The sequence below is a fragment of the Microtus oregoni genome, unplaced genomic scaffold (genome assembly GCF_018167655.1).
Source record: "Microtus oregoni isolate MIOR12 unplaced genomic scaffold, Mior012 000001F_ref0000356, whole genome shotgun sequence".
NCBI classification, from domain to species: Eukaryota; Metazoa; Chordata; class Mammalia; order Rodentia; family Cricetidae; genus Microtus; species Microtus oregoni.
This window is the reverse complement of record NW_024543060.1, coordinates 57,522,075-57,666,253: the sequence shown is the minus strand read 5'-3', so window position 1 is coordinate 57,666,253 and position 144,179 is coordinate 57,522,075. Positions and strand designations below refer to the sequence as shown.

Below are 144,179 nucleotides of genomic sequence, written 5' to 3'. Positions count from 1 at the left end.
CGCTAGAAACCCTTAACCTCTACCGAATCCTCAGATCAAAGGAGCATGATCCTCTCCCCGCAAATCCCCAGACTGAATCCTCACACTGAAAGCTCTGAGCTCCTGTCTCCTCCTGCCTTATATTCCTTGCCCCGTCCAGCCGTATCACTCCTGTCTCCACCTCCCTAGTGCTGAGATTAAAGGCCTGTGACTCCCAAGTACTGGGATTAAAGGTGTGAGCCACCACTGCCTGGCTCTCTTTCTCTTTTAGACTAGACCGATCTTGTGTAGCCCAGGATGGCCTTAAACTCACAGAGATTTGTCTGTCTCTGTTTCCTGAGTACTGGGATTAAAAGTGTGCACCACCGCTGCCTGGCTAACTAATGGCTAGTTCCATTCTCTGATCTTCAGGGAAGTTTTATTTGTTAGATCACAAACAATATATCACCACACTATGTCGTTTTCTTTAAATGACAAAAAAAAAAAAAAACCCAAACCAAAGTAAACCAAATAAAAACAAACCAAAACAAAAGAATCAAAGAACATCTCTTATTGCAGGTTTTGGGAGAGCTGTACCACCCAGAGTGAGCTTCCAGGCCAAGTCCCCAGAGAAGAATTCTGGTGTGCCTGAGGAACAGGCCAGGAAGAAGACAGTCACTGGCAAATATGAGTGTAGAAATCCATTTTAGGTCAAAGAAGATGGCATCTGCACTTGAGTGGCCTCTTTCCTCGAGGCCTGCAAGTGATCAGCTCCATCCGGTCTTATCGCAAAACAAATCTTACTTCCCTGTGTCTTGCTGGTCACCACACCCTCTCTTTGCTGTTTGAGTCTAGTGCTGGAAGCAAAGGAATCCAAAGGGTGTGTGTGTGTGTGTGTGTGTGTGTGTGTGTGTGTGTGGTGCAGAAGCACCGTGACTCCTCACATCTTCCCGCTGGAGTCAGAGCAGCTGGTCCTCATATTTTGCTTGTGGTCAGACTCCCACACCCCAACTCTTTTGTGTTTATGAGGGACTATTGTGCAGCTAGTCTTTCTGTGACTGTCCCCTACTTAGTCACTATACACACACAGGTGGGTTCTCAGTTGAAAACACCCATTGGTTCTCTCCTATACATGTGTATTCCTCTATGTGAAATGTTATTGGACATCCTACACAGCCCCAGCACCGTGTTGGCTGTGACCTGTTCTGACCCTCCAAAGCATAGTCAGGGCCTTGTCCTTCTTGATCAAGTGCTATGTTTAGAAGTGTCTTTCAGGCCGCTGCGGGGGCGGAGCATCACAGGTGCCGGGTGAGCTCTCCGCTCTGCCGACGGAATGGCGGGCCAGGGTAAACTAATCGCGGTGATTGGAGACGAGGACACGGTGACGGGTTTCCTGCTGGGCGGCATAGGGGAGCTTAACAAGAACCGCCACCCTAATTTCCTGGTAGTGGAGAAGGATACTACCATCAATGAGATCGAAGACACTTTCAGGCAGTTTCTAAACAGGGATGACATTGGCATCATTCTCATCAACCAGTACATCGCAGAGATGGTTCGGCATGCCCTTGACGCCCACCAGCGTTCCATCCCAGCTGTCCTGGAGATCCCATCCAAGGAGCATCCCTATGATGCAGCCAAAGACTCCATCCTGCGCAGGGCCAAGGGCATGTTCACGGCCGAAGACCTGCGTTAGGGCTCCTCAGCCGCCAGCCCCCTCTCACGACCAGGCCTCTCCCAGTTTGCCATCCTCTATTTATAAAGTTTCAAGCCTTGGTTTCCAGCCCCTCCCTTCCTCTTCGCTGAGTGGCTCCTAAGCTGTTGGGGTTCTGCTGTTCAGATCCAGGCTGGTTAGGGAGAGAAAGCCCAACCATCTTCTCTCTCCACCCCTCCTCCCTGTGCTGTTACACAGTGTCATTGTTGATATTAAAAGAATATTCTCTCCAAAAAAAAAAAAAAAAAAAAAAAAGTGTCTTTCAGTGTCTCTGTGTTGAAGGCATAGGCCCCAGCCCATAGTCCCACCGGAAAGCAGTTAGTTCACTGAGGGAATGCCCTTGAAGTGGCTCCTGGAACCCAGCCCCCTTTTCTGTCTCTTAGCCATCTTGAGGTGTAGAGGTTTGTTCCATGACATGTTTTCTACCATGATCTTTTATCTTGACATCGACTCAAAACTACGGCAGCTAACCGAACAGGACTGGCGCTCGAAACCGTGAATCTACACAAACCCTTCCTCCTTGAGTTGATTTATTGTGTGTTGTTGTTTTTCCCAGCCACTCAAATCGGACAACCACCTCATGGCAAAAAGGAGAAATCAGGTGACTCTAGATTACCTTTAGACCTTTGTGGGGTCCTTGCGTTCATGCGCCTTACATATTGAACGCCATGTCTTCAGCTCATGGCGGAGTTTTGATAAGCCAGGGACCTGGCAAGAGGTATTTATCTGTGTGCAAATGTATAAAACCAGAGCTGCACAGTCTTTAGACACAGAAATGTGGGGGCCTTTCATGAGGTGGAACATGATACGTGACCCTTGAGCAGGACCCTGACTGTGATGGTTATTATTATTGACTTAACAGAATCTAGAATCATCTAAGAGTCAAACCTCCGGGAACATCTGTGAGGGAATTTCTAGATTGGGTTGGTTAAGATGGAAAAACCTACCTTAAATATGGTAGCGCCATCCTATGGGTTGGGATCCTCAACTAAATAGAAATGGAGGTCATGTGACTGGTACCTCCAGCCTTCCTCACTGTGATGTATTATATCTACTCAAGTTGTGAGCAAAAATAAACCCTTTCTTCTTTGAGCTCTTTTTGTCCATGGAAACAATAAGAGTAACTAATCCATGGGAAGGGGCCAAGCTGTGCAGGAAACGGCTTACCTCGCACTCAAAAGCTCTCTGTGCAGAAACGGTTTGACCCCCATCTAGAAGTGCCTGTGCAGGAAATGGTTTGCCCCCCATCTCAGAAGCGCTGTGTTTCTCAAGTCTTACACACACAGGGGAACCAAGATTAATTTTCATCTCTTCCTTTATAGACAAACAAGATGTGGCTTTTATACTTAGGCAGTTTATAATTTTATAAGTTGTAAGAAGGGAAGAAATTAATAATTACAGAATAACCATTTTCCTTGATAGATTAATTACAATACTGTGATCCAGAAAGTTTAATGTACCCAAGACCACACAGCCTGTGAGAGAATAGTTACTTAATTATTTTAAAAATTAGAGCCGGATTCTTTGCTGCCAAGCAGATCTCCCCAAAAGGCAGTTTTGTTCTGAGGCCTTACAAGTTTCCACCTGGGTTTCATTCTGTCCTTGTAAATCTTTTGGGTCAAATTACTCCATGTTTGGATTCAGACTACCTACCGCAAAGCCTAGCACATCATACACTCAATAAATGATTATTAATACCCAAAGTACAAAAGCTTAATTACACACCAGCACTCTATGTGAACAGGAATGTGCCTGTTGACTGCATTCCCCTTTTATGAGGACAGTACAGTCACCAATTAACGGCACTTACCAGACTGCTCATCTCAGTGAGCAGCCGCTACAGCCTGCCGTTTACTGTCCAAACATTCTGAAGTCATCCTCACCACCTTCCTTTCCTGTGCCTTATCCCCAATATGCCATCCAGTGCCATCCAGTGTCATCCAGTGTCATCCAGTGTCACCCAGTGCCATCCAGTGTCACCCAGTGCCATCCAGTGTCATCCAGTGTCATCCAATGCCATCCAGTGTCACCCAGTGCCATCCAGTGTCACCCAGTGCCATCCAGTGCCATCCAGTGCCATCCAGTGTCACCCAGTGCCATCCAGTGTCACCCAGTGCCATCCAGTGCCATCCAGTGCCATCCAGTGCCATCCAGTGTCACCCAGTGCCATCCAGTGCCATCCAGTGTCACCCAGTGCCATCCAGTGCCATCCAGTGTCACCCAGTGCCATCCAGTGCCATCCAGTGTCACCCAGTGCCATCCAGTGTCATCCAGTGCCATCCAATGCCATCCAGTGTCACCCAGTGTCATCCAGTGTCATTTCATCCTGTGCCATCCAGTGCCATCCAGTGTCATCCAGTGTCATTTCATCCTGTGCCATCCAGTGCCATCCAGTGCTGCTGTTTCTCAGTGCTGCAGATCTGTGATATGATCAACTCTCCCCACCTTCCGTGCCTCCACCCTAGTGCAGGCCACCATACCTGGGTCATACTCATTAGGTCATAGCTCACAGGAGTCCCACTCTACCTGTTCCTCCTTCCCTGCTCTGGGGGCCTCTGCTCCCATCTTCCAATGTGTCTTGCCTTTTTTTGACTTTTTCCCCCACGTAAGCTTCAGTTCTGTTTTCCCGTTACACGTTGTACTGGCTGGTTTTGTGTGTCAAACTTGACGCATCAGAAGAAGGAGCCTCAGTTGAGGAAATGCCTCCATGAGATTCAGGTTTAGGGCATTTTCTCATTTAGTGTTCAGTGGGGAAGGTCCCAGCCTATGGTAGGTGGTGCCATCCCTGGGCTGGTGGTCCTAGGTTCTATAAGCAGGCTAAGCAAGCCAAAGGAAGCAAGCCAGTAAGCAGCACCCTTCCACGGTCTCTGCATCAGCTCCTGCCTCCGGGATCCTGTCCTGTTTGGGTTTCTGCCCTGACTTCATTCAGTGATGAGCAGCAATGCTGAAGTGTAAGCCAAATAAACCTTCTTCTCCAACTTGCTTTTTGATCCTGGTGTTTCTTTGCAACAGTAGAAACCCTGACTAAGATACATGCTGAATTTGTCTAGATCTTTTGAAACATAATCCTTCCTTTGTGTTAGAGTTGTATCTAATCAGTTGGTTGTCAACGCTACACGTAAGAACTCTCAGGATGAGAGAGAAAGAGTCACCTTTGGCCCAGCTTTCATCTCTAAAATTTCTGCCTTGGATTGTAGGGACTGTTCGATATCACATATAATTTTTAATCAGTTCACAAAACCTGACCCATTTAATGTAGTATCTTGCTGAATTTGGACATGTGCATGCCTAGGAAACCTAGACAGCAAAGCCCAACTATCACCTCCAAAAGTTTCTCAGACTTCTGTGGGTTTTTTTAAGCACTTGACATGAATTTAGTTTTCTTAAGAATTTATTTATTTTTTGACGGGTTCTCCTGAAGCCCAGGCTTCAAACTCACTGTGTATTGGATGAACTCCTTATCCGACTGTCTTCATCTCCCAAGGACTGGGATGCTGGCATGCACTGATACATTGCTTGGGTCAAATCTAGGTTCTCATGCATGCTAACTAGCGCTCCACCAGCAGAGCGCCATCGCTAGCTCCTTGATTGACATATAAATGCTGCATTCCAACCTGGGCATAAGGTTGTTCTTTTAAAGAGAATTTCACAGGGAAATCTACTGTCCAGCCAGAACCGAGAATCCTGTAGAAACCCTAATAAAATAACCTCCTGAAACATGCACAGGTAACCCTGCTTTGGGCTCTGGGGAGACTTCATATGTCCTTTTTATGGGTGCTTAGCAGAGTGACTGGTGGACAGTTACTGCTCAACACATTCTTGGCTCATGAGCAAGGAAGCAGGCATTAAAGGCCCATATACTGTCCTACTTTTCCTTCCCATTGCTGTGATAAAAACCACGACCAAAAGCAACTTGGGGAGAAAGGGGTTTATATCAGCGGATAGCTTAGAGTCCATCATGGAGGGAAGTCAGAGCAGGAAGTCAACGCAGGAACCTGGAGACAGAACTGGAAAAGACACCATGGAGAAAAGCTGTTTACTGGTTTGCTGTAGCTCAACTTGGTGTTTAAGCAACCCAGGACCATGGGTGGCATCTGTATCCAGAGTGGGCTGGGTCATCCCACAGCAAGCATCAATCAAGAAAATGTCCTGCTGAGTTGCCTCCCAGCATCCTAAGGGAGCTATCAATTAAGAGTCCCTCTTGCCAGAGGACTCCAGTTTGTGTCAAGCTGACAGGATCTGACCAGCACACGCAGCTTGCTGAAGATCACATAGCTAGTAAGTGACAAGAATTCTAACATATCTGTCTCCAACACTCACAGCCATTATACTCTCTTGCTCAACCCTTGACCCAAGAAGATGAGAAGGGCCAGAACAAGATGAAGCTGGTGCCATTGAATACATCTTTGAAAATATTGCCACTTCTAAGGTTTTCTGATAAATAGATTTGAATTGATACTGGAGGTGTTTGAGGGTGCTTGGCTAGACTGTGTCTTTTTAGGAGTAGGGTGGTTAAGTTGAAGAGGATGCTTAGTAATTTAGTTTCCCCTGGACATAACTGACATATATTACATTTTAGGGTCAAACAGAAAACTTTCTGTTGAAATCATGTTTTATAGTAATTGAACCACTATTACTCTAAAACAACATAAATCTGTGTTTCTGAGATGAAAGCACAAACCACAGACCACAGGCTGACATTCACGTATTAGGCTGTGGTTAGCTCCTGCTTTGAAACTTTTATCTTCATACTAGATATTTTCTGTAAAATCCTGCGTCTGGGTAGTGGGTGTGGGGCTATGAGCAAGACACAGGAGAAAAAGTTATCAAGAAATGTGAGAAGGGGATGTCATCAAGGGCAACGTTGAGGACCACTGAACTCTATGCTTAAATACTCTGGCTAAAGACTGGATATTTCTGTATTCTCTCAAATTTTTGTGCTGAAGCATTTACTTCCAGTGTGGCTGAATTTGAAAGTGGGGACATTCCAGAAAATATCCAAAGTTCACTGAGCTCACAGGGTCATGTCAGAGTCTAAAGGATTAGTGTCTGCATAAAAAGAGATGGTATTTGTCTTCTCTTCTTCCAAGTACAGATTCCAAGGAAAGGTCCCGTGAGGAGAATATGGCTGTCTACAGGACAAGATGAGAGCCCTCGTTTGAAACCATGCAACCAACATGTTGTTCTTGCACTCCTAGCCTTCAGAGCCAGAAGAAGGGCAATCGTGCTGCTTGGGTTTCTCCGGCTTTGTATGCAGGATGCCAGCTCTTAGCAGAGGAGACCAGGCGACAAGAAAGACGTGAGCAGGACTAGTAAGATGTCATCTGCTACAGAGACTGATGATCTGAGCTAGACTCCTGGGACCAACACTATAAAATAAGAGAGCCTTGCTCTGCAAGTTGTCCTCTGACCTCCAGACTCCTGTAGCACACACATATTCCCCCCAACACTGCCACATGAACAAAAGTAATGAATACATAAATAAACAATTAAATGTAATTTTTAAAAGACTTGAACATGTGCTGTGCTAAAATCCCTATTTTCTAATACCATGTTAGAGGATTTGTTGGTTTGTCACCAGAATCTTAATTGTAGAAAAAAACATTTAGAAACCAGTCTGAAATTTCTGTAAGCCATTTTTTTCTAGTTAAAAAGCATATGAGTGCCATCTGCCAGATAACTTATTTGAATAGAATTAATTAGAATATTACAGAAAGATGATGACTCAGCAGGCTTATGGAAAACGTGGGTGGGATTGCTCCCTTGAATAGATGGATATTTGGGAGGCCAACAGGATTTTAGGAATAATTAGTTTAAAATAATTATTGTAGTGCTTTTTGTTCTTGCTTAAAGGAATGTCTATCAAACTTCTTAATTAATTTGAATTTGAATTTGCTAACCCTTCAACTTTCTTTTGTAATTATATTGTGTTTCCTTACTGTCTTGCCCAAATATGAGTTGCCAGTGTTTTATGTTTTCATGGTTAGAAATTGGTTTAAAACAATAGTTATGAACTCAATCTTTGTGGGCGTTCCTGCTTTGGAGAGAACAGAGGAGAACATAAAAGACTTTTTCTCCCAAGGAAAAAGCAAGAAAAGTTTAGAAAGAAAGTTTTCTGTGGGGCTAAGGAAAGCTATTGTTTGTACAAGAAAGCCTTGATTGACAGAAATCCAGAGAGAAGGGTGCTTTTCTCTTTTTTAAGTATTTCTTTTAGTTTTTGAGATTATAATTACATAATATTCCCCTTTCCCTTTCTCTCCTCAAACTTCCCATATGTCCCTCCTTGTTCTTTTTCAAATTTATGGCCTCTTTTTCAATAATTATTGTCACACACACACAGAGATGATAGATTAGATAGATAGATGATAGATTAGATAGATAGACAGATAGATAATTCCTATGTACATAAATACAATCTGCTCAGTCTATGTAATGTTATTTACATATATGTTTTCATTGCTTACCATTTGTATTGAAAACCAGTTAGTGTGTTCTTCTTTGGGGAAGACTTTCTCTGTTCTCAGCATAGTTGCCTACAGTTCTTTGTCTAAGGTTGAGCTCTTACGGGCTTTCCCGCCTCCACTTCACTGTGTCTGCTGTTGTTGTTCTTGTTTGGCTCATGTTTAGGAAATCATATTAGTGAGATTTTATGCGTGTAGCTTCTGATATTACTAGGAGACACACCCATAGAGCCAGCTCCCTGATCCCCTGGCTCTTACACTCTTTCCACCCATCCTTTTGCAGAGAACCCAGAGCCTTAGGCATGAGAGTTGTTTCATAGATATACCCATTGGGATTAGGCTCCACAACTCTGCATTTTGATTGGTTGTGGTTTTCTGTAATGGTTTCCATCTGTTGCAAAAAGAAGTTTCCTTGATGAGAGGGTGAAGACCACACTTACCTGTGGGTAGAAAGACAAATATTTAGAGTATAGTCAGGGATTATTATGGTTTAGTAAAGTGGTGGTTGTAGGTTTTCTTCCAAGATCCTTGACTTCATAAACCCTAGGTAGTTGGTTAGGTTTCTTGGACCAAACATAATTTCCATCTGGTTGAAGAAAGGCCTTAAGTCCAATTAGAGAGTCGCTGGTTACTGCTGAACAGTGTGCGCCACTCCTGGTCATACGCTATGCTGGTCTCTGTTGTAATTTATAGGTGTTGTAGTTTGGCTAGGAATGTTGATTGCTTTTCTCCTTCGGAAGCCTGCATGGCACCATGAAATGGAGTCCTCAGTGCAGAGACTTTTAGATCGCTCAAGAGTCTTGGTGCCTTTTTTAAATTCATGTCATCAGCAACAGTGACTTACTGTCCACCTCTGTGAGGACAACTAAGGGCAGCAACAAAGGAAATGGAAGCCGACCTTCTCCCACGTCACGACTGACATCATAAAAAGGCCACGATTGGAGAACTGAGAGCCAGACTAACTTTACATGGTTTCATCTTATAACCCAGATCCAGCTCGCTGGATTTAAGAGAAATAAAAATAATCAGAACTCGGGCATTGTAAGAGGGAGCAAAAGGTTGCCTCTACCCTCTGAGAATGACAGACAACTATCAGACTTCAGCCATCACTGCTCTTTTGTGTAAGTGGTTGAGATATGAGAAGAGTTAGGAAGCCAGTAAGAGATGGAAAAATGGAATTTAGGGTCCAAAGGAAAGGCACTACTGGAAGCAGACCCACAGACTGACTTTGAAGCAACTGCTGAGCAATTTTAGCTTTGGTTGGGAAAAAGGAGAGAGGGAGTGAAAAGATAAACGGCGTTCATGGAGCTGGGCCGCTGTGGAGAGGAAATCCTGTCGGAGAGGGTACTGCCTCACAGTGCTCTGTGTCACCTTGTCCCTGTGCACCCTGCCAGGAGAGCAGAGACAGCTCCTCTAATGTCAGAGCCCGAGGGCCGCACTGAGAGCTGGGTTGTGTCACCTAGCATGTGCCTGCTTTGTGAGACAGAGCAGAGACTCGGCTCCAGCAGAGACAAGTTTAACATGGTTACTTTGAATGCTTTCTATCTAGACGATGATTGAGAAGTTAAAAAAAAAAGATGCTAGATAGCTCAACAGTTGTTTTTTAAAGATAGGGTATTTTAGAGAGAGAGAGAAAAGAAAAAACATAAAAACAATAAACAAAGTCAAGCAACCCCCCACTACCAACAAAAAGCAAACAAAACAAAAACAAAAACCCACCAAAATAGAACATTTTTAATTGAAAAATAAAATGTTTGAATTGAAAGTCAACATGTCGGCTTAGCCTTAGATCAAATGTTACAGAAGCAACAATCAGTTAACTTGAGTATAGACAAGTGGTGTATCTACAATTAAAAGCAGATTGTTTGGACTAACAAGTTCTGAGCAAGAAATATTGTCAAGGGAACAAGGACATCTCATAATGGAGGAAAGGGAAATACAAGAGACCATAATCCTAAACGCGTGTTCTTCTAAGTGTGAATGAAATGGACAGACGCACAAATTCATAGTCACGGTGAGAGGACAATCTATTTTGTTTTTTCGTTTTTGTTTTTTGAGACAGGGTCTCTTTAAGCAGACCTGGAACTTGCTATGTAGACCAGGCTTGCCTCAAGCTCACAGGATCCACCTGCCTCTGCCTCCTGCATCATAGACTCTTCGTAAGAGGTGAGGAGACAGAAAGTTAGACAGCACCTAGGGAACACAAACCGCACTGCCATCGATAACATTAATAGGGTTTGTAAAGCAAACTACCACATCATATTTACTACCGTGTTTATTGTTGGTTTGAGTACTTGTTATTTTCAAGTATACCTAGACTGCTTGCCATGTACTACTACATGTTAAGATAGAACATGCACTAAGTCTTGGAAAAGCAATATTTAAAAAAAAAAAAAGACAGAATTTGTCCAGACAGTGTTCTTGGGACATAACAGCAAAACAATCAAAAGAACTCTAGAAAAGTTGTCAAGTATTTGGAAATTCAACAATGCATTTCAAGGAAGGAGACACAGAAAGAGGAGGAAAGACATGCTTTGGGGACATGGACCTCACGATATAAGCCAGGCTGCAGCAAACTCAGAGACATCATCTGGCCTCTTTCTCTTGAGTGCTGGGGTTGAAGGTATGCCCCACCATGCCCAGGAAGAACATATTTTTAATAAATTATAATGAATCAAGTGCTCTTAGGGCTCTATAAAAGAGGTAGGCCAATTATGTAAAAAGTTGAAGGCAAGACATAATGAAAAATGGAAAGAATTGCAATTAAAAAAGATAAAGAATTATAAAAACATTGATTCAATGAAAAAACTATTGTCTATAAAGAAGTTTAAAAATAAATGTATATGAAAATATGTTTTTAAAAAGAGATAAACTTCAAATCATCAATAGCAAGATAAAAAATGAAATGAAACATTATTAGAGACCCTATGGTTTAAAGTAGTTAATGATCTTTATAGTGGTATTATATTTGTGTTTCAATAAATAAAGCTTGCCTGAAGATCAGAGGGCAAAGCAGCCATACCAGTCATCCGTACAGGCCAGGGACTGGTGGTACACACCTATAATCCCAGGACTCAGAAGACAGAGGCAGATGGGTCTGTGTGAGTCAAGGCCACACTGGGCTACACAAGACTGAATCTGATTAAAAGAGAAACAGAGCTCACACAAAGGTGATCCCAGCACTTGGGATCCCACACCTTTAATCCCAGCAGTAGGGAGGTGGAGACAGGAATATAAGGGTAAGAGCCAGGAGCTCTGTGGAGTGTGGAGTATAGGGTGTGGGGTCTTCAGGATTTGTGGAGACAGGATCTCACCCATTTTCTATCTGAGGTAGAGGTGGGAGCCGGTGGCTGGCTGCTTTGCTTTTCTGATCTTCAGGTTGAACCCCAGTATCTGTCTCGGGGTTTTTATTATTCATACTACAGTTATACTGACAAACAGCTTAGATGAAATTAAAACTATTTCTTTAAAAACACAATTTTTTGATAGATTGGGTATTTATATGGTTCTACATGTGTTGCAGACATTATATTCATAATCTAAAATTCTTCAGCTAAGAAAATTCTATGCCCAGATAGTTTACCTGGTTAAATTTTCCAAATAGTTAAGAAATAACAGCAACTCCCTACAAATTTACAAACAATGGCAAAAGCTCCTGCTATTGCTGTGTCCTTCCCCCTTTTGTTTGGTTCTCAGCCTCTGTCTGAAAGCAAAAGAAATTGAATTTTCATAGCATTCTAGAAAAAGTCTGAATTCAAAGGAAAATGAGTATGTAAGTCTTACTCATGGGTGTTTGCAGAATTCTCAACACTTTCATTGCTCCTGAACTCAATCTTTTCTAACGTTTTAATTCAAAGCCAGGTGTTTGCCTTGGACTTGGGAATGTCTGTCAAAGAATGTCATCATGCTATCAAAACTTTGAGGGTCTATCGTGCCTTTTAATGACAATCAACATTTTAGTTACTTTTGAAATCCGGCATTTCTAAAAAAAAAAAAAAAAAAAAAAATAGGTCAGCCCACGTGTTCCCAGCTCGAGTTTGGTTTCAAATGATAGACTCAGATTAAATCATGAAGTAAACAGAAACCGTCTGAGCAGCAGCAAAGGAAGAAGCCTGCTTTTCATTCCGCCCTTCTCAGAAATACAAGGAGCCCCGGTTAGATTAGATCCTTTAGATCCATTCGTTATCACGGCTATTTGATGTAGTTCCAGCTTACATCAAACACAGGAAGCATCCAAAGCCCTTTGAGCTGCAATGACCGAGGCTACCCTTTTCTAAGACTCCAGGGACCGAAGAACAGCCACAGTGAGACTTCCTCAGCCTCTAAGCGCTTGCACCCTGCCTCGCGGTGAGCGACCTAGCGCTGTGGACTTTCTTCCTCCACTCTTCTCCCTCAGTGCAGGAAGCTGCGTCTATTAGACCTCCAGATATTTGGTTTCTCAGTCAAGGGCAGTTTTCTGATGCGCTGCTGACATTCCACGGTCTAGCATATAGAATATGCTACTGTAACGGAGGCGCTTTCGGATACAGCACCTTTAAGAACATAGGTCGTGCCCCGCTCCCTCCCGCGGTCCCCTCCACCAGCTGTTAGCAACTGCCCTTTGCGCAAAGTTAAATGCTGTATTCAAGTTCTTGTGACGTTTGTTGTGTTGTCTTTCTTTTCCTTCTGGTACTCGGATAATCACAAATCGACCGCTACTCTGCTGTGAGCAGGGTGCTTGGGGACTGCGCACACTAAAATGAAGATGACAGCATTGGTAGATCTGGGGATGTGGCTCAGGAAAAGAGGGCCTCACCTGTGTGAGGCTCTGGTTATGGTTCTCAGTGGGGGGAAAAATCAAAACGATACCCAGAAGACAGAGTTCTTGCCCTCAGAGAGCGCAGCGCACATTTGAGCATGGTATGCGTGTATTAAGTGTGGGTGGTAAATGAGGTGTGTAAATAGGATTTGTCTTTATGCCTGGCAGCAATACCATATTGTCAACTTGTAATTTGTTAAGAGAGGAGATTTTAAGTGTTCCATCAAAGCACACACGCACACACACGCATATGCTCACACGCATGCACACACACACACACACACACACACTCAAACACGTACTCACGCACACACACGTACACACACACACTCACACACATACACACACACGTACACACACACGCACACACACACTCGCACACATACACACACACGCACACACACTCGCACACATACACACACGTACATACACACGCACACATACATATGCACACATGCACACACGCACACACACACACTCACACATATACACAAATGATGACAGTGGATCGTGACAGGTCTGACACTGTGACTCTAATAATCAGAAAACGGTGCATCAAATCACACTGGGGCCTCAACTATGGCTCTAGCTTTTACTTGTCAGTCACATGTTTTAAAGTATAACAGAGAAGAAAGATGTAGAGGAGACAGAAAGAGGAAATAAGTGTAAAGTGAGGAATGGAAGATAAAATGTCAAAAAATTGAAAATTACTGTTTTTATGACTGTTCGTGTCCCTGGAGAGCACTTCTGTCCCTGCGCTCTTGTCACCCGAGAGCAGCATCAATACTCTTCCGCAGTCATCTTAAAGAACATTCTCAGCCGTGTTTATTGAGCTGGCTCTTCCGGGAGTGGCGAGAGTGATTAGCAGCGTGTGGTTAGCATCATGCGCTCCTATCCCGACTCACTGAAAACTGTCCCCTCCGGGTGGTTTCACCCCAGCAGCCCACGTGTTCCTTTCTGCTGTAGTCTCATCCCTGAGGTGGAGAGCTGCACCATCTAGATTTTCTGCTCTAATGACCAGTGCTGGGATCAACCCCTTTTTCCTGTCCAAACCCCTCACTAGCCTTCAATGGACTACTTCAGGTTTAAACAGGGAAAGACCACGTTTGACACACTGCGTTGGAAAGATTAATGTTTAGAACATTTGTTGTCACATTCAGAAACTTCTTAGATTCGGTCATTCTGAACGGGCAGTAGAATTTGGTTGGTGATATGGATCATTCTGATGTCTCTGTTGTTATTAGTGCCTGAGAAGGATGGGTTGGGTCTCCAAAGGGGCTTTTGACGTCATTCCTTCCTTCCCTGCTCCTCAAGGAGTACAGAGTTGATATTCATCTTTTCAACTTGCCTGACAAATTCCAATGTTGTAATGTAATCAGGAAGAAAAGGAAGGACATGATCACTTTGGGAAAACCCGACAGAAGAATGCGGGACATTGAAATCGTGGCGGAGGTGGGTCTTGTCAACCCAGACCATTCTAGCCCAGAGCCATGCTCCTTTCTAGCTTCCAATGATAGGATGACTAAGGCTTTCTGTCTCTGCAGAGCCAAACTACTTCCTAATCACCTTGAAGACCTATTCCAAACGCATGCTAAAAAGACTGGTCAGGAGAGAAGGTCCCCTAAGTGGACAAGAGCTGTTGGCTCAAAGGGACACAGAGGATGGCCCGTGTGTGCTTCCCAGTGTGCTTTACCTCTTAAAGGCAAACTGAGCCGGAGTCAGTGGAGAAGGAAGAGAGGAGGATGGGTATTAAGGAGAAATGGTGTGGGGAGCGGAAGAGGGACAAGAGCTGCATGCTGCATTTGTAGACCGCACCGGAAGCAGGACTCTTATTGCTACATGCTTGGGAGATGGGGCCTCTGTATGAGGCTGCTTGGGTTGAGACTCCTGTGGTTGTGAACAAGTTGCTTAATCTTGGTATCTCAGTTTCTTCATCCCAATGAAATTCATTTAAATTAAATTAGACTAATTGAATCAATGGAAAGCACCAAGCTGAGTGTTTGGCTTCTGGAGAGCATCAGTAAGTTTGAACCGCTATTCGCTATTATTATTTGAAGAAAACCAACCTCCCAAAGGGAAAGAAGATTATTTATGTTGATACACACACACACACACACACACACACACACACACACACACACACACACTGTGCACTATATGTGCACTATATAGCACTCAGGGCTAAGCATGTTAATCTCTCCAGAAAAAGATGTATGTGTATATGAATTAAAGGACTCTAATCTGCCATTCCAAAGTATCTCTTTGCAATCATTTTTACTACACAACAAACCTAAAAGAAATTAAGTGTAAATTCTGATGTTATTCCACATTGACAGGATAAATGGTTGGCAGTGTGTGGAGAAGGCAACTGCTCCTACCCTACTCCCTGTCCAACTGCTCAGTAGGCTGGAGTGCTCTGTGCAGTTGAGACATGGCCGGTAGCTTTTGGGGGGAACTGTGAGCTGTCAGCTCTGTGTGGAGACTTTCTCAGCAGCTGCTAACACACCGTTTTCACTCCCTTCAACTAACAAATGGAGGAAAACAAAAGCTCGGACTAAAAACAGAGGAAAAGCAAGCAGGCCCCAGAAAAAGGGAGGAAGAATAAACTTGAGGAAATTCTTTCTTGAGGCCAGAGCCTTTCTAGGAACCATGAATTACTGTCTCCACAGTCGCCATGGGAAACATCCTCTTCTCTTTTGTAGCAGACGTTGCTACGTGTCCACGTCACAGTCATTTCTTTCCTTTTTTTGTTATAATTTCCAAAAGTCCCTCTCCTACTCCCCTCCACTCTCCTCCCGCTCTCTGTTTAGTTACCAAGTGCGTCTCTGTGTCCTCGCGGAACTGTGAAGACAGAGCCTGCTCAACTGACACCCGTGTGCAGAGTCAGAGGGCAGTGATGTGCACACCTGCACGCAGAGTGAGCAGCAGAGAGAACAGACTCTCTTCTAGGACAGAGAAAAGATGTAGCTCTTCCAAACGACACACTCACACATACTAACACACACACTAATGCACACATGCACATATACACATAGGTTCACTCAAACACATACACACACTAACACAATACACATGCACACATATACATACATATACACACATACATTAACATACACTTACACACATCTATACACACAAACATACACACATACACACACGCATAACACATACACACTCACACATTTATACACACACATACACATACACACACAGACACATCTATACATACAGACATACACATACACACTAACATGTCCATATACAGTAACACATTCACACATGTACACTAACATACACTCACACATTTATGCATACATACACATAGCACAGACACATGCACACATCAGTTTCTGCCTTTGCTCTGATGAGTTAGTCTGCTTTCACAGAGTTAACTGCAGTTCCCATTGCTTTGTTGTTTCAACCAGTTCCGCTTTCTCCACATTTATTTTGAATTATTACTGTTTATTTTAATCCTTCTTCCTTTATATCTTCCTCCAACAAAGTGAGAAGTCTATACATGCTAAAGCTCCTTAAGCAGTCTCCTTGCTTTTCCCCACCTCAATCCTACGTAGCCAATAATATCCAGAAATTTCATTAGGAAGCTGAGTGTGATCACATGCCTGTAATCCCAGCATTTAGGAGGCTGGGGTCGGAGGGTCAGCTTGGACTACACACTGAGTTCCAAGTCCACCTGGGCTATGGTCACATGCCTGTAATCCCAGCACTTAGGAGGCTGGGGTCGGAGGGTCAGCTTGGACTACACACTGAGTTCCAAGTCCACCTGGGCTATGGTGTGTATCAACTTCAAAACAAAAAGACCTGAAAACAGAGGACTTATTGGAAGGAGTTCAGTGGGGCGGATAAGGAGATGAGGAGGCTGAGGAGATGTTCAAACATCACTTCACTGTGTGACGGTTGCTTCCTCTCCAATCTTCAATGCCCTTCAAAATTTTCAATGCAAGCAGAATGAAAGAGTTGACATCCTCAGTGAAACGCCTTTCTTAACAGGACCGAGGTCTTTAAATCCCTCACCTCAGCCGTTCCCTGCAACCCCTCTTGAAAAACCAGCCCCAGGGCAGTCACAGTGTCTCCATCCTTCGAGACCCCCCATGACAGAGAATTTGTTTTGTCCCCATGTCTGAATAACAGCAAGGTCTAGAACATTTCCCAAGTGCTAGAAGGTTGCTTTATCTCCACTTCTGTGTATCTTAATCTCCCATTTTTTTAAAAAAGAAAAAATCTCATCTTCAGATTGAATTCTAGAAAATTTCTTGGGCAGGCTCAGTCAGTGTCCAAGAAGAGGCCTGGGAAGCATTGGGCCACATTCAGGGAGAAGTAGAGATGAATTTTATCGCTCAGAGTTATCAATTTTGTTTGTTTATTTTATCTGAGCAGTAATAGCTATAATTATTTTATACTTTGTTTAATACTCAATTACATTACATACCTAAACGAAAACTAAGCACTACAACTTAATAAACTTTATAAGCACATTTAAATCTTTTCTATCAGCAGCATGGGTTTAACGAGTGCTTTTGTTGGCATCATGCCCTTTACCCCATTTGGTTCCTCAGATCCCAGTAATATTGTTTGGATACCGCCAGGAATTTCAGGTATTTTGGAAGATCTAGAGGAAAATAATTCTTTTTTTTTTTTCAGACAGCTGAGGTTAAAGTGGTTGTGTCTCAGGTTGGTTCTGGGTTGAGCCATTGAGTCTCTCTCTGTAGTCCAGACTTGGACTCAGCAGTTCTGCTGTCTCAGCCACCCAGGCACTGGGGTGACAAGTGGACATCAGTATTCCCATCCTCAAGTGGACTTTTTGTGTAGATTTCCGTGTTAACTACAAGGCACTTTTAAAAATTTGCTTGGCTAACAACACACAGTCCACTGTCCCATCGCTATGAATGATCTTGTATGTGGTGATTATTAATTTTTTTTCTATTGGTATTCTCTTATAGCTCATAGAAGCATTTAGAAGTTCCAGATCTTGGAGTCAGGTGTGAGTCTACAGTTTGTCATCTTGAAACACAGGGATGGATGCTTCTTTGGCTTGGCTCTTGCATAGATCTCACGCTCATTAACTGGGCTGCTCCATCCTCCTGTCTCACGATGAAGGCTCTTGGTTGAGAGAAAGATAGAGGGAATCAGAGAGCTTGGAAGGCAGGCATAGTTTGCAGTTGCACACAGATAAATGCTCCTGTTCCCTTGGATAACTCACTGACTGTGGTATGCTGGGTGTTTCTACAGTTGTGTTCCTAATTTTGTCCCCACATGCCCCTTCTCCTGGAGTTCATTTGTTCTGTAGCTAATTCCTTCATTCTCTGGGGGCCCAAATATGGTAGGGTCTTATCCTGCCCCATGTGGAAGATTGGATGCTAAAGAATTACTGGAGTGCTCCTTAAATTCTCCCAGCCCCCTAGTTCCCTCCTAGTAAACCAGTATTCTACGTCAAACTCTCCTCGCGTTGTCCACACACCTTCAGGAGAAGCACCTCCTTCGTACAAGCCATTGCTCCTAGGCTCATCTCAGTCAGAAACACTGCAACAGGACGGAGGGCTCAGTATTAGAGTGCTTGCTTCGCGTGTGAGAGAGGCCCTGGATTGCATCCCCAAGATGGGAGGACATCCGAGAAAGAAGAAAAGAGGAAAAAAAGACAAGTCACCCTACTACAGCCACTGTTTTAGGATTTTACCCAATCTAAAATGTGTGTGTGTGTGTGTGTGTGTGTGTGTGTGTGTGTTGTGTGGCTGGCAGGTGATGGACAAACAGTGCCACTTAAGGGAGTTTGGAAAGAAAAGGGCCAAAACTTGTGAGCAATCTTAGTGCCATCAGGCAGGACGAAAGGGGGGGGGGGGACAGAGACAGAGAGGGAGGAAGGAAGGAAGGGAAAGAAAGATGAAAGAAGGAAGGAAAGAAGGAAGAGAAAGAAAGGAAGAAAAAGAGAGGCAGAAAGAGCATTGCAGATAAAGGGAATGACAGTCCAAGGGAATGCACACAGGATATGAATGCAGTCATCCTTATTGCTCATGTCTAAGGCCCTTCCTCTTCCATGTTACTTACTTGACATCACACATCTGAGCAACTACTCAGGATCATGGGAAAACTGAGAACCACCACCACCCATCTTTTTGGCTTCTGCAAGCAGGATCATCTTTCTTACTTCCTCTCTTGTTTATCAAAATAAGGGTGTGCCCTTACATTGACTTCTGCCAACACAAGAACAGCCCGAGTGACCAACTGAGACGAGAAAATTACTACCATGAGACCAGAGTATTTCTAGATTTTGTATTTATGTATGGACAATTTAGTTTATTTGTGTTTGGGTACATGGGATGAATAAAATTGAAAACATTTTAGACAAACTGGCCCAGAGCCTGAACGTTTGAGCTGTGAGTGTCTGACTGGGTGGTTGTGAGGATAAGAGGATTGGCTGGGAAAACACTGATAACTGTGAACTTGTAGCCAGACTGCACAGGGCCTAACTGAAATTGAACATTTGTTTAACTTACAAATTCACTCATCTGTTAGCTGACGCTACGTTTAAAGACCCACAGAAGTCTCAATGCACAAGACCATGTTTCTTCCTATAGGTCAGCTGGAATAGTGGGACTGATCTCCGGCAAGCATTGGTGGGTTGTCTCATGCAGAGTGCGCTCAGCTGGCTGACTTTGTCTTTTGCTATGGTTTTGTAGATCCCCCAGGCAGTTTTCTACCAAGTGCTTTCCATTCTCCTTAGACCAGTGGGTTAGTATGGACACACTTTTCTCAAGGAAAGGGAAGCATACTGAGAGTTTGAAAGCATTCAAAGTATCTAAAGGTCTGCGTTCAGTACTGTCGCATGGTCACTCACTGCTACCCATATTCTTCTGGCCAGAGCAAGTCACAGGCTGACTATGGACCTCGGGGGTGGAAGAGGACATTTCGTATTTTGTGGGAGAAATTGCATAGTCAGAAAGTGAAATCCACCATGGCAAAAGCAACAATTACAATACAGAGACAATAGAAAGTTCAGTAGTTGCCAGTGGGTACAGAGGATTTTCAGGACAGGGAAAAAACTCTATAGTACAGATTCTACGATGAGGGCTCAGGCACTGGTCCACATCCATCTCCTAGAGCACCAGGAATGAATCCTAGAGTAGGTGATGGACTGGGGAGTACAGGGAGATAATGAAATTTCGATGTGATTGGATCTGGAGATGTGCCAAATCCATGCTCCAATGGAAGGTGTATGTGTGTGGAAGCTGTATGTGTGTGGCAGAGCTGTATGTGTGTGGAGGAGAAGGGCATAGGGGAAGATGTGATATTTACCTCCCAGATGCACTAGGAAGCTAAAATTCTGAAAACAAATGAACAAAAACAAAAGTTGAAAACATAGGAGAGGTGAGAGTTTGGACTGTTGACACAGACACCTACTGTAGACTGTGAGTGGGCTGGTTGGCTGTCACCAATAGGAATCACATATACTCTGGTGTAAAATGACAGTTGTTTCAGACATCTTGAGACACTGTTGTGACTTATTATTACCTCGAACTTACGATAACAATAAGTTCTGTTAACATCCAAACCTACAGATCAACAGCAGGCATCAGAGTCCCCCTAGGTGAGGGGTATTCGATGACACAGCTCTTCAGAAACCAGAGAGCTTTCTTGTTGATCCAAACACCAAACACAGAGGTTGAACCAAATATCTGTGTTGCTTTTCAGCATTCCCTTATCATATATGGAACTTTATTTATCCATATGTAGATGTGATGGCCACTGTGAAGTTTAAAGTTCCTATCCAAACTAAGATGTCATGGCAACCGGCTTGGTAAGATATACCCAACAAGTACAATTGTGACATGGATGTTATGGGCATTACCAGTCACTTCCAGGTGGATTTATGTCTTGTTCCATGATCGATACCATGAACTGGGTCAAGAACCCGTGGATTTCTGGGTCATGGGCCTTAGGGAAGAAGCTGCCACTATTATTCTGCTAAATGAACATAGTAATAGACTGCCCCCAAGTTCTTCTCTTTGTACCCATAAATCCATGCGTCTGTCTTTCAACCCTCCTAAGAGAAGCTTCTTGTAGTAGATGGTGGTTTAATGTGGAGATGCAACAATTGATCAACATGCGGAGATAAGAGATTGTGGCATGCTCATCTCCAAATGCAAGAGATATAGCACACTTCTCCCAACACTCAGGAACTGTTATGGAAAAGGACACAAAGAAATTATAAGGGTCAGAGGTCATGGATGGTTACATAAAATAATATTTTCCAGACACAAGGCAGTTGCCCATATGCACTCTTAGCAACTGTGGCTGTATACACAGGACTCATGCAAGACTGAGTCAGATAAAATCCCAGCATGGATGGGGAAGGGGTCCAGAACCCTCCCCCCCATATCTGAGAAGCTGTTGGAAATTGATGGCTTTTGGGAGAGGAAGGGTGAGTTTTCTTCAGGGATAGAAGCCCTGAGAGGCAATCTACACGATACTCCAATAGATGGCTTACCCCTGCTCACACTGGCAGCACCAGCAAACTCCATGGGCTTTCCGAGAAGAGCACATGAATTTGGGAGGGAATGGGGGTAGATTCAATCAAACACATTAAACGCATGTATGAAATATTCAAACAATAGCAAAGTTATTGTCTAATATGTCAAAGAAAACACAGACGTTGGCATGAGCAGCTGCTTCATTCTGGGATTGAATGCTTGGGTAAACAGCCAAGAAATGAATGTGAAGATGTAGACTTACACTGACTCGATGATTGGGGCAACTTTTGAATTTTTTTCCCGCAAATAGTATCGTATTGTAGGCATCTGTCTGGCCATTACCACTGATTGGAAATATCAAAGGAAAAGGACAGCCAGTCCTCTGCTGTGCCGGCTACGCAACCTCAAAGGAACAGCTGAACTCTTTCACCAAACTCTTCTGAGTCTTGGAAGGCAGACGAAATACTTCGCTGCCTGGCAACACAAAGATGGAAAACACATCTTTTGATTAATTAAAAGCAAAAGGTTGGACCTCTGTACCTTTCCATTCTTTAATTAAGCAAGCCCACGGGCCACACGAGGAAGTAATAACATCATTATGTTATGACGAGGGTGTGTGATGAGAGTCAAGGCAGGTGGGGCTCCAGGCAGGACGCCCTCCAAGCCTTCCCTGAGACTGCGGCAGTGTAGACAGATCCCTGCTTGCTGGAGACCTGTGGCTCACCAGCCAGGACATGCAACTCCTCCAGTACACTTCCTCTCCCCAAAGGAAGAAAAGGCCACAAACAAAGGTTTATATTTTAATTAAGCCCCAGCATCTCCCCTGGAATTTCCTTTACTGAAAGAACACCTCCTTTGATTTCTATCTGCTGGTGTTAGTATTTGGAAGAAGAACAACAACAACAAAAAAAACCAAGTTTGATCCCCCCCGGGCAGAACTATCTTGTCTGACTGATCAAAAGCCGTGTCCGCTGACTTACACACTAACAAATTATTTTCGTATTGTCTCTTAAACCTCTCCGGAAGCACCTTTTGAAGAGAAACTCCAGTCCTCCGGCTTTGCTCAGCACCCTGCATGCCTGTGTTTGGGCTAAAGGAATTCAGAGAAACAACAAACCCCCATTGCATCTGAAAATGGAAGCCCCTGCTACCCTACTGCCTGGTTCAGTGTCTGCAGCTCTTGTGTTCAGAGTCTGAGGGGCTCTCCATTTCTGCGTTACCATACCAGGACTAAAATCTGTTCATCAGATAGGGAATGTGAACTTGTGGTATTTGCTAGACCCGAGGAGATAGCTTACTCAGCCAAGTGTTTGCTATATGTATTAGCCAGGGGTCTCCATAGGAGAAACTGGGGGTGCTTAAGAGACATTAGGAAAGATCTACTTCCTGCCTGCAAAATATGCCAGGGCAATGGTGGCACAGAACATGGGGAAGTAACAAACCAACGTCTGATCTAAGGCCGGATCCATGAGAAGGAGCCCACACCTGACACGGCTCGAGTGATTAAGATCCAGAGACTAGGTGGCCCAGAGATCTATGGTAAAACCAAATACAAAACAAAACAACAACAACAAAAAAAAAACCGAAATTAAAAACAAAACAAAACAAAAACCCAATAAGATGACTCCTGGTGATATTCTGCAAACTCATGGGTCATGGCTTTATCCAGTCAACATCAAGGAGGCAGATGGAGGCTTCCTCCCTCTGCAGACGGGAGCGGGTGAGAAGACCCACGGCTAGAAATCACGGGAAAGAGAGTCTAAATTGGAGGTCCCCATCAAATCCCTCCCCCCACCTCAGAGCTCAGGGATTCCTGCAGAAGAGGAGGTGGAACGATTGTAAGAGCCAGGAGGGATGGAGAACAAGGAGAACAAGACCCTCTGAGTCAACTAAGCAAGGTGCTTATGGACTCACGAAGACTGAAGCAGCAGGCACGAGGCCTTCCTACATGGTTCTGCAGGTTCCCTCCCTGTGTATTCCACCTACATGGTTCTGCAGGTTCCCTCCCTGTGTATTCTAGCTTTTGGCTTATTTTATGGGACTCCTGTCTGTGAGAATGAGTGTGCCTTTGACTCTGTGCCTGCTCACAGGGCTCTCTTCCTCCTGTTATGTAGCTGTGTCCAACTTCAGTATGATAGTTTATACTTTATCTTATTGTATTTTATTCTGTCATGCTTGGTTGTCATATCTTAGAAGCCTGTACTTTCTAATGAGAGATAGAAAGGGAGTGGATCTGGAGGGGAGGAAAAAAGAAGGGAGGAGGGAGGAACGTGGAGAAGAGGAGGGAGGGGAAACCATAATCAGGATATATTATATGAGAAAAGAATCTATTTTCAATAAAAGAAAACAAAAGAAAAAATTAGAAAAGGATCTACTAAGCTTGCTTAGGAAATATTAAGCTCACAATGTAAAATTTAGCCAAAGGAACCCTCCCTGCCTCTACTCAAGGGTAGATGTCATACTTACCAAACTGGTAGGGAGGAAAAAAATCTGTCTTTCAACCAACACAGCTGAAGTTCAGACTCACTGATGATACGCTTCTGTTAAGGTTCATCCCCAGAGACTGGGCCAGTTAGGTCCTATTCCGAAGCCAAAGAGCACACCTCTCTGGGATGTTCAGAGGGAGGACACCAAGCAATGTCACCATGCAGGGTGTTCAAAGGGAGGACACCAGGTAATGTCACCATGTAGGGTGTTCAAAGAGAGCATACTGGGTAATGTCACGGCTAAGTCCTGCTTCTCCTATGACAAGGAACATAATTCTTCCAGCCAGGCAGGATGACTTGGGGTGACAGATACCCCAAAGAGTGACACTGGCCTACTTGAAGAGTAACGGTGGCAGTATCCTGGTCCCACTTTTGTCAGGTTTAGACGTAACCCAGTTGGCATCTCTGCTTCGTAAATCTCCCATTTGTCCCAAGTGGCTAAGCTTACAGTTTGTGTCTCTGTGGGACATGTTTAATTGCTCAGAGTGTAACTTAGGCCTGGGACCCAGAAGACATTGACAGGTGACAGCGTGTGCCAAATGTTATATATAACTCAAAGTCTGGATAAGCCTCAAAAGAATTTCTGTGTGGGTTGGCCGCAGCCAAAACTGGATGGGCGCCATTAAAAAGATTTCTTTTCTAATTCCTTGAGTGTTTTTTTTTTTTTTTGGTGTGTGTGTTAAACTGCTGCATCTGTAGAATGGATGCAATAAATGTATATTATAAATGGGTGTTATTAGATTGGCTTGCACTATACAGTCTGCGTAGTTCATCCCATAATAGCGTGTAGCTGCTTTAGCAGTCCCAACCTGGCACTGAAGGCCTGTAGGATTCCTAGAGAGATGAGCGTGCCAGCAGGATGCAAAAGCGTTTCCTTCACACCTTTCTTAGAGCTGGTCACCATTAGGTACCACCAGGTGAGGTACGAGGGCACCTGTTTGTAATCTCAGGGCTAGAAAGGCAGAGGAAGGTGAATCCCTGGAGCTCAGTGGCTTAGCCTAATCATGGAGCTGCCGGCTAGTAAGAGACCCCATGACCCTGTATTTAAAAAAACAACATAACCAAACAACAAAAACTGAAGATGAGGTGTGATACCCGAACCTTTGGTCCCCACACACATATATACACATTGTATTTGCTTCTTGCTTGACAGTAGAAAAGTGACTTAGGATGCTGTCTTCCTATAAATGTGGAAGGATGAAAGGGCAAACTCACTTTCCGTTCTTAAATCTAGTCTGAGAAGAATAAGAAACTAGTCAGCTTACTGCGAGACATTGGGGTTAAGATTGTCGTCTTGTTTCCCTCTCTCTGCAGACCCACTCCATGAGATGGAACCCATAAAGGATACTGCCTGGGGGACCAAGAACCAGAGACTGAGACTGGATACCCCAGGGATGCAGGGTAAAACCTTAAAAAGGTAACAATAAAATGTCTCCTGATGACATTCTGCTATATGTGTAGATCAGTGCCCTGCCCAGCCAACCTCCTGCAGCAGACAGGACACTATGCAGAGAGAGGGAGAGAACTCAGATGCTCAGTCCTAAATGGGTCTCCATTGAATCCCTCCTCTCCGGGCTCAGGTGACCCTTCAGAAGAGGAGGCTGACGAAGTGTAAAGAGCCAGAGGGGATTTGGATCTGGAGGACACACGGAGAACAAGGTTTCTAAATCAACAGGCTTGAGGCACACAGGAACTCACAGAGACAGGCAGCATGCACAGGACCTGCATGGGTTTGCACCAGGTAGGGTCCTGGAGCTGAAAGGAGAAGTGGACACGTGTCTCATCTGTAACACAGAAACTATATCCAATACATAACCACCTGCAAATGAAAAACAAGCTTTCTGCACAGGAGTCTCACTGGGCAAACAGCTTAAGTCTAGGTCACAAGTCCAGCAGTAGCTAGCAACAGATAACAAACTCAAGGGCATCTTTGGAGGTTGCACATCTCATATCATAACGTCCTAACAGAGCCGCTCCTTTTTAAAAAATATCTTATTATTTTGGTTTTATATGATATATATATATATATTCTTTATTTGTCTCTTTTTACCCTATAGGTCCTTTGTGTATTTATTAGGGATTCCAATTTAGTGTTTTTATGGGATTCCTGAATGTAGGAACAAGTGGGTCCCAGTTTCTTGTACCTTCTCTTGGGCTCTTTTCCTTCTGATTGTTTTGCCCAATTCCATTGTGTTTTTGTTTAATTTTATTTTAATATTATAAGACATGCCATCTCAAACACATTCATCCACTGTTCTGAGGAGCGTTCCGTTGTCCAGGTTTCAGAGTTGTAAAGAAGGTGGCCCAAGACAAGAGTCTCACAGACTTGTAATTTTGTTGTTGTCGCTATGTCTCTGGCTGACCAAACCTTGTCTAGTGCCTGGAATGCAGCCCTTGCTATCCCTATTTGCCTCTTGATGTCATTCTAGGCGTCACACAAAGAGATAGGCTGTGCAACGATGACATAAAGAAACATCTCTGTCTATAGTAGGAAGTAAACTGCAGGATACGGCAACGGAGCTTGAGATACTGCGACCGTGTAATGAGAATGAACAATGGCAGATACCTGAAGATAGCACTGCTTGGAGGAGCGCATGGGAGAAGGCGAAGAGGACAGACAGCGTAAGGAAGACTGTGGAACCTTGGGTGTGACGATAACACAGGCATGTAGGCCTGCCCAGGATAGGAATGACTGGAGAGCCGTCATGATCGGGATGCGCATGCATGCTTAAGCATTGCCAGAGCATAAATGATGATTTTAATATTATTCCATAGAGCCTGTTTGTTTTCTAATGAGAGACAGAAAGGATGGGAGGGAGGGAGGATCTTAGAGGAGTGGAAACCATAGTCAGGATATTATATGAGGGGGGAAATTTCAAAAAAGAAAAAAATTAAAAAATTAAATCCAGTGTTGCCATTATCGTTAAGAATCAAAGACCGTGTTAGATTTTTTTCCTAAAAAAGAGAGTGAAAATCCTTGCCTAGAAAACCCTAAATTAAGCATAAATTGGGATGTTCTGCAGTTCAACAAATTTAATTCGCGACGACCTACTGATGGAACAAATTCCTGTTGAAAATCCACTTTTTGTCACCTAAGAATTTCACTCACAAGTTGGACAGTATGAGGGGGGCTGTGCCTTAGTTAAGTTAAATGGATCTGAGAGGGGCTAAGACTTTTAAGTTAACTGGACTATAAGTAAACGTTTACTTACAATTCCAGTTTTGCTTTTTAAGACTGAGGTGGCTGAGTCTATGCAGGAAACTGAGAAGATGTTTTCGGCTCATTGTGCAGGCCACACTTCTGCAAGCAAGTTTGCAAGCAGGCTGTCAAGGCCTTGGAATACGATGTTAGCAGAAAAAAATGCTAGCCGGCCTGGGATTATAGCCGCAGAACCAGCAACACTATAGTCTGTGTCTTTGAGAAAAATCTCATGCTGCTAACGTCTTGCACGTGATCCTGGCATGGCCTCTTGTGTACAATGCTCCCAAACTAGCTGAAGGAAACTGTCCCGGATTCCACGGTGTCCGATCATTTCTCTGACGTTATTTTAGCTGGGGAGGGAGAAGCTCTACAGATATACTTTGGGTACTTCCTGAACAAGAGATACTATGATAGGATATAAGAATCCCGGCCGGATCTACCATGCAATCTGTTGTCTGTTGGGCCTGATGTGAGCCAGGGATTAACACAACCTGCTGTAACCCTGCACTAACTCTCGCTTGATTCCTGGCATGGCCTCTTGTCTGGTCCTCCCAGATTCTCTCTGGCACGCCTCTAGCCATTCTCACACATACAGAATGATCTTTCCCAAATGACAATCAGATTATGTTTGTTAGCTGAGTTGCCTTAGGTCCTCTGAGGACACGTCATGACAGGGTTAGATAGAAATGGGGCATCTTTGTTTATTTTGCTTGAAAAATGTCTGCTCACCACTTTATTATTATTTTAATTAACACACATTCTATGTGTGTATGAAATTCCCAAAAATTAGTAAAAATATTACATTTGAAGGGTATTCAGTGAACATTGAGGAAGTTAATCATCAGTCCATATCATATATCGAAAAATATCCTCTCTCACTTCTACATTAGTTGGTTAAATGTGATAATCAGGAAAAATAGGTGGCTTGTTTGTTGCTACCTCATCAGGCACCGTTCTATGCTCTTTATCAGAATTATTTAATTATTTAATCCTCACAGAGACCATGTAAGGTAAAGAAACTGAGGCTGAAAGTGATTTGGTAGCTCGTCCAATTCATCACAGCTGGGAAGAAGTGGAGTCAAGATTGGACTTAGAGTATCTTGGGGCACAGCTCGTTCCTTAACATTCTGGCCACACAAGCATGAGAACTTGACTGTGATCTGCAGCAGCCACGTAAAAATACTGGGCTCCCCATACAGCACCAGGGAGGCAGACACGGGAGAATCCCTGAGGCTCACTGGCCAGACAGTGTGGCTCAGTTGGTGATCTCCAGGCCTAGACCCTGTCGTGAAGAAGGCGGATGATGTTTCTGAGGTTGACCTTTTGACTAAGGTTGTCCTCTTGGCCTCGACACTCTCTCTCTCTCTCTCTCTCTCTCTCTCTCTCTCTCTCTCTCCCACACACACACAGAGACAAAGACAGAGAAAGACAGAGACAGAGAGAGTGTGAGAGAGAGAGATTTGTACACCTACATACCTACATGGGGGTGGGAAGAGTCGTCTTAGAAAGTCCAATTTTCGAGTCCAGATGGAATCAGCTCACAGTGCCCAATGTGAATTTATCACACTGTAGGACTCATAGTCAAAGTGCTCAGAAAATTTTCCTGCCTTTTTCCTTGTGTTTCTGTCTCATCTCTTTCTTCTCTTCTTTGTCCTCTTGGTCATTTCTTCCCAGGGCTTTACTCTCTGACTTCAAGTCAAAATTGCATGCCCCTCATGTCAACCCTTCTGGAATCGTGGTAGGAAGCATGTGCATTTCCCACATTCTCTGGCTGTATCATACAGAAAGAAGCTATGCGGAAGGGCTGAAAGCAGTGGTTCTCAGCCTGTGGGTCATGACCCCTTCATAAGGGCCACCTAAGTCCACCAGAAAACAGATATTTATGTTATAATTCCTAACAGTAGCAAAGTGACAATTATGAAGTAGCAACTGTAATAAGGGTTGCAGCATTAGGAAGTAGCAGCTGTATTAAAAGGTCGCAGCATTAGGAAGTTAGCAGCTGTATTAAGGATTGCAGCATTAGGAAGTAGCAGCTGTATTAAAAGGTTGCAGCATTAGGAAGTAGCAGCTGTATTAAGGGTTGCAGCATTAGGAAGTAGCAGCTGTATTAAGGGTTGCAGCATTAGGAAGTAGCAGCTGTATTAAAAGGTTGCAGCATTAGGAAGTAGCAGCTGTATTAAGGGTTGCAGCATTAGACAGGTTGCAGACTACTGCTCTAAATGCTTAGAACGCTTACTCTATCCTATTCCAAATTGAAGCGATTGAGCAACCGTTAGTTCATGGATTTATTGCTTCCATTTTGAACCCTCTCTCGAGAGTGTTAGAGGGACAGCTACCATGGAAGAGCAGCCATCTTTGCCCACCGGTTCTCATTTTGAAAAGAGTGAAGATGGAAGTTGAGTGGCCGAGTAGAAAAGGAGTTTAAACAGGCCACAAAATTGTGGCCCAGGGAGAAGAGCTTCACCAACCCCGCAACTGACAAAGGTCTGATCTCCAAAATATATAGAGAACTCAAGAAACTAGACCGTAAAAGGCTAACCAACCCAATTATAAAATGGGGCATTGAGCTGAACAGAGAATTCTCAACAGAAGTTCAAATGGCCAAAAGACACTTAAGGTCATGCTCAACTTCCTTAGCGATCAGGGAAATGCAAATCAAGACAACTTTAAGATACCATCTTACACCTGTCAGAATGGCTAAAATAAAAAAACACCAATGATAGCCTTTGTTGGAGAGGTTGTGGAGAAAGGGGTACACTCATCCATTGCTGGTGGGAATGCATACTTGTGCAACCACTTTGGAAAGCAGTGTGGCGGTTTCTCAGGAAATTCGGGATCAACTTATCCCTGGACCCAGCAATACCACTCTTGGGAATATACCCAAGAGAGGCCTTATCATACAACAAAAGTATATGCTCTACGATGTTCATAGCAGCATTGTTTGTGATAGCCAGAACCTGGAAACAACCTAGATGCCCTTCACTGGAAGAATGGATGAAGAAAGTATGGAATGTATACATGTTAGAGTACTACTCAGCAGTAAAAAACAAGGACTTCTTGAATTTTGCATGCAAATGGATGGAAATAGAAAACACTATCCTGAGTGAGGTAAGACAGACCCAAAAAGAGGAACATGGGATGTACTCACTCATATTTGGTTTCTAGCCATAAACCAAGGACATTGAGCCTTTAATTAGTGATCCTAGAGAAGCTAAATAAGGAGAACCCAAAGACAAACATATAGGCATCCTCCTGAATATTAACCTTCAGCAAGCGATGAAAGGAGACAGAGACAGATACCCACATTGGAGCACAGGACTGAAATCTCAAGGTCCAAATCAGGAGCAGAAGGAGAGAGAGCACGAGCAAGGAACCCAGGACCGCAAGGGGTGCACCCACACACTGAGACAATGGGGATGTTCTACTGGGAACTCACCAAGACCAGCTGGCCTGGGTCTGGAAAAGCCTGGGATAAAACCGGACTCTCTGAACATAGCGGACAATGAGGACTACTGAGAACTCAAGAACAATGGCAATGGGTTTCTGATCCTACTGCACGCACTGGCTTTGTGGGAGCCTAGGCAGTTTGGATGCTCACCTTACTAGACCTGGATGGAGGTGGGGGTTCCTTGGACTTCCCCCAGGACAGGGAACCCTCATTGCTTTTCGGGCTGGGGGGGGGGACTTAATTGGGGAAGGGGGAGGGAAATGGGAGGGGGTTGCGGGGAAGAGACAGAAATCTTTAATAAATAAATAAATTAAAAAAAAATTTTGGCCCAGGAAATTTATAAATCTTAAACGAGTTATGTAAAGCAAAAGAAAGGAAATATTGTCTGAGCTGCACATATTGGACTGATTGAGAGGAAAAGGCAAAACTAATGCCCAAGTATTTAATAAACTTTTCTTTACTGCAGTAACCTTAGCAGGAGAGTGTGGAGTTCCTCTTTTTCTAGGTAGCAAAACTTTGCCAAGAAGCGGTTATTCTGTCAAAAGCCCTGGCCCTGACAGCTTCCTGACCGCTAACAACCTCCTGTTGGATGGCGTCTAGAAAGGAGCGGCCACACAGTTCTGTATTCTCCGGCGCGATGACAGGACTTCCAGACTGTAGCCATGAAGTTGTTGCCTTGGGTTATCTGTTAATTCCTTTGGCTAAACACGGAGCCTGGAAAATCACCAAATACAAAAGAGAAGGGTCTGGAAAACGGCATAAAAATAAATAGTAAAGGGGAAGTTGGACAGACATGAGGCAAAGTTCTCCAGAGCCCAGGATGCTGTTTCTGTGAGTAGCCAAGTCCGGCCTGTAAAATCCAGCAATCAATTGTAAGCGACTTGCAGGAAACAGCAGACTAAGGATTCATCAATGCCATGTGTGTGTCACCACGCAACAGTCTTCAGTGAAGCCACTTTCTGGTTTGTGGCTAAAACTCCTTCCAAGTTCAAGGTGGATTAAAAGGATGGAAGACCCCTCTTCCTACTTTCCTTGTGATGACAGCACCGAGAGGCTGTGAAGTAAACCGATTTGGAAGCTGGAATTTTTATGACTCATGACTTCCCACCAGCTACCCCCAAGATAAAGCGTGTCACTCTGTAGGCAGTCTACTCACGGAGACATAAACGCTCTCTGGCAGGGACAACTTCTAGGCTTTCCAGAAGTTTCCAGAGATTGCGAGGAAGAGGCACCCGGAGAGAGGAGTGGAGCCGTCCGAGGACAAGTTCAGCACAAAAGAAAAACAGGGATGACAATTGGGGAAGAAGTTTCAGGATTGCCAGCGGCTCATTCAGCAGAAACTGGCTCCAGCACCCAGGGGTTATAAAGAAGGTGTGCTAGGAGGCCAGGTTATACTGTTGCTCTAGAGCCGCTCTTGGTGGAAATTGCCACATCAAGTTGGAGCTTAAAGACTTTTCTATACAGCAGCTTTCTCTCTAGCTGGCTGCGGAGCCATGCTAAGGAGACTAATGGAGCAATCTGTGTATTATTCTATCATCCTATGATCAGAGAATAAACACCTTTTATTTGGAGACTGGTTTCTCATTGTTTATTATGAAAAATATTCCTCCATTTTCTCTGGCCAGAGGTTCTTTGAGACAGTACTATCAGTCCTAGCCAATCAGACTCACCCATCCTGGGATTGGCTCCCAGGTAGCAAAAGTTTGAAACTGGCCATTAAAACCGTCCGTGACCTTGTCCACCTTGGCCATATATATTCTTCTGGATGGAAATATGGACCCTGGCACTAATAATGTAGTTGCTGGAGGAGCATTTCCTCTGCAAGTATCAGATACATGAACTTGCCAGTTCTGTGGTCGAGGCTCCTTCCAGCTCCAGTGAGAGCTCAGAAAAGCCAAATGTCAGCTGAGTGGGACACAGGGACTCTGGACTGGCAGGGCTGAAAAGATACCCATCATTCTAACAACAGCCAAAATAGAGTCAGTCCCTAGATTAACAAGGTCCCCCGCAGAACTCTTCAGAGGTTTCATGTCACCCAAAATCTGAGGGAAACACACACTGCCTCCCACAAGAAACAAGACTCGGGCCCTCATTTTCAAGGGTGGTTCCACTGTTCAGGAGAACGCAGCTAAATTTTAGTTCAGAGGTCAAGGGTGGAATATCAGAGCATGACCAGAGGAAGGTAACATGCCAGAGTTTGGGATCACCTCAGAATGACAGTTTGGCACCCAAGAAAATATTAGGGGTGACGATGAATACAGAAAGTGAGTCCCCTTGGTGTTATCTTAGTGTGTTTGGGATTGGTGTATGCGTTACTATTACTGTGTATTGATTTTCTAACCTGTCACTGCTGAAAGTGACTATCAGATCGAACTAAGTATTTCTGATGGGGTTCTTAAAGCGTTTTTAAGTATAAAATCATATCATCTACAATTTGCAATTATTTCACATTCTCCTTTCCAATTTTTATCACCTTTATTTCTTCTCGTGCCTTATTGCTCTAGCTTAGACTTCCACATCCTATATATGGTATAGACAGTGGGAACCCTGGTTTCATTCCTGACTTTAAAGGAAACATTTTAATTCCTCCCCATTAGAATATTGTTAGCTCTGGCGTGTCGTGTATAACTGTTAGGCTATTGGTACATGCTCCTTCTGTTCTTATCTTTATGAGGACTCCTGTTTGGAAGGGATGCTGTGTAAGTGTGATACAGGCACACATGTGTTCTGATGCACACACAGAGAACAAAGGAGGCTGCTTGGTGTCCTGCTCTGTCTCCATTTAATTCCCTTGAGACAGAGTTGGAGCGATGTTGGTGACCAGTGAGTCCCAGGGACCCCGAGTGCCGGGGTTACAGTACACCCTCCTATACCCACCTTCTTACATGGGTCCTAGGGATTCGAACTCAGGTATCTGGTGCCTGCACAGCAGAAGTTCTTACTCACTGAGTCGGGTCCTTAGTGCCCCACCCCCAAGTCTGTTTCTGGGCTGAGACTGGTCTATAGATTTTCTGTTTTATTGTGTCCCTGTTTGGTTTTGATCTCAGAGCAGTAGACATTATAGAATTGGTTTGCTGCCATTTCTTCCTTTCTATTTTTAAAATTTAAAACTATTCTTTCAGTATTTCATATATCTATGCAATCAAATATGATCATATCTACCCCATATCTCCCACCCAATGGTACTCTCAACATGCCTCCCCAACTTCATGCCTTTCTCTCTTTCTCTTTTTTTGTTGATAAGTCACTAAGTCCAGCTAGTGCTACCCATATGTGCATGGGTGTGCAGCCATCTGCTGGCACCTGAGTCCCTGTTGGGCATGCGGGATAGTTGGGGGAGCTTTAGTTGTTAGTTCTATAAAGGTCTGGTAGAACTTGGATGTAAATCTGTCAGGTCTTCATCTTTTCTCTGTTAGGATTTTTTTTAATTACATATTATTTAGTCTCTCTCTCTCTGTCTCTCTCTCTCGGCGTGCGTGCGTGCGTGCGTGCGTGCGTGTGTGTGTGTGTGTGTGTGTGTGTGTGTACACGCATGCCACAGCATACTATGGCTGGAGATCAGAGGAGAATTAATTGAGATTTGTCTTCTCCTTCCACCATGTGGATGCTGGTGACAGAACTCTGGTCATCGGGCTTAGCAGCAGTACCTTTATCTGCTGAGCCATTTTGCCATTCTTTGGGGAACTTGTTTTTCAAAACTCTCTAATGCTGGGACTGGATAGAAGGGCTCTGCAGTTAAGAGCACTTGTTGCTCTTGCAGAGGACGTGGGTTCAGTTTCCAGCCATAGGGCTGCCAACAAACATCTGTCTCTCTAGTTCCAGAGGATCTGTGGAGCTCTTTGACCTCTGTGAGAAGTGCATGCATGTAGGGCATAGGCAAGACATGCAGGTAACCCTCCCCCCAACACATATGAAATAAAACAAAGACATTTAGTAAAGAAAACTATTTATTTATTTGCTATCTATATATCTATCTTCATCTTCACCATCATCATCATCATCATCATCATCTATTTGAGGGGATGGGGCATGTGTATGCCTAGACATGCATGTGGAAATCAGAGGACAATTTGCTTTCTCTGTCCCTTGTGTGGATTCTGGGGATTCTGACAGCAAACATTTTATCTGATGAGCCATCTTGCTGGTTTCCATAAGATACTTCTTTTTATTTTTATTATTTATTCTTCTCTTCATACAATACATCTTGAACGCAGCCTCCCCTCCCTCTACTTCTTGAAGTCTCCCCTCCCTCTCCCCCAGATCTGCTGCTTCTCCATTTCCCTTGAGAAAAGAACAAACTTCCTAGGGACAGCAACAGAACATATCATAGCAACTTGCAATAGGAGTAGGCATAAACCCTCATCTCAAGTCTGAATGAGGCAAGCCAGTTTTTTGTTATTTTATAGTTATAGATCATGATACATTGAATATAATGATTATCTTAGTGTTTCTATTGCTGCGATGAAACACCATGACAGAAAACAAGCTGGGGAGGAAGGGCTTATTTGGTTTACACTTCCACATCACAGTTCATCACTGAAGAAAGTCAGGACAGGAGTTCAAGCAGGGCAGGATCCTGGAGGCAGGAGCTGATGCAGAGGCCACAGAGGGGCGCTGCTTGCTGGCTTGCTCCCCATGGCTTGCTCAGCCTCCTTTCTTATTGAACCCAGGACCACCAGCCCAGGGACGACACCACATACAGTGGACTGGGACCTCCCCTGTCAATCACTATTAAGGAAGTGCCTTACAGACTCGCTTGCAGCCTGTCCTTCTGGAGGCATTTTCTCTACTGATGTCCCTTCCTCTCAGATGACTTCAGCCTGTGTCAAGGTGACATTAAACTATCCCGTACAGTGATACATAAATATATTCTCAATTTTTCTAAATAGATCCTTGTATAGATTCTCTGCAGTACAAATGGCTCCTTTTAAACAACACAACAAAACTGGGGAGTTAAAGATCGCTTAATAGATAACAGTGTAGGGGAATGCTACCTGACCAACACAATTACAACAATATGTACCATTTTCTTTCTAAATGTTTGTAACTTTGATAACCAGAGAAGAATACTTAACAATAATTAGTCGATCATCTTCTATTTGTGCTAAAATTGAGTTGTTCAAAATTTGATTTTAAAAAAATGTTTATTGTCTAATTTTTTTTCTTTTGGTTTTTTGAGATAAGGTTTCTCTGTGTAGCTCTGGCTGTCCCGAAACTCATTCTGTAGACCTGGCTGGCCTCAAACTCACAGAGATCCACTTGCTTCTGCCTCCGTGGGTGCTGGATTAAAGTCGTGTGCCACCACCACCTGGTTATACATTATTTTAAAATCAAACAATGTCTTTAGTGTGTATTAAGAACATTTAAACTTTGTAACCTATAAGCTTTCTCTCCATTTGTTTATGGTTCTTGTTGCTTTTGCTTACTATTGCTCTTGCTCCTGTTTTAACTAGTTAAAAGCCTTACTTCTAGCGTGCATGTGTGTGTGCATGTGTGAGTGTGTGTGTGTGCATGTGTGAGTGTGTGTGTGCATGGGTGAGTGAGTGTGTGCATGGGTGAGTGAGTGTGTGCATGTGTGGGTGCATGTGTGAGTGTGTGCATGGGTGTGTGTGTGAGTGTGTGCATGTGTGAGTGTGTGCATGTGTGAGTGTGTGTGTGTGCATGTGTGTGTGTGCATGTGTGAGTGTGTGCATGGGTGAGTGTGTGCATGGGTGAGTGTGTGTGTGAGTGTGTGCATGTGTGAGTGTGTGTGTGCATGTGTGAGTGTATGCATGGGTGAGTGCATGGGTGTGTGTGTGTGAGTGTGTGCATGTGTGAGTGTGTGCATGTGTGAGTGTGTGTGTGCATGGGTGAGTGTGTGCATGAGTGCATGAGGGGCGTGGACGGAAATTGGTGTTGTGGGAGACTTTCTCACTTTCTTCTCCCTCTTATTCTATTATTTACATTTACTATTTATAGGTGTGCTTTATGGTATTTTAATATCAACACTCAAAGCTATGGCCCCCATTGTAGAATTGTCTTTGATGTTTCCTCAGAGTTCTAAGTTGCCCTTTCATTTCTGTTTGACTCTGAGGCTTTGAATTTTCAGGTCCTTCAGTGGCATGTTCAGTATTTAAGAGCACATTCTGTTGGGTATATTCCCAAGAGTGGCATTGCTGGGTCCAGGGGTAGGTTGATCCCGAATTTCCTGAGAAATCGCCACACTGCTTTCCAAAGTGGTTGCACAAGTTTGCATTCCCACCAGCAATGGATGAGTGTACCCCTTCCTCCACAACCTCTCCAGCAGAGGCAATCATTGGTGTTTTTGACTTTAGCCATTCTGACAGGTGTAAGATGATATCTCAAAGTTGTTTTGATTTGCATTTCCCTGATCGCTAAGGAGGTTGAGCATGACCTTAAGTGTCTTTTGGCCATTTGAACTTCTTCTGTTGAGAATTCTCTGTTCAGATCAGTGCCCACTTTTTAATTGGGTTAATTAGCATTTTAAAGTCTAGTTTCTTGAGTTCTTTATATATTTTGGAGATCAGACCTTTGTCTGTTGCGGGGTTGGTGAAGATCTTCTCCCAGTCAGTGGGTTGCCTTTTTGTCTTAGTGACAGTGTCCTTTGCTTTACAGAAGCTTCTCAGTTTCAGTAGGTCCCATTTATTCAATGTTGCCCTTAATGTCTGTGCTGCTGGGGTTATACATAGGAAGCGATCGCCTATTCCCATATGTTGTAGGGTGCTTCCAACTTTCTCTTCTCTCGGGTTCAGTATGTTCAGATTGATATTGAGGTCTTTAATCCATTTGGACTTGAGTTTTGTGCATGGTGATAGATATGGGTCTATTTTCATTCTTCTACAGATTGACATCCAGTTGTGCCAGCACCATTTGTTGAAGATGCTTTCTTTCTTCCATTGTATACTTTTAGCTCCTTTATCGAAAATGAGGTGTTCATAGGTTTGTGGGTTAAAATCCGGGTCTTCTATTCAATTCCATTTGTCGACTTCTCTGTTTTTATGCCAATACCACACTGTTTTCATTACTGTAGCTCTGTAATAGAGTTTGAAGTCAGGGATGGTAATGCCTCCAGAAGTTCCTTTATTGTATAAGATTGTTTTGGCTATCCTGGGTTTTTTGTTTTTCCATATAAAGTTGATTGTTGTTCTCTCAAGATCTGTGAAGAATTTTGATGGGACCTTGATGGGGATTGCATTGAATCTATAAATTGCCTTTGGTAGAATTGACATTTTTACTATGTTGATCCTCCCAATCCAAGAGCAAGGGAGATCCTTCCATTTTCTGGTATCCTCTTCAATTTCTTTCTTCAATGCCTTAAAGTTCTTGTCAAATAGATCCTTCACTTCCTTGGTTAGAGTTACCCCAAGATATTTTATGTTATTTGTGGCTATCGTGAAAGGTGATGCCTCTCTGATTTCCCTCTCTGCTTCCATATCCTTTGTGTATAGGAGGGCGACTGATATTTTGGAGTTGATCTTGTATCCTGCCACATTACTAAAGGTGTTTATCAGCTGTAGGAATTCTTTGGTGGAGTTTTTGGGGTCGCTTATGTACACTATCATATCATCTGCAAATAATGAAAGTTTAACCTCTTCCTTTCCAATTCGAATCCCCTTGATCCCCTTCTGTTGTCTTATTGCTATTGCTAAAACTTCAAGCACTATATTGAAGAGGTATGGAGAGAGTGGACAGCCTTGTCGTGTTCCTGATTTTAGTGGGATGGCTTTGAGTTTCTCTCTGTTTAGTTTGATGTTAGCTGTCCGCTTGCTGTAAATAGCTTTTATTATATTTAGGTATGACCCTTGTATCCCTAATCTCTCCAAGAATTTTATCATAAAGGGATGTTGAATTTTGTCAAAAGCTTTTTCAGCATCTAATGAAATGATCATATGTTTTTTTTCTTTCAGTTTATTTATATGATGGATTACATTGATAGATTTTCGTATGTTGAACCAGCCCTGCATCTCTGGGATGAAGCCTACTTGATCATAATGGATAATTTTTCTAATGTGTTCTTGGATTCGGTTTGCCAGTATTTTGTTGAGGATTTTTGTGTCAATGTTCATGAGTGAGATTGGCCTGTAATTCTCTTTCTTGGTTGAGTCTTTGTGTGGTTTTGGTATCAGAGTGACTGTAGCTTCATAAAAGGAATTTGGCAATGACTCTTCTGTTTCTATATTGTGAAATACATTAAGGAGTATAGGTATTAGGTCTTCTTGGAAGTTCTGGTAGAATTCCGCATTGAAACCATCTGGTCCTGGGCTTTTTTTGGTAGGGAGGTTTTTGATAACAGCTTCTAATTCTTCACGACTAACAGGTCTATTTAGATTGTTCACCTGGTCCTGGTTTAACTTTGGTATATGGTATTTATCTAAAAAAGTGTCCATTTCTTTTACATTTTCCAGTTTTGTGGCATACAGGCTTTTGTAGTAAGATCTAATGATTCTTTGAATTTCCTCTGTGTCTGTGGTTATGTCCCCCTTTTCATTTCTGATCTTATTAATTTGCATATTCTCTCTCTGCCATTTGATTAGTTTGGATAGGGGTTTATCAATCTTGTTGATTTTCTCCAGGAACCAGCTTTTTGTTTCATTGATTCTTTGGATTGTTTTCTGTGTTTCTATTTTGTTGATTTCCGCCCTCAGTTTGATTATTTCCAGTCTTCTACTCCTCCTAGGTGAGTCTGCTTCTTTTTTTTCTAGAGCTTTTAGGTGGGCTGTTAAGTCTCCAATGTGTGCTTTCTCTGTTTTCTTTAAGTGGGCACTTAGTGCTATGAACTTTCCTCTTAGGACTGCTTTCATAGTGTCCCATAAGTTTGAATAGGTTGTTTCTTTATTTTCATTGAATTCAAGGAAGACTTTAATTTCTTTCTTTATTTCTTCCTTGATCCAGGTGTGATTCAGTAGTTGACTGTTCAGTTTCCATGAGTTTGTAGGCTTTCTGGGGATAGCATTGTTGTTGAATTCTAACTTTAATCCATGGTGATCTGATAAGACACAGGAGGTTACGAATATTTTTTTTGTAACTGTGGAAGTTTGCTTTGTTAGGGGGAGGGAAATGGGAGACTGGGAGGAGGCGGAAATTTTTTTTTCAATAAAAAAAAAAGAAACATAAGCCAGATACAAAGAAACAAACAGTATACACTTCTCTTGTATAGAACAGAGGTGTTGTAGATTCATAAAATCACACACACACACACACAGAGAATTTAAGGCATAAGTGAGAAATAAGGGAGGAAGGAAACTATCAGAATACAGGCAGTGAGAGAGAGCATGAGAATGGTCATCGCACATGATATTCTTCAGTGAAATGTCTTTATAAAGTCCACCATTATGTACAATGAATTATGTAATTAGTATAAATAAATACTAAGATAAAAAATTTAAAAAAAGAGCACATTCTGTAATCTCTACACACCTGTTCAGTGTGTGTAATTTCAGTTTATGTAAATTCCACTATGACCAGGTTTTGAAAAGACATTATTTTTGTATTTTAAAGCTTGCTTTCTGTATTTATTATCAACTTAGCAGAGTTCAGAGCTGAAAAGTGTCTTCTATAGGTCTGCGATGGGGTAATCTACAGATACTACAGATACCTATAAAGTCCTGTTATGTAGAGTGCAGTTTTTAACTCAGAAGTCTCTTGGTCAATTTTTTTCTGTCTTTGTATAAATGACCTATCTTTTGATGATAAATGAGTACTGGCAACACCTAATCCTACCCAGTTTGAACTTATCTGACCAACAGTGTTTATTTCAGGAAATTTGATGCAAGTGGGTTTAAAATTGTTACATATTCTTAATGGATCATTCTCCTTAGAAACAATTACCTTCTTTATCTCTTCTTCCCAATTAAAAATTATTTCTGTCTCTTTAATTGTGCGTATATGTGTGCCTGTGTATTGGTAGGTGAATTTGAGTGCAATGACCCTGGAGGAAGCCAGAAGAGACCCACTGGCGCTGGAGTTACACGCAGTTATGAGCAGCCCGATATGGATTCTAGGAACTCAATTCAGGTCATCTGGAAGAGCAGCAAGTGCTATTTATGAGTTGTTTCTCCAACCCCTCTTCTGCCTGATTCAACTGATTTTTGCCTAACATTGTTAGCTATGCCATTTGCATCCTGGTATTTTCAGCCTGTGGGTATCTGTACCAATGAGGGCATTTATTGTGGACAGGAAATAATGGGATCCTATTTTTCAATCCAATCATCTAGTATTATTTAATAAGAGACTTTAGATCATGACTATTTTGACAGGTATTTACTAATTCCCATCATTTTATTGCTTATTTACCTGATTGGCTATAGGTTTTCTTTTATGTGCATTTCTTTGGACCCCTCTTTGTTTTAGGGACTTCCTGATTTATTGAGTTGGCCATGATTGGTTCTTTCTTTGTTCCTTCTAGTTCCTCTGCTCTTCACTCTGGCTTCTTCTTCTGTGGATAGATTCTCGTCAGTATCTTCTGCAATGTTGCTTTGATAACTATGGATTGCATCTGTGCTCATCTGGAATGCTTTTATTTATCCATCAATTTTAGAAGATCATGTTAGTGGATAAAGTTTCCTGGTTGGCATTTATTTACTTTCAGGGCTTAGAATGCATCACTAGAGCCTCTCCTGTCTAAGAGAGGTTAGAAGTTGAGCTGTTATCACGGAGTGGCCTTTCTATGAGAATTAGGTTTCTTCTTGTTGTTGTTTTCCTCTTGCATCTTTTAATATTGTTTCTTTATTTCATGACCTCAGGACTATAATGTGCTAAGGAGAGATTCTTTTCGTGTATGTTTGTGTGTTAGGAGTCCTGACTGCTTTTTCCTATGCTTGGATAGGAGATTTCCAGATTAGAGAGCATTTCTTTTTAATTGCATTGAACATATTTCTCTATGTCCTCAGATTCCTTTTCATTACAAGAGCCTTCTACCCAACAGTTTCTTGTTTGTTTATTTTTCTTTCAGTCACATCACAGAGTTCTTAGAAGCTGTGATTACTGGTTTTCTTTTTCCTTTATTAATGTCCAAACGTAGTAGTTCTTCAGATTCCTATGCCTGATACTCTTTCTTATTCCTATACCTGATACTCTTTCTTATTCCTTTGCCTGATACATTTTCTTATGTTTGGTCTAGTCTATTGGTGAGGATTTCCGTTATTTTTGTTTGAGTGGAGTATTTTATTTCCAACATTTTTTGTCCTTTTTTGGCCCGAAATCTCACTTTATTTTTTGCTGAATTTGGCATCGAGGTTGCAGATTGCCTCTTGCATGTTGCCAACTTTCTCAGTGACATCTTGAATTTATTTCCTTATTTCATTCACTTACCCATTTCCTTTTTGAAATCCTCAATCATTTTTATTAATTAAATTTGTTTTTTGATAATCTCACTCATGTGTATAATGAGTTATGATTGCTCTCACCCCACCCTATCTTGCCTGCCCTTTTCTTAACTGCTTTCTACTGGTCTTGTTCTCACACTCATTTCTTCTTATTTGATTTGTGCATCTGTGGATTCTCCTGGGCTGTCTGCATAGCCCTGGGATTGGAACTATACACTGGAGCTTGATGTGCTCATCACTAGATCCACAATTGGAGACAATGGCTTCCCCTCCACCAGATCCTATTAGCAACCACAGCTCATCAAGAAGGGGAAGGTTCCCATGAGTGACTCTCTTGTCTTTGTGAAGCCATCAGTCATTCTAGGAATTAGACTTTCTCACCGGCTGGTGGTGGCACACGCCTTTAGTCCCAGCGCTTGAGAGGCAGAGGCAGGCAGACTTCTGTGAGTTTGAGGCCAGCCTGATCTACAAAGCTAGTTCCAGAAAAGGCTCCAAAGTTCCACAGAAAAAGTCTGTCTCAAAATACCAAAAAACCAACCAACCAACCAACCAAACAAACAAACAAAAAAACAAAGTAGACTTTTTAATCACTGTTTTGAAAATCTCTAAGTCTTTGGATTTGGTCAATGAGAAGTTCTGATCTTTGGGAGACTTTGTGTTGCTTTATGTTTTCATGTTTCTGTATTTATTAGAGTTTGTGCATGTGCTGATTGATGTCTGTCCTGGCTTTTTGGTTGATCTTCTTAGAATGGCTCTTACTCCTAAGTGTTCAATCTTCGTACCACTCAGAGAGGAGAAGGGAAACTAAGAGCAATAGTATCTGTATAAACTGATCACATGACCTCTCTGCTATGGTTAAGGGAGAGTTTTTAGTGTAAGAGAGAGAGAGAGAGACAGAGAGAGAGAGACAGAGAGAGAGAGACAGAGAGACAGAGAGAGACAGAGAGAGAGACAGAGACAGAGACAGAGAGACCCTAGGTCAGTTCTGAATTCAAAATACACTTGAAGCAGTTGCAAGCAGGGAAGTGTGTTCAACTGTTAGACAGAAAGCTCAGAGGAGCTGAAACAAGAGCATGGAAATCCACAGAGCAAATGATTGTGAAGGGCACTGACCACACAGGGTCTCACTATGCAGTGCTGGCTGCCTTCAAGGGGTCCCTGCTCCTGTAACCCTTCACCCGTGCTCTTGGACCTGATCTTGGGAAACTCATTGGATTATCAAGTTGGTCTATGGCGTGTCTTGGTTTGAATGGGCTTTTGAAACCTCAGGGTTTACTCCCAGTGACACACTTAGTCCAACAAGACCACACGTCTTAATCCTTCCCCAAAGAGTTCCAACAACTAGGAGCTACGAGCATTGAACATCTCTGTGACACACTGTACACACGCCAAGGCAGAAGGAGAGCAGTGGGCAGCCCTGGCCAGTTCTAGGGAAAGCCTGTGTGGAGGAGGCTCAGGCTGGAGGGGTCCAGGAAGTGACCTCACTTTCCTCACAATGGTCCAGATGTAACCTGGCATTGGGGTTGCCAGGTAACCAGAGACTGGTAGATGCCTCACAGTTGAGGCTGAGTCACTTGTCCTGAGACACTCGATGAGTGAGGATGTTTTCCTGGTTTAGGAAATCTCATGGCTTAGGCCGCAGAAAAGATGGTCACCTTGGCCAACTTTGGGGACGTTTGGTGTTTCTTCTGACACACGTCTGGTCATCTTCGACCAGGAAAAGCCCGGTAAGACAGGCCAGCCTGGAGCAGGAGTCCTTTCTGGTCCCCCTAATCCACTGCAATCCCTGCCTGGGGGTGTGATCCTGTGAGAACACTGGGAAACATTCTTTAAGCCCACTTTTCTCCTCAGTGTGTGGTGATGGGTTGTTGCTGCCTCTCAGAGTTTCCACATTTAGAGCTCCTTCCTTTCTTGGTCCTTCCTCAGGGTCAAGAGGACCTGGACCGCCTATTTAAACCGCTGAAATTTGACTATAAACATCCAGACTTTATAAAGAAAGTCGTGTCCTACCTCCCGAAAGCTCTGAAAAAGGGGAAGTATGATTTCATCAGTGCTTTCCTTGCTGTGTATCCCGTTTTCGCCTCCACCAGGGAGGTGCTGGAATTGATAACCAACGTGATTCTGTGAGTGACTACACCTGAGTTCTGACCCCCTCACCTCCCGGTTTGGTTTTAGGAGGACACTGCTCTTCTCCAGGGCTGTGTGCTCTCCCAGGAAAAGTACAACTGTGTCCTGGTAGAGTTATTCTCCTGCCTGCTGCTTCTGACTAACATGGCATAGATTGAGGGCAAGGAGAGGAATCGAGTTTGTGATATTTACCCGAGTAGTGTCAAACACTACTCTTTCTTACGCCTTGAGCAAAGGCTTTTTGTCCCATTTGCAAAGTAGGGTCTAAGAGATAAGGTTATATGGGGAAAGGATCCCTGCAGGGGCCCAAGGAAACCCTATAAACCCAAGAACCCTGAAAAGGGGCAGCTTGGGTTCCAGCCATTGAGTTCATGACCCTGAAGGTCTGTGACCAGAGGCTCATTCCCAGGCCCTCAGCATGGAAGTCAGAAGAGTACAAAGAGCCACCTGCACTCCAACCCACTCCCTAGCTTCTATTCCTATACGGGATTTAAGAGCTCCCTCCAGATCTCTGGGTGGGTTGGAGACATATGACGTTAGCAGTGACACCCTCATAAAATGCCACAGGTATGAACCTTTCCAGGTTGTCTCTCTGAAGAATTATATTAGAAAGAGGTGAGTGGGCTTTGGGTGACAAGGGAGGTAAGGGCCCAGCTGCAGAGCGGGAGGTCAAAGGTGGCTCGGCTTGGGGACTAAGCCATTAGCAGTCACCTTCCTCTCGGGATCCCCATAAAAAATGGTACCAGAGACTTCATGTGCAGGTGGAGAAACCGAGATCTCCAGTGATAGCCTTGGTTCTGAGGAGCAGAAGGAAGGCCGGAGCTCAAGGGCCCGAGGGGAATCCATCCCCACCACAACACAGTCCAGTTAGCCCTTTCTGTCCTCCCAGGCACAGCAAGTGTCTGGGGCCCTCTCCAGAGTCCTCACTCCTAGAACCAGAAGCACGTAGGCTGAGGAGCCTTTTCCTCATCTGAGGGACCGCTCCTGTGCTGGTGAAGGGAGGCCAGCCGGGCTTCTGACTCTACTTCCTGCTAACCCACTCTTTCCTACAGAGACATTCTACTCTTTCTGATCCACTGGATACACAAAATGCCACAGGATTTTCGGGTGGCTCCGGATCAGTAGACCCTGAAGACCCTTGTGGACTTCCTGTGTTGGAACTTGCCTCTTAAGTTCTACCAAGTAGAGATCCTGAAGCTCTAGTCACAGCTGGAGGCTCAGGAGTCCAAGCGAATGCTTGTGGACGATGAGGAGGCCAGAAGTAGGTACCTCGGAAGGCTGGAGGAAGTTTGAGTGTTGGGTTCCACCAGGGAATTCTGCAGAAGCCTTGACCTGGACGTAGAGTTGAACACTGTTGTGGAATATTAGTTTAAGATGTGTTACATTTGTTTATGCTGTAGAATTTGTTTAATGATGCCAAGATGTGGTTTTTATCTTTTATGTTGCATCTGTTTAACTCTATAAAGCCTTGTTACCTTGCCTGCCTGAAACACCTGATTGATCTAATAAGAAGCTCAATGGTAAGCAGAGAGAAATTGGTGGGGCTGGTGGGAAGAGAGAAGAGATAAGAAAACTAGGGAGGAGAGCAAGGAGCGAGAAAATGAAAAGGAGGAGGAGAAAAGGAGGCCAGGAGCCAACCACACAGCCACACAGCTACACAGTCACACAGCTACACAGTCACACAACCACACAGTCACACAACCACACAGTCACACAGTCACACAATCACACAGCCATAGAGCCATCCACGAAGTAATAAAAAAAGAAGGATATATTGAATAAATAAAGGTAAAATGCCCAGAGGGAAAACGTTTAGACAGGATAATTTAAGTTAGGAAAGCCGAATGGACACAAGCTACACTAAGGCCGTCCATTCATGAGAAGTACTACATCTCCGTGTATTTATTTGGGAGCTTAGTCGTGGGCTGCCTAAGAGTAAATAAAAACAAAGTCCAAAAGCATCTACAGGACAGCAGTCTTCTTGTAGGGAGAGGGGAGTGGGGATTCTCTGGCATGATCAGGCCTTGTGTGACCCGCAAGGCCACTTCTGGGAAGGCCACCCCGTCCTGGAAGCTTCTAGGCTGACTCCACTAATGGTCCATCTCTTTCTGTCCTTAGATTGCAGGTTCTGCAGGGCAGAAAAATTATTAGCCCCGATGCCACATGCCACAGAGATCCAAGAGAAGCTGCGTCCTACACCACCTATACCACCTTCTGTGGCAGGGCCACGGGGAGACCTGACACCCAAAGAGGACACTGAGATCGCGGATTCGGCAGTAGGGGGACCAACTCTGCTCGAGGATGGACCAGAGCAGCTTAAACACACACCAGCTGATTCAGTAGATGTCATCATCCATATCTTAGAGGCAGGGCACACACCTGCAGCTGTGCCTGTTGTCCCACTGCCTGATGTTGATGTGTAGTTAAAGAAGCAAATTACCTACGGAGTTCCACCTGCATGCAGAAGCTCTGCTCCTCTATATAGGGAAAATGTCCATGACAATTTCGTTTAACTTTTTGTTAATTTTGGATAACTTTTCATTGTTATATTGTTGTTTAATGTTTATTATTAATAAAAATTTTCTTCCTCGTTTTAAGTCATGGGTTCAGGGACAGGATATCTATTCCCCAATGTGATACAGTCTACTCGGGTCAACTTATAAGTACAGCCCAGAGCCGAACAGGTCAGTCCTGGGAGGAGGACCCTCGCAGGCCATCCTGGCAACAGGGAAAATCAATCCGCGAGTGTGGCAGAAAATGGACAAGTGACTGCTGGAGCACAGACTCCAGTTGATCTTAACAATCAGAACTCAGAGTCAGGTATTTGGTTGATGCTGAAGATCAGAGAAGCAGAGCGGCCAGCCACCAGAGGGTTCTTACCTCTACCACTGCTCATGCCAAGAGGGTGATCCTGTCCTCAGACTGACCTCAGACTGCTTCAGACGGCACTGAGTTCCTGTCTCCTCCTGCCTTATATTCCTATTTCTGCCCAGCCATATCACTCCTGTCTCCGCCAGTCCACCTCCCTAGTGCTGGGATTAAAGGCATGGGAACCCAAGTGCTGGGATTGCCTTAATGTCAGCTCTGTTTCTCTTTTAGACAGATAATCACGTGTAGCCCAGGGTGGCCTTGAACCAACAGAGATCCCTTTGTGTCTGTCTCCAGAGTCCTCGGAGTAAAGGAGTGTGCTACCATTCCTTGGCCTCTAGTGGCTTAGCACTGCAATCTGATCTTCAAGGAAGCTTTGTTAAAACACAAAGAAAATATCTCTACAAAATCTAGTGGCAAGAAAAAGGATACAAGTGTGAATGGGCAGTCCTGTGCTCAGTGGTGCCCCTAACAGTTAGGAACATAATTTCTGAGCTCTGACACACTAGGGGTCACAGACATAGTTTCCCCTTCTCCCTGGGCTATTATTGTCCTAACAGACAGCAGGGCCATGCAGAGAAGGGTGACGTCATCTTAACTGTAATGGTGCTCATCGTTTTCACCAACCCTGAACCAAGAGCTGTGCGTACACACTCAGCGCACATTGAGACAATGTCGCACCCCACCCAACATGTTTAAACAGATCATTTTTATAAAGAATTGCAAGGCTTTCCCACAATTCTGGAGGCATCAACAAATGACAAGGTGGAGCCCATGGACATTGTTCACGTTCGCCTGTGGGCAATGGATTGGATGCAGTCTCACTGTTCACTGTGCACAGACAAACCCTCCACAGGACACCACTAGAGATCAGCATCACAAATGGCTCACTGTGGGCCTCATGCTGGGCATGTGAGAGCCTTCGACCACTTAGAGGGCACTGAGTGGAGGCAGGGCCCTTTCAGGGTATAGAGCAGCTCATCTGGGCTCTCAACAGGAGACAGACACACATGAACACGTCTGCACACACACACACACACGTACAGGCACACACACATCCATGCGCACACACACTCCACATCACTGGCCACCTAGGCATGTGACTTGGTGAAAGGTTATATACATCAGGCTAGTCCAGGTCTCATCAAGAAGATGTGAGCTGTTGATATCATCTAGTCACAGAGCTGGCATGGCCAGGGTCTCTCACGACTTAGTTACCCAAGGATGCATTAGCCACGCTTGTTTTCCAAGGCTCTGGGTAAGAAGCCAGCTGACCACCTGAGCCGTTATCTCTTGTGTCTGAGCAACCATAGAATCCCGCAGATCATTTCAGAAGGTGAGCTTGCCCTTTGGCGTTTGTTAGAGAATATCTTTGTACTATTTGTATTTGTGCACGAGTATGTTCTGTAGAAACGATGGCTCATCAGAAGGTAGATCGTTGAAACTTTGAGGCCTTCTAAACACGACACACCTCTTGGGGCAATCTCACAAATGTTAAAAATTGTTACAGACATTCTCCCCACCCATTTTCCCATACCCCCAAAATTCCTCTCTCTCTCTGTCTCCTTCTCTGTCTCTCTCTGTATATATACATCTGTGCACGTGTGTGTATGGAAAGGCATTTTGAAATTAAAGTAAGCCTCTGTTGGCACGTGGCAAACCATTCATACCCTCAGACCTACTTCAAGCTTCATTCTGCAGAATAAGTGTTTATTCCCCGCCAGCACAGCCGGGGCTCAGAACTAGGCTCCAAAGGCCCCCACTGGGCGGGTTGTTTCTCGTTGGGCTCTTTAGAGTTGTGTTTGGAGTTGCTCACCTTTCTGCCTCTTTGGAAGCCACGAGGCAGTTTCTGACACAGAACTGCTTTCATGTGTCACTCGGCTTTCTCTTTTCATGGCCTTTCCTGGCTGGTTCTTTGGTGGTGTGGCTGTTGGCGTGTGCTGCGAGGCTCCGGTAACTGGGCAAGCCATTAAGGAGAGCCAGACAAATCTCCATCACTACAGCCAGGATTCCCTGGCTCCTCTACACTTGACTGCCTAAACAATGAGCATCATGGAAGAAAAAAAGCCAGCCACTTCTTTCTTTAAAACAAACTTAGAGCATTACTTAAGCAGCTGCTATTTTATTGCCAAAGGCAAGATGTTTCAAAAACCAATGCCAGGGACTCGTGTGTGTGTGTGTGTGTGTGTGTGTGTGTGTGTGTGCACGCACGTGTGTGGTCAAACAGGGTGTCCTTCCTCAGAAGCTGTCCATCTTGCTTCATGTTACAAATTTTATTTTTTAAAATCACATTTTACTTATTTATCTTTATGTTTTGTTTGTTTGTTTGTCGTGTACGCGTCACACGGGTTCATGTGTCACAGTGTGCCTGTGGAAGTCAGAGAACAATGTTCCGGAGGTGGTTCCCTCTTCCCACCCTTTATATGGGTTCCAGGAATCAAACTCAGGTCTTCAGGCTTGACAGCAAGTATTGTTACCCAATGAGCCATCTTACAAGTCTTGCTTCAAGTCAAATTCTCAGTTGATCTGGAACTTGCTAGGCTAGGTTGTCTGGCTCGTGAGCCCCAAGAGTCTTTCTCATCTCCCTGGAGCTGGGGATACAAGCAGTCACCACTATTCCCAGCTTTATACACAAATTCTGGGCCCCAAATCCAGACCCCCATGTCTGCACAGCAGGCACGTCACTGAGTGTGCCATCCCCAAGCCTCCGTAGGGGTTAGTTTGGGAAGGATGTCTACCTGCTATCCTCCCTGTACACAGCATCTGCTAACTCTTGTCCTCCCTACTCTGCCTATACAGTCAGGCCCCAAAGTGAGACACGGCCAATGGTAGAAGCTTCGAGAAATCTCCATTAGAGTTCAAAGGGCCTTGTTTTTAGGGGGAGGGGGAAGCTGAGACAGACATATCTTCAGACATCTTGGAAACAAATGACCGATTAAACTGGAGTTTTAATTAGAGCCTGGGATGAAGTTTCTTGCATTCTGGAAATGAAAGAAGTTAAGGGAAAGTGAAAAAAAAATCTAAATATAATTTATGGACACAAAAAAGAAGAGCTGAATTCACAGGACTAGGCAAGGGCCCAAAGGTAAACGAAACATAGATTTAGTAGGCACAGGATCAGATAAAATGTACTCCCAAAGCTTTTTAAACTTCTGGATTTCCTTGCTCTTGAAACGCAATTGAAGAAATGGAAAAGGCATGTCTGGAAGCTTTCTTGAAGCCAGGGGAGCAGGAACTCCTGAGTCTGGCCCGTTAAACTCACCTCCAAGATGGAAATGTAAGAAAAAAGGAGAAGCATGTTCGCACATCACCCCGAGGGGCCAGACAACATTGCTGCTTCATCCTTCCTCTTCTCTTCAGAGACACCATGTGGGATCAATCTTGGGGAGGATGCTATGCCCTTGGTGGTGGTGAGATTTCCCCTTAAGAGCTTTCAGGTTTCACGTGGAATTGAGGTGGAGTGTGAAGGTGGAGTAGGGGAGGGAGAGAAATGTATCACTGGGGATGAAAGAGGGTGATGGATATCAAACAGACCACAAAAAGACACGGAGTTTGGATTGCTTAGAGATGTTTCGAAAGTTTCAAAACAAGCAGTGAGCGCAGCCTCACCAAATGTGCTGCCCCTAATTTAAGGCAGTAAAGATGCCGTTTCCTTTGTATTGTGCTTTCTGAAGGCTGGGCTAAGGGGGGCTGGTGGATGCTTTTGCAAATAATGCTGTATTTAATTTTTCAACTTGCTGGGGCTTGCCGCTTAGACGGGACATTTAGGAAGACGTCGGTGTGTCTGCTTATCTGATCTGTGAGGACAATCACGAGGCAAAGGGAGACTGTACTGGAGGACCGAGGATGTGGCTTCTTGTCAGAGACGACATGTGTGAACCTTGACAGATGAGACCTCTGGATGTGCCCTCAAATCTGCTCAAGTACACAGTACTTTCTCCTCACTCTGATGAGCACCTGATGAAAGCAACTTACAGAAAGAAGGGCTCGCTTTGCTCATAGTGTGAGGGTCCAGTACGCCATTATGAGGATGTCTTGGTCATTAGAGACTGAGGCCGTTGGCCACGTGTGACCAGTCAGGAAGCACAGAGAGAGGGAACTGGTGCTCAGCTCACTTTCTCCTTTCTGTTTAGCCCAGGACCCCAGTTCACAGAAGATTTAGGGTAAATCTTCCCATGCCAATCAATCTGAGGTTTGTTTCCATGGTGATTATAAGTCGCATCAAGTTGTCAAGATTAACCATCAAAGCACTGGATCAGTGGACTCTTGAGTTTTGGATACTCAGATTGAACAACTGGAGTTTCAGATTATCTCATTGCTCCCCAGTGATAAACAAAACCAAAAATTCTTACTTAGTCATTTCTTCTAGTAACTTTCACAAATTCTCCTTAAAAGGATCTATCATCTGTCTGTCTGTCTGTCTGTCTACCTACCTACCTACCTACCTACCTGTCTAGTTTTCCTTGGTTGGAGGCCTGTGACACGCATTACATCCATACAAGTCCTCTCTTCCTCCCTGCCTCTTCATGGTGTCCTCTCATCTTCCTTCCCCTCTCTTCTGCATGTGATGGCCAGTAAGACACACTGGAACCCTTATGAGCAACAAAAGCACAAGAGGAAAAAGGAAGGAAGGAAGGAAAACAGAAGACAAGCAAGAGGGACGCGGTCTGAGGAAAGGATGGAAAGTGGAATTAGAACCACCAGGAGTCTCCGGGATTGTGGAGAAGGGTGGATTCTACAATCATGGCTTAATCAGAGCTCCAGGGGCTCAAACTACAAAAGGAAGGGGGGTGCTTCAGCTGGCTTAGCTGCAAATACATCTGTTTCTTCTTGAGCTCTGTGGAGATTTGTGTTACGCAAACACAAGAGTAGTTCCATCTGAAAGCTTCCTCTGCAAGAGTGGGATCTACAACGCCAGGAGCGGAGGCACCATGGGAAATCCCAGAGGTCTATGTGCAGGCTTCCCACTGAAGACTTCGAGACTGGACTTCTAAGAAACATGAAAGTTCAGAATTATTGTATTTAGACCCGTGGCTAAATCTCACTGCCTCTCAGCTCCACTCATATTCCTCTTTCAAACAACACTCATGCCAAGATGGACGCAAACACAACTTCTCCGTGCTACAGCCGATCCAGGCGCCCCCCTGCTGGCAACCTTATCCAGCAGCTCCTGCTCAGTCCCCACAGGGACTCGACAGCCCCTGTTCGTTAATCATGGACTTAGCACTGAGGAGAAGCCAAACCAGATGACCTGCACAGGGAGGCCACCTAAGAGCCTCGAGATCCCATGAGCCCACAGTCCTGCACGGAATAGCATTCACTGAAAGTTGACCAGGTTGAAGCTTAGTGTAGTTCATAGTTGCCCAGTGTATGCGAGGACTGAAGCTTGATCCCTAACACTGCAGACACAGGAAGAAAAAGTGGAGCACTTTGGAACAAAGCTAAGCCTTGTTGAATGTCAGGTGGATGCCAGCCTTGGCCTGGGGGTTCGGAGGAGCAAGGAGACTTCTAGGAGCTGGATATACCCTTTCTTGATTTTAGTGTTGGCGTCCTCAGCATATGGAGATTATAAAAATTCACCAAGTGGTACAATTGTGACTTTCTGCTTGTGAGTGTATGTATTAGTTCAGTTTTTTTTTTTTAAAGTGCCTGCCTAAAGGTCTGACTACATTATTTAGGACAGCGTCTGTCTCGCGATAATTGTCTCATCATGACTTCTGATAGGCGCTTCCCAAAGGCTGACTGTCCATTCGTAGACAGTCACAATATGGCTGCATCTTCAGTTGGAGCATAGGAGAAGGAGAGCTTTGTGCACACTCTTCTGTAAGGGTCCGGATCCTGTTCATGAGGACTCTGTTTTCATGACCTCGTCACTTCATGTCCTACCCCAGCACACCGAAGTTTGGCAGACTTTGGAAAGACAGCCAATCCATTGAGGAAGGTATCATGAAATGAACTGATTCCCCATGGGACCCTAGCTCCAACCATCCGTCTGTCCTTGTCCCGGGGAAGTCCTGGCTTCTGGGTAAGCCGCTGCTGAAGACGCGTAGTTTACAGATGTCAGCGGGTGACAATATGCTGGTGTGTTGCTGTGCTTCCTTTCCCTGGCAAGGACACTCAGTGGACAGGTGCTCAGCCTTTCGGCTCTGCGAAGCACAGGATCAAAACCCAAGCCTTGGAAAAGCCCTTGCTAATGACAAACACATGTCACCTGGGCTGGCAGTGCAAACCCTGGGACCAAGTGCAAAGGTGCAGCTGCTCTGAGAGGTGAACAGAACTTCTCAACTGGTTCTCTCACTCCCCGAGAGCATGTGCCGTCATATTTCCAGGATTCCACTGTCACTATACATCAAGTCCTTATGTCTAAAGTGCACTTAAACTGTTTTCCCAAACAAAAAGAAGCTTAAGGGAAAGAAATGGCGGTGATAGAACTTTGTGGAGGACCCTCTAAGAGTAAGTGCTGACTCCGTGTTGTATAAACCGGTGACAGGACTGCCCCACGGCTTCGCTGGGGTGAAAGTTTTTCTTGTAGATATGGAAGAGAGAGAGAAAACAGCCAGATGGCATCTGGAAGAGTCCAGAGCAGAGAGAGAAGCAGTAGACTGAACAGGGCCAGCCCATTGAACCTGGCCATAAGGGGAACAGAACAGAGCAGAGACAGGGAGGAGAGGACGGGAGAGCAGAAGAGGTGGAGAGGAAGGACAGACACACACACACACACACACACACACACACACACACACACACACAGAGAGAGAGAGAGAGAGAGAGAGAGAGAGAGAGAGAGAGAGAGAGAGAGAATAGCCAAAATAGCAGGGTTATAAGAAGAATTGACCAACTGCAGGGGGTGGGGAGCCCATGAGCTGAAGGGAGTTTCGAGGAGGGGAGGCAGTAAGAAGGGGTAGGATGCTAGTAAGACTCTGAAATGCATAACAGGTACTTGGGATACTGAGGGTGCCTGGAGACCGCCATGCTCTTTCTTAAAACCATTTGTCCCTCCTGCCAGTGAGAGCTTCACAAGTTGCTGAGGCATGCAGGCTTTTGTCCATTAGAATTTGGGAATATCCAGTTTTCTTTGGACCTGACAAATGTCACCTCTTCCTGGACACGTTGCCACAGCAAAGTCATCCTTTCACACAGTCACAGTGCTCTACCGGATCCAGGAAGTTTATAGGGACACTCATCATGATTGATGGGGGGTGGGCAATGATGGCTATGACACTCAGGTCCCCTTGTGTTATGCTAGCTGTCCCAGCAAAGCCCTTTCTCTCATGGGTGACATTGCACATTCAAGCTACAACAGGAGGTGAATGGATCCCGGGCACTCGGGTCTCATCAATGGGATAGTCTCCTCGCTATGGCTTCATCGGCTGGTGGCAGCACCGGGTGACCCCAGAGGATGAGATGCCCTGGACAGCCAGCCGTTCCTTGTTTCCTCTCTGTTTATCTGTAGCTCTCCACTTGATGGCGGCCACCAGCTGACGGACTCTACTCTGTCAAGTTCTCTTCACCCCCACGCTCTGCCTCACGCCAGAGCCATTGGCCCCAGAGAGCCACACACTGAAATCTCTGGAGCTGAGACAAAGATCTTTCGTCTTCTTAAGTTGTTCCAGGCACTGGCTATCGCAGTAACAAACAAAAGCTGTTTTCTCGTGAATGAATTTTGAGCAATGAGCTTTATTAAGTAACGACAGAAGCCGGGCACATCTCTTTCCTTGCATGCTTGCAGATGCCACAGGATTCTAATCTGTGATATGACTCATCAGAGGTCACTGAATGAATGTGTGACCTGGCTTCACCCCGCCATCCGTAGAACTTTGCAATCACAGTTCCGTGGGAGGAAGATAATTCAAATCTTTGTAAATGTCACATTCATCATCACAGTCAGTTTATGAGTTTATAAAGAAGCTCCGTGCAGCCTGTGGCTTCCTCCTTCTGCATATGAGGTGGGCTCTGATATATTGCCATCATTCTTCACGTGCTTCAGTCAATGATCGCGAGAGTTGATCTCAGCCATCAGCTTAGCTGGGCTGAGCAAGAACTGGGAACCTGGTAAGACACGTGTGTGTTTGCAAAGGCATTTCCAGCACAGGTTAGCATGTAGATTAGCCGACAGAGGGGAAGCTCTGCTGTCAGTGTGGGTGGTGCCATCCAGGGACTGGTGGGGTCAGTGACGCTAAAAGCAGCAGGAAGCGGGGGCTCCCATACAAGCTGGCTTCCTCTTGAGGTATCACTGTGTTACTGCCCCTGAGGCCGGAGACACCGTCCAGCTTATTCAGTCTTTGAACCTGGACTCTAGGGGTGACTCTCCATGGCATTTGGGACCATCGGCCTTGACTGGAGTTCCATTTCTGAGCTTTCCTATGTTGAGGCTTCCAGATCCTTGGATTGAACAGCTACTGACTTCCCTGGTTTTCTGGCTACAGATGGCGCACCCCGGCCCCCAGCTCCTGATTATGTAGGCCAATCTATTTAGTCCCTTCTTAAAATTACACGTATGGTGTATAGGCCTCATTTCTCTAGACTAGCGGCTCTCAACCTTGAATCACAACCCTTCCATAGGGGTCAGCTAAGACCATTGGAAAACACAGATATTTGCATTATTCATAACAGTAGCAAAATTACTGTTATGAATTAGTGACAAAAATGATTCTATGGTTGGGGGTCACACAGCATAAGGAGCTGCACTAAAGGGTCACAGCGTTAGGAAGGTTGAGAACCACTGCCCCAGGCAATGCTAATACAACTGTCCTCTAGTTTGGTGAGTAGATCCACTCCAAGATGGATACTGTGTCCCTTTTCTACATCCCCATCACTTTTACATTTCCCCATTTCACCCACCCACATCTCCATCACTGTTTCTGCATCTTGCATTATAGGTGGAAAATATCGAGTATCTAGACGACCTCTGCCTCTAATATGAGAGGGTTCATGATTGTAACTCTGTCCTCATAGCTTGTTGTGTTTTGTTTAGGCACCTCCTTCATCTGCTTGTTTATTTGTTTTTGAGACCAAATATGGAACTGTAGCTCAGATTGGCCTGAAACTCATGAGGCCTCAAACTTGTGGTAATCCTCCTGCCCCAGCATCCTAGTGCTTTGATGTCAGCTAGAAACAACAACAAAGAACAAAACAACAAACAAACAAAACACTGCTTTGTTTTTGTTATAGGAGATTGAACACCGGACTCAATCTACTTAATAACTGAAAACAGACATGCTTCAAGTCAATAAGGAGAAATAACTGATTCCCTTTTATACTGTTTCCAGAAAAATATTTATCATATAGGTTTTATTTCATTCTGGTTGGGGACAATAAAAGATATAGGTAACAATTCCGTGATAGTTGCAGAAAATTCGGGCTTTGATTTGTAATTTTCAATCAGGGGTGAACACTGAGAATTCAACGTGTCAGCCTTCATTCTACCTAAAGGATGCTTGCCACATTTAGATCCTGTCTGCTTTGCTGCTGGGAGAGGGTGGCGTGAGGAAAGAGCGGGCTCTGTGCTCACTAACAACTCCAGGCAGGGCTGGAGGACTCTGCGGAGGCAGCTTCCTGTATAGAGCATCACTGCCTTCTTTTCCTGCCGTCCCTCATCTCTGCTCCATGTCAGAAAGACCCTGCCTACCTGAAGGCGGTGCCCAGGAGTTGGGGCATTGACAACCTCCATCCTGCAGGAACAGCCAGGGAGTCCCACAAGAGTGACTTACTGGAACACACCTACACAGACCTAAGAACTTGCCACAGGTTCCAGCTTCTAAATATTCCACTGCCTTTCCGGAAAGCCACCCTGAAGACCCAGCCTGTAACACAGGTGCATTTTGGGTCAACATCCACGCATACTCCTTGAGAACTGTGTGGAGAAAGGCTTCCACTCACTCACAAGGAATATCTACTTTGATTTCAATACAAATGAAAAGTTAACTGAAATGGTCTCTAAATGTGTAGGGATTATTTTAAATTACAGCAGCTAATTATATCCCAATATTTCTTTTTGATCCAACAGGTGGATGGGTAAACTGAAGGACATTTGTTTTGTGGGATTTTTAATCCTGTTTCACCCGGTCCCTCACTCTCTATCTCCCCCTTTACCCTTTATTTCTTTCTTCTTATAATCACATTTGAATAATTTTGACATTTTGGCAGGAATGAGGTAAGAAAATGGGGAGCCCTATTAAGTTTCCAAGGCCAAACAAGGCCTGTATTAGAACATCAAGGAACGGCATAAATAGGATTTCAGTTAGTCCATTGCATATTTCTTAAGAGTTTGACTTCTGGGGAAAATGCGGTGAGGTACCTGGTGGCCAGGGTAGACAATTTCTGGATCTCTATTCTGTGATCATAATATCCAAAGACTCAGCTTCCATCTCTGTAAGAAGAAGCTCTCACCACCTCCCTCTCCAAACCTGTGAATTTCATGTAAAAACTTAATACTGTCTCTTTCAAAGAACCACGCCAATAGGAAATCCTCTGCTTTGAAGAAACTATGAGATGATCCTACTTGCTAAAATCTCAGATAAAGATCTAAGGAGGGAGGGGATGAAATATATGAGAGAAGAATTAAAATAAAATAAGCAATCAACCGTTTTTCCAAAAGCCAAGATCATAAATGATGGAAAAGTTTAAAAATTGCCATAGCTGGAAGAATCCAGTGTATACAAAGGAGGATCTTTTATCTTTATTAAAGATTTATTTTTAGTTTTAATTATGTAAAAAAGATGACCTTAGTGGTAAACCCCAAAGGAATGTCATGCATACGGTTTATGGGTACATGATCTTCATGGTTGGGGAAACTGATTTAGTATTGAGCTGATTTAGTATCAGGTGCTGTAATGGTTGCTCCTGCTACCTCTTCTCCACTTAACTTCTTTGGGAATTAAGTTTTATCTTTTCTGCAGAAGGCAGGTTTAATTACCTTTCCTTTTTTCTATTCAGGCCAGAATGAGGCATCTCATGCCTTGTGTTCCACAGTTCTTCCTCCAGACATGTGTCCCACAAAATGCTCCCAAATGACCCGCCTTACCTCAACCATTTGCTTCTTCGTGTGTCTCTTTTTGGTCGAGAGCCTAGCCTTTCATGGCTTAGCCATCTCTCCAACCCTGTGTCTTTAAAATAATTTGAGTTATGTATATATTTGCGCATGTGTATGCAGGTGCTGAGGCTGAAGATGTGGGATTCCCCTGCAATTGGAGTTGCAGGGCTTGTGAACGACCTGGCATGGGTGTTGGGAACGGAACATGTGTGGTTCTCTGCATAGCCCCAGCTCCTAGCTAACTGCTTTTCAATGCAGGAACTTCATCTACAGAGCTGGCATGTGGCACAGGACTAGATAAACGGCAGTACCTCACTGCAGCAGCCTCTCCTGCTTGAATCAGACACTTGTATTGTTGGGAGACTGAGTTGCATGAAGTTTTCCTTATGAAAGGGTGTACTCTTTGCCGGAAGAAGGGCAATGTTTTCTAGGAGACCATCAGATATTTTGTGGAAATCATACTTTTGCGTACCCTGAAGAACGTTTGCTTTGCTGTTGTCCATTGATCCATATACCCTGTGGCCCCCCACTGCCCTTGACTCAGAATGTTCCTGGTTACCAATGGCAGAAATTCTGCCACAAATTGAGTCCTAGAGGAACTTAGAAGGAAATGTGTCTCTTGGGAAATCTGTCTTCTGCCATCCCCAAGTGGGCTTCAAGCATTTGAGGACATCAGGCCCAGACACCAAAATGAATTTAAGCAGAGTTGCCCGGAGGAGGATTGGGCATCTAAGCACAGCCTACTGGGTCCAATGAGGGAGCTAATGAGCTGTTTTACGCGATTCTGGCAAACTTAGCCTGCACTCTGAATTTTCTCTCAAGGTATCATTAAAATCAAATGATTGTCTCCTTTTGAGTATCCATTTGCACTGCAATTATCTCCGTCTTCTGTGGTGACTTTTTGTGATTAAATTAGGCAAGTCTTCTTCTGCCTGGGTAGATAATGTAATGACTTTTTAATCATTTGTTTTCTCGAGCCGAATTGTTTCCATGATCCCATTAGCAATTCTTCTGTTCTGACTCCAGTGGTTTTATTGAACTACTGGGTGATGGCCATATGGGTGAGCTGCAGGCTGCTCTCTACCAACCCAAGCAACGAAGAGTAAAGACCTTGTCATTGCCCTGGAACCCAGAGAGAAAGTAACAACTAGGAGGGGACAACTTAGTTCCTTTTATTTGTCATAGAAAACATGAAGAATGCAATGTGGTTATGATAATTTTTAGGGAAATTGCACTTACTGTTTTATTCCCATATAAAAGCAATCCATTGCTTTTATATGAAGTTTAGAAATACAAAAAAGTACAAAAATACAATCAAATACGCTGTAACTTAGCGGCTTACTTAAAAATTCTATGCATGGTGGTCTTTCCTTATGGTTTTCCTGTATTTTTCTATTATGTATCTAGCAATCATCTGTCTCCTATCTATCTCTCACCTCTTTATTATCTATTTATCATCTCTTTCAATTTGTGGCCATATATTACATCTAATTTTTTTTTTAAGCTGGAGATTTTCACCCAATTGGCACTATGCATGCATACTAGGTATTCTCGGAAGTTACAACTCTTAGTGATCCCACAACTGTCCATGGTGTTCACTTGTTCTCCAGATACTCTCTAAGAGTCTACTTGGGGCAAGTGCAGGGTGTGCTTTAACTTGTCCAGCTGTTTCTCTGTTGTGTGAGCTTCTCAATCCCTTTAGAGTGCGTTCTAGCCTAGCTCTTCATTTCAGCCCCTGCTCCTGAGAATGTAAGCTGGTGATGGCCTTTAAGGCTTGTCCCCAGCCCTTCCTCTGGGGCTTCATCTCCTCCTCCCTCCCTCCCACTTGCTCTACTCATTCCAGCCACACTGGATCTTCTACTGTTTCTCTAATTGTCACCCCAGCTTGTGTCACCCCGGCTTGTGCCCCTGGGCTTTGGAACAAGCTCTTTCCCATCACCACTCCAAAAGCCAAACAGCCCACTTCTCAGGTAGCTTATCTCCTTCCACGAGGCGATTTCTTCCACGTCTTACTCTGAATGTCTCATATAACCATCATTTATTTGAGGTGGAACACGTTTTGAAACTACTTGATCACTAATATACCCAGATATTAAAATCTTTATACGAATAAGCAGTCATTAGTGATTTGATTAAAACCACATTGTATGCCTTCCCTGCCCCATTGTTCAATACCTTTGTGTGGTTTTTATGTGTTTCCAAATAGAGCAGGGTGTAATTTTGCCTCTTTGGAAAATGAAACAGACTGTCTGGCCTCTTCCACACTGTATTTAGTGCTGTTTCTAAGATGGATCAATAGTTCCATAGCTGTAGTTTTTCCTGCTGGATAGCCTTCTCTCATGTGCATATATGCCATTTATATATCCACTGCTGTGCAGATGGACAATTATTGTTTTAAACAAAAATGCCACTTTCCCCTCTTATGATTCTGGAAGCATCACCCCATCTCTGTATGGTGTTTACCTGGGGGAGGAATTGCTGGGTGGTAGAGTATGCGTAGTGTAACGTGAAACACTTCGCACTGGCTGCATCCATCTGTATTCACGTTAGCAGGGCAGGGGAATTCTCTTGCTCCACACTTCGAACAGTGCCAGAATGACCAAAAAGAAAGCAAAGCAAAGCAAAGCAAAGCAAAAGGACCTCAGACAGTTTAGGTTGAATTTGTCTTTAGCCGACATCAACTAAAGACATAACATGCTCTTTCAAGTGATTATGGGCTATTTATCTTCCCACTTATTTTCTTTACACTTAATGACAGCCATCATTGTCACAGCTATTGTGGACACTGCGCTCTGTGTTCCAGCTGTCTGCAGGCCATTCTTTCCCTCATCCACCTTATAAAGAAATCACCAGTGTGTTTCAGGGGCCCAGAGAGGCTATTCGTGGAGCATGTGTTACAAGCTGACTTTCCCGAAGTCATGACGTTCCCATTGTCCTAACACGGGACCTGAAGTCCGAGATAAACCTGTGGTCCTACTAAGCTGCAGTTTGGTGTTCAGCAGCTGGTGGCTAAAGTCCCTCTCTGGGCCCCTTTAGAACTCATCCCCAGCAGCTCTCTGAATGAAAAGGTCCCAGAGTTTGTCCCTGGTGCTATTCCTCTGTCACCTTAGCGGACAAAAGAAGACTATGGCATTTCTGCTTCTGTTTAGAAATTATCCCCGTGAAAATGTCACCCAGAGAAGGCACACGTGTCTCTGCATGGGACTGTCTTCTGGAGGAACCCAGTATAATGTGTTCAATGAATCAGTAACCACACTGGTCCCCTCACTAAGGTCTCAACTGTATATGATCATGAAGGTGATTACTGAGTCTCTCTCTCTCTCTCTCTCTCTCTCTCTCTCTCTCTCTCACACACACACACACACACAAACACACACACACACATACAAAGCAGAAAGGATGATTCATTAAACACAAACTATTGTTTTAAAGTCTCATATGGAACACGCAAAGGCTTGCTGGATTGATCCTTTGGTCCATCAGACTCTGGAACATTCTTCCAGACAACTGTCAGCTATAGGGTCTAAACCTCTGAAAGGCCCGTCAGCTTCTGAGAGGATGACCACAGGCGATGTCTCGAGATTGACTCAGAGTACCATGGAAAGACACCAGCCGATGGCCACTGGATTGCCGCCACTGTTTGGTTGTTATGAACAATAGTGCTACAAGTATCCACGGGCAAGTCTTTGTGTGAACATAGGCTGAGCCCTCTATCATGATGCTGGCTGTGGGGTGGGGGATAGAAGTCACAGGAACAGAATCCCTAGCTTCAGGGCTTCCCCTCTTAGGACCACATCCATTTACCCACCAGCCATTCGCCATCAACCATTGGGAGTGTGATTACTGCCTTTTACTGCTATTACTTGATTGCAGACTCTTTCTACCTGGGTGGAAATTAGGTACCATATATATATATATATATATATATATATATATATATATATATATATGTGGGGGGGGTGTAGGGGGGTGTGGGGGTGTGTGTGTACATATATGTATATATAATACTATATATAATTATATCTATGTATATGTACATACACGTTGTTTTCTGTTTTTTGTTTTGTCTCAGAAGATTCTGGAACCAGACTGCCGGTGTCTTGATGCCAGCTTGCTGTTGACTGGCTCTGTGACTTTGTGCATGTCCTTGAGCCTTATTGAGTCTTTTATCTGTATTATGAGAATCATGATTGCACATCTTTCATGAGACTTTTGTAGCAATGGAATATTGACATTTAGCCACTGGCTCTCTATGGGAAAATGTAGCTTTTATATTAATATTTACCAATTGCTGGGCTGAAAATTCTCCCTCGTTAGGCAGTTTGAAGCTCACAACATAGAATCTTGGGTGTGCACTTGGGAAGACACGTAGAGTGGTCCAGCGCCATGCTTGCTGTGTATAAATACAACAGGTGTAAATGACCTCAGTGACACAGATAGTAAAATAATTGGAAAGAGATTAGCTTTCAGTAGTAGTTACATTAAAAATTAATTTATGAAATTATATTTGTAGAAATTTCTAATGACTAAGCTTAACAACTAGCTCATTAATTTCCCTAAACTTTTTAACCGTCAACTCTCTTTCTTGAGCTGATGCTCATGGACTCCAGCTTACTTACTCTGTGTTATGAACTTTGAGCAATGTCTCGTGATCCTTGGGTGAAGTGGAGTGCCCTAATTATTCTGTTACCATACTGTTCACACTAGTGAGCTTTAATTTATCAAGGCTAAATGTAGATTTTTTCCCTTATCATCTATCAAGCCTGGGCACCAACATAGAAGCACGCTGGCTGTTCTCCAAAGAAGACTAATTATTGTGCAAAGACACAACTCTAAGGCCATGAATGTTCAAGGCCGTGCAGAGCTGGAAGAGTATGTCGGGAAGGCTACCATCTCCATCAGAATGTTCATGTGACCAACTCTGCAGTGCATGGAAGGCAACTTTTACAGACACAGATGAAGCCCAGCCGGGGGGGACAAGATGGCTACACCTAGGTTAAGATGCACCAGTCTGAGACTCTAGGGTAGGACCCAACAGGGAGAGAATATAAGGTTGAAAGTCAACTTTTCTTTCGAGTCTTGCATTTCTCCCAGCACACAATCCACTTTACTGGTTTTTAGAATGGTGACGTTTTTTGTTCTCTGCCCACTTTTTCCACCCTCAGTTTAAAGTTGAATAATATTTAAGAGAATAATGGTGAGGCAGAGATGAACTCCAGAAGCACGTTCCTGAGCTGGGTTAAAGAAGCGTTTTTTCAGGTAGTCCACAGGGCTCCTTGCAGGCTGGATGTCCTTCCTGTACTGTTGAGGTCTGGACATGAAATGTCCTCTCAAGAGTTTTGTATTAAAGGCTCTGTCATGCAGGTATCTCGGTAATAATCAGGGGACCATTAGGAGGTGTCCTATAGTTAGGAAGTAGATCAAACAGAGTTGTGCCTTTAAGGGTATATCTGTGTCCCAGGACACTCCCCCTTTCTCCCTCCATTCCACAACACATATATCTCCCATTTCTGGATGCCGTAAGCTGGGCTGTTCTCCCGTGATGTCTTCCTCCTCTCCTATCCCTGAATGCCATAGCTGAGCTGTTCTCCTGTGATGTCTTCCTCCACGACATCCCATGCTCATGCCCACAGCAATGGAATTAGCCAGCCACAGCTAAAGCCTCTAAAACATGAGCCAAAAATTCGTCTTCCTTTCATTTTTTTCTTTCTTCTTTTTTGTATTTTCACCCTGATGGAAATGGTGGCTAAGACATACGCTGAAAATGAATGCATTGTAACAATCTATTTATCCTTGAGCTGATAAAATGAATTGCATAAATTAAAAATTTTAATCTAATTTTTTAAAGTACTTACAAACAGGATATGAGGCATAACTCCTTTAGAACCAGCACTTGGGAGGCAGAGTCAGGTGGATTTCTGTGAGTTCCAGGACAAGCTCCAGGCTAGTCATCTACATAGTGAGACCCCCCGCTGAGAAAACTGTACTTACAAGAGTTAGTTTTCCATGGTTCCTATAGCTATAAAAATCTGGAATAAACCAACCAGTTTCTCTTGAATTTCATAGTTGGGGATGGGGCGGGGTGGTTGCCGAAAACCAACTGATTTACAATTCAAACCACAGGTTCTTTGGGCTGGAAATTACAAGGTTCAGTTCTCATTGTGTTAGCTTCAAACAGTGTAAGAATGAAAACACTGGAGGAGAAAGTCTGCTCCTGACTCAACTTCAGAGACTTCAGACTACTGACTAGGGTGGGCTCCCCAGCGTGTGCTGTCTGGAGATGCTCTCAGGGAGACAAAGGCTTGTCTCTATCAAGTAAGTTATGCACCCAGCCTGCTGGTCCTCTCTGTAGATACTCAGCACAGAGTCATTGATGGTGTCAGGGAGGAGCTGCTGCATAGATGCCCCTCAGCCTAATCTTCTATTCATATTTGACCCTGGAATCCTATTTCTATCCAATTCCTATGAACACGTGAGAAGCTAGCATTCCGACGAGCGGGATTCTGGCATCTCCCTCCACATAGTGTCTTTGGCTTCTACAGTTTCATTGTCTCTCACAAACCCTGACTGTCGACTTGTCTTAGTAGTCTTAGCTACCCTCACAGAGCTGTGTGAATCCACATTTATGTACCTTTTAAAGGTCTGAGATGCTCCTTCTGTGCTGGAATAGCAGGGGCAAGCTGAAGCCCCTTCCCAGTTCTCTTACTCCATTTGCCAGGAGTCTTAGTCACGCGTGTAGCTAGAATGCCAAACCCTAGCTGACGTTCACGTCAGAACATCAACAGATGCACGGGGCAAAAGCCAAGGAAGCGCCAGCTTGCTCCACTTTGAGCCTGATGGCATTTTTAAAGGTTATTGTTTTCTTTTTGATTGCCTTCCCCTCTTCCCCCGCCCCGAGACAGGGTTTCTCTGTAGCTTTGGAGCCTGTCCTGGAACTAGCTCCTGTAGACTAGGCTGGCCTCGAACTCACAGAGATCCACATGCCCTCTGCCTCCTGAGAGTTGGGAATAAAGGCGTGAGCCACCAGCGCCTGGCTGGTTACTGTTTCCTTTCAAAGCACAACTGTAACTATTATTTCCTCTGGTGCATTTTAAAGTCACTTCCATGGAGGCAAGTTGTCACAGAACAGCCTGGGTTCCTGTCATGATTTCAAGGGCGGCTTATAAATGGAGCCAGGATGGCTGCCGTCTGGGGTTCACCTCGGCCTGTTACTCTGAATCTCTTCCTTCAGTCTGGTTTTGGTTTAGGAGAAAGGTAGTGTGTAAGCCAAATAAACAATCCAGGACGAAATATTCAAATGACCGAAAGCAAAACAGCTTTGGGACGTTAGTGGGATTTCTGCAGATCAGCTTCTTCAATGGAAGCCCAGAGGTCTCTGCTCAAGAGGGTGCCCAGTGGACAAGGACACTATTGGTGGGTGGCTTTGTGTCTGAAGAGCATGGTTTGTGTCTTCCCAAAGCATGCTCCACTTTAGCCCCGAGTTCAAACTCTGAGCAACTAATTATCTTTGGGGGGGGGGGGCAACTAATTTTTTTTCTTTCAAGTTTTGGGTGTTTCCTTAATTTGAGGCAAGACTAATTGGGGCTTTGGGGACATTTGTTATGGGGTTCTGGAGAGTGTCTTGTGGCTCTTCATTGAGTTAGGGTTCCGTGGCTGCGATGAACTCATCATCTGTCAAAAGGCATGAGATCTCAGTTCAGCCAGGTTTCCATGTTTCTGTCCTCTAATGAAGAACAGCAGCCGGGAGCTGGAATAGTCCAAACTGATCATTTTAGGTTATAATGAATTGTTCTCGGAATTATGTAAAGAATCCCCCACCCTGTGAGCTGTAGATTCAAAACTACATTTTCTTTTTCTTCCTTAAGCAGGAACCAAAGTTCAAAAACTTTCACTGGAATGAGTTTGGTCCCCTTCCCTTGCCTTTTCTGTTCCTTTCAGCCTTTGTCTTTGCAACATGAATCCAGAAGTTTGCAGTGGTCACTGGCTTAACTCACTTGATGGCTGATGAGTCTTCTGTCTCAAGACCTGGGTTCCTCACGTCTGCCATGAAACTGAAGGTAGGGTCATCTGGCCAATGCCTAGGCAGAGGAAGTAAACGCCCTCAGAAAGGCGCAATGAAATGACTCAGAATACTTGGGACCAGAAGTACTCCAGACTTGCAAACCTTAAAAACAATTTTTTGGAGCACACATGATGTGAGATCTTAGGGCTGGAAATCAAGTCTAAACATTAAAAAAGGTTTTCTTTGTGTGTGTATATATAAATGTATACACGCAGGTATACGATACACAGATATATAGAGAGAGTATATGTATAAATATATGTGTATATACACGATACATTCTGGAGCTATTTATTTATTTGGTTGGGATCTTGCTCTGTAGCCCTGGCTGACCTTGAACTCATCATGCTCCTTGGTAGGTTCCTGCGTGTTGGGATGATAGACGTTGTGCCCAGCTGGGATGAAATTCTGCACAGCTTTTTTTGATCGTGGTGTGTCTCAGGGAGTCTGTTGTAAGGTCTTTCCACTTGCACCATCATGGTGCCTCTCCAAAAGTTCAGATTTGGGATCTTTGAATTAGTAGTGCCCAGACTTAAGAACTTGCTGTGGATAGGCCAGCCCCCTTTGGGATGAACTATGTGTCTCTCTCTCCACAGGGCCCTGTGTTAAGCAGGACCCAGCACTAATGGTAGGGGTCTCTTGTGTCCATCTTGAAGCTGCTCACCCTTTTTAAATAAGGAGATCTATAGTTTCATTTTGCTTTGGACCTCTCGAATGATGTTGTTGATCTTCCTCCTGGGTTATAGCTGACTAACTGTCTAGAGTTCTGCTTTGTTCTCGTTCTTCCCTCCACCCCTACAGTCATAACATCAGGTCCAGCCTCAGGACCGAGCCCAGGGCTGCAGAGTTCACTGGAGCGGGAAGCTAAGCGTTTGCTCTGAACTGAGTCCATTTTCAGTGACTCTCCACTGGGCTTTGTGGAGTTTTCAACATCTGTGTAGCTTTTCTTGTTACTTGCAGACATCTCGTTGCTGTGGACTTTTAAGAAATGTTAGGTAATTTTAATAGCTGGATGTGATTAGGAAGGCAAGATCTGTTACTTGGGAGGATACTGAAATCCCTGTGTTTATTAGAATACTTTTCATTTGTAATTTTTATGTATTTATCAATTACAAATCAGTAAGCAGGTGAAGAATCGATTTAGATTTGGCATTTGAAGTAGCATTCTTAAGCAGTCAAGAACTGAACGCTTATGGAACACCTGAGCATTTTGCTTTTGTTTTATGGTGTCAGTTTCCTGTGTAGGGTTTCCATGCTTTTCATCTTGAGCCATATGGAGGACATTTATTCAGCGTGCTTATGAAATTTTTTACATTTGCACCAGTTGCCAAAAATGACCTAGGAGTTATTACAACAAAACTCTGAAACCGAAGTCTTCGGACAAGCATTGGGTGCTTTTCTCCCTTTTTTATTGCTTTCAGAAAAATCTTTTGAAAGCGCCACATCTCTCCACTACCCAGTGGAAAGACTGTTCAGCCGCTGTGCACCCTTCCTCTATCACCGTTCTAGGGAGGTTCAGTAAATTGTACCTTGCTGTGAACACGTGTGGCTTCCGGAAGTCAGGAAAAGAAAGAGCCCACTTGCTGCTCTGTGTGTGTGTGTGTGTGTGTGTGTGTGTGTGTGTTCTTCAGAGCGTCGTGTAATACATGGCATCCTGACCTCTTTCAGAGGGTTCATGGGGAATGGCTGGGCATGGAGCTCAGTGGGAAAGAATTTGAGTAACACGTGAAAAGCCTTGGGGGAGCCACTAGAATCATGAGAACCCACAGGAGACATTTTTCTCCTCTCTCATTTAGAGCAGACTTAAGGCCAGCATGTCTGGGACTGTTTGGTCACAGGGAAAACTGGGCATGATTGAGATGGGGAAGACGCCTCATAACCAACTGTCCTTTAAGGAAGACAATGATTGAGAAGAGTAAGAACCATTTGGGGTAGTGTGAGTGTGTGCGTGTGTGTGTGTGTGCGTGCGTGTGTGTGTGTGTGTGTGTGAATGCACGTGCGCGCTTGTGTGTTTGTGTTAAGAGTTAAGCAATGTGTTCAAAAATCAAAAGACTTAGTCAATTCCCCTTGGGGTAGGCTGGCTGGACGTTACTGCATAGTGTGGTAGAAAGCGACAGTCTTGGGATAATGACTGGGAAGCAGAGACCTAAGTGAACCCTTTCTCTTTCACCTCTTCTTCACATAGCTTCTCTACAGTGAATGTGGAGGACGTGTTTCCTTTAAAGGATGGCAAAAAGCAGATTTTCCACAACACCCACTACCCTCTTCTTTTTCCTCTTTCATTTAAACATATTTATTTGGTTTGGTTTTGTGTGTATGGGTGTCTGCCTGTATGTATGTGTGTCTGTGTATTGTGCACATGCCTGGTGTCCTTGGAGGCCAGAAGAGGGCTCAGGGTGCCCCAGAACTGGAGTTCCAAGTGGGTGTGAGCTGCCTTCCGTGGGTGCTGGGGACTGAACTCTGTTCCTCTGTAAGAGCAGCCAGTGCTCTTAGCACAGAGCCATCTCTCCAGCCCCAACTCCACATCTCTTCATCTCTCTTTCCTTTGTGGCTTAATGTCTGAGCAAAGACTTTACCTTGTACTTATGCTCTTTGGGACTTCCTGCCTGGTTGGCGGTGGTTTCCTCTGGGAGGGGCTGAAGCAGCTTAGAGGCAGGGGCTCACGCTTACCCATGGTACTAGCCTTGCTCCCCTCCTCACTTTGTTGTCTAAGCTTCATTTTATTTCCTCGTTTTCCCTGGATACGTCATCTTGCCATATGGTCCACGTCTTTTCAGGCCTCTTCAGAGTCTCTTCCCCTTAGTGCCTTAACTTTTCATCATGTTTACATTTATTATTTTTATATTTTGCATGAGGAGGGACTCATGCCCCTAGCAAACATGTAAAGGTCAGAGGGTTACAGGGTTGGTTCTTATTTTAGCCACTCTTCTACCGCTGGGAAGAAACACCGTGACCAAGACAAGTTATAGAAGGAAGAGTTTACTGGGGGCTTGCTTACAGCTCCAAAGGGTTACAGTCTGCGACCATCATGGAGGGAAGCATGTCAGCAGGCAGACAGGCATGTTCTGGGAACAGGAGCTGAGAGCTTACATAGGATGCAGAAGCATGGCATGCATTTACACATGTGCATGACCACACACACATGAGAGAAAGACAGAGAGCGAGAAAGAGCAAGAGCTGGGACTAGCATAAGCTTTAGAAAGCTCTAAATCCAGTCAGTGACACTCCTCCGTCCTCCAACCAAGGCCAGACTTGCTAAGCCTTCTGTAGAAGGAAGCTGCGGGCTGCGTTCCTGCCGCCTGGCTACTGGCTGTCTGGCTAGCTTATGCCCCGAAATAACAACACGCAAACTGTATTCATATAAACACTGCTTGGCCCATTAGTTCTAGCCTCTTAATGGCTAATTCTTACATCTTGCCTAGCCCATATTTAGTAATCTGTGTAGCACCAGTCTTACCAGGAAAGATTCAGCATATCTGACCTGGCGGCTTGCTTCATCGCATCTGCCCCAGAGAGGAGAGGAAATGGCGTCTGTCTGAGGCATCTTACCTCACTTCCTCTTCCTCCCAGCATTCTGTTCTGTTTACTCCACCCATCTATGTTCTAACCTATCAGGGCCAAGCAGTTTCTTTATTAATTAACCAATGACCTTCCTCCATCAGCCTTCCAGACAGTTCCACCAACTGAAAACCAAGCATTCAAATGCCTGAACCTCTGGAGGGCCACTCTCATTCAGATTGCCATGGCTCCCTCCTCCCACCATGTGACTTCCGGGGATCAAATTTAGGCTGTCAGTTAGCAAGAGCCTTTACTGGCTGAACGATTTTGCTACCCCTTAACTCTTAAAATATTTATAGAAGTATTTTGTGCGATTACCTCCTTTCTCCTCCTTCCCTGCTCTCCTACTTCTCTAAATGAGTAACTTTATATGAATAAAAGATTCTTTCAGATCCTGTACAGTCACCATTCTCAGTCACTGTCTTAAAGCCAGTCTCCACGGTTGTGGCTCTGCATACATTGACAAAGTGAGCAAAGGGAAGATCTCTGGGTGGAGATTCATAATGCACCTGGTAGACAGGAACCCTCGATGCTCAACAAAATGAGAAAGGCCACGTGTAGGTGAGCAGGTATCAAAGAGTATTGATTACATATAGAACCTAAAACCACAAATGAATAAAACCACAGCTCGCTATATAAAGCTTCTAGGTGTGTGTGTGTGTGTGTGTGTGTGTGTGTGTGTGTGTTTATCAAAAGTGTTCAATCTACAATGAGCATGATTTACTTATAACATGGCTAACAATGAACTAGTTCTTGGCCTTGAGCACCTCACTGTATTTCCAAGTGCCTACTAGGCATTTCCAGCAAGATAATCCAATGGAATTTTAAATCAGACATCTCTGAACACCCTTCCTTCTAACACATGTGTGTTCTTCCTGTGCCCTGCTTCAGTCTGGTGTTCAGGTGTCTCCCTACTGGGAAGCCTACGTTTAGCTGGTCATCTAGACGCTGCTGAGTTTGAAATCTCTTTTGAGTCACTGACTCTAAAGTCATTTCAGTTCGTATTTCTCCACTTATGTGATGTGTCCTCTGGGATGTGCGTGTGTGTGTGTGTGTGTGTGTGTGTGTGTGTGTAAATTTGGGGTTTGTAAAATGGAAAATGAATACTATAGTTTATATTTATATTTCTGTCTGCCATTTAAAACTTTTCTGGCTCTTATGGTGCACATGTTGGTCTCCTCCCCTTTGAGACAGACAGAGACAGGCTTCAGACTCAGTGTGTGGGGTTAGAAAGATGGCTCACTTATTAAGCGTGCTTGCCGCTCTTGTGAAAGACCGGAAGTTCCATTCCCAATGCCCGTGTCAGGTGACTCATGACAGACTTCTCTCAGCTCCAGGGGATCTGACACCCTGTTCTAGCCTCCCAGGGTACCCCCCCCACACACACACACACACTCAGACGCAGCAGCTTTCTTTGTGTATCCAAGGATGACTTTGATCTTCTGTTTCTTTGGCCTCCATTCCTTGAGTGCTGAGAATAGAGATTGTGCCATCATGCCCAGTTTTCTGGGGTGCTGACAACCGAGCCCAGCACTTCCTGTGTGCCAGGCAAACAGCCAGCCAGCTGAGCCCACATTCCCAGCCACTGTTCCCACAAATTTCTAGTGGAGTCCATGATTAAAAGGGTTGCAGATGGTCAGTGGAGGTTATTTGAGTGTGCAATTCTGCATGCCTTCTTTCCCTGTCGTGCGCCTCCTACACCACACAACTGATCATGCCTCTCCCGGGCAGGAAGAAACCCTGTTGGGTCCAGGTAGTTTATGAAGTAAAGCCCATGCTCCCCTAGAGAATGAGGGTGAGCACCGTGCTGGGAAGCTGTTCTCTGGGATTTTCCTTCTGCGTTTCACGGTGCGTGTGGAAAGAGGGAAGGTAGTCCACTGTTAGCACGCTGGGCTCATGCGGCACAGTTGAAACTCTATCACTTGTCACCTAGGCTAAATATCTTACTGTCTCCATGCTTGGACTTTGTATCTATAATGAAGGAAACTAACGTTTGCTTTATAGGATAGTAAATTAACACATTGGGTACTTGGGGTCAGTAGGTTAAACAATAAATAGTGGTGCTTTCTACTGTAATTCTGACACCTTTAACAGGTCTTAGAAGGCCTCCCACAGGTGGGATGTTGCTAGGACTTGCAGTGACTGCCCCTCCCCCAGAGTTCTATGGTGGAAGTGCAATTCCCAATACAACCGCTGGAGGGGGCACCTGAGAAGCAGTGAGTGCATTCTTCAGCTCCTGCTTTCATAACCACTGGCGAGTATTCTCGCCACTGAGTGAGCTGTCTCAGCATTTGGTTGCTGCAAGCCCAGGGTCAGCTACCTCTGGCTCTTGCGACGTCCTTCTTTATCGCTCTTCTGCCTTCCGCCATGGCCTGCAGTAGCACGAAGGCTTTATCAGACATTGAAGTCATATGTCTGACTTTCCGAATTCCTAAACCGTGACTGGTCTCAGCTACTCCGTTACATCAATAAAACAGAAGGTGGAAGTGGAGACATGCTTAAGACATCCCAGTTAGGGCAGAGTTTTGAAATAAATGACAAGGTGTAGCAGGGCTGGGAAGGAGGAGGAAGGAGAGAGAGCTGAGGCCGACCTCTTCCCTCACCATGAAATAGTGACCAAGTGTATTTCCATAGGCTGGCAGTCACACAAAGACTCCCACACAACACGAAAAGAACACAGTGCCTTTTTTGTTTCCTACATACAAACAGTATAAAACGTTTATTATGTAAGAGCCATGTTTTGTTTACAATATATTACATTGCTTCCATCCAATGAAAAGACTTCATACATTATATTCCTTATTTCGTTGTGTTTACAATATATTATATTGTTTAAATGCCACTAACACAGTGTAATTTTTTTTGACTTTGTTCCCCCTCAAAACTAAACTGTCTAGAATAATAGTAAGGGCGAAATAATATTGTACGCACCTCAGGATAAGGGAGGGCAATTGAAATATTAACTATTTCAAATGTCCAGATATTGGACAATAACATTTGAAATGCTGTAGCTTCAATACTATTAACTGCTTTATCCAAACCCTTGTGGTTCATGTATCTTTGCCAGTTTAACCCTCTAATATTCCCCACCCTCATACCACAAGTGCGTTTTAATTTTCAAATATCTGCCAACTACACACCAAAAACACAAATTTTTAACGTGATCAACTGACGTAAGATCTGTTCCAAAGGACCGACGGAGGAAAATCTATACCACCATGCCAGACATACTTAGAAAGCCTAAAAGGAAGAGTAAATATCAACTCGGTGATTTATAACGAAGCTAATAAAATTCAGGCCAGTATTCTAAAGTGTAATGAGCATCACTTGAACGTTCAACACATGAAAGGTTAACGAAGGCTACGAACTTAGTGTAACTTGAACCGTTTCAGCTGGTGGAGTTCACCAGATGTAATTGGATTCAGGTGGATCCCGCGGCTCCTCGGCCTTTTTAAGGGGAGGCGTGCGCTGCTCCTGCCTGGCGCCTGCTGGCCTCGGGGCATGCATGAGGCTGGCTCCGTACCCTGCAAAATTATTCACAGCTTAGAAGAAAAGAAACTCCAAAAGCAGGCTCTTTAGATTCTTCGTTAACCATTCATTTTCCTCTTTTAACCCTGAGTGAAACCATAGTGACCACACAGAGCTTCCTGAATAAGGGCAAGTGACAAGTTCCAGTCTCTGGTCACTAAAAACCCATTTTTTTTCTAAGCCTATTAGATGTTCTTTCTTTGAACCTGCCACTCACTTTAGATTTTGGCTATGTGGAAACTCTCTCTGTGTCTCTGTCTCTCTGTGTATATGTGTCTCTCTCTGTCTCTTTGTGTGTATGTGTCTCTCTGTGTCTCTGTGTATATGTGTCTCTCTCTGTCTCTTTGTGTGTATGTGTCTCTCTGTCTCTCTGTGTCTCTGTGTATATGTGTCTCTCTCTGTCTCTTTGTGTGTATGTGTCTCTCTGTCTCTCTGTCTCTCTGTGTATATGTGTCTCTCTCTGTCTCTTTGTGTGTATGTGTCTCTCTGTCTCTCTGTCTCTCTGTGTATATGTGTCTCTCTCTGTCTCTTTGTGTGTATGTGTCTCTCTGTCTCTCTGTGTCTCTGTGTATATGTGTCTCTGTCTCTTTGTGTGTATGTGTCTGCTGTGTCTCTGTGTATATGTGTCTCTCTCTGTCTCTCTGTCTCTATCTCTCTGTGTGTATGTCTCTCCCTGTTTCTCTGTTTCTGTTAGTCTCTGTCTGTCTGTCTATCATAAATGCATTTTAATTTTGCAAATATCTGCCAACTACACACTGAAAAGACAAATTCTTAATGTGGTCAACTGACTTGAGGATCTGTCTCCCTCTTTGTCTCTTTTTGGACAGTCTCTCTTGTAGCCCAGGTTGACCTTGAACTCCTGATAGCCATTCTTCTACCTCGTGTGTAGCACCAGGTCAGGATTGTTTGGTGCTGGGACTCAAACCCAGTGCTCTGCGCATGCCAGGATCACCCTCTACCGAGTGAGCTCTGCGTAGTCCTACACCGAGGTCTCCCATGATCCTGCCGAGAATTTGGTGATGGATTCTTCTCAATCCACGACCAAACCAGCCTCACTTATGTTGAAGCAGCTTAACATAACAGCTTCATACAGACTCAGGATGAAGTTATCCCACTCACACATCACAGGGTTCTATTGGGATAGAACCTTGCTCTGCGTGGGAGAGAGGAGCTGTGATTTGAACTGACCACTGTCAGGAGGACTTGGGAATTTTGTTCCCTCTGGTCATCTATTCATTCCCAACCCTGTTTTTGAAACTTGAGCCTTCTTTCTTTCTTTCTTTCTTTCTTTCTTTCTTTCTTTCTTTCTTTGAACTTCTGGAGGTACTGTGGGCACTGGCTCATTTTTGCCTCCCTAAAATGTGTCCAAGACAGCAATTACATCTTAAAAAAAATCTGTTTCTGTCTTCCGGTACATCAGAGTCAATCAAATTCAACATTCATATGTTCCTTGTGGTTTCTAAATGCAAGCATGCTGTTAAACAGCTATTGAGAACAGAGCCCCGTTGCTGGATGTGTTTCTTTGAATTGTCAGTATGTAGGCTACTAGCTCGTGGAATGGTCAAAACATGAGCTAACAATTCACTGGAGTAAATCCCTCCAGTGCTGCTTGGCTTGCCACCCATGAAGCCCAACCTCCCTGCTGGGGTGGAAGAGCCGAAGCAGAGAATTAGTCTGTCTCCAGGACCCTCCTCCCCTCCACAATGCCTGGGTGCCTAGGACCTCCCAATGTGCCACCCCACTGGGAATCTGCTCTTTACCAGAACTCTGTGACTCAGAGCTTCCCTGTCACCTCCCTCTAGTCAAAATAAACCCCAGTCTTTCAGCTTGATTCTCTGGGTTGATGCACAGAAGAGCTGGGTGGCCGCTCCCAAACAGGTTTGTGACGGAAGTGCCAGGCACCTTCTTGAATGCAATGCCTTGCTCTGAAAGAGACACTGGTGGCAGATGAACCAGTGTGGTCTCCACTGGAGTCTTCTCGGTGGTCTCCTCAAGGGCAGGAGGCTCCTAAATGTGCTTTTATTTTTGGATGGGCCCAACTCACTGGGCATGCTCCCTGGATTGTATGCACCGCCCCCTGAAAGCTGATCTAGAAAAATATTTGATGTGTATGTGACTTATTCAAATTTGTATCTTGTGATTTTGGAGATGCAATGGGATTGAGGTAATTGGTTGTTGAAGTGTGACATGACCCAACCCTCCTTTTCCTTCAAGCGAGGTAGGCTGTGGGCGCGTGCACAGGAGGTTGTTCTAGGTAACAGGTGGATGAAAACCCTGCTGTTTTGTTCACGCGTTGATCAGCCTCCTCCCCATCCTGGACCCTGTTCTCCACAAGGCAGGCTCTTTCCCTCCTATCTGCTCATGTAGCCCCAGTCCCTGGGTTCCTGCCTAGCAGAGAGGAAGGGTGGCCAACAATGCTGAAAGGTCAGATTTACCAAGCTTCATTTCATATGTAAAATTGTCCTCTGGTTTATCTACATTGCTCGTTTATTTGAGATAGTAAATCTGAAAGACACAAACACATTAGACTACTTTCCCAGGAAGGACTTCCACTGGCCTGTCTTTTCTTTCCAAAGAACTCATGTAAACATTATATCGGGGGGCATGAAAAGATTTGAGACATGTGTCGTGTGTTATATATAAATTGATAAAACGTGGTTTTTGAAACCAGAGGTCATTAGATATTAATGTCCATCTAATATCTTCAGGGTGGACTGTAGTTTAGAGCCCAGCACACTTGCCTAGCAAGGTGCATGGTGGTGGGGTTTAGATCTTCAGCATTACAACTAAAGAAAAGGGGGAGGGAAGGAGGGAGGGAAGGAGGGAGGGAGGGAGGACTTTAGCTAATCAAATTCTTCCTTCAGTACACTGAATCACTGAGCTACCCTGCATTATTAATTTGACGTAGAGAATATGTGTGACGATGTTTTAACGGATCTGGTGGCATTATCTATGCCTTCTTCTATTCCAAAGCTTAGCTGACTTTGAAGTTGCGAGAGGAGATGTGCGGGGGCAGGGGCAGAGAGATTGTCGCTGATGACCCCGCCACATAGCAGGGCTGAGCTGCAGGTTATCCAAAGACCTCTACTTACTTTTATTGCAGTGTCTTCCGTGCCAGCCTTCTCGACACTGGCATTTGTTGGGCTCGTGGCAGGTTCCGTGAGCTCCGCAGCCAGGCTCGCAGACCGCTAGAATCAGACAGAGCAGAGTGATGCTTCCTCCACTTTTCTGTTCCTTTCTTTTTAGAGCATAGCTACATAGCTGCTTTTCCTTTAGTTCTCTAGAATATGTTAGTTTTGGCTTCTCTCTCTCTCTCTCTCTCTCTCTCTCTCTCTCTCTCTCTCTCTCTCTCGTCGAAGTCACTTTCCAGCCAAAAGCCAGCTTTAAAGTTGGGGGGAAATCCTTATGAATGATCTTTATACTTTGCGTCATGCTTCTCATACACAAAGACCCTCAGTGAGATTTTGAAACTACTGCATAGTGGGCGATTACTCCTTTCAAGAAATCCTTAACAGATAAAACAAACAAAATTTAAAAATGAAGGAGTTTAGCCATGTGCATAAATATTTTATATTCAGGGATCCCTGCAATGCCCATGGTCTAAGTAAAGGAAGCCTATGAGTCAGGGGGAAAGGACAGCTCTGATGCCCAGACGACATGCAGCAGGCATGGACGTTACACCCAAAGACACTAAATGCAATCACCCTGCATCCATACCGCCACTGTACGTGGTACTCACGCTTAGAACAGAGGTCTCCTTGGTAACCTTTGGAACATTTGCATTTGCTTTTCCCAATGCATTTTCCTCCATTTCGGCAGGGCTGTGGGCATTTGCCTGTAGTAGAGAGGAAATTAGTTAAAGTAAGAAGGAGCCCAGGGCTTTATTCAATAGTAATTACATCTTTCAAGGGAGTGAAAAGGCTTTGAGAGGAGACACGCTTTGAAATGGTAGTCATTTCCATTTATCTTAGGCCTCCTCTGGCTTTTATATTGTTTTTGTTTTGGAGACAAGGTAATATGTTGATATGATTATATACATTATATTACATATTATTTGAGTAGTATTATATCCTATTATGTTATATATAATGCCCCCTTTCCCACAATGAATATACTTCACAAAACAGAAAATTCAAGCTAGCCTGGCTCATACATGCCTGCAGTTACACACACACACACACACTGTTCTAGAATTTCAGGGGTGTCTGACTCGCTACGAGAAATTTTCTACGACTTCTGGCTTTTGCAGATCACTCTTTCTGTAGGTAGGTCTGTCTGTACCCACACCCGATGACAGCCTTACTCAGGCGTCATCTATCAGAAAGCAAGTTTGCATCTCGGTAGTTTAACCAGGGGAAGTGAACCTTGGAGACAGGAACAGGGGCCTGCACGGTGCAGCAGAGAAGGAGGGAAAAGACTACTCAGAAACGTGCTTGAGGGTAGCCACCATGATGGGCGACTGGATCCTATTCTTCCCGTCTGCTCAAGGATTACGTCAGAGGCACATGAGAGTTGACTAAAGAGAGTGGAGGGGGCATTTGGTTAAGGACCTCTGATGCTCGCTGTTTATTGTTCTTCAGAAAGGATTCATCACGTCCCTGGTGGAACGACAGCTTGTAATATATAGGGACAAAGAGATGCCCCTGGTGGAAGGAACATGGATGGAACAGATCCGATGAGAGCATAGGTTGCTATAGCAATGGATGGAGTGAGGGGCTGGTTCCCGGGGCCACAGCTATCCATTTATATGGACTGTCCGAGAGCCCAAGGATGTCCTTGACTTCTTTCTGATCTTCTTACCCCCATCTTCCTGGTGCTGGGTCACAAGTATACACCATTATAGACAGTTTTACTCAGTACTAGGGACCAAACACAGGGCTTGTGCACATTGGACAAGTACTCTTGTCCCAACTAAGCTACATTCTCTGTCCCAAGCCCCACCTTTTATTCCCAGTCTCAAAGATCACCTTCCCATTGGCCACTAAAAGTCCCAAAGAGTCCCATTTTCTGAAGAACACCATTTACACGAAAGATTTTAACTCCAAACTTCCAGTGAAGCATTGAGGTGCTATCTCATCTGTACAAATGAAGTTTGTCTGAAGATCAGAGGGCGGAGCTAGCCACAAGCTAACCATAGAGGCCTGGAGGACTGTACAGATATACAGGAAGTGATATGGCTGGGCAGAGAGAGGAAGTAATAAAGTTGAAGGAAACAGGAACTCTGTCTCCTTTCTGCTGGAAAGTGGAGAGGTAAGGTGGCTGTGGTTTTGCTCCTTTGTCTCTCTGATCTCTCAGAATTTTCCCCAATATTTGACTTTGGACTTTTATTATTAAGACCTATTAGAGCTCGTGCTACAGAGCATGTGACCCCGGCAGAACCACAGAACTAGATCAAGGCAGCTCCAGTGTGATCCATCGCTCTTCTGTGTGAACACGTTCTGTGTGAACAAGGCAGCCCCGGTGTGATTGTTACTCAGCAGAAGCAATCCATCACTCTTCTGTGTGAACATGTTTTGTGTGAACAGGGCAGCCCCAGTGTGATCGCTACTCAGCAGAAGCAATCCATCGCTCTGGAGCAATGCAGGCTGACGGGTGGAGCCCTCCCCCTGAGTCTACTGCCTGATTGTGCTCTTGGTAAGAGGGAAACGAAGACTCTTAGGCTTGTCTCAGCCAGGAGAGAGGGTATGAAGACCGAGGAGGAGGATAGGAAGGTTTCCCCACGTTCTTAGTGTCAGGGACGTGACTGCAGGGATCTGTCAGGACAGAGCTGGTTCAAAGACTAAGCATCAGCTATCACCAGCTGATTGTTTAGTGTTCAGAACACTCAAAGCGTCCTACTACTGACCTCTTTTGCCTGAAAATATTTTGCAACCGCATTATATTGGTTGGAAATAGATCTACCAAAACCTCAAGGAGTGTTGGCTAAGAGAGATTTCACTGAGTTTTATTAGTGTTTTAGTGTAACCCATGGGGGAGTCCTTGTGAGAACAACGCCCAGCCATAATGTCTTCACAGAGTGAGGACCTCAGACGTCCTCCACCTGTGAGACTGCCGGATAACTTAATGTTGTAATTCTACTTCACAGACAACAGGAGGAAAGGGATGTGCCAGGGTGTGGGCCTTGGAATGTTGAGTGGTTTTTTGATTATTTTCTGCAGAGAACTTTTATAACAAGGTCCTGTTAAGTTATTTTAAAACTTATTTATCATAGGCTATAAGTAATTTGTGTGACCTGTGACCTTTTTAACTGAAGTTCTATTAAAGAGTCTTAGGAAACCTGTAAGCCTTGCATAGCAAGATGGATGCACAGCTGGCCATCCCAGACGCCTCTCGAACAGTCTGGCTGACCCCGTTACCAGCATCTCACAAAACAGTTTCAATGGTGTTTGAGAAGGTGTCATTACTGGCAGAAGTCAGGAGAAATGGAAGTCAGCCCGACAGATGGTAGAACACGTCTCCTTGAAAGAAACGTGGGTGCTGGTGAGAGTGAGGAGAGATGGCAGTGTTGAGATGGACTGGAAAAGGAGAAACAATCTGAAGACAGCTCCTCTGTGAACTTGTTCCCTTGTGGTCCTAGGTAAACAGCTGAAGGAAATGTAAACTTGGGTCAGCAAGGTGGCCCAGCAGGGACGTGCACCTGCCACCTAGCCAGAAGACCCACGTCCAGTCCCCAGGAGCCATGAGGTGGAAGGAGAGAGCCCGCTCTCAAAGAGTTGTCCTCTGATCTCCACATATATGTTGTGGGACACACACACACACACGGAATTACAAGTGCAAACCTGTCTGCATGGAGACATGCACACAAATCTTCACAACCGTGTTGTTCACATAACCCCCATGTGGGAACAACTCAGATCTCCCCCAGTGGTAAATGAACTGACAAGTGGTGTCTGTCCACACAGTTGGATGTCACTCAGCCGCAGAAAGGAGCGATGTACTGGCATATTTTGCACCAGGTGCAGTCCTGGAAAGCAACGACCTTTAATGAAAGAAGCGGCGGGGATGCTATATTGTGTATGACCCCATTTATAGGAGGTGTTACAGTAACCAGGCTAGAGAACTAGAAAGTAACTTGCTAGTTGTCAGACCCTGCGATTATGAGGGGCCTTGGGAGACTTTTCTAATAAACATAAGTATAAGCATGTATTTAGGATGGTCATAAATTGCTCTGAAATCAGACTGAGGTGATGGCAGAATCTGCAGGATGGTATACTTTAAAATGCCGCGTTTTATGGTATGTGAACTATACATCCACTAAAAAATAAGTTCAACTCTGCCTTTAGTCTATACACTCAGAGAAACTCCAACCACAGACGTGTTTCTGTATTGTTTTGTTTTAGTCTAATAATGTTCCATTTCATTGAAACAGGAAGGTTTTTAAAAAGGAATTTGAATAAAACTTGCTGTTGGATCTATGATGAGTTTTCCAAACCCTACATTTTTGATCCAGTTAGAATTTTAAAAAAAAGACAGAAGAGAGAGGGAAGGTGGAGGCAGGAGAGGAGAGAAGAAAGAAAGGAAGGGAAAGAGAGAGAGCTATGCCGGAGGAAAGCCCACAAAAACAAAGTCATGAAATGAGGCCACGAACAAAGACTCGTAAACAAAGCATGCCACGTCTGGGGCTGAGCTTCGGGAGAAAATTGAGGGGAGTTAGCTCAAGATGTCTTTATCAGGAAAGAGTAATTAATAAGAACAGAAACCACATCCTGGCAATTAATTACACGTTCGATGGAAACTTCAGAGCGATTTCATTTGAACTCTATAAAAATGGTTACTTCATCTACTACTCATTAAAGCACAAGAACCCACAAATAAATTAGAGGTTGAAAGTTAAAATAGAAACATAGCATTATTCAATTTGGAATCTACCTCAGGTTTGGAAACAGGGGCCGCACCAAACATGGTGCTTTAGAGGCAGCACGGCTGGGAAGGGCTGCCCTCGATAGGCACACGCATCTGAGGGGCAGAAGAGGACCCCTCAGCAGGCACGCCTGATGACTGCTGTCCTGCCTGGACGTGAGCCTCCATGCTAGCTGTCTTCTGGGTCATAGTGCGGCTTGGACTGAATCGGCTCACTTCTGAGTTTCAAAGAGAGGCCTGAGCCCTGGCCAGTGGGTAGGTGGCAGAGCTGGGACCATTGCTCAGCTTTTTGTATTGAAGCGTGACAGACAACAAAGTGTGGGCGGAATGGGTGTCACTTTTAAGTTCACAGCTCAACTTTTTTTTTGATCTGAGCACTCAAGAAACACTGCTATTGAAGGCAGGCATTCCTAGCACACCATAAGGTTCCTTTTGACCCCCAACAGCAACCCCAGTTTTCAGCACCTCATCCGTTAGTTTTGTCTCTTGAACTTGAAAATTGTGGACTCATTTTTTTTCCCCCGCATGTCAGCCTCCTTTTGTATAATGTGTCCTGGGAGTCACTTAGGAGGCTGGGTTATTGTTTTAATCGCTGAGCAGTGTTTACTTCTCCTTCCTTCCCACTCTCTTAGAGGAGTCAGTCTGTTCTAGGATGACAATGACGAACAGAAGAAAACCCTCTGTGCTTGAGGGTTTGTCTTCAGCCTCTGGGACAAGCGCCACCTTTCTTAGCCTTGCTTTTAGACAGGGAGTGCCCGAGGAATCTAGGAGTGAGGCACTGGCCTATGATCTCACACGAGGTCTCCATCCTATCTAGGCTTCGGTAGCAAAAGCAGGCATGAGACAGTTTTTCAGCTTCCCCGCGCCCCCCCCCCCCCAAGGCCATCGAGAACGCCCAGATCTGTACCCTTCCCCAGGCCATTGAGAACGCCGAGATCTGTACCCCCCCCACAGGCCATCGAGAACGCCGAGATCTGTACACCTCCCCCCCACAGGCCATCAAGAACACCCAGATCTGTTACACACACCCCACCCCACCATCAAGAAAGCCGAGATCTGTACCCCCCACAGGCCATCGAGAACACCGAGGTCTGTAACCCCCAGGCCATCGAGAACGCCGAGGTCTGTACTTACTCATCTCACAGTGCTCTCCCTCGAGTCCTGGAGGGCAAATGCATTTCCCTGGGTAGAAGCAGGTACCCCCATTAAGGCAAGTAGTCGAGCAGTTAGCTGTTAGAATGAATGACAGGGTGCTTCGTTAGACAGGCAGGCATGCCTAGCAAGAATTTCACTTCAAGTGAACTATATTTCTCCAGCATATGTTTAACACGTTCTTATCTACATAATAAACACGCCACTTTACAGTTTGAAGAAAGTTATGACCAAACACCTCATTCTTTGAAATAGCCAATTCGAATTATAACAGTCAAATTACAAAGACTCAGAATATAAGAGAGAAAAGGGTATCACACAATGTATTCATTCCAAATTTTTAAAAAGGTATAATATATAAAAAATAGTCTTTTAAGTAAAACTTATGTGCTAGAAAGAAGAATCTGCAAATCTAAGGAAATACCTTTCAAAAGCATCAAGTTGGAAGATAAAGGGGGAAAAACTTAATTTGGATTAGATAAGGGGGAGAGAGTGTCAAAGTGTCAAGGTTCAACAAGGAGGAAGCAACTCTCAGAAGAACGGAGCTTCGTTTGAACAAACAGGATTTAAAGAGAGAGACTGTCATGGTACTTGGAGAAAGTCTGGAGTAACTGCCTGCAGAGAGACCTGGGAGGTCCCTAGGAAGAGGCTGAGCGGGATGATGGACACAGTGAAAATCCAATAAAGGAGCTGTGATGCATCCTAAGCCCCTCCCTCTTGGTGTCAGTTTCCTGAATTTCATTGATCTTTGGCACTTAAGGTGGAGGATAGGGAAGTACTGAAAAGTCGACAGCTTCGCTCACTCGGTAAAGAAGATTAAAATAAGAGCTTGGGGTAGGGGTAAAGTGTACGCTCATAGTCCCAGAATCCAGGGGAGTAGACGCTGGGTGGTCAGGGTCATTTCTGGCTACATAGTGGTTTGAAGCTGGCCTGTGGCTATTTGGGACCTTGCCTCATAAAAGCTGAAAACTAAAGATTAGTGCTTAGAATTTTTTTCTTTTAAATTTCAGTCATATGTCCTGATTTTGTACTGGTGACTTGTCAAACAGATAAAGGCTTCCAGTGTGAACGTGTGTGTGTGTGTGTGTGTGTGTGTGTGTGTGTGTGTGTGCTTTGAGGAAGTCAGTTCGGTTAAAACGTTCTGCGGACACCGGGCTTCTTAAATGAATTAAGGAGCGTCGCAAATGACAAACCCTTCCCAGCTGCAGGTAACAGTGCACTTAGCCTCCTCATGTCGGAATGAGCAGAGTCCCCTTCTGGTACAGGATTTAGAGTTTAGGAAATCCAGCACTGTCTGCCCTCTTGGCAGTAGTGTTGTTGGGTTTTTATGAGTGAGTCCTGTCTCCCCACTTGTCCACGTCTTCCCAGAAAAAGAGAGGGCAAGAGAAGGTCAGGATCAATGTTTACCTGCCCTCCCTGCCCCCTGCTGATATAGAAAGGACAGCACTCTGCAAATAGAACTACTAAATCTGGCTATATAATCTGACTGCCCTCCTCCTATGCCCTTCTTCTCCATTAACATAGAGCTACGCAGACCCTGCTCGTCTTTCTTTAACACACGATTCTGTCTCAGACACGAGAATGAGGAATTACAAGCACTGATCCCACTTCTGTCCTGCCTAGTTCTACGTCAACTCGACACAAGCTAGAGTCATCTGAAAGGAGGGGTCCTCAGTAGAGAAAATGCCTCCCTAAGATCCAGCTGTAGGGCATTTTCTTAATTAGCCATTGTTGAGGGAGGGCCCAGTTCATTGTCAGTGGGGTCATCCCCAGACTGGTGGTCCTCAGTGCTGTCAGAAAGCAGGCTGAGGAAGCCATGATGAGCAAGCCAGTGAGCAGCACTCATCTGCGGCCTGCGCCTCAGCTCCTGCCTCCAGATCCCTTCCCTGCTTGAGTTCCTGTCCTGACTTCCTCCCATGATGATACGGAAGTGTGAGCCAGTTTGCTTTGGGCCGTGATGTCTCATCACAGCAATTCTCAATTTGTCTTTATTCTCGGTATGTTCAACTGCTTCTGTCATCTTGACCAAGGTTTTCAACATTCCTGTCATGGTTTAGCTGTGGGTTCATGTGCTGCAAGCTTGGTCGGCAGAGCATGGCATGGAGAAGGGTGAACCACTCAGAAGTGGGGTCTAATGGGTTGTGGTTAGGTCACTGGGATCGTCCTCGGGAGTTCTTAGGGGGCTGCCCAGCACTTGAAGGTCTCTGGCTTGGTCTTGCCGTGGAGTCTCTCCTAAGATACTCCCACCATCGTGCTGACTTCAGCACTGTGGTGTAGCCTGAGGCCCTCGCCAGAGCCAGACAGATGGCGCACTAAAATTCCACACTGTGAGGCTAATTGGCCTCACCTTTTTTGTGAACCCCGAGTCTCTGGGTTTTGCTATGGCAACAGAAAGTGAACTAATCCAAAAGTTGTTTTGCCGTGAACCAGAGATGCTAACTAAATTTCACTGTGGCTGAGAGTCGATTGGCCAGGGCTTGCTAGTCATTTCCTAAAGTTGGTGGCAGATGTCCCCAAGGCCAATGGACGTGATTCTTTAATGTTTGTTCCAAAGTACAGTGCTAAAGTCCAGCTCCGTGCCAGTAATTAAACCATTTTTCAGCAGCTCCATAGTCCTTCGTGGATAATAAAAGAATCTTTTGTTGAGCCAGTAAAAATTAATGTTTTATGTTCCAAGATCTCCAGTGAGACCAAATGAAGTTTCAACAGATTTTCCAAATGAGTTTTTTAAAAATTACTAGAATTTTTAACATGTAGGAAAATCTTTCATTGGAAAGACAAAGTATTATGGAATATAAGATGTACTGTATTACAAATGTCTATTTTTCCTTCATGATTCTGAAGTATTTGTGACACTGTAACATACATGTATGCATATACATATGTGATGTATATTGTGGCTACGTATGTATGTTTATGCACATATATAGATATATATGTATATATGTGTATACGTATACACCCATGTGTGTGTGTGTATCACAATAGCCAGCGCGGTGGTGCAGCCACTTACGATACAGAAGGATTTCTCGAGTCCAGGAGTTCTATGCAGTATCGTGCTACGCCTGTTAGCTGTTTGTATTAAGTTGGGCATTAGTGACCTCTTGGGAGTAGAAAGCCACCAGGTTGCATAAGAGGGGTAAGTCAGCCCAGGTTGGGTAAAAGATCTCAGTAGATATTTCATCTTATAAGCCGTGGCAATAATGGCCAAAGGTGGACAGATGTCACTAATCACTTCATTGATTCTGGGTGTGTGTGTCAGTTCAAGTGTCTGAAGGTTTGCTTTGCTTCCAATAGTTCTGCTAGAGTCTGAGTTTTATTCCCTTCCAAGAAATGCCTGGTTTTCATATAGTAGAAATGCTATAAATACCAAATGCTAAATTTGAACGAATAAAGATACACTCTTGAGTAATTTTACTGACTTGCTCTTAAAAATTACCGCTGTCACTAGGTCTTAGTCTTTAGGAATATGTACTGAAAATATTTTAAATCTAATTTTTGTGGTTTATCAAAAGAAAGAAAGATACAGATGTTTTCAGATATTATCCCAGTCCAAGAAGAAAGATAGGAGGCAAAGAGGAAAAGCTTATGACCCAAGTTATCTTATCTGCCCAAGTCTCAGGTCACTCGGGAGAGGCTGGGACCTGATTAGATGGAGTGATACAGGGGTACAGTGGAGGGGATGAAATCTGGGCCAAGTGATTCAAGCTAGATAATATTCATCAACCAATGAAAGCAGCACATATTCAGAAGGACGTCCCACATCACTATGTAAACCTCGGGGCAGCTCTCTGGGAGTGAACGGTGTGATGCTTCCGGTTTCCGTCCCACATCACTATGTAAACCTCGGGGCTGCTCTCTGGGAGTGAACGGTGTGATGCTTCCGGTTTCTCAACGGTTGTCAAGACTGTTACCAGACAGTCATGTGACAGTTGTTTGGATAGCCTAAGACACTCAATCACTCCTCAACTCACGCCAAGAACTCCTCGCCTCAACTTTTTTTTCCTTTTTAGGAAACTGTGTACACACACACACACACAAAAAGCAAACCAACAGAACAGAAAATTGAGCTGCAGTAGTGCTCCATGCTGAATGAGTCTCTGATCACAAGAGACACTAGTTAAAACCAGTGTTTGTTATTCTGTCGAAAGCATAGTTTTTATTGATAAAAAGTCAATAGTCTGTGGCAAATACAGTTATGAATATTAGGACACCTTCATTAAATGCATATACTTTCCAGAGTATTTGAAAAGGTTTACCCACTGAAGAGTTTGGGGCTGGCTAAGGAGGCAGGGAGTTTCAGGGCCAAGTTTGTATCCACTCTGTAAGTGAAATCTAAAGTACCATGGCCATACTTGGAGGGAGGCACCCAACCTCTTGCAATTAAGAGTATTGAATGAGGCCCTACACAAGGTCATAGAAACTGAGACTTTAAGTCTGGTTCACTGCTATTTTAACATAAAGTATCTAGGAAGGGAATCGTTTTTGTATGTCAGCAACCTTCATAGCAAATATTAACTGTGCCGGGCCCAAGTCTTGCTTCTCAGCTGGACGAGAGGCATCCCTTGTCCCCATATGGATTTTCCCTATCTGTCTACCCTGTCTGGGGACCACAGATGGATGTTGCTCAGGTCACTGACCTGTATATTCTTGCACTGAAGCACTCTGGGAGTAAAAATAAACTTCCGCTGGGTTAAGCAATACCCCAACTGGGGTCCCACTTAGTAGAGAAGTCATCTTTACTCCATATGACATACCGTGTTTACAAAGGGATGACATCAAGAATGTATCTTTGGGAGGCTGGAGAGACCGTTCAGTGGTTAAGAACACTGTTTATTCTTCCAGAGGACAGGGTTGGGTCCCACCACCCATGTGGAGGCTTACAACCACTTGTAACGTCAGCTTTAGGGGGTCCCAATGCCCTCTTATGGTCTTTACATGCACATGTGCAAACACACACACACACAAATAAATATTAAAAATAACATAAAAATGAAACGAAGTCCTGTTACCTTTATCACAGTTGACTCCATAAAATCCAGGTGGGCAGATGCAGAAGCCAGGAGTGACGCACAGGCCGCCGTTCAAACACCGAGGTATGCAGAGGGCTTACAGGGAGAGGGGACTCTGATTAAGGCCAAATAGGATGCAGGAGCCAGGGTATTTTGCATTGTCAGCGATTCTACAACTCAGACTTTGTGATAGAGTCAAAATGTTTACTCTTTAGATACACAATTTTGCTGCATTAAAAATTGTCTCATGGTATTAATTCGGCTATTTTTCAACTTCTCAGCCAATTTCTTAGGCAAGAATTTTCAATTTGTTCTACTTTAAATGCCTGATTAAATCTTTATCAGAATCAGGCCAGGCATGGTGGCACATGCCTTTAAACTCAGCATTCAAGAGGCAGAAGCAGATGAATCTCTGTGAGTTCGAGGTCAGCCTGGTCTGAAATAATAGCATTATTTCACAGAGAAACCCTGTCTTAAAAAACAAACAAATAAACAAAAACCAAAAAATATATTTCTCAAATCAAATGGACTGTGATGTATTTTTTAAAAAACTGCAAATATTTTTCTCTGCCCCAATTCCTTGATCTTTAAACTCTAAGATAAGTGCAAATAAGAAAATATTCTTATCTCTTAAAAGAAAAAAATACTTTTTGCTAACTCTGGTCAAACAAGTTCTTTGACTTCTTTAAAGTTTGGCATTTAAAGAGCCTGTGGTTAATATTCATTTCTCACTCATGTCTTTTCAAATAATGACCTCAAAAACAGTACCTCTGAAATAAATGCGCTTGCTACCCAAATTATTTTCAGCACTTCTTTCCACTTATGATATGGTAGAACCTATACTCAGATATCGATTTAATTGTGAATTGAGCTATTTTTAATTGGAAGAATTTCAATCAGTTGTGGCGTTAGAACCCTAAACCTTTCATGAGAGTATCACAACGCACACTGTGTGTATAGGCTGGCCAGAGGCTTGATCACAAAGAACAGAGACCCTCATCAAAGTTCTCTGGCCAAGGTCTGGCCACGTATGATAGTAACAGAAACCGATCCACAGAAGTACCACTTTCCAACTGGTCTTCTGAGCCTATTTTAAAGTTTCACCGACCCTTAAAATATTACCAAATAATAATAGTAATTTCAAGAGATGTGTTACAAACACCAAAAGACCCACGTGGGGCATCTGTGGCTTCCACGTTCATTGGGAAGCAAGTCTGCTGGACTAACTCCTTTGCTGACCTTTCTCACAGTGAGGCCCGTAGAAGCCATCAGGACACTCACAGACCCGCCTTTCGTTACAGAAGCCTCCGTTCCGACATCCTCCGGGACACTCAGCTGCACCAAAGAGAAACAAGGCAGAAAGCATGCCCTTGAAGCCAGGCCAGGTGAGACACTGGTGGTCATTTCTACTCAAGTGTTCTCAGTACAATTGATTGAAACCCACAATCTTTAACCTTCCCTCATCCCCCCTCCGTTTTCACTCAGTTCTCCCTGCAATCTTAATTACAACAGTAGGGGACACACAGGAGGGAGTAAAGCCACTCTTACTTCTTCCCACCGCTGAAAGTCACACCCGAGGAACAAGGGGCATTGCCTCTGGTAGCCACTGCCATAGAGCAGGTGGCTTTTGGTATGTGTTTAGAGCATTGACTGACTCCGTAGCTTAAGCCTGATGCTGGAAGGGAAGGAGTTATTCCCTTGTGGTTAGTGGGCACCCTGGGCATGCAATGAGTTGCTGAGGCCCTGTCTGCCTGATAGGATCATGTGTGATCATGACTTCCTCTCTTCTGTGGCTATGAACGGCATTTGGTGGGGCATGGGTAGGCAGTGTTGCTGTGACCGGGAAAAATGTGGGTGATGGTTGACACCTGCAGGGAGGAACTGGAACAAGAAAGGGGATGTCTGTGGCCTTGGGTGAGATAAAGATGCGGACTCCTTAAGGTTATGATAGAAAAGGGGGAAGAAAAGCTAGTCTTTGACAGCACACTGGAGTCCCTAAGGTTCCTACCTGGTGTGAAAGCCTGGGAAAATCTAAGTACCTCTAACGGACCCTGTGTGTACCAACTTTTCCCTCCAAGGTATATATAAAAAGAAAATGAAATAAAACAAGTCATAGGTATGGCTCCCCACCTCCAAAGCCCTCCCTTGAGGGGCTCTCAGTGCTCACCTTGCTGACATGTTTTAAAGAAGATAGCATTTTGAGGGGTCTGAAGGATGGTGTTGCCTTCAGAGTTCATGACAATCACGTTCACTTCAAATGCTGCCACACCGTCCTGTTTGCCAAGACACGGGAAACCAACCTGAACAACTAAAAGGAAAAGAGAGGCTGTCAATTTGGACAACTGATTCCGGCTCCACAGGAACCACAGGGAGACCAAGAAGAAGCAAAGAGAAGCACGTTTTTGTGATTTTCGTGTATCTCCATGGGAGTTGAGAAGGTATTTTGATTACCCGGGGAATCCTCGGTGGAACTCATGCACCATGCTCCACAAATGCAGAACTGGGAAGATTTTGTTGAAAAAACTTATTTTTTAAGACAGGTTCTTGACTTGTATATCTTGGCTTGTATATTTTAGGCTTAGTAATCTTAGCTTGTGGATTGTTTTAAGATTTTATTTTAATTTTTGTGTGATGTGTGTGGTGTGTGTGTGCATATGTATGTATGGGCATGTGTGTGCAGGCGTGTGGAGGCAAGAGGCTGTCAGATCTCAAGAGCTGGAGTTACAGGCAGTTGTGAGCCACCTAATACAGGAAGCAAACGTGGGTCCCTTTAAGAGCAGTAACTGCTCTTAACCACTGAGCCATCTCTCCAGCGCCAGTTTTCACACCTTAAAAAGGTAGGTATTTTTTATTTCTTATTTTTTGGTCCGCAAATTAAAGACGCAAAAAGGAGCATAATTATATTAATTAGGATGAGACATTTGTGATTATATTATATAATTATATTAATTAGGATGAGACAGTTACCATCCCCAAAGAGCCAGAAAAAGGTATAATATATAATATTATATCCATTAAGTAAGCCCCTGGCATAATAGCCCACTAGCTTATTTTTTATTCTTCTGATCTGAAAGTAACAAAGCAAGTTCTTTGAAGATATTCTGCAACTCAACATGGACTCCAGCAGTGGGCTAGTCAACCAGGTTACTATTTTCTCAAGACACCTGTGATATCACAGAGTGGTGGGCTGAGCTAATGTGGTGGGTAGGCTAAGTCTGGTGTGTGTTTTAGCTTGCTGACGTAGAGCCACTTCCGGAGCACCTGTTGGGTACTTGGCATGTCCGGGTGTTGACAACAAGGCCACAAAACAGGACATGGCAACTCAAATGTTTCTGTACGAAGACAATGCCACCAGTTTCGTAATACAAGTGACAAGGAGGAATGGGCTCATCAGACATTAGCTCCTGGGTGAGAGGATGATTGTGAAACTTTCCAGAATATACTGGATTATCATGCCACCCACTGAGAAAGACTGATCTAGCTGACAGCTAGACTCCAGTTCTTCCATAAATAATAACAACAACAACAACAACAACAATAATAATAACACTGCCAGTAAGTATATGTAGAGCTTTTGCATGGTGGGTACAGCCAATAAGCATGGCTTATATTAAAGCAGGACAGACCTTCTCCCTTTGGAGTGTGACTACACCTTCCTCCTAGGGTTAGAAGATGAAAAGAGCTGGCAATTGCTCCCATCAGCACAAAAGCTGGCCACACAATCTTCATAGTGAGCTTGCAAAACAAAAGTTCTTTTGCAGCCTCTGGCATTGCCGAGAGATAGTAGAAATAGAGCCGGGGCCTTTGGCAGTGGTAAGCCCGTGGGTAGAGGTCCACTTTTACCAAAGGCTAAATGAAAACAAGGCCAGATGCTTCACATTCCAATGCAGCCTGTGCTGTGTAAACCAGAATGAATGAAAACAACTTCGGAACACTGAAGCAGATGAACTCACATGGCATTCAAGCCCACAGCCATATGCAATTGATTGCACGTAAACAACGCTTAGGGAGAGGTAAGTGAGCACTTATTCTAACAGAATACCCCTTCCACACACAGATGGGCATGGGTTTTACACTCCTAGAGCATCCTGTCATTTGACACACTCCCCTTACAGGAAGGTAGAAAACGAGAGGCAACAGGAGCTCAATCGCAATGTCACAGGACACGGAATGGTAAGCTGATCCCTGATTAGACGAGGGCTTGGAAGACAGCTCAGTCAGTATTGACTTGGAAGGATGGAGGCTCGAGTCTGATCCCCAGAACCCAAAATGTCTGGGTGTGCACAGTGGTGAAAGTATGGAAAATTATTAATAGACTAAGTGCTCAGCACTAAGAGGGACGCCCCTTCATTCCAGTCTGGGGATCTCCTGGGAAGAGGGCAGAACGACATGAGAAGGGCCTGGTGGGCGACTACCAGGAAACCATGTTCTCTTGACACAACAGGGCGCCTGTGACAGCGTGAATAAAGACCCGTGCAAGCCCATGCCAGACAAAATCCCAGCATCGAAGTGGGAGTGGGCACAATAGCCCCGGCTGAGGAGCTATTGGCAACTGTTAACTTTGGCAGAGGGAGAGTGGGTTTTCTTTAAAGGTATGACCCCCTGAGAGATTGAGCATGCTCCAAGACAGGCTCTCCACCCAAGACTTGATGGACTTTTATAAAGGTTAGGAAGTGAGAACAGGAAGTTGGGTAGGTGGGAGTGGACTTGGGAGGGGTAAATATGACCAAAACGTGTTGTATGAAATTCTCAAAAAACTAATACAAATAATATTTTTTAAATGCTGGGTATGGTGGCCTGTGCTTACAATCCCAGAATGGAGGAAACAGGGACAGGGGGATCCCTGAAGCTTATTGGCTGGCTAATTTGATGAATTAGCCTAATATGGTGAACTCCAGGACCGTGAGAGAGCCGTCTCAAATCAGGAGGCTAGTGTTCCTGAGGATACCAGCTGAGATGGTTTTCTGGCCTTCGCACTCACACACATACATGTGCTCTAGCACCCCCTGCTCACAGGGGCATGCATGCACGCATACACATACATGTATATAAAAAGCATTCAGCGTAAGTACTCGGGACTTCAGTTGCTGTGGCATTCTGTCTCAGCAAATACTGACCATTCTGTCTGGCCTGGAGCCATGAAGAAGGTGGTACACCTCCAACATTAACACGTATTTAAAGTCTTCTACACACTGGGTTCCTAAGACATACTGCTGTTCTACGGGCTCCGTGCAGAGACAGTGTTCACAGAGGCCAAGCCCTGACTTGACGGAAACTAGTTATATATTTATGCATATAACTCGGTAGTTTTACCGAACCACTCCACAGTTTGTATTTCCTGTTTTTGTTCTCTTCAAATGCCGGAAGGCAGGCACTTCGTAACTGTTAAAGATCAAGGGATGTCCAGGCACAAAGGCGCCCGTGGGATAAAAGAACAGCCTAGCAGCTTGGGGGTATAAAACAGCGCAGCACAATAATGAACGCTACCTGGACATTAAGAGCAAAGACCCAGAGATTGGGTTACTTTTTAATAATTCAAGGTGCCGTCCCTCCTCCTACTGTGGTGACCCAGCCGGTGAGGCTAATGAATCGCGGCCCCACAGTGATCTGAAACCCCCATAAACTCTTGCACCTGCAGTTTTGCAAACAAACCCTACATCTGCTTCTAAAAGAAAGGGGGAAAAAAAATTCACGTGCTCACCGAGGTGAAAGGACTTGAGGGGCAAAGCGGAATGTACGCATACACACATGTGGCCACCACTTTGTCTCCAAGGAAAACCTGTGCCTTTTCTTAAAATCTCACCTTGACCCAAGTGGCATCTTCTCTTCCCTCTAAATTTTATATTTTATGTATGTGCACTTGTGTGTTCGTGTGTGTGTGTGTTCGTGTGTGTACAGGTAGAGATCAGGGGTTGAGAGCAGGTGTCTTCCTCAGTCGCCCTCCCTCATTTTTTTTGAGACAAGGTCTCTCTGCGAACATGGAGCTTGCCAATTGGCTAAACGGGCTAACCAGCAAACCCCAGGGATCCTGTCCTTCGGGGAAGGATGACAGCCAGGCACTGTCAAGCTCAGCTCTGTGCCAGACGTTAGTAATGGGGTCTCAGTGAGGGGTTCACTTCCTAATCACTCTACAGACCCCACTGAGCTCCTGGGGGGATTCTTATTTGATACCAGACAAGTTTCTTATCACTCCTCTAGGAGAATGAGATTAAAAGTAGGAATCGCTGTTACTTATTTCAAAATGCTAGAAAGCCACAGCCACGGCTGGCACCGTGCATGGAGAGACGTGGCGTGACGGTTAAACCTCTGCCCCTAGGAGCCGATGGCTGAGCCCAACCCGGGCTAGCGCTGTCCTTTCATTCTATTGCCCGCCCCCCAAGATGATCCTAGGGTTCCAGAGGTATGCTGGAGTGCTCACTTGATGGGTTTCTGGAGCAGGGCTTAATTTTGAAACATAAAAGAAATGAGAAAAAAATTTAAGGAAAAATATGCTTGGCAATATGAATTTTATTCTCCCACCAACTAAATAAATGAGTGAAGGAATGGTAGCTGGAGAAAAAGCACAGTAAAGGTAAGTCAGCCTATTTTGTATGCCACAAGTTTTGTAAACTAAAAAGAACACTACTATCTTAATATAAAAAAATATACTGATGTATCATACTGATGTACTGATATTTCACAGAGTCTGCTAAATTCCAGGACGGTGTTCTATCTCAGTAGGAAAGTTTAAAAATCAGACTAAAGGACAGTGTGAAAAGTCTGTTTTTCACGTTTTAAATTGGCAAAGTAGTTAATATAATTAGTAATCGATGCTGATGAGATTACGGTGAGCCAACCACACTCCACACTGGAGCCAGGGTACAAATAGGTACAAATTGTAGGAAAGTACTATTGGCATTTGGGCAATTCCATAGTATTTTAAAGTTAATATTCATATCATGGTCTTTACCACAAAAATATCACTTCTGACAACCTTTTGTAATAAAGAAGTAGGCACCAAGAGTTTAGTATACATATTAATCCAGCAATGACTTTCTACATGCTGGCTGTGTGCTGAGCCTTGCATTAGGAGTCATGGTAAATAAGACACGTAGGGCCCCTTCCCTTCTAGCAGTGAGTATCTTTTAGTGTCAAAGGATATTTACCATGGTATGTATAGCACAAAACTCTACAAACATGTCTCGTTCACAAAAACTGAGGGAACAGAGAAATAAATTATGGCATATCCATGTAACCGAATGCTATAAAACTTTTATGTCTTACAAGGGTAAGAAAAACTTTCAGAAAGACCTGTAAATGACAGGTTTGCCACGCATTGTCAAATGTAAGAACGTAGATCCTTGACACAAGACTAGAAGGAAATACAGGGGTACTTTCCATTTCCTACCCACCCAGAAATCCTGGGCTCTGGCCTTGACTCGACTGTGTGTTGGTGCGGGAAAATTGTCTGTATTCTGTCAATCATGTTTTAAATAAACGCTGATTAGCCAGGCAGGAAATATAGGTGGGAAAACCAGACAGGAAGTAGAAATGATGTAATGAGAACAGGAGAACTCTGGGAAGGAGGAAGTTGATTCCCTCCACTCCTGCCCAGACCACCGAAGTAGCAGGATGTGATCTGCCCCACTGAAAAAAGGTACTGAGCCACATGGCTAACATAGATCAGAAAAATGGGTTAATCAAGTTGTGAGAATTAGCCAGTGAGAGGCTAGAGCTAATGGGCCAATAGCTTATAATTTATGGAGACCTATGTGTGATTTTCTTTGAGGCTAAACAGTTGTGGGGTAAAGGGCGGGACAAAAACCCCAACAACAAGCAGGCCCAGCCCCCGCTCGTGTTACAGTGTGTTACTAGTTTTTTACTTTGAATGAAGTGGTTAAGATGTTTGTGTGACCCTTCATTTTCTGAAACTTGTAAGAAAGAGCTGCAATTCTGGTCTTAGCGTGATCAAGTCAGATAAGGCTTGAGTGGCTATCACACACGATGAAAAGCTAGGACCAAATCACATCCATGTTTCTTCAGCCAAGCAGGATGGAGTAAGGTCATTGGTTAAATAAAGAAACTGCCTTGGCCCTGATAGGACAGAAAATTAGGTAGACGGAGTAAACAGAACAGAATGCTGGGAGGATGAGGAAGTGAGCTCAGACGCCATAGCTCTGCTCTCTGAGGCAGACGTGATGAAGCTCCTACCCAGGATGGACATAGGCTAGAATCTTCCCTGTAAGTGCACCTTGGGGTGATACACACATAAATAGAAATGGGTAATCAAGATGTAAGAATTAGCCAGTAAGAAGCTAGAGCTAATGGGCCAGGCAGTGTTTAAATGAATACAATTTGTGTGTTGTTATTTCGGAGCATAAGCTAGCCAGGTGGCTGGGAGCAGGGCGGCAGGAACGCAGCCTTCAGCTCCCACAACACATGTGGACGGTTGGGTTGATGTCACTCCATCCCCTAAAGGCTTTCTGATACCATGCCAACTCTGGCAAACCTTTTCTTGGTTATCATCTGCCCCAAACCACTCTGAATCTTTGACACACTTGTGTGTACTGTGCTAATCCACACTCACTGGCTGAATGCATCCATTAAGCATGTTTATTTTCTTTTTTCTTTCTTCCTTTATTAAAAAATATCTAGAATCATTATGAATGAGTCTGGTCTGGGCTATCTTGGGCTTTTAGAAAACTATAAACCCATCATTTCTTTATTCTCATCCTAATTCTTTGCCTGAAAGGACAATGACCGAACTGCCCTCAATTCAACAGCTCTCCTCAGGAAAACATCCCATAATCGCTCAAATGGATGGCATATATACCTGTATCGCCTCATCTCCATTAAGACTTATGAACAAACTTCTTCAAAGCAAAGGCCACCCACCTGATGCCTTGTGAGGCACTGTTCCCAGCAGAGGGACATTGACAGTTGGGTCTGCCATGATGCCTTTATCCAGGGAGCGAAGAGAGAGGAATTCATAGAAGTATTCTGCCTGCAACAAAAGGCATTGCCAGTCAGCACCAAGGAAACCACAGTGATAGAGAAAAGACTTCTTGACAAACCATCCACGCGATGGGAAAGTGACCATTTTCCCTCTGGGAAGTTGGGAGTCCCCAGCATCTAAAATATCCTGTTAGCATAATGCACTCTTTCTGATTTATACATATGGAACTGAGCCCTGCTTAGAGAGGAGAGAGTCCCTAAAATGCTCCGAGCATTTATTTAGAGCTTGCTCAAAAGGTCATTTAACTTCTGCAGTATTATTGGTTGCTATCTGCAGAAGAATTTGGAGGGAAAACAGAGGGATAAGACATATCAAAGCGATTAGTGAATAGCCCTTAGAAAACTCATCTCAGCATCGTGGGTCATTATTTCTTAAATCGGAGGGAACTGGTACAGCTGTGGTAAACAATGACCAATGAATTAGAAGCCTAAGGGCAAAGAAGACTCTTAAAGGCCAAAATTTGAGAATCCTGTCGCTAATTTTGAAAGGTTTACATTAAGGTCTCAGTTTAATAGAGAGAAAAGCCTAAAAACTCAAAACAAAACATCACAATGACAACAAGCTGGAAAACTTTACAATGTAAGCTAAGTCAGTAGTTAAGCAAAAGTCCTGCTACTCAGGTGCCCACCGATACAGAAAATTGAGGGAGAGTCTAACCATGGAGCTTTGGTGCTTAACATTGCTAATGGGAGCGTTTATGGGGATTGGAGAGAGAGTGGTTAAGAGCACTTGCTGCTCTTCCAGGGGACCAGAGTTCAATTCCCAGGACCCATATAGGGTGGCTCACAACCACCTGTTACTCCAGCTCTGGCATCTGATGCCCTTTTCTGGCTTCTGAAGACACACATGCATGCACACACATGCTTACACACACACACACACACACACACACACACACAAAATCTTCAAAAATGGTTTATGCTAAGAACCATCTGTTCTTGCTTAGGAATAATGAACAGCTAATAAAGAACACACAAGGTAACATGTAAAGTAGGCAAGCTGAGTGCTCCTGCCATTATCCAAAGACATAGCTAGAGTTTTGGATGCATTAATTATAGAAATAAGTTACAGTACATGCACGTGAACTGACTGGGATTTTTTTAAAATAATGGTATTTACATTCAGCGTAATTTTTAGTTGATAATATGGAAAACATGAAGAATGCAATAGAAGCCGTTCAAACCACTTTCTGCTTTAAATCACCATCAAATACATCTGTCACCGAGGACTTCATGGGAGGATAAGATGGAATCTTAGCTTCCAGGGAGATTCTGTCTACACATACACGCCCTGAGTTCATGGAGTCAAAATAGCACCTTCATTAACCAAATCCCCTTCTTTGGCAATGACTGCAAAGGTTTCAGAAGACCTCGAGGTTCCTTCCCTTGGAGAGTGACGGGGTTGGGTGAATTCATTTATTAAGTTCATCTGCTAATGGGAGACAGACGGTCAGTTCATGAGACAAATGCTTGCTTCCCTATGGATGGGCAGGCAGAGATCTGAACGGAGCCCATGAAAGCAATGCTGTCAGGAAAGGTAATTCAATTTGCAATGGATTCCTTTGAGATAGAGAATGAATAGGATGTCTGTCCCTGCAGGAAAACCAATGGGAAAGACTCCGGTTTGCACAGATCCAGGTGATTCCAATGACTCCTGTCAACTGCACACGCCATCCCCACGCTCTGCTCCATAGCCTTTATCACTAGAACATTTTATTTTAAAACACAGTAGAGTGGTACCGTGAAAGGCCTTGGTGCTGAATGCTATCGTAATTAGCTATATTCTGGTTATCAGGACCACCAAGGATAAAAAAACAGCAAGTAACAATAGCCCAGCAAATCCTGGTGTAATGTCCATCGTGTGTCCCACGTCAACAGGAACACTTCACTAACAGGACCCAGATGAGAGTAAAGACCTGCGTGGGTACCACGAAATACCACGAAACCAAAACTTCAAACCCTACGAAGAAATTACCCTTCGCTGCTCCGTAAGCACATCTTTAAGCTTTATTGCTTTGGAAATTAAAGCTGCCTTCCTAGACACAAACCATTTAAAAGTTCCATTTGTGAATCTTCTTAAAGATTTTTGTAGAAGAAACTAGAGTTTTCACGTTTCAAATGGTTTTATTGGTGAGAAGAGAGCTGAAGTGTCCGATTAAGACATCGATGAACTATAACTGAAAATAACTATGATTTTCTTTTTTTCTGCACCTCCACATTTTCAATATGTGTCCTTATTCATTTCATAGTGAAATTTAATTCATTAACTTAAAAAAAGAAGCATGGAATACCCACGGTCAGGTCCATGTGGCCAATGGCAGTCACTAAGTCTGTACATTGGAGCTCCAGTTTCTTGGATTTTGTCCACAGAAGGTAGTTGTTGGAGCAAACCTTGTCTGTCTGGCCTTCTTACTGAGGATAATAATGGTGCTTAAGTCTCTAAAATATGTAATGTCCTTCACGCTTGTTTTTGTTTGTTTATATAAAGTTTTTATTATGTTTGAAATTTCTTTTTATTCAGTGTGCAGTGGCACGCAGTACATGCGGAGGTCAGGGGGCAACTTTGGGGATTTGGTTTCATCCTTCCATCTCATAAGTCCTGGGGATCGAGCTCAGGTTATCAAGTTGCGAGCTGTCTCACAAGTCCATATTTATTTTCCATATGTGTGTATTTTTGAAGGAATCTTTCCCACTTACTCCTTCAATTGTCTCTTAAATATTCTAACTTGAAAGTTGCTTATAAATTATCCAGTTCTGTCTGATCTTGACACAAAGAGGTCTACCCTTCACTAGCATGTAAATGGTTTTTTATATATATCCTTCACTTAAGGACTTATGTTTAAAAGTCACAGAATGGTTGATCAAATGAATGTTAGATTTAGATTTATGTCCTATTCTAGCTTCTAGACAGAACTTTCCATTTTTATCTTATTTATAATATAATAAATATTCTTAGACCCCAATCTCTCCATTGGAAAAACTTATTTGGAGGCAAATAAAACCCAAATCCAATGCCAAAAAGAACAGAGAACTAGCTTTAAAGTTTGGGAACAGGTTTCACAAATTACAGATTTATTACTTAGATAAAAGGAATTCAGAGCAAAGTTCTATTGGAAACTGCTAGTAGGAAAAAAGTACATTTCGTTTTATTAAATGACATTAGTGGAAATTCAGGTAGAGGCAAGGAGGGCAGTTATTTGGGAAAAGCATGAAAAGAGTGCTTTGTATTCGAACAAAGAATCGGTCTATTCGGGGGAATAATTGATTCACTTTTAAACTAAGTTGCTGAAAAATTTTTTTTGCTGGACTGCTTTGCCGCATAGTAAATTTTTTTGTGTGTGTGGAGAAATATAAAAGGCACCCAAATATTATCAAGGGAGGGGTGCTGGAAGCCATTCATCTTGCTTCCAATGGACTTGGCTGAAGTTAGAGTCATTCCTTCCAAAGAGATGAAGACATCATTTCCACAGCGAACTGGAGCAACTCAGAAGGCCTCGGTCTGAGGCTCCTTGGAGGGTAAAAACAGAGAGGAAGAAACACAAACCCACGTTAATATGGGAGGAATCTAGCATTTCTTGTCTACTTTTGAATGTCTGGGCTTGGGATGTATGCTTAATGTAATAAGCATAATAATTCAGAAACCTCTGAGTCGGTCTTTTATAAAAACCATGGTCTCCAAACCTCTCTTGAGTTCTGTCATGATGCTGACCCAAGTGGTCACGGGAGAAAAGTAACACTCTCAAGTATCATCTTCGTTCCAAAGAAAATCTCAGATACCAAGCATACGACAGGCAGTGGGTGCAAATTTTTAAACAGCCCTTGCTGAGCGTTTCCTACACCCAATCCCTGCTCTCACCGCGCAGTCTGCGACGTCTACAGTGTTCAAAGAGTTCAGATTAGCAGGGTACTGGGTCTGAGAAGCATAAGGCGATATAAAATAGCCCCTGTACTGTATGTGAAGGGCAGGAAGACAGCTACTAAAATAAACAAGAAAGGAAATAGTACAAGGTTAAAAAGCCCAACAAAATGAACAAGCATGCCCAATGCTTAAAATAATCTGCCGCCTGCATGTCTAGACTGAAGGCTGCCAGACCTCACACTCTTCTGAGTTCCTTTAGTTACCTTCATTCTTCAAACCTTGAACTCACTTAACCTTGGATTGTGTCCCCGCCAAGTCTCCTCCCGCTGGCTTAGGTCACCGCTGTCTCCTCCCACTTCCTGTTTTGCCTGCCTGTCCTTATTGGCTCTTCCCTTCTCTCCTCTGACCCTAGCAAACTGCTAATAAGGGGCCTCCTCTGCGTCCACACTTCAGTGACTTTACCTCCGCTGACCCACAAGGACTTGGTCTTTCTTCCTTTTCATGTTTTGCACTAATTTTACACCCCCTTTTAGGTGATGCCGATTGTTCTGGTTGAGTGAGTGTCGCCTAAAGACAGCGGCAATGATGACTAACTCTGACAGAAATGGAGTCTTTAGGTCACCGGGACACACCCTCAAGGAGAACCCTGATCTGCTGCCCCCCTCTTTCTGCTTCCTGGATGTACACACGAACAGTCAGCCTCACCTCCTCCTGCCATAGTACGCTGGCCTCTCTACAGGACCCAGCCAGGAACTTGGCTCTCCAGAGTATAAGCTAAATAACTTCGTTTTCTTCCTTTAAGGCCACTTGCCTCTGATATTGTATGGTAGCTACGTGAATGTCTGATGGCTCAACGTGTACTGCCAACATCCTTCTACCAGAGCACAAAACGTTTCTCCTCCTGCCTCGTATCCATGGTATACTCACGAAGCCGGGTGGTTATCTCCCTGGGCCGCTGATTTCTTTAGCCTGAGAAGGGTACCATCCTTTTCCAATAACAAAGACCCTGCATTTTGTTTGTTGTCGCTCACTGTCATTGCTTGCTCTCTCTCATCTCTTCGTAGCTGGGCATCACAACGTCACCCTCCCTTTCTTGCGCTGTCTCTCATTGTATCCTGTTCTTTCACCCACTCTTCTAAGTCTAACCCAGCCTTTTCTCTCCCATATTGGCATCACTACAAAGTCCTTGCCTTCCTTTTTAAAACATCTACTCCCAAATAAACCCATCACGTCTTGTTAAAATATCATTTTGCCATATATCAACCCATCCCTGATGCTTCTTATCTCCAGGATAAGGTCTTTAGCCTTGCCAGTATCTCCACAGTCTGGGTCAAACTTCCTTCATGTCTTATGTTTCAGTGGGTGTCATCCTCTGGAGTTCACCTGGCCTCCTGTGATACCACAGTCATGTATCACCTAGGCTGACTGCTCTGGCCTTCTACCAGCATGCTCCTTAATACAAATACCATTGTGAAATCTTATTCATCTGCTCACAAATACAGATCATTTTCTCAACCAGAGACAGTTGATGCTAGCGACAGAACCTAGCTTTACTCATCCTAAGTAGGCGAAGTGTCTAGCCCACGGCAGTTGTGGATTCCTTATGGAAAAGAACGGGACATGGATATATTTTTCTTCAATAGATCGTTGAAGACTCATACACTCAGTTCTTGAAATATATTTGATGAATGAATGAATGAGAAGGCTCTAGAAGCACAAACCCACTTCATGCCAGGGCACGGTGTGCTGGGATTAGGAGCCGCCTGTTGTTTCAACAACCACTGATTTAGCAGTCAAAGAACTTTCCTGATGCTGCAGCGTGGTCATTCTCTGCTGTTCACATAGAAAAGACAGAATCATTTCTTAAGGGCAAACAAACATTGACATTTGGTATCCAGCTACTCTGTGTGAGTTTGTAATTGCTTTGTGCTTATTCTGGAACAAACCCTTGGCCGTGAGACTCCCAGAAAGAATATAAACGGATGCTATATGCAGGGTCTGGTGTTGAAAAATAGCTGTCCCCACACTCTTCCAGTTCACATTCCCACTTAGATCTCCAGCCTCTTTGCTTTCTGTACTTCCAGTGTGTAACTGTAGTCATGCTGGGAATTGTGGGATACCAACAATGCCCCCTCCTAGGCCTTCTTTTGCAACTGACTTTCAGAAGTGTGTGTGTGTGTGTGTGTGTGTGTGTAATCAAAACAAGAAGAAGCACCTTTCCACGTAGAATAGTTGCTTAATTAGTTCACTAACTAGGTACTTAATTGGTATTGAAAGGAATGCTGCTTAGGGAGAGGGCACCAGGCCACCAAGTTTTTCTGTTCTAATAATCATTTTTATGCACACCAAACCAGTGGGCTGGATGCAGGGAGTGAAATTATTGGAATATAATGGTGACATTAAAGCTTAAAGTTCGAGTAAACACATCTGGGACCATGCGAGTTTTGTAAACTAAAACTGGCAAGAGATCACACAGTTTGGCTTCACATAAATCTGAAATTTCTAAGACATTTTCCATCTTTCCTCCTAGCACTTGGAATCACCACTGCCTCTGCAAACCAGAACCAGACCTGGCTATCTGACAAACCGTTGGCTAGCTGCTCTCTTTCAAACATCCTAAACATGGGGAGCAAGAGAGTGCTGCGCTCATCTTCTGTAGTAAATGACCCCAAAGTTAAGGTGTCTGTTTCTGAAGGGAAAGGCAACAGGGAAGTAAGGGAAAAAGACAAAAGGCATTGGGAGGTAGAAAAGGCTTTGCCCAGTCTGTCTCAAGGTCAAACAAAAAGAAGGAATATCTAAAACGTAGTTGTTAAACCGGGTGGTGGTGGCGCACGCCTTTAATCCCAGCACTCGGAAGACAGAGGCAGGCGGATCTCTGTGAGTTCGAGGCCAGCCTGGTCTACAAGAGCTAGTTCCAGGACAGGCTCCAAAGCTACAGAGAAACCCTGTCTTGAAAACAAAAACAAAACCAACCAACCAAACAAAACCCCATAGCTGTTATACTCCTGTCTGTAGGACTGGAGGCCTAGCTCGTGGGTAGGATGCTTGCCTCACTTGGGTTGGGTCTGGCTCCAGAACTCCAGTAACAGCAGATGCATCCGGGTTCCACACATGGCCTTCAGCAGACTGCCCATGTTTCCAGTGGAAAGAACAAGCCAGGCAGCCTTGGACTTCTGAGCACCCTGTATGCTTCTCTTTTTCTTTCCAATTTCGGCTACTTGTTACCCACTCCTCAAAGTACGCCAGACCCAGTGTAAGGAACATTAAAGTCAGGGTAAGCAATACGCTATCTACAGACAAGACTTTGGGAGAGGCCACCAGGCCACCAAGTTCTTCTGTCCTAATAACCATTTTTATGCACACCAAACCAGTGGGCTGGATGCAGGGAGTGAAATTATTGGAATATAATGGTGACATTAAAGTTTAAAGTTCAAGTAAAAGGCACTGGGTAAATAAATAATTGGAAGATAAGGGACCTAGGAAAGAGAATTAGAAGAACACTTGGTCTCCTCAGCACTGCGGAGACTAGGAGAGCATGAACGGGAAGTGCAGCGATTTCGGACAAGTGCTGGAGGCTAAGGAAGCAGCATTAGCAGGTCAGTGTTTAGGGAAGAGAAAAGCAACCCCTACCGAGTTTGTCTTCTCATCTAAGGACATATTTGATTATTACTTTTCTTAATGCTTCAGAAGTAACCAGTGAGTATTCATGTGCTTTGAGGCAGAAAAAATGCTAATAGAAATTTCTTTAATCATTACTGAAAACAAACATTTGCCCTTACCTCTCCTGAGGTATACGTGTTCTTCGCTGGTCTCATTCTCGTCTGTATTTCACATGTCACAGGGTCCACCCATCACATCCCACTCTTTAGGGCAGACTATGTGTGGAATGAGCATAGACACTTGAGGGATAGGTGTAAACAAACCCCTTCAGGGGCTGCTTCCTTAGCCTCCAGCGTTTGTCGGAAATCACTGCCCCGAAAAGGCAGAATGGGTGTTGCACTTTTTCTTGTTTCTGTATGATATATACGTATCTCTGTAGGCGTGTGTCTACTTCATTCTAGTGATGAAAAAGGTCTGAATCTTTTACCAGACTTAGAAACATCAGGAAATATGCTCAGGGATATGACTTTCACAATATTTTGAACAAGGTCATGTTTTCCTTAGTTTAAGGTCTAGGTAGTTTTCAAAAATCTTTTAATATATTTTTATTGAATCCACATGGACAATATTAACTTGCTTTTTTCATTTAAAAAAAAGTCAAAATGACTTTTTTTTCTTCTTTAGCTTTGGCTAATATTTTTCAAAGTACTTTGGAGAAAGTCATGGAATCTGTCTGAATTGAAATTTCATGGATCAAAGTGTCATCTACAAGATGTGCTTCAACGATTAGCTTGTCCTGTCCCTAAAAGTCAGACAGGAAGAGGAAAACGTCTGTGACCTCATGGCTACAAAATTCGGAGGGCTACTTTTACAAGCAGGTTAAAGACTGCTCATTTATTCTACACATTTCATTTCACACTTTAGAGAGAGAAATGCAGTTTTGAAACATTTTAAAGCCATCTCTTTATCTTGTATGAGCAAGTGTGGGGGCATGCACGTGCCATGTATGCATGTGTGCATGGGGGCATGCATGTGCTGTGGGGGCATGCGTGTGCTATGTATGCATGTGCAGAGCATGCATGTGCTATGTGTGCATGTATGAATGGGGCATGCATGTGCTATGTATGCATGTGCGGAGCATGTATGTGCTATGTATGCATGTATGTGCTATGTATGCATGTATGTGTTATGTATGCATGTGCGGAGCATGCATGTGCTGTGGGGGCATGTGTGTGCTATGTATGCATGTGCTATGTGTGTATGTATGAATGGGGCATGCATGTGCGGAGCATGCATGTGCTATGTGTGTATGTGGAGGTCAGAGGTCAACCTGTAAGAGTTATTTCTATGCTTCCACTATGTGAGTCCCAGAAGCTCAACTCAGGTTGTCAGCCTTGGAGGCAAGCACCTTTACCGATTGAGTTACCTCAAATCACCCTAAAATCCCCCCTCCATCACCATTGTACTCTAGTAAGTTCTTCTACCCATGAGATACGCACACACACACACACACACACACACATATATATATATAACTCATCATGTTTCTGAAAAAGAGAAATGATGTAGCATCAAAGCAATTTCCTGAGTAACACTAATGATGAAAATCCACAAATCTGAGGTCCAGTTGGGTTTCTGTGGCTAACTCTGATTGTCCCCCAAGATCCCTCAGAATCTCTGAGATCCAGCTAGATCTTTGTGGTCAAGTGTTGTTGTCTCTCAGGATCTCTGTGTAATTCTTTTCAATAGCTCTGGTCTCTCCCTTCTCCTACACAAGTCCCCTGCTCTTTTCTTCTCTCAACTCAAATCTGTACCCTAGTCATGAAGACAGTGACTACCCAAAACGGATTCTCTGAGCTTCCCCCATCTACCTGCAAACAAGTCCTTTCAAATTGCTTCCAACCAGCTCCCCTTTCCACAGCCCCCAAACCTGGCCCCCATCAACTCTGTCTTCTCTCCTCGTGCATACAAATGTGGTGAAAAGGTTAAAACGTAGAGTCTGCTTCTCATTCCGTGGCTTCCAGAAGAATCCGAAGCCATGGCCTCCATACTGTTGTTCATTAGGTTTCCCACTTACTATGGAGACCTGCGGTCTGTGAAGTCCGGCAAACGCGTTTTCATTTTCGTCTCTATTTCCTCTGAAAGTTGTTTGTCAACAACTAACCTTTCTTCCTCGACTTTACAAACAGCGGCCATCTTTTCGTTTCTTCTCTTAGGTTTCCAGCTACTTTAATGTGATTTTCCTCTTTGAAATAGGAGTCCTTCATGGGGTCCATGCATCCTTAGAATCTATAGATTTGTGTCCATAGGTAAATGAATACTTTTCTCAGAGGAATGGACCCTAGATTTTTTTTTTTTGTATTCTCAAAGGAGTATACAACTTAAGGTAAAACTTAAGTACTACTACCTTATTTACGTTTTGCTCCTGTGGAGTTTGAAGTTATTCTCTCATATAATAATTCTTAAAAATCTATGGCCATGATAAAGAGCCTCAGAAATGTTCATGGCGATCTGAGGTGTGCACTTTGATTTATCTGTGGGGTTAGTAAAGGTTTGCCCCGAGGAAGGACTGCAGAACTGGAATCTGCTCAGTGAGTGGAGGTTAGAAGGGGAGAGACAGCTGCTTCAGCAGAGGGAAGAGCTAACGGGGTATCAGCAAACCTGAAGAATCTGAGGAAAGTCATCCTTCCCTTCATAAAGAGGCTGTGAGGATCAAAACAGAGGATGCATGTAGAATACTAGCGAAGGTTGGCATGTAGCAAGCATCCGACAAACGCTGCTCAGTCTTGACAAGGCCAAACGCTTCATTGCCGGGGTGGGACAGTGCAGGTTCCTGTAAGACGGGATGGGGCAGCGCAAGTTCCCAGAAGACAGGGTGGGACCTCGGGACAGCGCAGGTTCCTGGAAGACAGAAGTGCTGCTCCAGGGAGAAGGGTAGCCCGGGATACTGGGTACCAGGGCTAGAGGTTATGGGATCAAGGATGCCCTCTAAAGTCCTGAGTGATATCACCCTTGTGCTGTGGGTACAAGCAGCAGGATTCAGAAACAGACAGAGACTTGAAAATAACCCCTAACAATCTTTTTATCTGGGTCTCAAAAATTTGTACTGTACAGTTTGAGCTAGCATATGCATGCAAAAGTAGGATTTTCTTTAGCTTTAAAATAAGTAGCTAACATTATCAAACTATTAATTTACACAAAAGTTAGAAGATAGATAAGCAAGTTGAACCATACCACAGAGATACAATTAGACTACAGGAAGTAGACGGCTACCTAAAAACTTTTTAGGGACAGCCTAATTTCTTTAGAAGAATGAAAAACTTGAAGTAATTTTTTTTTAAGGTGAAAGACGGAGGGGAAAACTGTATCTCAAAAGAGACCAAAAAATGTGGACCAAAAGGCCAGAAAATGTGGACCTTATATGACATTTGTAAGATATAATAGGAAATTAAAATACTAGCTATGTGTTTCATCATATTAAGGGATATTTTTAAACTCTAAGGTTCTAGAGCTATGCATACACTGAAATATTAGGAATGAAATGATACTGCTATGTGAGATTGCTTTAAAATGCTAAGTATAGATGAAACAAGACTGGCCATGAGTGAGAAATAATTTATTTATTCACAGTATATTAATAATCGTATGTTTGGAAAGCTCTCTTATGGGCGTCTTTGTGTTGAATTAATACTCTTCAATCCAGAGAACAACACATCACAAATAATCTCTATTAGCTTATTTATTCAGCTTTGCATGCTCTTATTTACCTAATTGTATTAATAGAAACTTTTCAAATCCCAAAGACAGCAATGAAGAGTATGTTTAAAAAGCAAAAAAAATAGCCGAGTGTGATAAGACATCTGTGGTGGTTTGGGTGTGACTGGCCCCATCATCTCACAGGTTAGGAGGTGTGGCTTTGTTGGAGTGGGTGTGGCCTTGTTGGAGGAAGTGTGTCACTGTGGGGGTGGGCCTTGAAGTTTCCTATGCTCAGGATACCGCCCAATGTCTCAGTTGACTTCCTGTTGCCTGCAAGATGTAGACCCTCAGCTCCAGCACCACCTCTGCCAGCATGCTGCCATGCTTCCTGCCATAATGACAATGAATTGAATCTCTGAAACTGGAAATGAGCCACCTCAATTAAATGTTTTCTTTATAGCAGTTGTCATGGTTATGGTGTCTCGTCACAATAACAAAAACCCTAACTAAGACACACACCTATAATCCCAGCTACTTGGGAGGCTGAAGCAGGAGGATTACAAATTTGAGATCAGTTTGGGCAACTTAGCAACACTCTGTTCCCTAAGTAAAAAAAATAGAGAGGCGCTTAGTGATACCATGCTTCCCCAGAACGGGTGAGGCTGTTGGCTCTCATGCAGAACTAAAATTTGAGAGTACAGGATTTAGTTGGCTATGAGTGTTGCCAACAGAGGCCAGCATGGCATCAGGCAAGGGAAGGGCTGTAGAAGAAGGATTAGCCCTTCATTCTGGGAAATGCTGACTGTTTCTTACCTGGACTTAAGGAAGTGAGAGTCTGTTCTCTTAAAAATACATTGTCATGCCGGGCGGTGGTGGCGCACGCCTTTATTCCCAGCACTCGGGAGGCAGAGGCAGGCAGATCTCTGTGAGTTCGAGGCCAGCCTGGTCTACAAAGTGAGTTTCAGGACAGGCTCCAAAGATAGAAACCCTGTCTCTATTAATTAAAAAATAAATAAATAAATACATTGGCATTTCCTCCTGTACAGACAATTTCCAATATTTCTGTGTGAACAGAAAGAAATCACATATAGATAAAATATTGTTGTAGTTAAATTGTGCCATGTTTAGATTCCCCAAAATCTGTTTCTCACAGACTTTATCTTCCACTTTAGCCATCAGTTTTGGCCAACAGCTCTGAATAGGCAGGGGATGCTCTTTAGAGATGGTGGGAAGTGAAACACTGCCGGTGTGGCGGCTTACCGGAAACTGGGCCAAAGGGCAGAACAAGCGTGTGTCTGGGGAAAGGCGCCTCACAAAGAGAGTAGTTAAACCTGGGTCTCCGGGGTGAGAACGTGTCGCCTGGCATGTTCAGAGACCAGTCCGGAGGCTCCGTGGACTGAACGGATGCCCTGGTTAGCAGCATCCAATAAAGGAAGCAGCTTCTCAACACAGGCAAAGCAGTCAATACTCCCAGTGGAGCAATCGGAAAGCAGCCATGATTCCAAACGTCTTTCCAGCCAGAGGGCAGACACCCAGTAGCCACAAACACCCTGACCCTGTCCCCCTGACTGTTTTCTGTGCCACTATTTAGTCCTCCAGCTGTGTGGAAGCAGAAGCAGCCTAGTGAGATTCACAAACCACCTGTCACGGTCCAGGCCAGGAAGAAATATCAACTTTGAACAGTTGTTAGGCCAAAATAATCAGAACATTTCACCACCTGAGGCTGATGAACAAAATCTCAGGATGGGCCCAAAGATCCACCCCAACCCCCAGGGAGGAAGCAGCCTGTACTGGAGGCTTTCAGGCCGACTGGGAAGGAGTTGCAAGGTTGCCAGTGTGAACACACACCAGGGCATTTTGCTTATTTGGTATCATGGTTTTAAGCCCACTTCAATCCTTATTTGAGGATGTTAAGAGTCGAGGAGAAGGCAGAGTTTCCATTCACGTTTCAGCCAATCCCGCCGTCTTCCTGTGCGTTCAATTAAAGCATGCCAGGACGCTGGGATAGAGGACAGCCTTCCTCGTGCTCTGAATTACACAGTCAGTCTCTCGTTTCCAAGAGCTGAACAGCTCTGTAAATTCCTCCATACTTGCCATTTCTTCCCCTGGCTGTGGCCCTAATTAATCTTCACCACTGTACGGGTCTGGGCGAGCGGGGAATGACAGTGCTTGACAGTCTCCCCCATAGTTCTGAGTCAAATGTGGGCAGACACCCCGGTTAGTCAGGCTGATTTATTTAAAAAAAAAAATAGGACGCATTAAAACGGAATCAACTGTCATCTTCTAGTGACGACTGTTGATCTGATGTGATGGGGGAGAGTCTGCGTGAACCGAGAGGTTGAACTGGCTCCCGGACGGGTGAATGTCGTTAACTCATACAGACTGATTCTGGCCTCCGCTCAAACTTCTGAGCCTTTGTTCTCGAGGCTCAGAGGATGGCTTTGAAGTTCTAACACACCATTACCAAAGAATAACCTTTTGATTATGATCTCATGAAAGTATAATCCATAACTTACATAAGTTAAAACCATGGCAAACAGTGACGGCCCTGTAATTGGACCTTTATGAGTTCCATATGTTACAACTGCTCCGTTAGCTTGCAGTCCTGCGTGGGAGACATATCTCCTCCCTGAATACAGCTGCTGAACTTTTATAAAAGGCAATGAAACTTTTCACAGCTACTACCAGTACTCTTTAGCCCCCTAGTTTGGGTGTGCGGCCTTAAAGGGCCAGCTTCTTGGAAAGCCTAGAAGGATAGCTATTTTCTCTCCTCGCCAGTGGATGCTCGCTTGTATAAAATGACTTAAGCAAAACCACTGACTTTCTCATTAGTTGCATGTCCTGTGTGCTTTCAAAACCATTACACTGGGAAATAAAAGACTGCGCAGTAAATAACTCTTCTGTAAATTCTGCAAGAATTTGGACCTGACTAGGAACCTCTTAAGTAGTGATTTCAGGTTTTTTTTTCTCTCTCTCTCCTTCTGCCTTTCTCTCTCTCCCTCTCCATCTCTCTCATTAAAATAAATTACCCGTATTAGTGACTCAGAAATGGGTGTGTTTGGCATAGCTCCGCTGCCTCCATTTAGGGAGGAAGGGCGGTCAGAAAGAAAGGATGTTGGTGGACAAGCAGCAGCCAGGCCCTCACTAGTGTGAAAACAAAACCAATGGTTCTGGTGGACAGGAACAAAAAGTCTGAGTTGCAGGAATGACTACCGACAGAATAAAAGATATCTAAGGAAAAGTTAGTCTCCTAGTTTGCATTAAATCTCAGAACTTTAAAAAGACACAAGAATAAAAAGCCAACAGCAATCAATAATAAATGGGCCAAGCAAAGGCGTTTCTTCTGCGTTGCTCTCCTGCCCTTACAGCAGCTGTGGTTGCTGTCCGCCCACCTGCAATGCCACCTGGGTGAGGTTCGGTACCGCTAATCATGGATTGCTTTTTTCTTTTGGAACACACTTAACAGTTGCAGAGGCCAATTTTGAGCAGCAGCTCACACAGGTCTGGATCCTTGAATTCAAATCAGCGCTGTTAGCAGAGCACTGGGACTCTCTTCCATTCCACAGAACCTCTCCGCTGGAAAACACCTTCATAGCTTTCAAATTAAAATCAGAGTCATTGACTTCCAATGCCCTCCTTGCCTCTGCAGTGGAAATCTGATCTTTGGCTCCCTTCCTTCCCTGGGAGCATCATTCCTAAGGGCAGGTGCAGGAGGCATCACCTCTGCCAGGGTCCCCCTTACTTCACAGAGCTGAGTCTTGCGCGGTACCCCAGTGATCAAAGAAGATGAGCGAATCCAAAGGGGCCAGGGCTTAGGCTCTTAACTGTTTTCAATTTGGCCGCTTTTAAAGAAAAACCCAGTGAACTTATTAGGCTCCCCAGTTGTGACAGAAGATGACAGACCCTGTGAGAAGAAAGGGGATTGATGAATAGGAGAACTGATACACACAAGTCAGGGAGGCTGGTGTGACCAGAATCACAATCTGATGGACGTAGGAAAACTAAAAAGCTGCAAATGCAATCTCTTTTGTTCATTATTTTATTCATTTTTTAAAAAGGCGATGAGAAATTTATACTGGTCAGCTTCAGTATTGGTTTTCATGGCTTTTAAATATATATATATATATATATATATATATATATATAGATAGATAGATAGATAGAGAGAGAGAACAACCTAGACATAAAAAATAGTCAGAGGAAGTAGAAAGTACCAGACCAAATTCCAAATTGACCTTGCTCAAAATCAGGGTCAAGGAACAGTAGAAAGAATCAATCTTATTTCCAAATTCAGTCCGAATTCCTTCCCAGGTGGCGTGCTCACTGACAAACAGTCCAGCCTTTCCCATCCTGACAGATGGCTCAATCAGCCCTGAAGTACAGAACTGTTTAAAAGGTATGCATACTGGATAGTGATTGCTTTAGTCCTGGAAATAGACGTAAGGTTTTTGTGTGTTGTTTGTTGTTTTTAATGGCACAAATAGAAAGACATCCAAAAGCCCATGGCTTTCCTTAAATGGAATAGGCTTAAACACTCAAGAGAGATCGACTTCCAATTGTCCTTCACCAGTTAAAATATGACACCATTAAAATCGGTAAGAAATAACATAGGTCAACTATGCTTTCTTAATTAGAAGAATGGGGAAAAAAGAAAGGAAGGGTTGTGTTTAAATCTAAACTAGGAGGCTTTTGAGAGAGAGAGAGCTCATCTCCAAGAGCTCCCAAGGGCCAAATGAGGAGCAGAAGGAGGGAGAACAATGAGCAAGGAAGTCAGGACCGCGAGGGGTGCGCCCACCCACTGAGACGGTGGAGCTGATCTAATGGGAGCTCACCAAGGCCAGCTGGACTGGGACTGATGGAGCATGTGATCAAACCGACTCTCTGAACGTGGCTGACAATGAGGGCTGAATGAGAAGCCAAGGACAATGGCACTGGGTTTTGATCCTACTGCATGTACTGGCTTTGGGGGAGCCTAGTCTGTTTGGATGCTCACTTTCCTAGACCTCGATAGAGTGGGGAGGACCTTGGACTTCCCACAGGGCAGGGAACCCTGACTGCTCTATGGACTAGAGAGAGAGGGAGGGGAAAGGGGAGGAAAATGGGAGGAGGTGGAAATTTTTAATAATAATAATAATAATAAAAAGATATATATAATATTTATTATTATTATTATATATATAAAAAACCAAAGTCCTGATAAGAATTCAGAGAAAAGCAGCAGAATAGAAGGGTTAGTAAACGTGTTGACATTATGACTTCCTTCCTCCACAGGTAGTAAATTCAAGACATAGTCAATCTAGGAACACAGGCTTTGAGAAACACGTTCCCACCAGGTCAGGACAACTTTCCAGAATAATTAAAAACAATGCTATATTTAAAGATATGTGTTTGATTAAAAGCATCACCTCAGCTCCTAACATCCTAATCCAAAAATGTCTGGAATGTTTAGTTGGGGGGCTTCATGCCAGACCCCTGGCATCCATTTTAAAATGTTGGGCTGAAAACTCCATCCCAAGCCCCTTCCCCTGGGAGTGGTCACAGTACAGACACCACCTCCAAGAAAGCCCGGCAAATGGTGACCCCTCCCCAGGGAGGGTCAAGGCCACTTCCACAGGCTATTTAAACTGCCCCCCAGAGAATGAACACGTGGTGTCCTGGTTTTCCCTGGTCTCTCTGCCCCCCCCCACTGTGTTTTCCCAGGGACCACCTGGCAGCCCTGGCATTCATTAAACCTGGGCCTTTTCTAATTGGGTCTGATTTGATCTAATTTGGATTATTGCATTAGGCAGAGAGGTTTGTGGGTCAAAAAATACTTAACAATATGTATTACCTATCACACAATCTTATTTTTAAAAAGCTATAGTTCCTTTTTTGACAAGGCTGCATTTGTGTCTTGGGGGATCTCAGATAGTCTTATAGCCAAGACTTTCTTGACAGTCTCCCTGTAAAGTAAGATGGCAGATCGTGACACTGCAGAGCTGGAAAGATTTGGGGAGGGCACGCAGGGATGGATGCCAAACTCCAGATCCACAGCCTCCCCAACACTGCTATCATGAACCACCTCCCCTTCCACGCACCTTTGTTGGCTAACTATGTTGGACTGAATAGCATAAAACAGGTCAGTGGGCGTCTTCATTCTACATACCGAGAAACTGCTAGGACATTTTTCATTCCACAGTTCATGGGACTGGTGAACTGGGATGCAAGGATATCACACTTCCTCGCAGACTAGAGTTTAAGATTGAAACAGAGTGGAGAGCTTGGCTCTGGCTGTCAGAAAACACGCTCTTTCACCAGATGCATTGCTGACTGTCTCTGCTACTCCCAGAAGTCTGTCATCATGTCTGATGTTTGGTTTTCTCCTCTGAAAAGTGGGGTGCTTGAACTTATTCCGAGGGTTCCTTAGCTTCTGGAAATGTGTAAGTGCTTGGCAGTCCCCCCCCCCGCCCCGTGTTCAACGAAGAGTCCTGAGCTTTGCAGATATAGTTCTTCTTGAATACGTATCTATGCAGATAACTGATAAGCTCACATTTCTTGACGCTCAGCATAGTAGCTCTGTTCTAGTATGAACTAATGAGAAGTCTCAGAAACAAATGCGAAGCTGGAAAGCTAGAGTGTGCACACACCCGTGGAGACTCTGGGCCTCTGTCAATTCCTCATGCAGAAGCATAGGTGTATTTTGGTAGCCCACTGATGAGACAACTTGGAATAAACCACGGACTGAGAATGGGTTCTCTCTGTCACGACTGCCCTTCTGCTGGCCATGTGTGTCTACACTGTGAGCTGTGCTCACAGCCGCCGCAGGACATGCTTCTCTTTGAAGAGACAGCGGAAGGAGGATTCGCTGCTCAGAGGCCAGGGGCGGATAAACAATCTTTTGTGTCTCCCTACCAGACATTCTTCTGAATCCTGATTCTACTCCTCAGAGAGTAAACTTAGTGGAAGTGAAGACTCAAAGCTGCCACTGGTTCAGGGCGCTCTCCAGAGGCTCTCCCAGGTCTCCTCTTGCCTCCGCTCTGACAGCTCGGGAGACTCTCACTGGCAGATTGGTCTTTTCTTTGGGGGGACAGAGCAATGGAGAGTGGCTGAAGAGTGAGCACAGGACCTGACTTGTTACACACAGTGCACCTGTACACACACCTCCTAGCCTGACTTGTTACACACAGTGCATCTGTACACACACCTCCTAGCCTGTCTTTCCTTTTACACTACTCCTAGATCTGTTTTTTTAATGAACTTTTTTTGGATTAGTGTACAAAATAGTAGATTTCATGATGACATTGCATATGTACGTATCATTGTACTTTTCCTATTTTCATCTCCATCATCTTCCATTGTCCTCCGTCCCCCAGACGCCAGTCCCCTTCCCCACCCCAGTGAGAGAAAACATGTGGTGTTTGTCTATTTTCTCCCTTTCGCTCTCACTCCTTCCCTTCTCACCTGTGAGTGTGTATGTACGTGTGTGTGTGAGTGTGTACATGTGTGTGTGAGTGTGTGTGTATATGTGTGTGTGAGTGTGTGTACGTGTGTGTGAGTGTGTGTGTACGTGTGTGTGTGAATGTGTGTGAGTGTGTGTGAGTGTGTGTGTACGTGTGTGTGTACGTGTGTGTGAGTGTGTATGTACGTGTGTGAGTGTGTATGTACGTGTGTGTATGTATGTGTGTGAGTGTGTGTACATACGTGTGTGAGTGTGTATGTACGTGTGTGAGTGTGTGTACATACGTGTGTGAGTGTGTATGTACGTGTGTGTGTACGTGTGTGTGAGTGTGTATGTACGTGTGTGAGTGTGTGTACGTGTGTGTGTGCGTGTGTATGTACATGTGTGTGTATGTATGTATGTGAGTGTGTGTGTACGTACGTGTGTGAATGTGTATGTACGTGTGGGAGTGTGTGTGTATGTGTGTGTGAGTGTGTGTGTACGTGTGTGTATGAGTGTGTGTACGTGTGTGTGTGCGTGTGTATGTACATGTGTGTGTATGTATGTATGTGAGTGTGTGTGTACGTACGTGTGTGAGTGTGTGTGTACATGTGTGTGAGTGTGTATGAGTGTTGTGTACGTGTGTGTGTGTGTGTGTGTGCATAGTTATCTCATATTGATACAATATGCTTGGTAGTAAAGTTTGGTAAACTCATTGTACAACTGGTCCTGAACTTGTAGCAATCCCCTGCCACTCCCTCTAGAGAATGGAAAAATTACAGGGATGAGCTATACCTGGCCCATTCTTCCTCTTTCAAAAGGTTGCTGTTTCAGTCATTGATGATCATGGCTCTGAACACTGAAGGTTCAAACCTGACACCAGCCCAGCTCTGTCGACAGCTGCGGTTCTCAGCCTGCCTACCGCTGCGACCTTTAAAATACAGTTTCTCACGTTGTGCTGACTCCAACCATAACATGATTTTTATGGTTCTTCATAACTGTAATTTTGCTACTCTTATGAAAATGTAATGAAAGTATCTAACATACGAACCCTGTGGAAGAGTCCTTCAACCCCCAAAGGGGTCATGACCCGCTGGCTGAGAACCACTGCTCCAAAGGACACCCACAGCCTCGTAAAACAGGAGGGAAGTGCCTACCACACACTGATCAGGACTGCCCCCTACAGCGTGACAATCCAACTGAACTAAGTTTGCCATATTGGAGCAGAAACACGGTATGTGTCAACAACCACCTGAACCAATTGGGAAGCGTCTTGTGTAGGATTCTTTAAAGGCCATAAAAGAATGCAAAAAGAACATTTCCACTCTTCTGCTGCAAGTCTAAGGGGCAGCCGTTATAAGTCCAGCGTTAACGTGTGTGCCAAAAGCCCATGCGTGGATCTGGAGGTTTTGACTCAGAAATTCCTGTTCTAGAGTTTTGTCCTAAGGAAATAATCCCAATACAGAAAAAGTTTTCTATACCATGCTGCTCTTCATGGTGTTATTTGTGATAGTGAAATGCTAAACACAATCTAGACAGGAGAATGCTTAAATATGGGCTGCTATATAACCAGTTAAAAGTCAAGTTCACAAGACCTGTAGGCAAATATGCAGGAAACCAGCATGGAAACTAGGACTCAGTGCTTTGAGAAAAGTGGTCCTCAGAGGCGCGCAATGTATTCACACTTTTCTAAGTGAGTTCCCCGCATTTGATTCCCTTCCTCCTTCTTCCTTTTCTTTTTCCGTATTTTCCAGATGCCTTTAGGGAATGCTGTAGTTTATGATGGAAAAAAGGCAATGAAGAAAAAGCTATCACGATTCATCCAAAGAAACAGTTATATCCAGGAAGTGAAAGACGGCACTCTCATGAGGGCAGGCCAGTTCGTGTTCCCTGTGAGAAACGGGTTTTGCAGGTTATAATTATCACAAAGACGAGTAGAGGTGCGAACAGGAAGACAATCTCAGAGCTCTTACTTAGTCCTTTGCAGAGAGCCAAGCCAGGGAGAGACCCGAGTGTCCATAAAGAAGATCTGATTTGGGGTAGTTTTAAAGGACGGATGTTAACTACCAGGCCCTCCTGGCTTCTTGCCTTGGAGTTCAGCGCCTAAGCTATCTCATTAGTCAAGCCGAAGGAGCAGAACCAAGCTAGCACAGAAGACACGGACGTCACCTGAATAGAGCTGAGGAGATCTAGTAGGCCGACCGTGTTTTGAAAAGTTACCCCTGCTTTATCACTTCACTGTCTGACTGTTTCTCTTATTGTCATCTGAGTTCAAACACAAGACTAAGAACAATGTGGAAAAGACACCGACTAATAAGAAGTCAGAGGCATCTTAGCCCAGAAAGCAAGCCCCTGTGTGACGGACGAGAAGTAAGTGGAATGCTTGTCTGAGGTCCCAGAGAGTGGGAGTGGGAGCTGGGCTCTAAGCCAGGTCTCCTGAGGCCGGCAGCGCAGTGTGACATTCTGAGTTCAGAGGATAGGACGCCTTCACTTATGGTGGGGTTTGGGCATCCCGCCAGCACACTCCCAGCTTGGGATCTGGCAGGCGCCCTTTCTCTGGTCCCGCACCTCCCACCCAGCTCTAACAGCTCATTAGCACAAAGAGAGGAAAGGACCTGCTTTTTCAGTTGTCTAGGGGGTGTCAAGTACTTTGTACACAGATGTGACTGCATTTTGCTGTTCACGCAAGAAAGTAAATTATTAATTTCATTTTACTACTTGAATATGAGGCCCCAAGAGTTTAAGTTAATCAAGACTTAGCCTTGTTCAACTACCGTGACCTTTGAAGTGTTTATTGTTCAGGGTCACTAGAGAAATTGAGCTAAAAAAATCTCTTTCTTTTTCTCTTTTCTCTCTCTCTCTCTCTCTCTCTCTCTCTCTCTCTCTCTCTCTGTGTGTGTGTGTGTGTGTGTGTGTGTGAGTGTACATGATATGTACATGGTGACAGATAAACAGAGAGAGAGACATACAGAGACTGAGAGACAGGCACACACAGAGAGAGAGAGAGAGAGAGAGAGAGAGAGAGAGATTAGAGTGATTAACTCACATGAAAACAGAGGCCCTCAATCCCAGGATCTGGAGCCGGCAAGTTAGAGACCTAAGGGACAACAACTGTTATCTAATTATAAGCAGATTGTCTTCTTCTTCTGTTTGGGTCATCAACTGGTTGGAAGGGGCCCACTCACATTAGAAAGGCCAATTTGTTTCATGTGGTCTATTGATTCAAAGGCTCCTATTCCCCAGAAAAATTCTTGAAGCCATGCCTACAATCATTTTGGGCCCATATTTGGCACCTCATGGCCCTTGTCAAGTTGACTCATAATAATAGCCACTACACCTCTTTGCTAGTATTCTCAGGACTGAACTGGGTTAAAGGTAAGCTACCTGTCAGAATGGTCAAGATCAAAACCAATGATGATAGCTTATGCTGGAGAGGATGTGGGGTAAAGAGAACACTCCTGCATTGCTGATGAGATCGTAAACTGGTACAGCTGCTTTGGAAATCAGTATGGCGATCTCTCAAAGGATATATCCAAAGGATGCTCAATCGTACCACAAGGACATGTGCTCAACTATGTTCATAGCATCATTATTTGTAGTAGCCAGAACCTGGAAACAACCTAAATGCCCCTCTGCTGAAGAATGGATAAAGAAATGTGGTACATTTACACAATGGAGTACTACACAGCAGAGAAAAATAATGGCATCTTGAAATCTGTGGGCAAATGGATGGATCTAGAAAACATGATACTGAGTGAGGTAACCCAGACCCAGAAAGACAAATATAATATGTCCTCACTTGTAAGTGACTTTTAGACATAAAACTATGAAAAACCAGCCTATAAATAACAATCCTAGCAAACCTAGACAACAAAGAGGACCTTAAGAGAGACATACATGGACCTAATCTACATGGGAAGTAGAAAAAGACAAGATCTCCTGAGTAAATAGGGAACATGGGGACCATGGGAGACGGTAGAAGAGGGGGAGGAAGTGAGCAGAACAGAGAAAAATATATAGCTCAATAAAAACAACAAAAAATGACTGAATTATTGAATACATAAAAAACAGATGGATGTGGGTTGTTTCTGTTATATTGAGTGGAATGGAAATCCATTGGATTTTCAATTAAAAGTTGTTGGGTGATTGCTTGGTAATTAGAATAATATTCATTCAAATAGACTTCTATTTGTTTTTATTAAAAGGTAAATACATTTTAAAAATAGGGTCCATTGTAGCCTACACTTGCTTCAGATTCAATATATAACTAAAGGTGATGCTGAACTTCAGATTCTCCCATCTCTAGAATCTGGGAGCTAGGATTATAGGATCTGGGTCCCCTTGCCTGGCTTATGAAGTGGTGGAGGTTTGAATCTATGCCTTCCTCCAAGTGAGACAAGCACTTTCCCACCTGAGCAACATTGCCAACAGGCAAGAGAATTTCTACAAAACCACAAAGGCAAATATTTCATGCATCATATAAAGATGTACAGCGATTAGATTTGAATTGTTTTCCTTTTGTCTAAACTCCATGATCAATTATAAATAATTATCAGTTATTCTTCCTATTTGGATATCTAAAATTTCATGGGTGCATGGGGAAACCAGTCATTGAGAGGGCTGAAAGAACTTAACGAGACAACATACATGAAAGTGAAATTTAAACTACCACATAATAAAAATGAGAGGTGTCTACCATGATGAACAGGATGAGAGTTTTGTTTGTTTGTTTGTTTTTCAAGACGGGATTTCTCTGTGTAGCCCTGGCTTTCCTGGAACTCACTCTGCAGACCAGACTGGCCTCAAATTCACTGCCTCTGTCTCCTGAGTGCTGGGATTAAAGGCGTGTGCCAGCGCCGGCCAGCTAATGGTATAACCTCTTAAATTGAGAGGAGTGTATCAAATTCTACCCTTAGGTTTATAAGTAAGTGCTTCCTTAGATCCCGGACAGCATGGGACACGCAAGAAGAACCCCCTGAGATCACAGATGGAGATGTTCAAGAAGCCAGGAAAGTTTATTGCTCAGTGAAAAAGAAATCTTCAGAATCAATGACAGTCATTCGACCTGGAGCTGAGTGGATCATGCATTCATCGGGCTTCTGAATTAGGTCTTTTTCAGGCAGTTTGCTATCACTGCAAAGGAGGCTGACTTTTAGAGAACAATTGAGGGCTAGCGGGGAGTGAGGCTCAGCTGATAGACAGCTTCCCTAGCATGCAGGAGGCCCTGAGCTTGATTCCCAGCTTTGCAGAAAACCTGGCACACACACACACACACACACACACACACACACACTTATAATCTTAGCACTTGGGAGGTAGAGGCACGGAGATCAGAAATGCAACTATATGCTGAGTTCAAGGCCAGCCTGGATTACATGAAATGCTGTCTGAAAACCAAAATTTATGTGGATGAACAAGTTATGCTATGTTTGTATGATGATGGTGAAAAGCTGAAATAATGCATACATATGACATGTTCATCTGACTACCAGGGTTCAAACCCAAGCCCTGCCGATGAGCAATGTGTGACCTACGAGAAATGACACATTTGCCTTGGATCCCATTCTTCACTTGCATTGAATGTAAAGAGATCAAGATAAAACTTCCAATCCATAGAACTGATTGAAGCATTCAGAGAGATAATGCAGGTAAATTGCTTAGCTCACCAACAGCTACTCCCCAATAAATGTCAGTTATCATCATGATAACATTATGTCTTATGAAACCATTGACTTTGAAACCCTGGCGAGCAAGATGGCTTGGAGGATGAAGGCCCTTGCTGCCAAGACTGACGGCGTGTGTTCAATCCCCAGGTCCCACATTGAGGAAGAAGAAAACTGACTCCTGGAAGTTGTGTCCTGACTTTCACACAGACACTGTGGTGTGCCTCCCCTCCCCCACCTCCATATACAAACACAAAATATAATAAATGTAATAAAAATTAGAAAAAATAATGTTGACATCCTAAAAAAAGGCACATTCAAGTAAATCATAAGCCGAGTTATAAAAGTCTCTTCTGAGAGTGTCTGGTCAGAATGTGCTCTTAAAACCACGCAGCAGAGAGTAGGATACCCTGTCTGTGAGTGCAATATAGTACTCAAATAGGAAACAAAGAGTCAGGAGAATATTGGTTTCACAGAGTGCACACTGTAATTTCATGGGATTTGACTACCTAATTGTGTATCCTGGCTCTACTGTCTGCCAGCTGTGGCCTCAGGCACATTCCTAACCTTATGAAGCTTAGTTGTCATTTTGTAAAACAGGTATAAGTGTACAATTAAAGGAAGTAAATTAGGTAATGATGAAAAATGGTTCCAAGTCATTTCTTCAGTTTTTACCTTTTTCTTCCATGGTTTCTCCTAAGTACTTTGTTTATTTTTATTTCATGTGTACAGGTGTTTTGTTGCATGTCTGCCTGAGGCACTATGTCTGTATGTGTCTGCAGGCCAGAAGAGAGCATCAGAGCCTTTGGGACTGGAGTTATATTTAGGAGCTGACATATGGGTGCTGGGCCTTGAACCTGTATCCTCTGGAAAATCAGCCAGTGCTCTTAACCACTGAACCATCTCTCCATCACCCACCTTCTTCACCACACAAACATTACAGAGCAAAAGATGCTTCCAAAATCCTATAAACTCATCTCCAACTCTAGCAAAATCAAAAACCAAAGCCAGCTCTTTGCTTATCAGGGCACAATGAGCAGAGTCCTGGTAAGTTCCATCCGGGGGGGGGGGGGGGTTGTTCTTTTAATACAAGTGTAGAAATCAAAGTTGAACTATAAAGTCGATTGCACCAACTAGCAAGTTTGGCACAGAAAAGGATAATTTAAAGGTAGCAGAAGCCTATGGTCTAGTCTCAAATGAGAAAGAGGCTAAATTTTTACTTACAGGCTTTAGAAACAGGGAGCAGATTAGAACTGGGAATTTCAGGTGGGACCACCCAGGCCTCCTAGCAGAGCCTTGATTGGGATCTGGATTGGGTGGGCTTCTGGGTGTCTGTGTCAACCTCTGGCATGCACAGGAGGGTAGATTTTTTTTTTAATTCAGTTGTTTGGAAGATAAAGAGAGAGGAGCTATTACGGCATGGCTGTGATGCGGGGACTCGACATCTATGGGACCTGAGCTGTAGGAACAGGCTCTAAGGTACCAGGAGACAAAGCTCAGTGCCAAACCACAGAAAGGGGTAGGCACCTCATTTCTTCCCCACACAATGGCAAGTTGCTCTGTGGCCCCAAGGCCTGTGAAGAATAGACCCCATCTTGGCCCGCTCTGTGAGGAAGACAGGTTGTCTAAGCCTGGAAGCAACCTGGCACTATGGCAAGATGTCAAAACATCTCCCTCCAGGATGGGGCTTTCTGGAGCCATGGTAACAACCCGGAGCTAGCAGATCATGGCTGGGGAGGAAGTAGAAGAGATGAAACAACTTGAGACTGAAATGCAATGGGATTCTCTAAATCGGTAGTTCTCAACCTTCCTAAGGCTGAGGCCTTTTGATATAGTTCTTTGTGTTATGCTGACCCCCACCATAAAATTATTTTGTTGCTACTTTATAACTGTAATTTTGCTACAGTTATGAATCATAATGGAAACATCTGTATTTTCTGATGGTCCTAGGAGAGCCCTGTGAAAGGGTCATTGGACCCCCCAAAGGGGGTCATGATGCACAGGTTGAGAGCCATTGCTACAGAGACTGGAGACATTCTGTTTGTACTACGAAGACATGCTGTGGCCCTGCATGAAAAGCAACCATGGCTGTCTTCATGAGAGCCCCTCCACTGGCCTGTTCTGTCAGGGCCTAAGCAAGAGTGCTCTGACACCTCAGCACAAAGTTGGAAGAGCCCCCCAATCTCTTCCAGTTGCTGAATGGCTTCTCATCATCTCATCATACAGACAGAAAAGGCAAAGCAAACATCAAATGCACAAGGAAAGATGACCTCATCTTTGACCTGTCTCTGAATAGAGCACTGTTTAAACCAAAAAAAAAAAAAAAATAGGTCATTAATATGTGATGAAGTCATTCCTGTCTATAATAACAACTAGTCAGCTCTTGAATATATCATGAGCTAGAATGTTATCAGTGGCAGAAATTTAAGAAGATAAGAAAGCTTATCTTCCAAGACATTAAAGGTCTCTGAGTTACTGAATGGGAAACACACAGTGCAATACTCATGGGGTCTGTTAAGCAAAAGGCACTGCACCTAAGACTCCAAAGAAGGTTGAGGTGAAAAATAACCCCCAAGAAATAACTTCACATTGCTCTAAGTAACCACAACATAAATGCAATCTTCAGCCCTAAGCAGCTTCTAAGTGAAAATATAAATGAATATTATAAATTATTAATAATTGATGTTCACTAATGATAATATAAAACTGTAAAACCAAACACTGTAGTGTTCTACAAGTCTTCAGGGGACCATCTGGTTACACTGAAAGTAACCTAGCTTCAGAATCCTCCTAGTGGCCCAATGGTGGCCGGGAATGAAATGGTCCTTGGGAACAAGGCACCTCACCAAGTTTGTCTAAGTTCATCTTTGGCGTCTACAAACCAGTCTATCATGAGGAGTTTCAGATGGCTTGCCTAAGAGAGCTGATTTGCTCTGCCACCTAGTGATAATGGTGACCTTGGTCATATCCATGTTCAAAACTTTATGGCAAGTGGTAGGCAAAATCCACTAGGCTCGGGGACATGCAAGTCATGACATGGAGCAAGCCTTGTTCCACATAGTATGTCATGGTTTTATGAAACTCAGGATACAACCCTGCAGAACATCAGGAATGCCGTGTTTCATTCACTCCCCCTCTAGCAGGCCAATGCCCTCTCCCCAGGCTTTCACTGTGCCTTGCTTGGCCTGCAATTACAGAAACATTTAGAGTGTGTTATTGTTATTATGGGTCATGTCTGTTTCCATACTGGACTCTGACTCCATGAAAGCAAGCTTTACTTCAATTTTCTTAGTGTTGGTCATAGACTTGGGCATTAGGTAGGACCTTAGTAAGCACTGAACCGAGGTCAAAAGAAGGGAAGAAGGGACAAGGAAAGGACAGGAAGGGGTCAGCCTTCAAAACTTGGCATTTGCCGTTCACATCATGTCTTAGCTCCACTTTCAAACTTTCGAGGGTCTACCAGACTTTGCCATCTGGTGTGAAGTAGACCCACAGTTTCTGGATGGCCTTGAATTGTCTTTTGAGCCTCAAATGCTCTGTTCCTCTGATTACACTACTCTCCACTAAGCCCCTGAAGTCATCTGCTAGCCCCTCATTTCCATTAACGCCACGTGACCGAGAAAGACTGGAATCCGTCTCTTCCTCCACTGCCTACCCGGATTTTGGCCCTCCTCACCTTCTGCGAGTGTCCCCAGTCACCAGCCAGACTTCCCTCTGCCACTCAGACGCCACACTGTGCGCTTTTGGATTTCTAATGACTCCCCGTTTGTCATCTGGAAGATAATGGCAACTATGGCACGCGGATAGCAACCATAGCCTTTCCTAAACTCACTGTTTAAGATCCACACTCCTCAGTTTCTATCCTCTATCCGTTCATAGGAATTGCCATTCTGCAAATGCACCAATGATTCGCAGGTCCCTGAACCTCCCTGTGGGTTCTTCAGTGTAGCTAGAGTACCCATCTCAACAGCCCTTGCTTTGACCACTCCCTGCCTATTATACATTTTCCAAATGTCACTCAGATGTTGCCTGCCTAGCATGTCTTTCCTAGAATGCAAATGCTTGTAAGCTTACCTGAAAGATAGCAAAATCCTCTGGGGTTATGCTTTCACAGCTGTGGAAACCACAGCACCCTAATTGGACGTCTATGCAAATCTTGTGGAAGAGTTTTCTCTGAACAGGAGTAACTTTGTGTCAGAGTAGAAAGACCGAGAAGGGAAGTGTGGGCTGGATTCCAGCCTTCGCTGACCTCTCTGGTTAAAATCCCAAGTGCAAAGAAACATTTTATCCATGTTGACCCTGAGACATATCACCATTGTTACAACTGCCTCTGAAATGTCAGGGTCTTTCCTCTAGTTGGTGGCTTCTGGAAGGCAGTTGGAGCAATTAAAATTTATGTTTCCTGGACTTAGACACAGAAAGCGTTGATGTGTCCTTTGAACTGTTGATTTTTGGAGTGAGTGGACATTCCAAAAACTATCAGAGCAGATATGAGGAAGGCCCTTGGACCACAAAAATATCTTTATAATTCTTACATGCAGAAATATGTTTAGCAGTCTGCTCTTAAGTAAATAACTTGACTTCTGTATTCCTCCATTTCCTTTCCAGAAGATCAGGAGAGCAATGGTGCCGACTTGTAATGTTTCAGTGTCTAAGTTCCCCCACGGGCTGCGTGTTTGATCACCTAGTCCCCCTTCTGGCCCCATTTCAAGAGCTTGTAGAACTCTTGGAACTGTGGACTAGCCAGCAGAAGTGGGTTGGAAGGGGGGCTTTGAATGTGGTATTTTCTTCTGGCTGCAACTCTACTCCTCTGTCCCAGATGTTCCAAGATGGGGAGGCCTCTGTCACCAGAAACCCCTCTAGGCCATCTGACCCATGCGTCATGACAAACCCTTCTCCTCTAAGTGGCTTCTTCAGGAGCTGTGTCATCATGATGAAAGCAGCGGCAAGTACAGCACCCTGGGGGTGATTCATAAAGGGTTCACAAGAGTGTGGCACGGAGGGTGTCACGAAGGACTGGTTTCTGCTTCTCTGGGTGCTGGGAATGAACCCAGCGTTTTGGGAATGCCAGGCAAACACTCTGCCACAAGCACGTTCTAGGCCACTACTGACTAATATTATTGACACAGAATAAACAAAGAGGGATCCTCAAGTGAATACTCTGAAACCTAGCGATAAATACAACCTTACTGGAGGAAAGAATCCTGCTGCTTTGTCTTCTAAAACTGGAGATTGATTGTACATTCTATATAAAGACATTACCATTAGTGTTCAGCTGCTGAAGAGGTTTACCTCAGAGACAGACTCACACTGGAGAATTTGGTAGGATTTAGATGTAACTGAAACCACACCCCTGTCAGATACAAGCACCGGAGCATGAATGGGTTGTGTCACCTCTCCTACGGCTCCAGTGTTTCTCCATCTCACCTTGACCAAAAGTCCTGCTTCATGTCCTCCTCCATAAGTCCCTCCCAAGCCCAGAATTCCCTCTTCCATAGGCTAAGATCCAGACTCAGGCAAAATGAACTTCTCTCCCAAAATGTACTGTTGCAACTCCCTTGACACTCCCTTTTGCCAGCCCTTCTTCCTAAGTCTTCCTCTTCCCCGACTGATTAGTGAATGTCACTGATCATGAACATCCTCCCCATTGCCACAGATCTCTCTTAGACAAGCCATGCCCTGTTTCCCCAGCCCAGCCTAGCTGCTTCCCCCTCTATGTTCCCAAAGCTCCATGGTCACAGTGTGGTTACAACTCTGGTTAATACTTAGACTAAAGGACAAAGTTTAAGTACTTCCCTAAGGGATCTGGACCTTAACTGCCTGGGCCTGAATCCTGACTCTGCTCTTTACTAGTGGTGTGATCTTTGCTTTTCTGTGTCTCTGTTGCCTTATCTGTGCAAGGACAGTAATAATTAGACATACCTCCTTTATTCATCCAACATAGAATTATCACCTGTGTGCTAGGAGCCAGGATGTTCTGACATCAGGAGATACACAGTAAGCACAACAGAGTTCTTGCTGTCATGAACTTACATAGAACAAAGAGCCAGGCGATTAAAGCCAAACATACCCAAGTGCCACAATCATTGTAAGAGGAAAAGAGTGCTCTGTAGGGAAAGGCGTGCTGGCTGTTGGAGGAAAGTCTCTCCAAGGAGGTGTTATGAATCAGAGGCAGAAGAGAGGGCAGTAACGAGAGGGCCACGCAGAATTCTGAAGTGAGTACATTATGAGCAAAAAGAATTTCATGTAAAAAGTCCTGAGGTGGGGAAGGCAAGTACTTAGGAGTGGGGTGTTAGCGTGCGTGCGTGCATGTGTGAGTGTGTGTGTGTGTGTGTGTGTGTGTGTGTGACAGAGAGGCTGATGGGTCACTGAGTGAGGCAGAGGAAAGGACAAGCGACTCCCTATTCTTAGCACCACAACTTCCAGATTTTTATTGCCTAAATCTTTCTCCAGTCTATTTTCCCTTCTCTTCATCCACTATCTTCTGTGTTCCTAGATGTCTTTGCAGCCAAGTTCTTTTCAACCTACTACTGAGATAGTATGAGGATGTCCAGTACTCTCTGCTTCTTCAGTGACTGACTGGTCATTGTCTATAGGATGTCTAGTACTCTCTGCTTCTTCAGTGACTGACCGGTCATTGTCTATAGGATGTCTAGTACTCTCTGCTTCTTCAATGACTGACTGGTCATTGTCTATGGACCAAGTCCAAGGCTCTTACTTACTGGAGAAAGTCATCTAGGATCAATTCCTGCTCTATTTCTATATTGTACTACTCACTTTAGCCATCCAAAGTACCAGAGGCCCAGATGACCACATTTCTGGTCTGTATGTCTCATCCCAAGCTGTTCCATTTGTCCTGGTTCAGTTGTTCAGTTAACTCAGTAGTCAGGCATAGCTTTACCTTTGCCTCACATAATTCCTTGGAAATACCTCAGAACTTCAGCAACATTACGTGCCACATTGTAGACTGAGGTGTCTGTCCCACCTGGTCCTGCAACCTTCAGTCCCAAAGAAACACACAGAGGCTTGTATTAAGTATAATCTGTTTGACCCGTTAGCTGGTGCAGGATAATTGTCTGTATTCTGTCAATCATGTTTTGAATAAATGCTGATTGGCCAGGCAGGAAGTATAAACAGGTCAACCAGACAGGAAGTAGAGGCAGGGCGATGAGAACAGAAGAATTCTAGGGAGGAGGAAGTCCATTCCTCCAGACTCCTGCCCAGATCACCAAAGAACCAGGATGTGACCAGCCCTGCCGAAAAAGGTACTGAGCCACATGGCTAACATAGATAAGAATAATGTGTTATATATAAGCTACACGAGCTAATGGGCCAATCAGTTTATAATCTTATGGAGTCCTCTGTGTGATTTTCTTTGGGACTAAACAGCTGGGGGACCAGGCGGGACAGAAACCCCAATGAGCCCGACCCTCATGTTACACACTAGCTCAGGCTTATTATCAACTAGCTCCCACAACTTAAATTAACCCATAATTCCTGTCTATATTTAGCCGCATGGCTTGGTACCGTTTCTCAGTGAGGCATTATCATCTTGCTTCCTCTGCATCTGACTGGTGACTGCATCTCTGCCTTTCTCCTCCTCAGAATTCTCTTACACTAGTGGCCTCACCTATACTTCCTGCCTGGCTACTGGCCAATCAGCATTTTATTAAACTAACATGTGAGCCTAATCTTTGCAGCATAGGAGAGTATTGTACCACAGCATCACATTCTGTGTATCATCAACAAAACCTGTTTATACTTCGGTCTTTCTAATTAGGTGCTCATTTTCTTGAGGCTTCTTGATCATGTATTTCTCCCAAAGCATGTTCTAAGTACTAGTCAAGACACAGAGATGCTAGCCTCTCTTTACTCACACTGTTAGCTTAAGTCCTTACCTGTAAACTGTTTCGTCTCAGGCCGTACCACACAGCTGCCTATGTGAGATTGTACTCTGGGGGCTGGGTTTTAAATACTGCCTGCCTATTTCTTTTTTTTTTTTTAAATTTATTTATTTATTAAGGATTTCTGCCTCGTCCCCACAACCGCTTCCCATTTCCCTCCCCCTCCCCCGATCAAGTCCCCCTCCCTCATCTGCTCTAAGATTCATCAGATCACAGTGGTTTGAATAGGAATGAACCCCAAGGGCTCATGTATTCACATGCGTGGTCATTAGAGAGTGGCGTTACTTGAGAGGATTAGGAGGTGTGGCCTTGTTGGAGGAGGTGTGGCCTCGTTGTAGGAGGTGTGGCCTAGAGAGTGGCTTTACTTGAGATGATTAGGAGGTGTGGCCTTTTTGGAGGAGGTGTGGGCCTCATTGTAGGAAGTGTGCCACTGGGGGTGGGCTCTGAGTTTCGAATGTTCCAGTCAGGTCCAGTGTCACTCTCTCTTCCTACTGCCTGTGGATCTGGATAAGAAGGCTCCTTCTCGGGGGCTGGAGAGATGGCTCAGTAGTTAAGAGCATTGCCTGCTCTTCCAAAGGTCCTGAGTTCAGTTCCCAGCAACCACATGGTGGCTCACAACCATCTGTAAAGAGGTCTGGCGCCCTCTTCTGGCCTTCAAGCATACAGACAAGAATATTGTATACATAATAAATAAATAAAAAAAAAAGGCTCCTTCTCCAGCACCGTGTCTGTTGTGTACACCCACCATGAGAGTAAAGGACTGAGCCCCTGAAACTGTAAACCAGCCCCAATTAAAAGCTTTCCTTGACAAAAATTGTCATGGCCACGGTGTCTCTTTGCAGCAATAGAGCACTGACTAAGACATCCATAAAATCCCAGAGATAAAATGTGCAGCTCCCAAGAATGTCTGACTGAGGAAAGTGGGGAAGAAGAGCAATAATTCTGAGATTTTACTGTGCTTTAAGCAGCAATAAATTTTAAAAGGAAATAAAACAGTAGAAGAATCAATCATGTATTAAATTGCCATACAGTGTTCAATTTCCCATTCTTTAAATGGGAAGGCCACCTGCCAGATGATTACTAACCCTGTTTGCTTTTCTTTATATTTACAAGGTAGTTGAAAAGGTAAGTCAACTCACTTGCTTTCTTTAAATTAACACACTCCTTCCATTAGGAAATTAAATTCATTTATTATGTTCAATTCCCTTGAAGAGCTATTTTAAAGATTTGTTTGTTTTTATATGTATACGAGTGCTTTGCCTGTATGTATGTATGTATGTTTGTGTGTGTGTATGTGTGTGTGTATGTATGTGTGTGTATGTGTGTATATGTATGTGTGTGTATGTATGTGTGTGTATGTATGTGTGTGTGTATGTGTGTGTGTGTGTGTATGTATATGCACTGCATGCCATGGAAAGCAGAAGAGGGTGTGAAACCCCCTGGAGTTGGGTGCATTTATGAACCACCATGTAGGTACTGGGAACCAAACCTGGGTCCCCTGGAAGAGCAGCAACTGCCGTTAGCCACAGAGCTACTTCTTCAGTCTCATAGAAGCTATTTTTTATAGTTGCATGTCTATAACACCAAAATCAGAGCAGTGGGGGAAGACAAGAAAGAAGAAGAAAGATAGAAAAGAGAAATCATTGCCAATTCTTCCAAAGGCTTCTAAGAGACAAGAGCTGAATCCAGGTGATGGAGAAGACATCAATCATTCCATGCATCCCCAGCACAAATGTGCGGATAATGAATACTGTCTCTCAAAGGAAGGGAAGACAGATGAGAGACAAACCACACGAGTGGTTTCCATTTTCTGTTCCTTTGCACCAAGATCCTCCTCTATCTTTTGACCTTCATCTCCTCTTTGTTAGGCACCAATGACTGCTCAGATATGAGGTAAAGCCCTACATGGTCAAGTGAAGCCTGCCTTCTCCTTTAGAACCTTCGAGCATCCAGGAATCCTAATTTTTATTAGTGACTAATCTGACTCAGCCTTCAGGGAATGAAGTCACGGAGCATCTGCTTAGAGAGTCCCACTCCTCCCCAGAAGGAAAAAGGGTGGATTTCTTTGGTGCTCCCCATTCCTTCGGGTCCCTGGGCATGTAACCATGTTACTCTTGCATCACGTGAGTGAGTTAGCTGAACTACTGCAGTCAGCGAGGCCCCCTCTGGAGCTCATCCCACAGAATGAGAATAACTGCCACAAAACTCAGCTCCCCCAAACTTGTTTCCTCCAAACACCGCTCTTAATTATCAGGGGTAGATAGATTAGATAAGTTTAACCAACCTAAGACGTTTCTGCGTCACCATGGAAATTTAAAATACCTTTATTTGTGCAAGCTATTCAAAGCCAGGACTAAGCAGAAAGGATATCAGTGAAGCATTTGTTTGTGTGCTTTTACACGGACGTGGAAGGGAAACATACCAGAGTTTACATGTGTGCCATGTAGACCTCGACAGGGCCTGACCGTGGAAGGGAGACATACCAGAGTTTACATGTGTGCCATGTAGACCTCGACAGGGCCTGACCGTGGAAGGGAGACATACCAGAGTTTACATGTGTGTCATGTAGACCTCTACAGAGCCTGACCATGGAAGGGAGACATACCAGAGTTTACATGTGTGCCATGTAGACCTCTACAGAGCCAGATGTGGCTTGCAAGGTATCTTGTAACTCATCTCCTCTAAGCTGTAAAGCCCCTCCCCCTTCTTCTGGCAAAAGTTTGAGAAACTGCTGTTTTCTATCAGCAGATGCACAGATGGCTGGCATATGCCTGCTTCGCTAAATGAAACGGGCTCTCTGCAGAGTCCCTCTTTGATCCCCAGTGGCGTATCCACAACACAGTGTAAAAGACCAGGGCAGAGAGGAGTCATAACACTAAAGGCTCAAACTCACCCTTTTGAGACATGTACCTCCTTTAAACAAAATCACACCCGTGGTATGTAAAATGTATTCACATTCCATATTCGAAGTAGTGGAACAGGGGCCAGAAAACAAGCTATTTCCTTCATTCGGTGATCTAAAGACACACTATCTTGAATGACAAGTCCTGGGAGTCCCAAGACACGGAGTTAACTGGAGTTACTTAAACAATCCCAAGTCCATTAAAGAAAATGCGGACAGGGAAGATCTAGGGATCTAAATAATAGTATTATCGGAAACGTGTTCTTGCGGTGAAGCTGGGGCTAGGCCCTTTGAAGATAGAAAGGATGCTCTTGAGTTAAAATTCACCCCTGTTGCTAGTCTTTGATTTTTGTCAAGGGGGAAACCCCACTTTACTACACGCCTTTGGAATGCAGACACTCCAGTGGGAAACTTGAGACTGCAAACTGCAGCTAACATCTCTCCTGCCTTGGGAACGGGCTCTCTGGCATGGCCACAGCACTTGAGTGATGGAATGAGACCGTCGAGTTGTTATTACTGAAACGTATCTGTGCACTCATCCTGCATCACCTGAGCTGGCCATCGGAGAAGTGGCCTGGCTTTTTGTTTCTCTCCTTTTTAAATGGTATTTTTGTCCTGTTAAAACTGAATTTGGGTGTGACTGACTGGACCATTATAAGGCAAGTCCATACAAAGATGCCCTGCTGTGTGTGTATTTTATCCATTATTATATTTAAGTAACTAGTAGTTTCAATAATCCAAGACTTTTTAGTTGATAGGGAGCTAATGATGATTTATTGATTTCAAGAAATGCTTCCTTTGACACACTGTGACTTTAGCATATTTATTATTTATTCTTGTTTTGGGTAATGCAGGGGACTAACCCGACTCTTGAGTCGTTTATGCAGTCCAGCATTTTCTATTCTCGATGGTCATGCGGAACAACAAAGGAGGGGGCTGAGGAGAAGACTCAATGTGTACGAACAATGGCTGCACAGACAGGAGGACCTGAACTCCTATCTCCGGAAATGTAAAAAGCCAGGAGGTGCAGTTGTGTGTGCTGGGTGGAGATGAGGATCTCTGGGGCATGCTGGCTCACAGCCCAGTTCCAGGTTCTGTGTGAGACCCTGTCTCAAAAACTAGTCAGAGAGTGATGGTGCAGGACACCGCTGTCCTCTGGCTTTCTTCCACGTGCCCATGTGTGCACACACTATATACACTTAATAATAAGTTAAAGAGCACAAAGGAGCGTGTTTCTGCAGTTTAGCCTGACAGAGTCAAGTCCTCTAAAATATATACATCACTAGGATAGCAGACATCTTAAAACATTTTGAAAATGACTACACCACTGACTTCTAGTGGCTATAAGAACTAACACACACTCCACATGACCAAACGGGTTCTCTAAGATCTGGACCAGCTGGTCCTGATGGAAAGAGCTTGCTACATGATTCAGATGATAGATTTGAAGTTCATATTGGTTAATGATCTTCTCCCAAAGCATTTCACCCCAGGCCTTATCATCCAGCTAAGAAGCTCAGACTTTTAGCCATAAGAAGAAAGGAATTGTCAATGCTGGTGGCTCGGTATGATTCTATGAACTGTGCCTACCCACCCCTCCAAAAAAAAAAAGGGAAAAAAAAAGGAAAAAGCAACATCAAAATACATACATCCAAAAATGTAAATAAATAAATAATAAACCTCATTAAGTACTGGATTCATAACATCTTAATGTATCTACAGGCGATTGGCTATATTATCATTAAAAGATCAAGTCTTGCCAGGCGGTGGTTGTGCACAACATTAGTCCCAGCACTTGGGAGGCAGAGGCACACAGATTCCTGTGAGTCTGAAGCCAGCCTGGTCTGCAGAATGATGTCGGGGCAGACTCTAAAGCTACACAGAGAAACCTTGTCTCAAAAAAACAAAAACAAAACAAACAAAAAACAAATAAAGAAAAAAAAAAGGTCAAGTCTTTGCCAGCCTTATACATGAAGATCTACTCATTGGGATACATCTATAAACATTTTGGCTTTGCACCAAATTGGTTCATGTGGAAATCAGCATCCATGTCCTAAAGTTAGAACTCAGATGTGTGCAACCAAACTTCCTATTAAAATTTTTACTTGAAAGCCTTGGGGTTTAGGAAGTGTTATTTTCCAAATAAAATGTTTAATTAGTGCCTAATTTAGAAAACCGAAATGGTTGTTTATGGTCTCTGCCTGTCTCAAATTTAAAGAACACGAATACGGCACGGGCTTGTCGAAAACTAACAACTGTAAGCAGTTGAACACAATCGTAAGGGGTCTTTCCGCTTCGTGACTACAAAGCGTTTGAGCCTAACCCTTTTTCAATGGAAACTCTTCTCAGCTAAAAGCTTTTAGAGAAAGCAGGCCAGAAAGTGAGTGTTTTATATGGAAGAGAAAATGGGGACAAATGTCCCCAGACACCCCCCCACCCCCGCCAAAAAAGGAAGTTCAGGTAGAATGATTTCAGGCCAGAAAGCCTTCCAAAGCAAACCACATAAACATTAGCAAGATCTCTGGTCTCCATAGATGATTGCCTATAAAAAAACATTTATTCTGCCATTTTCCTGAGTGATGTGTAATATGGAAATGACAAGGGATAGTAGATATTAAGTATTTATAACATAGAACATCGTGCAATTTTAAACTCTTCATCCATTCACACGTATCTAATAGAAAATGAGTTTTTAGATGACAGTCAACACATGCTCACTCTCAGGAAACCGAAATGTCACACTGTGTCTGTGACAAGCATTTACACCTTAGAAGACTGGAAGTTGACCAAATAAAAATTTCCTGTGACAGCCAACCTATTATAACAGAATCAAACAAAATGTACCATTTCACAGACTAATTTGTTATTAAACTTTTTCCCACGGCCGCAAATTATGCCTAGAATATCCATGTTATTGCTTTACCATGTTTTGCCATGACCGCTGGACCTCTGACTTTTCAGCTAAATTTATATTCACACTCATAACAATTTTCTTAAGAATTGTTTCTGTAAATAAATGCCCCACTGAAAAAGTTGCATTTGAGCCATTTCCAAACATCCTGGTGGGACTGTCCTGCTAGGAGTCCCAGGGTCTCATCCAACCCAAGAGTCCACACAGTTCCTACCAAAAACACTTGCATGGGAGTGAACCAATTTCCTAGGGGAAAACGAAGCTCATTTTGGCTCCCCTTGAACGTCTCTGATGCTGATCAGATGCTATGCTTTAAATGGCTCTTGACACTTTGGGTGACTGGACTTAAAATTTACTAGAAATAAATAATTACTTATTGCTTTTTACTAGGTCTTGAATCTTAAGAAAAACAAACAAAAATGACAAAAAGCTTGGTCCACATGTCGCTAAAACAGCCAAAGCTTAACATGTAATGAATCAGATACGTTTTGTTTCTGCAGTGTTGAAATGTCTAAATGTTTGGCATCATTTGGATTAAATAACTAGATAATGGGGTTAATTTTTCATTTTTCATATTTTAATGTGGTTGGCTTTAGCTATGGATGCCTGTCAAAATACTTAATTGATAATGAAGTTATTATTTTTTTTCATCTTCAAATTTGCCTGGTATTTTAAAATAAATATGGTGCTGAAATCACATTATTCTTAGGGAGCAAAATTAGTTATATTTAAACAAGATTTTAAAACGTATTTTTTTTGGCATTGTGGAGTTCTCCCCTGCTATACACTCCTGCACATAAGAGGAACACACATCAGATGCTGTGTAATGGCCTGGAGTCACCTTTCCACAGAGAACAAGGTAACTTCTTGAGATGCTAATGTTCTACCTAAAGAGATAAACCACACATTTAATCAACACCTAAGCAGGAAAAAATCTAACACCAGACTCTTCATCCTTTGCTAGTTCTGCCGTTTCCCCTGACACCTCACCAGACAGTTCTGAAATTGCTGACTATGCGAGTCCATTTTATATTCAGCAAGAAGCTGGTGTTTGCAAATATGCAGTTACAAAACAATAGAGCAGGCAGTAAGGAATGGAAGGTGTGCAGTGTTTGTGTGTATGTGAGGGGAGAGGTGAGGGGGTCTGTGACTGTGTGTGTGTGTGTGTGTGTGTGTGTGAGAGAGAGAGAGAGAGAGGGGGGGGTGCCAGGGGGGTCTGTGACTCTGTTGTGAGTGGGAGTAAGGGGGTCTGTGACTGTGTTTGTGTGTTTGTGAGAGGGGGGGTTAGAAGGTCTGTGACTGTGTTTGTGTGTGTGTGTGTGTGTGTGTGTGTGAGAGAGAGAGAGAGAGAGAGAGAGAGAGAGAGAGAGAGAGAGGTGGGGGTGCGAGGGGGGTCTGTGATTCTGTGGGGGGTAAGGGGGTCTGTGACTGTGCTTGTGGGGAGGTAAGGGGGTCTGTGACTGTGTTTGTGTGTATGAGAGAGAGAGAGAAGGGAGAGGTGAGGGGGTCTGTGACTGTGTTTGTGGGGAGGTGAGGGGGTTGTGACTATGTTTGGGAGCTTGACATTCTCTACTGTTTTCCAATTATGCAACTCTTTCACCTGACGGGGTGGGTGGGTGGGTATTGAACTACTTTCTAATGCTTTTGATGGATCCATTATTATGAACAAATCTCTTTAAAATATAGACTGCTGAGTGCAATAACAAGTGGTTAACCACCAGTAAACAGATTTGGGTGAAAGAGAAGGAAGCCAGGGAAGGCCAGTTATTCATCGGTGATTTCACAATATTCCAAACTAAACTGCACATAGAGTTTCTGTGAAGAGAGAGCTGCAGGCAAGAGAAGAACCACTTGTCTGTGCAAGAACTTATCTGTGCAAGAACTTGTCTGTGCAAGAACTTATCTGTGCAAGAACTTGTCTGTGCAAGGGGCCACAGACTCTATGACCTGGGTCCACTAAACATCACTTAACAAAAACGCACAGCAATAGGAACATTGACTGGTCTGGATGTGGTCTATTTTAAAAGAAAATTAAAAAAAAAATAGACCAAACCGAGGGTTAAAAGGCAGCTGAAACGGTCCTGCCTGTGCTGTAATAGGCAATTACAGGGAACCAAAGTGGTTTCCTGATTTAGCATAGTTTCTTTTTATAAAGTGTTTTCTTGATTACATTCTTCTTGAAAATGGCTATTTAAGCAATTTTAGAATTTGAAAAAACCTGAAAATGTGCAGTTAATTATAATTACAATGGTTTTCATAGTAGACACATTTTTTTACCAACTAATGAGCAGAATTTATTGCTTACACTTGTCCTCTAGACAATTGGGCCACAGAAATTAAAGTCACACAGACATTTTATGCTACCCAAATAAGAGGCCGTTAATATTGTCATGAAGTTGTATAGAAGGTAACACAAATAGTCTATTGCAGGTTAAGTACTAAGAGGAATGCTTCATTAACATAGATTTTGTTTCTTTTTTTCATAGAAAAGCAATTTGAATGGTCACTTTAAAAAATCAGTAGTCTGAAATTTTCATTGTTTTATTTTATTTCTTTTGAGTCTATGAACTTCTACCAGAAATGGATGATATCACACTTCTCTGAGCAAACTCAACATATCAGCTTTTAGAAACGCATGCCAAGAATACCTTTAAACTTACTTTGTTGTTAAGCATAAATAATGTCACAAATGATTATCACGTAGTATTGAAAGTATTTTAAATGTTTTGTTAATTGCTTAATACCAGTGATTATGGAAACAGTGATATGAATATTTGGGGTAAAGACCCCAAACTCACAACCTCAAGACATCAAATCTTATTAAAAAGGTCCTCGTAGGCACATTGCCTCTTAGATTCTTCCACTTATTTGTCAACTTCAAATACATTGGAACTGATCCCTTTTTTGCTTTGGCAACCAGACAAGAACTTGTATAGAACCGTAAATGTTATTACATCACACACCGTTACTATTGCTGCTCGCCACTAGAGAGAAGAAATACCAGAGAGATTTCTTGCTCTCTCTTATCAGACCTTACCTGCCCCGCAGCTTGCCAGGTAAAATTCATGGAGTGGATATTGACAGGAATGGCTGGCATTCTCTGTTGGGCTTTCCTGAAATCATGTGTGAAGGGGGCCATTTTCCCCTCTGAGACAATCAGAATATCTTCTTCAAATCCTGTCGTGTAAATAATAAACAAACGTATCAAACCAGATTCATTTCGAAGAAACAGGCGTCTCATGCAGAAAGCAAAAACCTGGGAGAACCAGCGTAGGTCACTGCTTTTCATAAAGCACCTGCCAACATTAATAGGGTTACTTTCCGTCCGTGCATGGTTAGGAGCCAGGCTTGCTAACACACGATGGAGTCAAGCAGTGCTGATGTTGGGTTCCTATAACAACTCTGCAGTCAGGACTGGACCCGCCTGCCTCTGCCTCCCAAAGGCTGGGATTAAAGGCGTGCGCCACCACCTCCCCGCTAGCCTTTGCTTTTTTGAGAAAGAAACTCATAAATGGAACGTCCAAAGGAAAGACGCTGGTTTTAAAAGAAAGCTGCAGTCACCCTCGAAGTTAAGTTTAAAACACACTCGATGCGTGTATGGAGAGACTAAGGATAGACTGGGAAGGGACAAGTGCAGGGCCTTACCTATGAGCACTCTTGCCTGATGGGCGTCGATCCACAGGTACAAACTCTCCTCTGGCGGCTGCCCAGCATCTGCTCGCAGGAGGAGTAGGCAAGGTAGGATGCTCCAGAGCCAGAGCGCAAAAGCTGGGACAGCGCTTCTCCGGGCCATGCTGCTCAGGACCTTCTCCCTGGTGGAGCAACTCCTGCCGCCGCAGCGACAACCTGCGCTTGTGAAGTTCTCGGCTTTCTTTCTTTTTCTTTTTTCTTCTTTTGGTTGCAGCTGGCGGGGCTGGAGCTGTTGCCACTTAAAACGGCTGGACTTTCAAGTCTCCGGTCTCCAGTGCGAGTGAGCCTGGGGAGTGCTGGAGAGGAGGGAGTGTATGCGCGGCCGCGCAGAAGGAGGGGGCCTGGAGGGAGAGGGGACCGCAGAGACACAAGGCTAGCAAAGCTGGCGGTGCCAGCATGTCCCGCAGTGCCAGCAACAAGAGGATCACACGCTGGAGGGAGGAACCGCGGGAAAGGCTGGCACAGGCGAGCGCTAAGAGCTGGGGAGGCGCGGGCGGCCGCCACTAAGGGGCGCTGCGGGGCCGCGTGGGCGGGGCCGTGGTACCCGGGAGACCGCTCGCTTGCTCCAGATGAATGAAGTGCTGCACGCCCTGGGTTGTGAAGGAAACACAACAGAGAAAATGCATCCAAAGGGACTTCAAGGTCGTCTCTCGAGCCTTCTTCTGCCAGAAGAGACGTGTGAGGGAGCAGGGACGCAGTGAAGGGGAAAAAGCTGGGCTCGATTGGCTATCAAAGATGATGATAACTCCGTCTTCCACCCCGGGGGCTAACTGAACACACGTGGTCCACCCTTCACTAAGTGTATGTCTGCGTGCCTGTCAGCAAACCCTGTCTTCTCTAGCTGACCGTTTAGCCCTTTTCCGGGAAGTTAAATACCAAGATTCTACAGGCTGGGGGGTGGGGGGTGGGGGGGGGGGGTGGGAAGGGAGCTATTGCAAGCGCTGGTCCTCAGAGGGACTTTTCATTTATGCACTGGACCGGGACCCGACAGGTGGCGTGGTTTGTCTTCTTGACAACCCAATTGCACCCAGAATAGTTCCCTCGGCCCTGGATGATAGCTGTGAGCTGTGACCGCCCCGCGCTCCTCCCCCACACAGACACACACCTTGCCCACAAGGGTAAGACTCCCCTAAAAAAAATGGATTTTGGAGAAAAAAATGAAGGCGCGTGCCCAGTGTCTGAAATCTTAGGGGTTCGGGAACGAGACGACGGGTATTTTGGGAAGAGCGCCTTGCTGGCCCTGGCTTCCAGCATTACCTCCTCATCCAGTAGTGCACGGATGATTTTTGCTTCTTGCTTGACTCCTTGAATGTACAGAGAAAACGGAAGCAAACGGGTTTTCAAAAACGCAGTAAGTTTTCAGACTCAGGAATGGCTTTGTTTACTTTGTTTTTTCTCACCCAGTTGCTTTTGAACCAATGCAGCCTAGGATCTTTGCGAAGCAGCGGGTCTCTCCGCAGGGGAAATCAAACAGAAACTACACAAGTCGGACGTGTGCGTGTTCAACAAATGTTAGTCACGAACAGTTTCTTTAAAAAAAAAATCAAACTGATAGAAAGAGGATAGTATGTGCGTATGGAGGGTACACAAGAAGACTGTCCATTGTGAACTGATGTGAACGCCACGTAACTTCATTTTTTTATAGTGTTTATTTCTTTTGTGGAAGCTGCTGTTACTATATTCATTTTACTGATGGGGAACTAAAGCTTTAAAAGCAGAGATATTCAGCTGGTGAGCAACGAGATCCAGAGTTCAAATCCCAATCGCTCTGACTTCAAAGCCCCCTCCTGTAAGGACTCCTCGTTGTCCGGAGCAATGACAAGATTGTTTGCCTGCAAAATTTCACGGCCACTCTTCCTTGAAGTCAAAACACGTAAACTGATTACGATGGCACACGCTATAATATGAGCGCTAAAGAATTAGAGGCAGGGGCTCTATTCTTAATATAATCTACATGGAGTTTGACGTCAGTCTCTACCTGAGACCCTATCTCAAAAAACGGAATATCTTTCCTCAACATTTTATTTTATTGTTGCAGTGGATATTCATTTGTATAATGTTGTACTACATTAGGCAAACCCTTTAACATTGTAAAACCAGCATCACTCAATCACAGGTAATAATTTTGAAACACAATAGACATTTTCTTTGACTTGAAGCGTGTGTTTTTCATTGAAGGTTTTTCTCCCCTAGTGTTATTGCTCAGTCCTCTATGGCTCTTGGTGCAAGGACGCCCTCTACAGGTTGTTCTTGTCAAATACTAGCTGAGAACTGAAAAAGGAATAAATTTTTAAGACAGCTTTCTTGGAGTGAGGATTTTCTGTGGCAGTTGTCTTGGGTGTTGAAACAGCGATCCACCCTGCTATGAGAGCATATCCCCCTTTTCAGTAGTTCTTTTGTTTGGTGCTGTGTCTGTTACCCCAGCACTCAGGGGCTAAGGCAGGAGGGTTTCTATGAAAGCGAGACCAGCTGAGGCTCGTTTGAATTCAAGTCCAGCTTGTATCATATCATCACCATCGTCTTTGTCATCACCATCGTCATCAGCAGCAGAAGCATCAGCATTACCAGCAGCAGCAGCAATGGTTGCTTTCTGTTCGCGTCTTTCCAGCAGAAGACATTATATTATATTTTTAGAGGTATATAAAAAGGTCATTTAAAAATTATTGGTTCTGAACATGTGTCTAAGCAGGTGAGAGCCCTTCCCCTTACTGACCAAGCTTGAGGACCTGAGTTCATCTCCCTGACAAATGAATAGAAAGTCAGACCAGGTGCTGAGAAGTGGGCAGGAGGGTCCCTGGGACATACGTACAGCCTAGTGCTGGGCTTAGCGAGAAACCCTGCCTCAGGAAATAAGGTTTAAAGTGACAGTATCCTCTGTGTATGAATTGCACATGAACACACACACACATGCACACACACATTCACACACACATACACACATATACACACATACACCCATACACACACACACACACACACACACACACACACACACACACCTGGAATTGAAGCCAAGTGTAGTGGTACACGACACCCCATGATGGCAGCCCTCTGGAGCCTAAGGAGAAGGATCATTGCCAGAGCTCATAGCTAGCTTGGGCTATGAAGTAAAATCCTGTCTCAAAGAAGAAAAAAAAATTGTGATTGAAAATGGGTTTTAAGAAGAGGAAGGAACATTCTTTGTGTATACAAAGTCAGCTGTTCTTAACAATTCTAGAGTGTATCTTCATAGGAAATCTGTCCAAGAGCTGAATTTTTATCCCCCACCCCCTTTAAGTCAAAGATAAACCACGTAGATTATTCGTTTAGGATAGGTATGTTTTAAATTTTTTCTAATAGAAAATATGTTTGCATGATAAACGTTGGCTATATAGTGTATTAGGAGTAATTATGTTTACTTTGAAAACTCATTTATTTTCTGTTCAGTATGCTGCCATTTCTTGTGTGACCCATCTGTACCATTTATGTTTGTAGTCTCACTTATCTGCTCACTAATTTATTCACACATTCAATAAAATTTACTAAATACTCAACGCATGACAAGCACTGACCAAGGACAGGTGAAACAGCACTTGACCGCACCTCAGAGCACCAGCGTTACTGAAATGACAGGAAGCAGAATATAGCAACTTTTGACAGAAGTTCAAAGGAGAAACCTGGCATCTGGAATTCTGAACATTTTTTCTTATTTGTCATTCATCCCAAACATTCTTAGGGATTTGACATGTGATGTACAGGCACAGAGACGGGAAGGCAACTTAAGATGAGGGTGATTTCTCCTTGGTCGAGTGGCCTTTCTGGAGCCAGGTCCCATCTACAGTTATCTTGGTTGCTACAGAAGTTGAGATAAAAACTGGGCACATCAGTGATACCTGAGTTACATTTGTAGCATGCCCCTGTGGAAGGGAAATCTCACAAAAAGAAATGGAAAAGAGCCAGATATGATGCATAGTTTAGTTTTGTTTTTAGAAGACGATATACAACATGTATATAATAATCCATGACTCATCTGTCAATCTGTGTTCGTATTTATTTCTATATACCATCTGGAAGATGATATACCACGAAACTTCCAGTGGGCATCTATAGAGCATGAAAGAAGTAGGAATGGAAAATGATTTTCCCTTCATGTCCTTGTGGGACTTTCCTAATAAGACGCTCTTTTAGTTAAAAATGTTTTTGAGAGTAGAGAGAGGTTGCTGCCTTTGTGCTTCCACCGGTTTCTCCCCAGGCAGGCAGCTGTCACCTGCTCAGGCCTGCTCCTCCTCTTACAGACTTGATCATCCGAGATACGTCACCATACATGACAGCTCGTTACTGAAGCACACACCGCCTGAGCACCCTTCTGCACGCCACCGACATTCTTGCCTGCTTTTCCCAGGGTGCCATTGCCCAGCAACCTTGCAAATCTTGTCTTCCACAAATCACACCCAGAATTTCTTGTTTACCCATGATGCTTCATCCCCACGATAGTTAACAAAACCATTTTTTATAATAAGGGGGAAGGTGGAAAATGATTCCACTGCCTAATATCAGAGGGAGACTAAAGCAAATTAGGATAATTTTACATAAAATGCTTTAGCTTTTAAATCACATTTTTATCATTTAAAACAATTTCAAATGTAAGTATATTTCGATCATATTCTTCCCCTCCCCCAAGCCTGTCTCAATCCTCTCCCCCTCCCAAGCCAATTAATTTTAAGTTTTTTCCCCAAAACCAAAAAAACCAATACAACAACAAACCCTTCAAAACCAACCAAGAAAACAAAATAATACCACACTCCAAAAGAAAAACAAACAAAAAACTCCACCTAACTGTAACCAAATAAAAACATACAAAAGGAAGTGTGAAGTCTGTTATATGTTGGTCAATTACTCCTTACCATGAGGGCTGAACTGGAGCAGCTGATACACCCTGTGTCGTTCTGTTGGAGAAACTGGTTTCCCCTCTCCCTACAAGTTTCACGGCAAAGTGGAAGGATGCTGTTTTGGCATTTTCCGCTCATCGTCACCATGAAACTTCTAAAGCTAAAAAGATAAGTAAATAACAAATAGTAAATAAGTAAGTGCTATCTGTGTTTGCTAAAAAGAAAAAGGAAAAAAATGAAACAAATCTGGCTTTCTTAAAAAAAAAAAAAAGACAAAACAAAACACAGTTCCCATTCCTCAAAGCCAGGTGCTATAATGACTGAGTAGGCAAGGGCTCTGTGTTTATAAGGTGTCTGCAGCTCAGGGCGCTGACTAGGCTGTTGAAGGCTAGTTGGTTTTGTTGTTTTGTCATTTATAGAGTATTATGTAGCTTTCTGGAATGGCTTTGGTAAACATTAACTTCTACAAATAGCTCGGTTATTGTAGACAATTAAAATAGTTAAGAGGGAGATTATAAAAGATTTTCATTTGGATAGCATTCAAATAATACGTGTCAAAATGATAAATTAGCAGCTCTTTAAATTGTCTTGGCAAACACTTATCAATCAATTAAGCTGCCCATAAGTAGAAGTAATCTAACATGTAAAAACTCACTGGCTGGCACATATGCTGAGATTGTTTGGTTTCCAAATAAACATCAGGTTAATGAGTTTGCTTATAATAACTGGCACTTGAATCGGGTGAAAATCAAATAACTTGAAGCATAAAACCAAAATCTTCCTTTGTTAGTTGTGGTGAACTGTGGATTTCCAGCAAGATGAAGGTAGCTCATGCCGAGGCTGTGGTATTCCGACGTCTACGGCATAGATGAATTTGTATTTCTGTCCACCATCAACTTAAAATGGATTGTTTCTATGATACACACATCTATATAGAAGGGAAGGGATTTGTACAGGTATCCAAACCTAGCTAGCTATGAACAGATAATTGTGGAAGTGAGACTTCCTCGGCCAGCCGTGCTGGAGGAAAAGCTTCTGTGCTTACTGCCCCTGGGAAAGCAACTAGAAAATCAGACAAATGTTTGAGCTTCTTGCTCTTTACCTAGCCTTATCTGGAGGATGTCTCTAGGCCCGGGATAACTGACTTATCCCAACTGTGACCCTTGATACAGTCCCCTGCAGATGCTCTTCCCCTGCTGACCCCCATGGTAACTAGGCAACTGCTCCAGCCATTTAGACAGGGCCAGCGTGCTTCCACTAATCCAGCTGTATGATAGGAGCGTGCCACTTCATGCAAGTTAGGGTTTGTCCCCTGGCTCCCCAATTATTACATGTTCCTTATACGCTGGAATAAAGTTGAGCTGATTCACTGGTCTGTCTCGTTGGTAGCCACAGCCATCTTGAACCCTGCTCCCTGCTTCTGTTCCCTCCACCGTCGTGGACCAATGCAGCCACCGATCTGGAGCAAGAGGCAGAACCACATTAGGTCCAAGGACTTTAAAGGCACATCCCTGATTAGAGTGAGCGCTGATGGAATCCACAGAGAGCCAAGAAGTCTCTAAGGAGAACAAGCTGAAAATACACAGGCAGAAACTTCACATGGCT

At 44.0% G+C, this 144,179-nt stretch overlaps 3 protein-coding genes across 3 annotated transcripts; 2 read left to right on the top strand and 1 right to left on the bottom strand.

Moving 5' to 3' along the window:
• The first annotated feature begins 1,252 nt into the window (after window positions 1–1,252).
• On the top strand, window positions 1,253–1,901 carry LOC121462527 (V-type proton ATPase subunit F-like). Its single transcript, XM_041674150.1, has one exon. It carries the CDS (start codon window positions 1,292–1,294, stop codon window positions 1,649–1,651), a length of 360 nt encoding a protein of 119 aa, XP_041530084.1. The 5' UTR covers window positions 1,253–1,291; the 3' UTR covers window positions 1,652–1,901.
• Window positions 1,902–3,582: 1,681 nt separating this feature from the next.
• On the top strand, window positions 3,583–4,095 carry LOC121463518 (keratin-associated protein 12-2-like). Its single transcript, XM_041675780.1, has one exon. The coding sequence runs from the start codon at window positions 3,583–3,585 to the stop codon at window positions 4,093–4,095; it is 513 nt and encodes a 170-aa protein (XP_041531714.1).
• A 68,440-nt stretch (window positions 4,096–72,535) lies between these two features.
• On the bottom strand, window positions 72,536–137,986 carry Wif1 (WNT inhibitory factor 1). The gene is made up of 10 exons (XM_041674244.1): window positions 137,662–137,986; window positions 137,054–137,193; window positions 95,945–96,053; window positions 89,238–89,378; window positions 88,310–88,405; window positions 87,071–87,166; window positions 82,041–82,136; window positions 76,786–76,881; window positions 76,139–76,234; window positions 72,536–73,042 (listed from the first exon to the last, which is right to left on the bottom strand). Exons 1-10 carry the CDS (start codon window positions 137,807–137,809, stop codon window positions 72,921–72,923), a joined length of 1,140 nt encoding a protein of 379 aa, XP_041530178.1. The 5' UTR covers window positions 137,810–137,986; the 3' UTR covers window positions 72,536–72,920.
• Between the last annotated feature and the right edge of the window lie 6,193 nt (window positions 137,987–144,179).

Bases quoted from the DNA above. Each gene is read 5' to 3' on its own strand.
- LOC121462527 (XM_041674150.1), top strand. From the start codon at position 1,292: ATGGCGGGCCAGGGTAAACTAATCGCGGTGATTGGAGACGAGGACACG.
- LOC121463518 (XM_041675780.1), top strand. From the start codon at position 3,583: ATGCCATCCAGTGCCATCCAGTGTCATCCAGTGTCATCCAGTGTCACC.
- Wif1 (XM_041674244.1), bottom strand. From the start codon at position 137,809: ATGGCCCGGAGAAGCGCTGTCCCAGCTTTTGCGCTCTGGCTCTGGAGC. The intron at 89,379-95,944 runs GTGGGTGGCCTT...TTTTCCTTTTAG, and splicing joins AGTGCCTCACAAGGCATCAG to TTGTTCAGGTTGGTTTCCCG. The intron at 87,167-88,309 runs GTCAGCAAAGGA...TCTCCCTGTAAG, and splicing joins CGGGCCTCACTGTGAGAAAG to CCCTCTGCATACCTCGGTGT.